Below are 144,179 nucleotides of genomic sequence, written 5' to 3' on the forward strand. Positions count from 1 at the left end.
CTGGGTACGTGTATTTCGGGGGTGCGCGGGAAGTTTCACACATGATTGGGCTTTGTACGTGTATTTCAGGGGTGCGCAGGAAGTTTCACACGCGATTGGGCTGGGTATGTGTATTTCAGGGGTGCGTGGGAAGCTTCACACGCGATTGGCCTGGGTACGTGTATTTCAGGGGTGCGCGGGAAGTTTCACATGCGATTGGCTTGGGTACATGTATTTCAGGGGTGCGCGGGAAATTTCACACACTATTGGCCTGGGTACGTGTATTTCAGGGGTGCGCGGGAAGTTTCACATGCAATTGGAGTAGGGTACGTGTATTACCGGGCTGCGCATGAAGTTTCACACGCGATTTTGCTGTCAGAGCGGGGAACCTGTATTTGCGGGGAGTCCTACACGTGAATTGGCAGTGTGGGTCCTCCCAGGTGTCCCCTCTACCCCCTCCACGGCCCCTGCAGGCAGCCCACACCACAGGGGACTACCCCGCACCCCTGGTCATGTCCCGCAGGCAGCACATCCACCATGGGCATGCCCCCTAGCCAAGCCACATGTCACGTTGCAATATGATCACCAACTCATGTCTCCCAGCACCCCCACCCCCAGCAGTGCAGGGCACCTGCCAGCAGGCCCCCACACATGTACCCCAGCCAACACGTCATCACAATCTAGATCCCTGGCCTTTATGGGCAGCCTCCACATGCCAAACACCCACCCAAGTATTGCATCCACCCCCTTAGAAATGCCAATTACATGATACAACCCCAATGGCAAGTATGTAAATGAACACATGTCCCTCACATACACACAATGGCCCTCATTACAACCTTGGCGGAGGACCATGGTGCTATTAGCACCATGGTCCATGCCGCTAAGGTTACGATTCCGCCATGGTGGATGGCAGAATTACCGCCCCAGTCGAAGGTGAGTGGGCGGTAATTCCCCATTCACCATTTGCCCTTCCCCATTCCCATTTTTGCCCCCATAGGGCATAATGGGAATGGGGAAGGCACTTATTACGGCACCGTAAATTACGGTGCCGTAATTAGCTCCAAAGTCCCTTTGCAGGTTGGATTTTTAACGCTTGCTAAAAGCAGGCGTTAAACACCAACCCGCAAAGGGACACTTGTAATCAGGCGTTAAGGGTTAACGGTGCCGACGGCGCCGTTAAACCCTTAACGCCTGAGTTGTAATGAGGGCCAATGAGTGTAAGTGAATGTCAAAACCCATATCATGACATGCATGAAACCAATGAGATGATACTACACATTGAAGTTTGATGAAAAAAATGTATTAAAAACAACATACATGGAATTAAAAATAAACAAACAACAATGGGAATTAAAAACGAAAAGCAGCATGTCTGTAAAATAATGAAAAACAACAAATCATAATCCAAAGGAAAGGTGTCCAAAGTCACAGTTCAGAAAAGTAAATCCAAGGGAAAAACTAAACGGAAAACCATTGCTCCATGGGTAAATTCACAAAAAAAAGTATAATCCAACAGTCAACTATATACAGAAAAACAATCCAGGGTCTATGATCCCAACAGAAGAAATGAAACCTATCTAAAAATACTAACTAATAAAAAAACTATATACAAAAATGTGGTCCATTGTCCAAAAGGTCCAAAATAAATAAAAAAGCAAAGGAAACCTAACACTAACTACATAACTATTTACAAGGGCAGCGGGCTAGTCCGACGGCTCACTGGTTGTTGTCATGGGCCAGGGCATCATCGAACTCCTGTTCAATGGCTTGGAGGCGGGCATGTTCCCTGGCCCCGAGGTCTTGCAGGGATAATGCAGTTTCCAGCTCCAACTTCCTTGCGAACACCCTCGAGGCACTCAGCCCGCCTCAGCGCCCTCCGCATGGAGTTCTCCGCACTGACCATTGTGAGCCGTTCCTCCTCTGCCTGCCGCCGCTCCGCACCTATCTGCTGGCCCAACCGCTCCCATATGGAAGACACTCCCATTCCAGGGTTCTCCTGCCCTCCGGCCGATGCCTGCCCCCCTGATGTTGATGGCCCCGAGCCATGATGCCTCCCACGTCGAGCCTGCCGCTGCCTCCGATGCAACTGTCTGTGCCAGCATGACGGCATCCAGGCTGATGGAATCCACCGACGCCGTCGTGCACGTGCCCTGCCCGATGATGCCGTCACATCCTCCATCTGCTGGGGTCCAGTTGCTGGTGTGTCCACTCCTGCTGGACCTCCGACTCCCGCCTGTGGCAGGGATGGGATCCCCACCGAGTTGGCTGCGTTGGTCGGGGCAGGTCCACAGGGGGCCCTGGTGGCATCTGGGCCGGAAGACGGCATGGAGAACGACTGGTGCATAGCCTCCACAGAGGAGGAGAGGGTCGCCAGAGTGGCCGACACATGTACGAAACCCCTGACAACGGCCGCTCCCAACTGGGCCACGTTGGCACGGTGCTCTTCGTGATGACGTGCCCCCTGACGTGATGACATCACGAATGACACCCGTGCGCAACGTGACATCAATCGGGGACCTTCTCCATACGGCCAGGGGTCCCCTCGTCCGCAGGTGGAGGGGAGTCAGATGACATGGACATCCCCCCTACCTGCGGACGGGCCTTGTATGGGGCATCCCTGCTGGTGCATGGTGGTGCAGTCACAGTGTCAAGGACAGTGACATGCACAGGCCCCTCCACGGTGACCTGTGCTGCCTCCTGCCCCTGCCCCTGGACTGCACCACTTGCACCAGCAGGGATGCCCCCACCAGGCCCCATGTGCGGCTCAGTAGCGGCCTCCTCCTCCTCTGTGGAAACCACCAACCTGGATGGCTCCACCCTGTCTTCCGCCGTTGCAAGCCCCTGTGGGGGCTCACCCACCCCTTCCGCTGCAGCCGTGGGGGCATCCCCGCCGCTTTGCTCCATAGCGCCGTCTCCGCCCTCTTCTTCACTTGGCGCTGTGTAGAGGGAAATATAGAACACAAGCATCAGGGTACTGTACAATGGTCCCCTAGACAGGAAGCAATAGCAGATGAGTGGCACTGTCACAGATCACTTCCATCATGTCCCTCCACAACACATGGGTCAGTGCAGGCAAAACACATGCAGTAACAGGCATGGCACATGCTATGGACATTAGGATACATGTCCAAGGGACTCTTGAAACATACAATGTTGTTTTGGAACTCACATGCATCATGGGTCATGCCTATCACATGCACACACTTCACCGTAGTTTCATCCATCTGGACTCGTACACCCCAGAAACAGTGGATGCAAGGATAACTAGGCTGCATCAGTGATTCTGAACATTGTCACAGACATGTGTCATGCATCCATGGCATTCACAAGTCACAGACACGCAGGTCAGACACACAGACATGGACACCATACATGTACATGGCATCAGCACCCATCCCTCACCCCCACCCAAGTCCAGGAACAGAGACTGGCATGCTCTCATGTGTCCATTCCGCATAGGGCTCCCCATGTTGCATTTAAACACATACACCAACCGTGTGCTTCACACATTACTGGTCTCACATGCATGACCACGATGTCCCTGCACACACACATGCGTACATGGCCTATGTCACACATACAGGCAAGTATCAGACAACCAGCACGCTGCAACATGCCCTGTTTCACAAAGCAATGCTTGGCCACTAACCGCTCGACTCCAGACGGGTCTGCCTCTCAAGGATCTGGTCATGGAGCGCTGGGTGTATGCGTTCCAGGACCCTCATCTGGATGGTACTCATGCTGCCCCGGCCCCCTCCACGAAGCGCCAGGCCTTTATGAGGGTCCTGGACCTCAAGTCCTCCCAGCACTTCTTGACTTGCTTGATGTTGCGGGTTGCCACCCCCTCCGCGTTGATGGCAACCACAAAGTCATCCCAGATCCTGTCCCGTCCTTCCTTGTCGGCACGTGATGATCCGAAGAGGGCATCATAATGCCCCAGGACAAGCTCCACCAGGACACCAACTTCCTTCTGACTGAAGCTGGTGGCCCTCTACCCCTCTGGCTGGGGGTCACCAGTGGTCTCAGATGGTGTTTGCCCCGACATGGCAACCCCCGAGGCAGGCGTGGGTGGGCAACTGGGTCCTGGGGCTGGGCTGTGGAGCGATGGTATCCCAGTCGGGAGTCTTCTGTTCTAGCAGGGGTGGACACAGCAACTGGACCCCTGCAGATGGCTGATGTGCAGGCACCAAATGGCAGGGCACGGTGGCAGCAGGCAGGCAGGCAGGCAGCAGCAGATGGCTCGTGGGAGGCTGCTCGGGGCTCTGGGGAGCAGTAATTCGGCCGGGTGTTGCCCTGGCAGGGCTTCAAGATCCCACGTGGATTTCCATTGCTCTGTACGTGCTTTCCGTGGGGTGCGGTGCGTGTGTTTTCCAGGCGTTGGGGTTCACACGCTATTACTTCACAGCAGGTGGGTGTTGGCTACGCGTTCTTCTACACGCAAGGCAGACGGTGAGTGGTACCCTGCTCCCCCAGGCCTGATCGCGTGTAAAACCACCCGCAAGCCCCTGAAATACACGTACCTGCTCCCCCAGGACCGATCGCATGTGAAAACACCTGCGCACCCCTGAAATACACGTACCCCGCTCCCCCAGGCCCGATCGCATGTAAAACTTCCCACGCACCCCTGAAATACACGCACACGCTATTATTCACACAGCGGGTGTCCGTGTTTGTCGCGTCCCCCTTTGCACGTCATTTGTCCTAGAGGCCCACAGTATGGGACATTCATCAGAGCTGTGTATACGTGCTTTTTGTTAGCACACATTTTGGCGCACATTATTTTTCCTGCGCAGGGACGCTACCGCCTGCCTTCCTGTGGCGAACGGGTTGGGGTCAGTGCGCGTCTTTGCCCGTGCGCTGGTTTGCCCTATTCGATTCCATGAATACGTGTTGTAGGCGAGCGTGTGGGCGTTCCGCGCACTTGCCTCCTGTACTTCCCCTGTGACGCCCACATTTTCACGAGTTGTTCCCCATTTCGAGTGTTCCAACCCGTGTTGTGCCTACTTTTGTTATGTGCGCCGCGCTATGTGCGCTTTCGCTGTGGCCTTGGCGCACGCCGTTAGATGACTAGTGCGCCGGCGTGCGCCGCACACTTTTTCAGCGCACATCCCTGATTTTACTCGCGCACGGACTTCCATGAATAGAGGTGCAACGGTTTCCTTGCGATATTCGCACTTGCACTGCGATTTTTGCTCTTTCACTGCGAATCGCACGTTTTCGCACGCTTGCGCTGGAATTTTCGGTGCACATTGATTCCATGAATCGGCCTGTATACGTGTTGTCAGGATTGTGTGTTGCGTTTCTATGAAGGACTAACATTTGCAAACACAATTGGTCTGTACTGTGTAAGTAAATATTCTTAACAATTGGTGGCAATTGCAATAGAATATTAATTGCTACATTTGCATAGCAACTTACACCAGTTTCATTTTAAAATGTGAATGGACCAGCTAGTTCTATCTCTGAGTGATTATTTTGGAGTTTCTGTTCTTTCTTTGCAGAAGTACCTGATTTACTTTCCCTAATAGATTCTTCTTTGCTTGTGGTAATTGATGAAGTTTTACTTTCTTTTGTTTTCTTTGAAGGATTTTCCGTCAGATTCTGTTGCATTTCTGTTTGAATTACTTTTCTTTTACCCCGTTTTCCTTTTTCTGGAACATGATATGATTTCAGATGGGGGGTTTACAGTGAACGCAGTCTATTGTATTCTAAAATGCAAGGAATATCAGCGTTCAGTTTACTTGCATCAAAGTTGATTAGAAATAGACTGTCAAGTGTAAATATGCGTGATAGTGCTACGTAGCTCAGGCCTTCTTTAAAGACTGTGTTTCCTGTATCTATCAATGCTTTGTCTAGGGTAAGACCTTGGGATTTATGAATGGTGACTGCATATGCAAGAGTTAGAGAAAATTGTTCTGTACGTACATACATGTATTTGAAGAGAAGGAATCGAGCAGTTGAGCGCCCTATCCTTTTCACTTCTGAAAGTTTGTCAAAGTGAATATTGACAAACTGAATGTTGTTGTCACGTGGGTATGTTTGAAAGCCAACAACTGTACCCAGTGCCCCATTAACTAGCCCTAGCTCGACGTCAAGGTTATGTTTAAGCATTACTCTACAATTTAAGGATAATTTTAATATTTTTTCCAACCCAGCTGTGTTGGAGATTGAATTTTCTAAGGTATTTAGTCTTGTTGTGGCTTGCTCACACATGGGTAGTGTCATACCATGTACGTCTAGTTTGTCTGTGGCGCAAATTTCCATTATTGGTTGCATTTCTTTTTTTAACATTGTTTCATTGAATTTGAAACAGCTTGCAAGAGTTGGCAATAAGGCCATGCAATTGATATTTGTGTGAGCTAATTGTTCCATAACATCAGTAGCACATGTGTTATCGCCATAAATTGCATGAATGTGCCGGTTTTTCAATATTGTTTGTGATTCTTGAGATAGTACACCAACTCTAATACTTTGTAAAATGTTGGCGTAAGTGAGATCTGCAGATTGACGCATGTTTTGGAAATGTTGCCAAAGGTTCACATTTCCTATGCTGCCAACAGTTTTATGGCAGAGTTTGTGTTTGTGTCCCAAGGTTTTAAAAATAGGTTCACCTTTCACTGGTGTCAATTGTAGAAGATCTCCAAAAGCGATAATGTTTTTCCCCGCAAAGAGTTCTTCGTAGTTTGTTTTAAGTACTTCTTGCAATCTGAGGTGAATCAAAGCCAACATTAGGTTGGAGACCATGCTCACTTCATCTATTAGTAGCATTTTCATTTGTTTTAATACTCTGCATAGTTCCATTGCAGCTTCTGCAGAAAGTTTGTAATAGTCTAATTTGTTTTGGTGTTCTACTGGAAGAAGTAGTAATCGGTGTAAAGTGACACCGCCTATGTTGTAGGCAGCTAAACCTGTGGGGGTAGTTACAACAGCTGACAGTTTGTTGTTTGTCAATTGTTGAAGGAACTTGCTGATGATTTTGATTAAGAATGTTTTTCCTGACTCAGCTCACCACTGACGTACAGCAGTATAGGTTTGTAATTTTGGCAGGTACATTCTTTCTTTTCGTGTTGTACACCATGTGCAATTCCTTTTGTTACTTCTTCAAACAAGGTGCGCTGATCTTTGTTAAGTTTTGCTTGTAGTACAGTTAAGTCTTATGTAGCTTCTTCATACTGACACATGGTGTTTTCCACTTCTGTCATAGCTAATTCTGCCTCATTTGCTATTAGTGGCTGTCCTAGTGGTTCTTGACTTCCTGTTACAGAAGGTTGACTACTGTCGGAAGTGTCCTTATCTAGTTGGGCCTGAAGTTCTTCTTCGTGTTGCTGTTCATTGTGCAACATTGTTTTGTACTGTGTAAAGTTCCCATCAGTGATAGTGCTTTCATTTGCATTGAAAGCATCTTCATAGCAGTCCTAGTTATCTAGTATATCTTCCTCTTTTCTCCATGGTTTAAAAAGTTGTAGCAGGGACATGTAATATAGTTCTTTCTGTTTTAATGACAATTTGACATGATTAATTAAGCTTCGTTTGGTAAGTTTACCTAAGCTGCCTTGGCAATCTGTCACTCTATATCTACCTTTGGCTTTCATCGGGTTTTATATTATTTTTGTCTGCAAAGTTTTGAGCTATGTGGTATAGACACATGGTTTCCAAAGTGGTACTCCTGTTCGGATAATTTGTGTCCAGTAAATTGTTTTTTAAGTTGTCTTGGCTGTTGGGATCATTTCTGGCAATTGTTTCTATGTCCTCATATGATTTCAGAACTCTTTTTCTAGATTTAGCAGGACCAAGACTTTATGCCTAGGCTGTACAATTTCTGAGGTAGTGTTTTTTCTGATGATAGGTCATTCCAGAGGTCTTGAAGCTCTGTTTTTTCTGTTTTTTTAGGCTGTAACATATCGTGCAACTGCAGTGGAATAGTCTGCAATGTATTGCGCATCTATGTTTGCATTCCATAAGAGGGCAATGATTGCATTGTAATCAGTGATATATTTTGATTCTTCTGTTTTTTTATGTAATACGTGTTCTTAGGTGATTTACCTTTAACACTATGTCGAACTGAAGACATGAAGATGTTCACTTCACCTGTTTCTGTAACTGGTCTAGGGAAACCAAAACGGCATTTGGTGTCGTATTTCCCTTTGCTTTTGTAATTGCAACAACAATATTTGCCACATTTGTGTCTTTGAAATTGTAAAATCTGTCCATGAAGGTCACTATGTGTCCGTTGTGAAGGGATTTCACAAGTGATATATTTTTGGATGAACTGCAAAACAGTGGCATCACTGTACTGACCAAATTCAGGTGCACCTTTGATCCATAAAAGCGTGAATATGTGGTGCTCCTCTGGCTTGGTATTCTTTTCTCCAAAAGAAGTGGTGTACTTCTCCGAGGGGAGGAACAGTTTTATTACAAATAAAGTGTAGCATAGCAATGAAACGATGATGAAAATATCTTGACACATTAACAGGATCTAGAGAGCAATGTTCTCCAGGTGTTAGTATAGCTATGTTGGTTTGGTGTTGTTTGATATGCGTAGGAAGTCATGTAAATCTTCCCATGCATACTCTGCACAACTTAATGTAACAAACCAAGTGGGTGGTCCAAGGTTTCTGATCATACAACGTACATCTCCGTGCTGTCGGAACCAGTATTCTTTTGTACCACACATGTTTGAAAACAGATTTGGTATACTTGATTGTAAAACATTTTGAAAGTGGGTTCCAGATTTCAGTATATGTGCAACTCCATAACATAGGGTTGCTAATTCACTTTCAAAGAGTAGGTGGAATATATATTGCACATTTTGTCTAAATTTGAGATCTTCAGAATACATTCGTAATGAGCGGTATTCTGATGCCGTAATCTGAGGGGGTCTATCATCGTATCTTCCGCCTTTGCCAGTAGGAAATAGCAGTGGAAAAGCACGTGTTTCTATACTTTTTTCCCAAATGCTCATTGCTGACCCTTTGGTTTGTCGCATTTGGTAAGTATCTAGTGCATCATCTATGCTCTCATTAGAATGCAATGGATGAATTGTGCAATGGTCCAAAAGAGTGGATACTGCAGCAGGACATCTTTTCTGATGTCTCTTGAATTATTTCAGTTGTTTTCCTTAGGCTTTCTTCAATACTTATTTCTTTGCAGTATTCGTTATTGTCTTTCAGATATTGCAAGGTGTCTAACTTTATATAAATCCACCAGTTGTTGCCAAATGTTTTTGTCTTTTGTTGGTACACCATTTACTAAGGCAATTAAAGAATGCTCTATTGGACGTTGCACTCCTAGAGTGTGCACATTTTCTGTGAGATCTAATGGCACATAAACTACTTTGCCATGAATGCCTTACACCAATTCAGAGGGAGGTAATTTTGCTGTTTTTGGTTGAAGGCGTATTATTGCTTAAAATGGGTGAACTGTTTGAATTATGATGCTCTCATACAAATTGAGTTGTTGCAGGGGTTTTGGTAGTGGGAATAATTCAAAATTATTTGTGATAGCACGTGAAGGAGTTTGGTTGTTGTCCAGTTTTGTAGTGCAGTAACTGCAACATAGTCAGGGTTCACTTATTTGGTATTTGTTTTCTGCTAAAAGGTAGAGAGCTAATTCAAACCATTTGGAATCTTCATTGTCTTCTATTTTGTATGTTACGTCTATAGTTTTTGTGTTCCTTTTGTAAAAAGGTTCTGCGGCAACACAGAGATACATGGGTTGGTACTTCAGCCGATGTACTTTTAAATTTTAGTATTTCTTTTTTGTATGTGTGTAATAGAAGGTTGCTATGTCCAGAATTGTTGCTAGTTTGTTCTGAAACTATTGCTTTTTGTAAGTGGTTTTCACTTCCAAAATATTTTCTTTGGATTTCTTCTTGTAGGTATGTGAGTGTACCATGTAGAAGAGTGTTATTTAAATTGGCGATTTCTAAAGCTGGACTTTTAGCATAGTATAGTTTATACACTAGATTTCTTACACTTGAATGATGTATTGCTATTCTTTTGATATCATGGAATGTGGTTTTGCAAATAGGTCCTGAAATGCAGGCTAATGAATGTCCTTGTAGTCCTGTGTATTTGCCCACTGGACAGATATCCATATTTTGCAGCACTTTCATTTTGAATTTGTCTTTACCTTTCACATACTGATTAAGGAACTGACGTAAAGATTTGAAAGATTTGTTAGGAATGGTACACATTGATGTGCACGGCCATTTGTATACTGGACGGTCTGGTTCAGTCGATTGGAGAGGTAATTCTGAGTTTTCAGGGGATACTTTTGTAAGCAGTGTTTCTTGTTCCATGATGGTATTATTGATTTTTTCATACCCTCGTCCACTGATATGGACGGCAATTGTGTTTGTTTGTTTTTGTTTGTATGCTTCTTCATTAAAATATGGTTCTGTGGTTGTTGTGTGACTCCATTCACCTCCACAAATATTTAAGAAGTTATTTTTGTTGACATTCCGTTTATTGAGAAGTTTCTTTGGTAGTTTAGTACTTAGTTTTGTTAGTGTTTTCATCCTATTCAACACTAAAATAACTAACTTCCTTATGAGTAGGATTGCACTGTATACGAGAGATTGTAGGATTCATTTTCTACGGTAGGTTTTAAGGGATGAGGATGATTTCGCTCCTCTGCTTATTAGATTCTGAAGGACTCTGTGGTGAAACATTTTTGCTAAAATACTTTTTTTACTATGGGTTCTTGTTACTATATCAGGATTCATAGGAGCATTGTTAGCAGTACTGCTAGTTGATTTTTTGTAAAGCTTTTTTTGTTTCGTGCCACATTTTGATAGAGGAGCCAAAGTCTTGGTAGTTGAAGCTTCCTATGTTTCGCTAAATTACTGTATTAGCTGTTTTCTTCCAACGTTCTCTACAAAATCTGCTATAGGTGGATGCTTACTTTGGACATTTTTACTTTCATTTGCTCTATTTCTGTGTTCCTTTCTACGGACTTGCTTTTTGGTAGGCATTCTTTGGGGTCTGTTGCAAAAAAAAGAAGACATGGTTTGGTCTGTTGTACAATGTATGTGTGCTGTTTGCATGCGTGCATGAGTTTGATGGGCAAGCTCTTTGTGGTGGTGTGTCAATGTGCATTGGGCAATTACAATGACTTGGGAAGGCTATTTTTCTGTGTGTACATTAGTACACTGGGCTTTAAATGAGAGTAGAAAGTGAGCTAGTGGTGAGGAGAAGCATTAATAGTGAATGTAATGGTATAAAATTAAAACAACAATTTGTTTTGTAGTACTAACATTGTAAGGCTTCTGTATGTTATTTGTGTTCCAAAAGAACAGGGATTTGTGTGCCATTCTGCCTGTTTTTTTTTGTTTAATAAATGGGGATTTGTGGGTAGAATGGTTCAGAAATCAATGTTTTTTTGGTGCGCAAATTACATAAATAACCCCCATAGTCTCTTTGAGGAACAGAAAGAATATAAAGGTAGTAAAGTACTTCCTTTTTTTTGCAGAATGACCAGGTTTCTTTGGATATGTTGTTTGCAGTGTAGATGCTGTTGATTTTCCGGAGAGTAGTCTTTACTGCAATTGTAAAATGAAGAAGTTAGTAACTTTGTGTGTTTAAAGCAGTGATGTTAATGTACACGTTCATTTTGCATCTTTCGTCGGAGTATTCACTTTTGTTATCTCAACACAGTGCATGTGTGCATTTCATTTCACTATGTGCAGCCTTTATATGTTATTTGCAGTATGTTAGTTGAACCTGCTTCGGAAATTAGTACAATTTTCAGTTCATGAAAATCGTTTTTTTTTTTAAGCTGTGTTGTTATAGCAGAGAGGTTTGTAAGTGATAGGTCACTATACTAGATGGGAAAAATTTTACTACTTTTATATTATAATTACGAATGGGAAAAATCAGGAGAACCTCAGAGGGAGATGTCACCACAGCAATGGGGAACGTTTTTTTCTCATACGATCGCATTGGAAGTAGCATTGATTTAGGTGGTAGACAGTAAAAAATTGTGACATTTTCTAATGGAAAATCGAGTTTCACGCCTAAATTGGGAGAGTTGTTACGTATGTATAGGTTATGCGGGAAAACAGTAAGAAGTAGTGCTGTTTGTCAATGAAAAATTGGAAGTTTTCCACTTAAAGGGGAGCATTGGTATGTATTGGCTATGCAGATTTAGTGGCATTAATCTGTTTAAATGAAATCATAAGGGTTGCATATGTTCTCTGAATAAAATAGGCATACCTGTACTTTGTAGTCATGCATGTGCATATGCATGGAGCTGTAAGTAGAAATCCACGACACTTGCACAGTATTTTTTGAAGTAGGTGCTTTGCAATGATATGAGACTTGCATTCAGAGTGATCAACAGTACATTTGAAGTGCGGAACTCTGATGACGGAGTTAGTTGTAGGTGATCTTGAATGTGATTGGTGGATGGTTGTGTGACTGCTTAGCTGTGACCAATGAGGGAATGGATTCTCGAGTAATGTCGAAATGTTAGAAGGACTGGCTAAGAGTTACGTGCCGCACGTAGACAGCCCTTGTCCGCGGGTAGGGCGTGGCACATACAGGGTTCTACAGCAAATCTAGCATGGAAAGGGGACTGTAGGCATCAGTCAATCAGATGTTCACATTGTTCATTTGTGTCGAAAGACGGTGCGTGTATTGAAGATGGCAGAGGTGGAGACAGTCAAGGTGTTGGTGCTCAGAGATATTTTTGTCCATGGTTTGCATCACTATTCCGAAAGTAGGCATGTGCCACACAATTTCGATGTCAGAGGAGTGGAGGTGGTGTGGAGCGCTGTGACTGATTGCATTGTTTTGGCAATTCTCCAAGTTTGCAGAGATATGCGTAGGGTGACCAGTCCCCATGTGGTAGTTTTGCACTACGGTGCTTGCCATTTGGGCTACGTCACTTCACCTACTTTGTTGGAAGATTTGGAACAGTTGGTGTAAGCAGTCATTAACATCTTTCCAACTGCGAAAATCATTTTTTGCTGGCTTACTCCCTACAGGAAAATGGGACACCAGTTCTGTTTTTTGTCCTGATCAAAGTATTGGGAGGTGTATCATCAATAGCGGCATGCATGCTTTCATGTTACGTGCTGGCATGTTTTTCTGCAGCCACGAGAACATTGTTTCCAGTAATGCAGCTTATTTAGAAGCAGATGGTGTTTCGTTATCTGTTTTGGGAAATGCCACGTTCTTTTGGAATGTAAGGCTTGCTTTGGAGAAGGTTCTGTAATGATTGTAGGAGTAAAGTAAGAAGAAAAAAATCCAAAAAAATAAAAAAACAGGTGTCTGTCAGGCATCTGCCCGAAAAAACAAAAAACAACAGCTCTTTTCAGAGCCCACCTCAAAGGGGAAAAGGGGAATACTATTTCAATGTACTCTCAACGCAGCTCAAGCTCTACTACTTGAATAAACATAGAAGTCCATAGCTTACCTTCTGCAGTTCAACCATTACATTTAGGGACCATAGTGTGTGTCTGCAGCACGCATACCAGCATATACAATAGATAACTAAACTACTTGTAATATGGCCAATTATTTATTGTACCGGGAAGAAGACAAGGCAGCCCTTTTTGCCCCAAGAGACAGAACTGATAATGTGTTCAAAAGTACTCCAGGTATCTCAGAATTGTTGAGACAAAAATGTATTAGACTGGAGAGGCTCTCAAAAAAAGAGATTAACAAGTATTGGGAGATAGCTTCCCTCACCAATTACTTGGACAATTCAAAGATCCCCAGAGGATTGAGAATACTGGCTTTCCCTATCTTTGACAATGATGAAGACAAAGATTTGGCAGATGATTGGGAAGCTAATCTACATCAGAGTTCCAAAAATATGTTACAGCTTCTAATTACCCATGCAGAGAGAGAACATAAAAGGGTAACAGAACAGATAAATGCATTAAAGGAGGAGATTGCCAAATGACAAATCCAGAGACTAACAAAAAGAAGAATTTTGAAAAAATTTATGAAATATTGAATGAATATCAAGATGACATTAAGCTAAGTAAATGTTTTACGTTTTTTAGAGATGACAAAGACTATAGACATGACAGAGTATATGCGTTCCAAACTAAATACAACAATGTTACGGTGAACTCACGTGGCAACACACCTATTTCCTCTCCAGTCAGCTCAGATCCTGACTCGGAAGAAGAAGCCCCCACATCAGGGACAAGTTCTCCAACCAGTGGAGCTGGTTTTTTAGGGCAGATAAGAAGATACAAGAAGGGCGCCCAAAGAACATTCAAACAAGTAAGATTTCGGATAGATCCATCATTAAATACCACATTAACATCCTCCACATTAGGAGCAGGAGGGGAGGAATAAAATACAGAACCAGAAACAAGACCAAGAGGAATACTAACCAGATCTGTAGCACGCAAACAACAGGCGAGATGAGCATCCCAAATTTAGTTGTGAACCTATCAGATAGAATACTCACAACCACTGAGCTTTCAGTCCTTAACAAGGGACTTTCGTTTGCACCCACTTCGAGCACAGACTTTGTCCAATATCAGACAGATCTGTTTAAATTTATACGGAAGCTAAAACTTAAAAAATATTTTGCAGCACAGGTACAAATTTATAAACCCACACCACTTCAGAATCCATTGAGCACGCTCACCATTAAACATATTGAAGATACAACTATGTTGTCACTCAGCTCAGAAACCCTGATTGACAAATCTGTCATTAGCAAGGACTTTGGGGTACATGAAAGAATGTTGAAACTACATGAACTTAAACATAAATCTAGATTTACTCCAAACTTAGCAACTGACAATGTAATAGAGACTTTCCATCAAGCTGTAACAAAAGATATACATAGACATATGGATAGACAAGATTCTTACACATATGATACTTTTTCTAACCTAACTCAAGCAGAAAGAGCATCTCTGAACAAACTAGCAAAGGACCAATCTATCATCATAAAAGAAGCTGATAAGGGGGGTAATATAGTGATACTCAATATCAATGACTACTTACAAATGGGCCATCAACACCCAAATACACTAAATTAATATCAACGCTTAAAGACAAACCCTACCAAAGAAATAGTCCAGAATATGATAACCATGATCAACAAATGGTATCTGTTAGGATATTTAACAGATGAGGAAAATACATTTTTGAGTATTACGGAACCAACCATGCCCACCATATACTGCCTGCCAAAAATACATAAGCACTATGACCAAGTACCAGATGTCAGGCCCATTATGAGAGGGATTGGTTGGGCTACTGAAGGCTTGTCCAAATATTTAGACAATGCACTGAAACAACATGTAGTGATGATATCCTCATACATTAGAGACACAACACATGTGTTACAAATACTTGAAGGAATGGAATGGCAACCTCACTATTTGTTAGTCACTTTGGATGTGTCTGCTCTATATACGAGCATAGATCACAACTTAGAAGTAGCGTGCCTTGACTATACATTTCGGAATGAATCAGCTTCATACCGAACTCATGTCACTATGCTTAAGATGTTTCCAAAATTCACTCTCGAAAATAATGTATTTCCATTTCATGGACAATACTATGTTCAGATCAAGGGTGTAGCGATGGGGGCTAAATATGCCCCACCTTTGGCAAATGTATTTATGGCACAGATGGAGGAAGAACATATCCTTAACAACACACAGTATACATCTCAAATTGTAATCTGGAGAAGATTCATAGTTGATGTTTTCATGATTTGGTCAGGGACTACTCAACAACTATCACAGTTTATTTCTTATGTGAACAACAACACATATGGTATCAAATTCACAGTTCAGTATAACAGTTCGAATATTGACTTTCTTGATCGTACGATATTTATTGAAGATGGTGCTATTAACACAAAGACTTTTCGGAAACCATCTGAGGCTAACTCTACTCTTCACTCTACCAGTTGCCACCGGTCATCAACAATACAAAATATCGCAAACAATGAATTTTCTAGGGCCCGTAGGAATTGTACCAAAGATGATGATTTCAAACGAGAATGTGAATTATTGTCAACCAGGTTTAAGCAGAGAGGCTATTCCAAGGACAACATCAAAAAAGTCTAAGCAGATATCGCACATTGGACAGAACTAAGACATTGCTGTCCAGTAAACATGATTCTAATATTCATCACACCGTGGATGTTATTACTAAATATTCGAGAGACTCTAAATGCCTCTATAAGCTATTGCTTAGACATTGGAACATTTTATTACTGGACAAAGACATTAAGCCATATCTGACGGACAAACCAAGACTTATATTCACAAGATCAACAACCATTCGAGACAAAATTAGTGCATTGTTTTTACAGATTAACAATGAAGCATTGAGTAAAAGTGGAACATTGCTGTCTCCAACTGCAGGTTTCGACAAATGTGGAACCTGTTCGATGTGTAAATATGCGGATACCAGTGCAACCAAACATACTACTATCAATGGCTATAACACAGAAATAAAGGACTTTATCAATTGTAGAACCAACCACACATGTAGTGTATGCACTTAAATGTGTGTGTGACAAGACCTACATCGGGTCTACTATTAGACAATTGAGGTTTAGGATACGTGAACAACTCACCAGTTTGGGTAGTCAGGACCCTAAATTGCCTCTTGCCATCCACTGGCAAACTACACACCAACAAGATAACAAGGAAAATATTCATTTTATTGGACTGAAAAAAGTGAAGTTGGGTAAAAGAGGGGGTGACATCAGCCTCAAACTCAGACAAATGTAAGCCAGATATATTTGTCTTTATCGTTGTACACAATTGGTCTTAACAGTGATCATGAGATGCATGTTTTCTTATGATTTTTTAGATACTATGGAGAATTTATATCTTTACTGTTTATTGGTTAAATGCTGCATACCTATGAGAGAATATGATTACACTACTGAATGAGAATTAATGTATTTCTTGTCTAGAAGCTTTACAGTGCATACCTATGCTAGGCCATTACCAAACTATTCAATGGAAATCAGTGCATTTCTTGTTCTCCTTTAGTTTGATGAGACAAATATAATTGTGGCACACTCAAGTGTAACATGGTTTAAAATACATATGCAACTATCAAATACAATGTCTCAATGATAAGCAAAAACATAATCCTATTGCTGCTCCACCTTTACAATGATATATTTAGTGAGTATACTATTTTATTTGTAATGGCTGATGATTGATGGCATCAGGAACACAGGACAACAATCCTAGTGAGAATAATTGCATATCAAGCGATGTCACAACATGTACTGTACTGCTCGGGCAGCACATATAGAGACCATTAAACATGTATAAACACTTGCTAAAGTTCAATAGATTAAATACCCAACTCCCTAATGTACAATTTATGCTCACCATATGCATCAACATGTTTCTATTAGTACAATTATCTCACATATCTAACTATTACCACCTAATGTACAACATATGCATGCGCTTATACACAACACTAGTGGGAGAAAACAGCGCGCACGCGCACCACAAGAACAGTCATTTAACAAACTGAGCATGCGCATTAAAACAGTATAGACCGCTACACACATGCGCAACCATGTCGTACTGGACATTGCGTGAACCGCTGTACATTCACAGGGTAATTCATAGAAATTCGCACAAAAGTGGCGCACGCGGCTGGCGCACAGCGTGCCCGTGCAAATGTCTGCACCAGCCGCGTGCGCTAAAATCGATTTCCGCGCACAGCGTATTCATGGATTTTCGCATCCAAAACCAGCCGTGGCGCAGCGTGGCGCAGTGACCCTGCAGCAGCGCCAGTTACGCCCCCAAGAACGCCCTCGCGCAAGGAAAAGCCGTCAAAATCCCTAAATAATCGCAAATGGCTGCGCTAACCCTGGACTAGTTCACAGGGCTGGCAAACAGCAAACGCCAAGCGGGGAACGTGTATTTCAGTGGTTCGCGGGAAGTTCCACACGCGATTGTCCTGTGTACGTGTGCATCAGGGGTGCGTGGGAAGTAACACACGCAAAAGCAGCAGGGTACGTGTATTTCAGGGGTGCGCGGGAAGTATCACACGCAAAAGCAGCAGGGTACGTGTATTTCAGGGGTGCGCGGGAAGTATCACACGCAAAATCAGCAGGGTACGTGTATCTCAGGGGTGCGCGGGAAGTATCACACGCGATTCCATCAGGGTACGTGTATTCCAGGGGTGCGCGGGAAGTGTCACACGCAAAACAGCAGGGTACGTGTATTTCAGGGGTGCACGGGAAGTATCACACGCAAAAGCAGCAGGGTACATGTATCTCAGGGGTGCACGGGAAGTCTCACATGCGATTCCATCAGGGTACGTGTATTCCAGGAGTGCGTGGGAAGTATCACACGCAAAAACAGCAGGGTACGTGTATTTCAGGGGTGCGCGGGAAGTATCACACGCAAAATCAGCAGGGTACGTGCATTTCAGGGGTGCGCAGGAAGTATCACACGCGATTCCATCAGGGTACGTGTATTACAGGGGTGCACGGGGAGCACCACACGTGAATTGCACGTGTGGGTCCTCCCAGGTGTTCCCTCTACACCCTCCACGGCCCTGCAGGTGGCCCACACCACAGGGGCCTACCCTGCACATGTCCTGCAGGCACCCCATCCACCATGGCCATGCCCCCCAGCCAACCCACATGTCACCTTGCACTACTACCCACCAACGCATATCCCCCTGCACCCCCAGCCACCACGGGCAGCCTCCACCAGGCCCCCACCCATGTCTACCACCACCCCCACCCTCCAGCAGTGCAGGGGCAGCCTCCACCAGGCCCCCACTCATGTCTCCCACCACCCCACCCCCCAGCAGTGCAGGGGCAGCCTCCACCAGGCCACCACTCATGTCTCCCTGCACCCCCACCCCCCAGCCACCAGGGGGCAGGCTCCACCAGGCCCCCACCCATGTCTACCACCACCCCCACCCCCCAGCAGTGCAGGGGCAGCCTCCACCAGGCCCCCACTCATGTCCCCTATCACCCCCACCCCCCAGCCACCAGGGGCAGCCTCCACCAGGCCCCCACTCATGTCCCATATAACCCCCACCCCCCACCCACCAGGGGCCGCCTCCACCAGGCCCCCACTCATGTCCCGTATCAACCCCACCCCCCAGCAGTGCAGGGGCAGCCTCCACCAGGTCCCAACTCATGTCCCCTATCACCCCCACCCCCCAGCCACCAGGGGCAGCCTCCACCAGGCCCCCACTCATGTCCCCTAACACCGATACCCCCCACCCGCCAGGGGCAGCCTCCACCAGGCCCTCACTCATGTCCCCTATCACCCCCATCCCCCAGCAGTGCAGGGCCAGCCTCCACCAGGCCCCCACTCATGTCTCCCACCACCCCCACCCCCCAGCAGTGCAGGGGCAGCCTCCACCAGGCCCCCACTCATGTCTCCCACCACCCCCACCCCCCAGCCACCAGGGGCAGCCTCCACCAGGCCCCCACCCATGTCTACCACCACCCCCACCCCCCAGCAGTGCAGGGGCAGCCTCCACCAGGCCCCCACTCATGTCTCCCACCACCCCCACCCCCCAGCAGTGCAGGGGCAGCCTCCACCAGGCCCCCACTCATGTCCCCTATCACCCCCACCACCCAGCCACCAGGGGCAGCCTCCACCAGGCCCCCACTCATGTCCCCTATCACCCCCACCCCCACCCACCAGGGGCAGCCTCCACCAGGCCCCCACTCATGATCCCTATCACCCCCACCCCCCAGCAGTGCAGGGGCAGCCTCCACCAGGCCCCCACTCATGTCTCCCACCACCCCCACCCCCCAGCAGTGCAGGGGCAGCCTCCACCAGGCCCCCACTCATGTCTCACACCACCCCCAACCCCCAGCCACCAGGGGCAGCCTCCACCAGGCCCCCACTCATGTCTCCCTGCACCCCCACCCCCCAGGCACCAGGGGCAGCCTCCACCAGGCCCCCACTCATGTCTCCCACCACCCCCACCCCCCAGCCACCAGGGGCAGCCTCCACCAGGCCCCCACTCATGTCTCCCACCACCCCCACCCCCCAGCCACCAGGGGCAGCCTCCACCAGGCCCCCACTCATGTCCCCTATCACCCCCACCCCCCAGCCACCAGGGGCAGCCTCCACCAGGCCCCCACTCATGTCCCCTATCACCCCCAACCCCCAGCCACCAGGGGCAGCCTCCACCAGGCCCCCACCCTTGTCTACCACCACCCCCAGCCGCCAGCAGTGCAGGGGCAGCCTCCACCAGGCCCCCACTCATGTCTCCCACCAACCCCACCCCCCAGCAGTGCAGAGGCAGCCTCCAGCAGGCCCCCACTCATGTCTCTCTGCACCCTCACCCCCCAGCCACCAGGCCCCCACCCATGTTTACCACCACCCCCACCCCTCAGCAGTGCAGGGGCAGCCTACACCAGGCCCCCACTCATGTTCCCTATCACCCCCACCCCCCAGCCACCAGGGGCAGCATCCACCAGGCCCCCACTCATGTCTCCCTGCACCCCCACCCCCAAGCCACCAGGGGCAGCCTCCACCAGGCCCCCACCCATGTCTACCACCACCCCCACCCCCCAGCAGTGCAGGGGCAGCCTCTACCAGGCCCCCACTCAAGTCCCCTATCACCCCCACTCCCCACCCACCAGGGGCAGCCTCCACCAGGCCCCCACTCATGTCCCCTATCACCCCCACCCCCCAGCAGTGCAGGGGCAGCCTCCACCAGGCCCCCACTCATGTCACCTATCACCCCCACCCCCCAGCCACCAGGGGCAGCCTCCACCAGAACCCAATCCATGTCTACCACCACCCCCACCCCCCAGCAGTGCAGGGGCAGCCTCCACCAGGCCCCCACTCATGTCTCCCACCACCCCCAGCCCCCAGCAGTGCAGGGGCAGCCTCCACCAGGCCCCCACTCATGTCCCCTATCACCCCCACCCCCCAGCCACCAGGGACAGCCTCCACCAGGCCCCCACTCATGTCCCCTATCACCCCCACCCCCCAGCAGTGCAGGGGCAGCCTCCACCAGGCCCCCACTCATGTCTCCCACCACCCCCACCCCCCAGTAGTGCAGGGACAGCCTCCACCAGGCCCCCACTCATGTCTCCCACCACCCCCACCACCCAGCAGTGCAGGGGCAGCCTCCACCAGGCCCCCAATCATGTCTCCCACCACCCCCACCCCCCAGCCACCAGGGTCAGCCTCCACCAGTACCCCACACATGTCCCCCTGCACCCCCACCTCCCAGCCACCAGGGGCAGCCTCCACCAGGCCCCCACTCATGTCTCCCACCACCCCCAATCCCCAGCCAAATGGGGCAGCCTCCACCAGGCCCCCACTCATGTGCCCTATCACCCCCACCCCCCAGCAGTGCAGGGGCAGCCTCCACCAGGCCCCCACTCATGTCTCCCTGCACCCCCACCCCCCAGCCACCAGGGGCAGCCTCCACCAGGCCCTCACTCTTGTCTACCACCACCCCCACCCCCAGCAGTGCAGGGGCAGCCTCCACCAGGCCCCCACTCATGTCCCCTATCACCCCCACACCCCAGCCACCAGGGGCAGCCTCCACCAGGCCCCCACTCATGTCCCCTATCACCCCCACCCCCCAGCCACCAGGGGCAGCCTCCACCAGGCCCCCACTCATGTCCCCTATCACCCCCACGCCCCACCCACCAGGGGCAGCCTCCACCAGGCCCCCACCCATGTCTACCAACCCCCCCACCCCCCAGCACTGCAGGGGAAGCCTCCACCAGGCCCCCACTCATGTCTCCCTGCACCCCCACCCCCCAACAGTGCAGGGGCAGCCTCCACCAGGCCCCCACTCATGTCTCCCACCACCCCCCCAGCAGTGCAGGGGCAGCCTCCACCAGGCCCCCACTCATGTCCCCTATCACCCCCACCCCCCAGCCACCAGGGACAGCCTCCACCAGGCCCCCACTCATGTCCCCTATCACCCCCACCCCCCACCCACCAGGGGCAGCCTCCACCAGGCCCCCACTCATGTCCCCTATCACCCCCACGATCCACCCACCAGGGGCAGCCTCCACCAGGCCCCCACCCATGTCTACCAACCCCCCACCCCCCAGCACTGCAGGGGAAGCCTCCACCAGGCCCCCACTCATGTCTCCCTGCACCCCCACCCCCCAACAGTGCAGGGGCAGCCTCCACCAGGCCCCCACTCATGTCTCCCACCACCCCCCCAGCAGTGCAGGGGCAGCCTCCACCAGGCCCCCACTCATGTCCCCTATCACCCCCACCCCCCAGCCACCAGGGGCAGCCTCCACCAGGCCCCCACTCATGTCCCCTATCACCCCCACCCCCCACCCACCAGGGGCAGCCTCCACCAGGCCCCCACCCATGTCTACCACCACCCCCACCCCCCAGCAGTGCAGGGGCAGCCTCCACCAGGCCCCCACTCATGTCTCCCACCACCCCCACCGCCCAGCAGTGCAGGGGCAGCCTCCACCAGGTCCCAACTCATGTCCCCTATCACCCCTACCCCCCAGCCACCAGGGGCAGCCTCCACCAGGCCCCCACTCATGTCCCCTAACACCGATACCCCCCACCCGCCAGGGGCAGCCTCCACCAGGCCCTCACTCATGTCCCCTATCACCCCCATCCCCCAGCAGTGCAGGGCCAGCCTCCACCAGGCCCCCACTCATGTCTCCCACCACCCCCACCCCCCAGCAGTGCAGGGGCAGCCTCCACCAGGCCCCCACTCATGTCTCCCACCACCCCCACCCCCCAGCCACCAGGGGCAGCCTCCAACAGGCCCCCACTCATGTCTCCCTGCACCACCACCCCCCAGCCACCAGGGGCAGCCTCCACCAGGCCCCCACTCATGTCCCCTATCACCCCCACGCCCAGCCACCAGGGGCAGCCTCCACCAGGCCCCCACCCATGTCTACCACCACCCCCACCCCCCAGCAGTGCAGGGGCAGCCTCCACCAGGCCCCCACTCATGTCTCCCACCACCCCCACCCCCCAGCAGTGCAGAGGCAGCCTCCACCAGGCCCCCACTCATGTCTCCCACCACCTCCACCCCCCAGCAGTGCAGGGGCAGCCTCCAGCAGGCCCCCACTCATGTCTCCTACCACCCCCACCCCCAGCAGTGCAGCGGCAGCCTCCACCAGGCCCCCACTCATGTCTCCCTGCACCCCCACCCCCCAGCCACCAGGGGCAGCCTCCACCAGGCCCCCACCCATGTCTACCACCACCCCCACCCCCCAGCAGTGCAGGGGCAGCCTCCACCAGGCCCCCACTAATGTCCCCTATCACCCCCACCCCCCAGCCACCAGGGGCAGCCTCCACCAGGCCCCCACTCATGTCCCCTATCACCCCCACCCCCCAGCCACCAGGGGCAGCCTCCACCAGGCCCCCACTCATGTCCCCTATCACCCCCACGCCCCACCCACCAGGGGCAGCCTCCACCAGGCCCCCACCCATGTCTACCACCACCCTCACCCCCCAGCAGTGCAGGGGCAGCCTCCACCAGGCCCCCACTCATGTCTCCCTGCACCCCCACCCCCCAGCAGTGCAGGGGCAGCCTCCACCAGGCCCCCACTCATGTCTCCCACCACCCCCCCAGCAGTGCAGGGGCAGCCTCCACCAGGCCCCCACTCATGTCCCCTATCACCCCCGCCCCCCAGCCACCAGGGGCAGCCTCCACCAGGCCCCCACTCATGTCCCCTATCCCCCCCACCCCCCACCCACCAGGGGCAGCCTCCACCAGGCCCCCACCCATGTCTACCACCACCCCCACCCCCCAGCAGTGCAGGGGCAGCCTCCACCAGGCCCCCACTCATGTCTCCCACCACCCCCACCCCCCAGCAGTGCTGGGGCAGCCTCCACCAGGCCCCCACTCATGTCCCCTATCACCCCCACACCCCAGCCACCAGGGGCAGCCTCCACCACGCCCCCACTTATGTCCCCTATCACCCCCGTCCCCCACCCACCAGGGGCAACCTCCACCAGGCCCCCACTCATGTCCCCTATCACCCCCATCCCCCAGCAGTGCAGGGGCAGCCTCCACCAGGCCCCCACTCATGTCTCCCATCACCCCACCCCCCAGCAGTGCAGGGGCAGCCTCCACCAGGCCCCCACTCATGTCTCCCACCACCCCACCCCCCAGCAGTGCAGGGGCAGCCTCCACCAGGCCCCCACTCATGTCTCCCTGCACCCCCACCCCCCAGCAGTGCAGGGGCAGCCTCCACCAGGCCCCCACTCATGTCCCCTATCACCCCCACCCCCAGCCACCAGGGGCAGCCTCCACCAGGCCCCCACCCATGTCTACCACCACCCCCAGCCGCCAGCAGTGCAGGGGCAGCCTCCACCAGGCCCCCACTCATGTCTCCCACCAACCCCACCCCCCAGCAGTGCAGAGGCAGCCTCCAGCAGGCCCCCACTCATGTCTCTCTGCACCCTCACCCCCCAGCCACCAGGCCCCCACCCATGTTTACCACTACCCCCACCCCTCAGCAGTGCAGGGGCAGCCTACACCAGGCCCCCACTCATGTTCCCTATCACCCCCACCCCCCAGCCACCAGGGGCAGCCTCAACCAGGCCCACACTCATGTCTCCCTGCACCCCCACCCCCCAGCCACAAGGGGCAGCCTCCACCCCCCAGCCACCAGGGGCAGCATCCACCAGGCCCCCACTCATGTCTCCCTGCACCCCCACCCCCAAGCCACCAGGGGCAGCCTCCACCAGGCCCCCACCCATGTCTACCACCACCCCCACCCCCCAGCAGTGCAGGGGCAGCCTCTACCAGGCCCCCACTCAAGTCCCCTATCACCCCCACCCCCCACCCACCAGGGGCAGCCTCCACCAGGCCCCCACTCATGTCCCCTATCACCCCCACCCCCCAGCAGTGCAGGGGCAGCCTCCACCAGGCCCCCACTCATGTCACCTATCACCCCCACCCCCCAGCCACCAGGGGCAGCCTCCACCAGAACCCAATCCATGTCTACCACCACCCCCACCCCCCAGCAGTGCAGGGGCAGCCTCCACCAGGCCCCCACTCATGTCTCCCACCACCCCCAGCCCCCAGCAGTGCAGGGGCAGCCTCCACCAGGCCCCCACTCATGTCCCCTATCACCCCCACCCCCCAGCCACCAGGGGCAGCATCCACCAGGCCCCCACTCATGTCCCCTATCACCCCCACCCCCCAGCAGTGCAGGGGCAGCCTCCACCAGGCCCCCACTCATGTCTCCCACCACCCCCACCCCCCAGTAGTGCAGGGACAGCCTCCACCAGGCCCCCACTCATGTCTCCCACCACCCCCACCACCCAGCAGTGCAGGGGCAGCCTCCACCAGGCCCCCACTCATGTCTCCCACCACCCCCACCCCCCAGCCACCAGGGTCAGCCTCCACCAGGACCCCACACATGTCCCCCTGCACCCCCACCTCCCAGCCACCAGGGGCAGCCTCCACCAGGCCCCCACTCATGTCTCCCACCACCCCCAATCCCCAGCCAAATGGGGCAGCCTCCACCAGGCCCCCACTCATGTGCCCTATCACCCCCACCCCCCAGCAGTGCAGGGGCAGCCTCCACCAGGCCCCCACTCATGTCTCCCTGCACCCCCACCCCCCAGCCACCAGGGGCAGCCTCCACCAGGCCCTCACTCTTGTCTACCACCACCCCCACCCCCAGCAGTGCAGGGGCAGCCTCCACCAGGCCCCCACTCATGTCCCCTATCACCCCCACACCCCAGCTACCAGGGGCAGCCTCCACCAGGCCCCCACTCATGTCCCCTATCACCCCCACCCCCCAGCCACCAGGGGCAGCCTCCACCAGGCCCCCACTCATGTCCCCTATCACCCCCACGCCCCACCCACCAGGGGCAGCCTCCACCAGGCCCCCACCCATGTCTACCAACCCCCCCACCCCCCAGCACTGCAGGGGAAGCCTCCACCAGGCCCCCACTCATGTCTCCCTGCACCCCCACCCCCCAACAGTGCAGGGGCAGCCTCCACCAGGCCCCCACTCATGTCTCCCACCACCCCCCCAGCAGTGCAGGGGCAGCCTCCACCAGGCCCCCACTCATGTCCCCTATCACCCCCACCCCCCAGCCACCAGGGACAGCCTCCACCAGGCCCCCACTCATGTCCCCTATCACCCCCACCCCCCACCCACCAGGGGCAGCCTCCACCAGGCCCCCACTCATGTCCCCTATCACCCCCACGCCCCACCCACCAGGGGCAGCCTCCACCAGGCCCCCACCCATGTCTACCAACCCCCCCACCCCCCAGCACTGCAGGGGAAGCCTCCACCAGGCCCCCACTCATGTCTCCCTGCACCCCCACCCCCCAACAGTGCAGGGGCAGCCTCCACCAGGCCCCCACTCATGTCTCCCACCACCCCCCCAGCAGTGCAGGGGCAGCCTCCACCAGGCCCCCACTCATGTCCCCTATCACCCCCACCCCCCAGCCACCAGGGGCAGCCTCCACCAGGCCCCCACTCATGTCCCCTATCACCCCCACCCCCCACCCACCAGGGGCAGCCTCCACCAGGCCCCCACCCATGTCTACCACCACCCCCACCCCCCAGCAGTGCAGGGGCAGCCTCCACCAGGCCCCCACTCATGTCTCCCACCACCCCCACCGCCCAGCAGTGCAGGGGCAGCCTCCACCAGGTCCCAACTCATGTCCCCTATCACCCCCACCCCCCAGCCACCAGGGGCAGCCTCCACCAGGCCCCCACTCATGTCCCCTAACACCGATACCCCCCACCCGCCAGGGGCAGCCTCCACCAGGCCCTCACTCATGTCCCCTATCACCCCCATCCCCCAGCAGTGCAGGGCCAGCCTCCACCAGGCCCCCACTCATGTCTCCCACCACCCCCACCCCCCAGCAGTGCAGGGGCAGCCTCCACCAGGCCCCCACTCATGTCTCCCACCACCCCCACCCCCCAGCCACCAGGGGCAGCCTCCAACAGGCCCCCACTCATGTCTCCCTGCACCACCACCCCCCAGCCACCAGGGGCAGCCTCCACCAGGCCCCCACTCATGTCCCCTATCACCCCCACGCCCAGCCACCAGGGGCAGCCTCCACCAGGCCCCCACCCATGTCTACCACCACCCCCACCCCCCAGCAGTGCAGGGGCAGCCTCCACCAGGCCCCCACTCATGTCTCCCACCACCCCCACCCCCCAGCAGTGCAGAGGCAGCCTCCACCAGGCCCCCACTCATGTCTCCCACCACCTCCACCCCCCAGCAGTGCAGGGGCAGCCTCCACCAGGCCCCCACTCATGTCTCCTACCACCCCCACCCCCAGCAGTGCAGCGGCAGCCTCCACCAGGCCCCCACTCATGTCTCCCTGCACCCCCACCCCCCAGCCACCAGGGGCAGCCTCCACCAGGCCCCCACCCATGTCTACCACCACCCCCACCCCCCAGCAGTGCAGGGGCAGCCTCTACCAGGCCCCCACTAATGTCCCCTATCACCCCCACCCCCCAGCCACCAGGGGCAGCCTCCACCAGGCCCCCACTCATGTCCCCTATCACCCCCACCCCCCAGCCACCAGGGGCAGCCTCCACCAGGCCCCCACTCATGTCCCCTATCACCCCCACGCCCCACCCACCAGGGGCAGCCTCCACCAGGCCCCCACCCATGTCTACCACCACCCTCACCCCCCAGCAGTGCAGGGGCAGCCTCCACCAGGCCCCCACTCATGTCTCCCTGAACCCCCACCCCCCAGCAGTGCAGGGGCAGCCTCCACCAGGCCCCCACTCATGTCTCCCACCACCCCCCCAGCAGTGCAGGGGCAGCCTCCACCAGGCCCCCACTCATGTCCCCTATCACCCCCGCCCCCCAGCCACCAGGGGCAGCCTCCACCAGGCCCCCACTCATGTCCCCTATCACCCCCACCCCCCACCCACCAGGGGCAGCCTCCACCAGGCCCCCACCCATGTCTACCACCACCCCCACCCCCCAGCAGTGCAGGGCAGCCTCCACCAGGCCCCCACTCATGTCTCCCACCACCCCCACCCCCCAGCAGTGCTGGGGCAGCCTCCACCAGGCCCCCACTCATGTCCCCTATCACCCCCACACCCCAGCCACCAGGGGCAGCCTCCACCACGCCCCCACTTATGTCCCCTATCACCCCCACCCACCAGGGGCAACCTCCACCAGGCCCCCACTCATGTCCCCTATCACCCCCATCCCCCAGCAGTGCAGGGGCAGCCTCCACCAGGCCCCCACTCATGTCTCCCATCACCCCACCCCCCAGCAGTGCAGGGGCAGCCTCCACCAGGCCCCCACTCATGTCTCCCACCACCCCACCCCCCAGCAGTGCAGGGGCAGCCTCCACCAGGCCCCCACTCACGTCTCCCTGCACCCCCACCCCCCAGCAGTGCAGGGGCAGCCTCCACCAGGCCCCCACTCATGTCCCCTATCACCCCCACCCCCAGCCACCAGGGGCAGCCTCCACCAGGCCCCCACTCATGTCCCCTATCACCCCCACCCCCCACCCACCAGGGGCAGCCTCCACCAGGCCCCCACCCATGTCTACCACCCCCCCCACCCCCCAGCAGTGCAGGGGCAGCCTCCACCAGGCCCCCACTCATGTCTCCCACCACCCCCACCCCCCAGCAGTGCAGGGGCAGCCTCCACCAGGCCCCCACTCATGTCCCCTATCACCCCCACCCCCCAGCCACCAGGGGCAGCCTCCACCACGACCCCACTTATGTCCCCTATCACCCCCACCCCCCACCCACCAGGGGCAACCTCCACCAGGCCCCCACTCATGTCCCCTATCACCCCCATCCCCCAGCAGTGCAGGGGCAGCCTCCACCAGGCCCCCACTCATGTCTCCCACCACCCCGCCCCCCAGCAGTGCAGGGGCAGCCTCCACCAGGCCCCCACTCATGTCTCCCTGCACCCCCACCCCCCAGCAGTGCAGGGGCAGCCTCCAGCAGGCCCCCACTCATGTCTTCCACCACCCCCACCCCCCAGCCACCAGGGGCAGCCTCCACCAGGCCCCCACTCATGTCCCCTATCACCCCCACCCCCCAGCCACCAGGGGCAGCCTCCACCAGGCCCCCACCCATGTCTACCACCACCCTCACCCCCCAGCAGTGCAGGGGCAGCCACCACCAGGCCCCCACTCATGTCTCCCACCACCCCCACCCCCCAGCAGTGCAGGGGCAGCCTCCACCAGGCCCCCACTCATGTCTCCCTGCACCCCCACCCCCCAGCCACCAGGGGCAGCCTCCACCAGGCCCCCACTCATGTCCCCTATCACCCCCACCCCCCAGCCACCAGGGCCAGCCTCCACCAGGCCCCCACTCATGTCCCCTATCACCCCCACCCCCCAGCCACCAGGGGCAGCCTCCACCAGGCCCCCACTCATGTCTCCCTGCACCCCCACCCCCCCAGCAGTGCAGGGGCAGCCTCCACCAGGGCCCAACTCATGTCTCCCACCACCCCCCCCAGCAGTGCAGGGGCAGCTTCCACCAGGCCCCCACTCATGTCCCCTATCACCCCCACCCCCAGCCACCAGGGGCAGCCTCCACCAGGCCCCCACTCATGTCCCCTATCACCCCCACCCCCCACCCACCAGGGGCAGCCTCCACCAGGCCCCCACCCATGTCCACCACCACCCCCACCCCCCAGCAGTGCAGGGGCAGCCTCCACCAGGCCGCCACTCATGTCTGCCACCACCCCCATCCCCCAACCACCAGGGGCAGCCTCCACCAGGCCCCCACTCATGTCCCCTATCACCCCCACCCCCCAGCAGTGCAGGGGCAGCCTCCACCAGGCCCCCACTCATGTCCCCTATCACCCCCACCCCCCAGCCACCAGGGGCAGCCTCCACCAGGCCCCCACCCATGTCTACCACCACCCCCACCCCCCAGCAGTGCAGGAGCAGCCTCCAGCAGGCCCCCACTCATGTCTCCCACCACCCCCACCCCCCAGCCACCAGGGGCAGCCTCCACCAGGCCCCCACTCATGTCCCCTATCACCCCCACCCCCCAGCCACCAGGGGCAGCCTCCACCAGGCCCCCACCCATGTCTACCACCACCCCCACCCCCCAGCAGTGCAGGGGCAGCCTCCTCCAGGCCCCCACTCATGTCTCCCACCACCCCCACCCCCCCAGCAGTGCAGGGGGAGCCTCCACCAGGCCCCCACTCATGTCTCCCACCACCCCCACCCCCCAGCCACCAGGGGCAGCCTCCACCAGGCCATCACTCATGTCTCCCTGCACCCCAATCCCCCAGCAGTGCAGGGGCAGCCTCCAGCAGGCCCCCACTCATGTCTCCCACCACCCCCACCCCCCAGCCACCAGGGGCAGCCTCCACCAGGCCCCCACTCATGTCCCCTATCACCCCCACCCCCCAGCCACCAGGGGCAGCCTTCACCAGGCCCCCACCCATGTCTACCACCACCCCCACCCCCCAGCAGTGCAGGGGCAGCCACCACCAGGCCCCCACTCATGTCTCCCACCACCCCCACCCCCCAGCAGTGCAGGGGCAGCCTCCACCAGGCCCCCACTCATGTCTCCCTGCACCCCCACCCCTCAGCCACCAGGGGCAGCCTCCACCAGGCCCCCACTCATGTCTACCACCACCCCCAGCCCCCAGCAGTGCAGGGGCAGCCTCCACCAGGACCCCACTCATGTCCCCTATCACCCCCACCCCCTAGCCACCAGGGGCAGCCTCCACCAGGCCCCCACCCATGTCTACCACCACCCCCACCCCCCAGCAGTGCAGGGGCAGCCTCCACCAGGCCGCCACTCATATCTCCCACCACCCCCACCCCCCACCCACCAGGGGCAGCCTCCACCAGGCCCCCACTCATGTCCCCTATAACCCTCACCCCCATCCACCAGGGGCAGCCTCCACCAGGCTCCCACCCATGTCTACCACCACCCCCACCCCCCAGCAGTGCAGGGGCAGCCTCCAGCAGGCCCCCACTCATGTCTCCCACCACCCCCACCCCCCAGCCACCAGGGGCAGCCTCCACCAGGCCCCCACTCATGTCCCCTATCACCCCCACCCCCCAGCCACCAGGGGCAGCCTCCACCAGGCCCCCACCCATGTCTACCACCACCCCCACCCCCCAGCAGTGCAGGGGCAGCCACCACAAAGCCCCCACTCATGTCTAACACCCCCCCCCCCAGCAGTGCAGGGGCAGCGTCCACCAGGCACCCACTCATGTCCCCTATCACCCCCATCCCCCAGCAGTGCAGGGGCAGCCTCCACCAGGCCCCCACTCATGTCTCCCACCACCCCCACCCCCCAGCCACCAGGGTCAGCCTCCACCAGGCCCCCACTCATGCCTCCCTGCACCCCCACCCCCCAGCAGTGCAGGGGCAGCCTCCAGCAGGCCCCCACTCATGTCTCCCACCACCCCTACCCCCCAGCCACCAGGGGCAGCCTCCACCAGGCCCCCACTCATGTCCCCTATCACCCCCCACCCCCAGCCACCAGGGGCAGCCTCCACCAGGCCCCCACCCATGTCTACCACCACCCCCACCCCCCAGCAGTGCAGGGGCAGCCACCACCGGGCCCCCACTCATGTCTCCCACCACCCCCACCCCCCAGCAGTGCAGGGGCAGCCTCCACCAGGCCCCCACTCATGTCCCCCTGCACCCCCACCCCCCAGCCACCAGGGGCAGCCTCCACCAGGCCCCCACTCATGTCTACCACCACCCCCACCCCCCAGCAGTGCAGGGGCAGCCTCCACCAGGCCCCCACTCATGTCCCCTATCACCCCACCCCCCAGCCACCAGGGGCAGCCTCCTCCAGGCCCCCACTCATGTCCCCTATCACCGCCACCCCCCAGCCACCAGGGGCAGCCTCCACCAGGCCCCCATTCATGTCCCCTATCACCCCACGCCCCACCCACCAGGGGCAGCCTCCACCAGGCCCCCACCCATGTCTACCACCACCCCCACGCCCCAGCAGTGCAGGGGCAGCCTCCACCAGGCCCCCACTCATGTCTCCCTGCACCCCCACCCCCCAGCAGTGCAGGGGCAGCCTCCACCAGGGCCCAACTCATGTCTCCCACCACCGCCCCTAGCAGTGCAGGGGCAGCCTCCACCAGGCCCCCACTCATGTCCCCTATCACCCCCACCCCCGGCCACCAGGGGCAGCCTCCACCAGGCCCCCACTCATGTCCCCTATCTCCCCCACCCCCCAGCCACCAGGGGCAGCCTCCACCAGGCCCCCACCCATGTCTACCACCACCCCCACCCCCCAGCAGTGCAGGGGCAGCCTCCACCAGGCCGCCACTCATGTCTGTCATCACCCCCACCCCCCACCCACCAGGGGCAGCCTCCACCACGCCCCCACTCATGTCCCCTATCACCCCCACCCCCCAGCAGTGCAGGGGCAGCCTCCACCAGGCCCCCAATCATGACCCTATCACCCCCACCCCCAGCCACCAGGGGCAGCCTCCACCAGGCCCCCACCCATGTCTACCACCACCCCCACCCCCCAGCAGTGCAGGGGCAGCCTCCACCAGGCCCCCACTCATGTCTCCCACCACTCCCACCCCCCAGCAGTGCAGGGGCAGCCTCCACCAGGCCCCCACTCATGTCCCCTATCACCCCCACCCCCCAGGGGCAGCCTCCACCAGGCCCCCACTCATGTCCCCTATCATCCCCACCCACCACCCACCAGGGGCAGCCTCTACCAGGCCCCCACTCATGTCCCCTATCACCCCCACCCCCCAGCAGTGCAGGGGCAGCCTCCATCAGGCCCCCACCCATGTCTCCCACCACCCCCACCTCCCAGTAGTGCAGGGGCAGCCTCCACCAGGCCCCCACTCATGTCTCCCACTACCCCCACCCCCCAGCCACCAGGGGCAGCCTCCACCAGGCCCCTACTCATGTCTCCCTGCACCCCCACCCCCCAGCAGTGCAGGGGCAGCCTCCACCAGGCCCCCACTCATGTCTCCCACCACCCCCACCCCCCAGCCACCAGGGGCAGCCTCCACCCGGATCCACTCATGTCCCCTATCACCCCCACCCCCCAGCAGTGCAGGGGTAGCCTTCACCAGGCCCCCACTCATGTCTCCCACCACACCCACCCCCCAGCAGTGCAGTGGCAGCCTCCACCAGGCCCCCACTCATGTCTGCCACCACCCCCACCCCCCAGCCACCAGGGGCCGCCTCCACCAGGCCCCCACTCATGTCTCCCTGCACCCCCACCCCCCAGCCACCAGGGGCAGCCTCCACCAGGCCCCCACTCATGTCTCCCACCACCCCCACCCCCCAGCCAAATGGGGCAGCCTCCACCAGGCCCCCACTCATGTCCCCTATCACCCCCACCCCCCAGCCACCAGGGGCAGTCTCCACCAGGCCCCCACTCATGTCCCCTATCACCCCCACCCCCCAGCCACCAGGGGCAGCCTCCACCACGCCCCCACCCATGTCTACCACCACCCCCACACCCCAGCAGTGCAGGGGCAGCCTCCACCAGGCCCCCACTCATGTCTCCCAACACCCCCACCCCCCAGCAGTGCAGGGGCAGCCTCCACCAGGCCCCCACTCATGTCTCCCTGCACCCCCACCCCCCAGCCACCAGGGGCAGCCTCCACCAGGCCCCCACTCATGTCCCCTATCACCCCCACCCCCCAGCCACCAGGGGCAGCCTCCACCAGGCCCCCACTCATGTCCCCTTTCACCCCCACCCCCACCCACCAGGGTCAGCCTCCACCAGGCCCCCACCCATGTCTACCACCACCCCCACCCCCCAGCAGTGCAGGGGCAGCCTCCACCAGGCCCCCACTCATGTCTCCCACCACACCCACCCCCCAGCAGTGCAGGGGCAGCCTCCACCAGGCCCCCACTCATGTCCCCTATCACCCCCACCCCCCAGCCACCAGGGGCAGCCTCCACCAGGCCCCCACTCATGTCCCCTATCACCCCCACCCCCCACCCACCAGGGGCAGCCTCCACCAGGCCCCCACTCATGTCCCCTATCACCCCCATCCCCCAGCAGTGCAGGGGCAGCCTCCACCAGGCCCCCACTCATGTCTCCCATCACCCCCACCCCCCAGCAGTGCAGGGGCAGCCTCCACCAGGCCCCCACTCATGTCTCCCACCACCCCCATCCCCCAGCCACCAGGGGCAGCCCTCCACCAGGCCCCCACTCATGTCCCCCTGCACCCCCACCCCCCAGCAGTGCAGGGGCAGCCCTCCACCAGGCCCCCACTCATGTCTCCCACCACCGCCACCCCCCAGCCACCAGGGGCAGCCTCCACCAGGCCCCCACTCATGTCCCCTATCACCCCCACCCCCCAGCAGTGCAGGGGCAGCCTCCACCAGGCCCCCACTCATGTTCCCTATCACCGCCACCCTCCAGCCACCAGTGGCAGCCTCCACCAGGCCCCCATTCATGTCCCCTATCACCCCACGCCCCACCCACCAGGGGCAGCCTCCACCAGGCCCCCACCCATGTCTACCACCACCCCCACCCCCCAGCAGTGCAGGGGCAGCCTCCACCAGGCCCCCACTCATGTCTCCCTGCACCCCACCCCCCAGCAGTGCAGGGGCAGCCTCCACCAGGGCCCAACTCATGTCTCCCACCACCCCCCCCAGCAGTGCAGGGGCAGCCTCCACCAGGCCCCCACTCATGTCCCCTATCACCCCCACCCCCGGCCACCAGGGGCAGCCTCCACCAGGCCCCCACTCATGTCCCCTATCTCCCCCACCCCCCAGCCCCCAGGGGCAGCCTCCACCAGGCCCCCACCCATGTCTACCACCACCCCCACCCCCCAGCAGTGCAGGGGCAGCCTCCACCAGGCCGCCACTCATGTCTGTCATCACCCCCACCCCCCACCCACCAGGGGCAGCCTCCACCACGCCCCCACTCATGTCCCCTATCACCCCCACCCCCCAGCAGTGCAGGGGCAGCCTCCACCAGGCCCCCAATCATGACCCTATCACCCCCACCCCCCAGCCACCAGGGGCAGCCTCCACCAGGCCCCCACCCATGTCTACCACCACCCCCACCCCCCAGCAGTGCAGGGGCAGCCTCCACCAGGCCCCCACTCATGTCTCCCACCACCCCCACCCCCCAGTAGTGCAGGGGCAGCCTCCACCAGGCCCCCACTCATGTCCCCTATCACCCCCACCCCCCAGGGGCAGCCTCCACCAGGCCCCCACTCATGTCCCCTATCATCCCCACCCACCACCCACCAGGGGCAGCCTCTACCAGGCCCCCACTCATGTCCCCTATCACCCCCACCCCCCAGCAGTGCAGGGGCAGCCTCCATCAGGCCCCCACCCATGTCTCCCACCACCCCCACCTCCCAGTAGTGCAGGGGCAGCCTCCACCAGGCCCCCACTCATGTCTCCCACCACCCCCACCCCCCAGCCACCAGGGGCAGCCTCCACCAGGCCCCTACTCATGTCTCCCTGCACCCCCACACCCCAGCAGTGCAGGGGCAGCCTCCACCAGGCCCCCACTCATGTCTCCCACCACCCCCACCCCCCAGCCACCAGGGGCAGCCTCCACCCGGATCCACTCATGTCCCCTATCACCCCCACCCCCCAGCAGTGCAGGGGTAGCCTTCACCAGGCCCCCACTCATGTCTCCCACCACACCCACCCCCCAGCAGTGCAGTGGCAGCCTCCACCAGGCCCCCACTCATGTCTGCCACCACCCCCACCCCCCAGCCACCAGCGGCCGCCTCCACCAGGCCCCCACTCATGTCTCCCTGCACCCCCACCCCCCAGCCACCAGGGGCAGCCTCCACCAGGCCCCCACTCATGTCTCCCACCACCCCCACCCCCAGCCTCCACCAGGCCCCCACTCATGTCCCCTATCACCCCCACCCCCCAGCCACCAGGGGCAGTCTCCACCAGGCCCCCACTCATGTCCCCTATCACCCCCACCCCCCAGCCACCAGGGGCAGCCTCCACCACGCCCCCACCCATGTCTACCACCACCCCCACACCCCAGCAGTGCAGGGGCAGCCTCCACCAGGCCCCCACTCATGTCTCCCAACACCCCCACCCCCCAGCAGTGCAGGGGCAGCCTCCACCAGGCCCCCACTCATGTCTCCCTGCACCCCCACCCCCCAGCCACCAGGGGCAGCCTCCACCAGGCCCCCACTCATGTCCCCTATCACCCCCACCCCCCAGCCACCAGGGGCAGCCTCCACCAGGCCCCCACTCATGTCCCCTATCACCCCCACCCCCCACCCACCAGGGTCAGCCTCCACCAGGCCCCCACCCATGTCTACCACCACCCCCACCCCCCAGCAGTGCAGGGGCAGCCTCCACCAGGCCCCCACTCATGTCTCCCACCACACCCACCCCCCAGCAGTGCAGGGGCAGCCTCCACCAGGCCCCCACTCATGTCCCCTATCACCCCCACCCCCCAGCCACCAGGGGCAGCCTCCACCAGGCCCCCACTCATGTCCCCTATCACCCCCACCCCCCAGCAGTGCAGGGGCAGCCTCCACCAGGCCCCCACTCATGTTCCCTATCACCGCCACCCTCCAGCCACCAGGGGCAGCCTCCACCAGGCCCCCATTCATGTCCCCTATCACCCCACGCCCCACCCACCAGGGGCAGCCTCCACCAGGCCCCCACCCATGTCTACCACCACCCCCACCCCCCAGCAGTGCAGTGGCAGCCTCCACCAGGCCCCCACTCATGTCTCCCTGCACCCCCACCCCCCAGCAGTGCAGGGGCAGCCTCCACCAGGGCCCAACTCATGTCTCCCACCACCCCCCCCAGCAGTGCAGGGGCAGCCTCCACCAGGCCCCCACTCATGTCCCCTATCACCCCCACCCCCGGCCACCAGGGGCAGCCTCCACCAGGCCCCCACTCATGTCCCCTATCTCCCCCACCCCCCAGCCACCAGGGGCAGCCTCCACCAGGCCCCCACCCATGTCTACCACCACCCCCACCCCCCAGCAGTGCAGGGGCAGCCTCCACCAGGCCGCCACTCATGTCTGTCATCACCCCCATCCCCCACCCACCAGGGGCAGCCTCCACCACGCCCCCACTCATGTCCCCTATCACCCCCACCCCCCAGCAGTGCAGGGGCAGCCTCCACCAGGCCCCCACTCATGACCCTATCACCCCCACCCCCCAGCCACCAGGGGCAGCCTCCACCAGGCCCCCACCCATGTCTACCACCACCCCCACCCCCCAGCAGTGCAGGGGCAGCCTCCACCAGGCCCCCACTCATGTCTCACACCACCCCCACCCCCCAGCAGTGCAGGGGCAGCCTCCACCAGGCCCCCACTCATGTCCCCTATCACCCCCACCCCCCAGGGGCAGCCTCCACCAGGCCCCCACTCATGTCCCCTATCATCCCCACCCACCACCCACCAGGGGCAGCCTCTACCAGGCCCCCACTCATGTCCCCTATCACCCCCACCCCCCAGCAGTGCAGGGGCAGCCTCCACCAGGCCCCCACCCATGTCTCCCACCACCCCCACCCCCCAGTAGTGCAGGGGCAGCCTCCACCAGGCCCCCACTCATGTCTCCCACCACCCCCACCCCCCAGCCACCAGGGGCAGCCTCCACCAGGCCCCCACTCATGTCTCCCTGCACCCCCACCACCCCCCAGCAGTGCAGGGGCAGCCTCCACCAGGCCCCCACTCGTGTCTCCCATCACCCCCACCCCCCAGCCACCAGGGGCATCCTCCACCCGGATCCACTCATGTCCCCTATCACCCCCACCCCCCAGCAGTGCAGGGGTAGCCTTCACCAGGCCTCCACTCATGTCTCCCACCACCCCCACCCCCCAGCAGTGCAGTGGCAGCCTCCACCAGGCCCCCACTCATGTCTCCCACCACCCCCACCCCCCAGCCACCAGGGGCAGCCTCCACCAGGCCCCCACTCATGTCTCCCTGCACCCCCACCCCCCAGCCACCAGGGGCAGCCTCCACCAGGCCCCCACTCATGTCTCCCACCACCCCCACCCCCCAGCCAAATGGGGCAGCCTCCACCAGGCCCCCACTCATGTCCCCTATCACCCCCACCCCCCAGCCACCAGGGGCAGTCTCCACCAGGCCCCCACTCATGTCCCCTATCACCCCCACCCCCCAGCCACCAGGGGCAGCCTCCACCACGCCCCCACCCATGTCTACCACCACCCCCACACCCCATCAGTGCAGGGGCAGCCTCCACCAGGCCCCCACTCATGTCTCCCAACACCCCCACCCCCCAGCAGTGCAGGGGCAGCCTCCACCAGTCCCCCACTCATGTCTCCCTGCACCCCCACCCCCCAGCCACCAGGGGCAGCCTCCACCAGGCCCCCACTCATGTCCCCTATCACCCCCACCCCCCAGCCACCAGGGGCAGCCTCCACCAGGCCCCCACTCATGTCCCCTATCACCCCCACCCCCCACCCACCAGGGTCAGCCTCCACCAGGCCCCCACCCATGTCTACCACCACCCCCCCCCAGCAGTGCAGGGGCAGCCTCCACCAGGCCCCCACTCATGTCTCCCACCACCCCCACCCCCCAGCAGTGCAGGGGCAGCCTCCACCAGGCCCCCACTCATGTCCCCTATCACCCCCACCCCCCAGGGGCAGCCTCCACCAGGCCCCCACTCATGTCCCCTATCACCCCCACCCCCCACCCACCAGGGGCAGCCTCCACCAGGCCCCCACTCATGTCCCCTATCACCCCCATCCCCCAGCAGTGCAGGGGCAGCCTCCACCAGGCCCCCACTCATGTCTCCCATCACCCCCACCCCCCAGCAGTGCAGGGGCAGCCTCCACCAGGCCCCCACTCATGTCTCCCACCACCCCCATCCCCCAGCCACCAGGGGCAGCCTCCACCAGGCCCCCACTCATGTCCCCCTGCACCCCCACCCCCCAGCAGTGCAGGGGCAGCCTCCACCAGGCCCCCACTCATGTCTCCCACCAGATCCCTGGCCCTTATGGTCAGCCTCCAAATGCCAAACAACCACCCGAGTATTGCATCCACCCACTTAGAAATGGCAAAAACATGATAGAAGCCCAATTACAAGTTTGGAAATGAACACATGTCCCTCACATACACCCAATGGGTGTCAGTGAATGTCAAAACCCATATCATGATATGCATGAATCCAATGAGATGATACTACATATTGAACTTTGAAGAAAAAATATGTATTAAAAGCAACATAAATTGAATCAAAAATAAACAAACAATAATAGAAATTTAAAAAAAAAAAACAGCAGGTCGGTGAAATAATGCAAAACCACAAATCATAATGCAAAGGAAAGGTGTCCAAAGTCACTGTCCACAAAAGTAAATCCAATGGAAAAATAAAATCGAAAACCATTGCTCCATGGCGAAATCATAATAAAAATTGAAAATCCAAAAGTCAACTATTTACAGATAAACAATCCAGGGTCCATGATCCCAACCGAAGAAATGAAACCTATCTAATAACACTACCTAAAAAAAATAACTATATACAAAAATATGGCCCATTGTCCAAAAGGTCCAAAAAAAAATGCTAAACCAAAGGAAACCTAACACTAACTATAGAACTATTTACAAGGGCAGCGGGCTAGTCCGACGGCTCACTTCGGGATGTTCCGGGCCAGGGCATCATCAAACTCCTGCTCAATGTCCCGGAGGCGCTCCTCCTCCATGGCCCCGAGGGTCCGCAGGGCCGTCCACATGTTCCCCCCAAACTCCCTGCGGATTGCCTCGAGGCACTCAGCACGCCTCAGGGCCCTCCGCATGGAGTTCTCCGCCATGACCATCGTGAGCCGTGCATCTTCCGCCCGCTGCCGCTCCGCATCTACGGCGTGGCCCAACCGCTGTTACACGGAAGACACTTCCCGTCCTGGGTCCTCCTGCCCTCCGGCCGATGCCTGCCCCTCCGATGTGGAAGGCCCCGAGCCATCATGGCTCCCACCACGTTGCTGCTGCTGCGCCTCTGCCCGTGCACTGCCTCCTGCTGCCTGCACATCCTCCGCTGGCTGGGGTGCAGCCGTTGATGTGGCCACCCCTGCTGGACGTCCGACTCCCGACTGTGGCAGGGATGCCTCCTCCACCAGCCTGGCCGCACCGTCAGAGGCAGCTCCACAGGGCACCCAGGTGACTGATGGGTGGGAAGATGGCACGGAGGACGACAAGCGCATAGGGGGTTCAGTTGAGGAGGGGGTCGTAGCAAGCACCATCAAACGGAGGAATCCGGCCTGGGAGACCTGTCCCAGTAGGCCGACGCGGTCAATGAGCCATTCGAGATGACGTGCAGTCTCCTCATGAAAAGACTGCAGGTCACCTCACATGGCCCGTTGACGCAACGCCACACCAGTCAGGACAGGCTCAACCCGGACCCGGATAGCCACTTCCGCAGGCAGAGGAAGGCCAGTTGTCATGAGCTCATCCCCTGCCTGAAAGCGGGTCTGGACGTAGGCATCCCTGCTGATGCAAGATGATGCAGTGACAGGATCAGGGACAGGATTGCACACAGGCACCTCCGCGGCGACCTGTGCTGCCTCTTGTCCCTGGTCCTGCACTGCACCACTAGCACCAGTGGAATCCCCACCTCCAGACCCTGTCTCTGTTGCTTGCACGGCCTCCTCCTCCACCAAACCCCCCACCAACCTGGATGACTCCGTGCCATCTTCCCCCGTTGGGCCCTGTGGGGTCCCAGCTGCCCCTTCTGCTGCCGAAGAGTCCAACTCCGACCTCTGCCTCTTGGACCTCCCCCCGGCAGCTGCGGCCTGTCACGCGGCACCGGACTCCTCACTCCCCGACGAGATCACAACCTGGGAGGGGAGCCGGGCCCTGCGTCTCCGGCTGGCGGTGCGATCCCCGCCGCTGTGCTCCACAGCACCTTCTCCGCCCTCTTCATCAGTTGACGCTGTAGACAGGGAGAAATAAAACACAGGCATCAGGGCACTGTACAATGGACACATACACACATGACAGTTGCACATGAGTGGCATTGGCAAACCTAAGACATGGCATCACAATCGGCAACACACATGTCATTTCAACTTGCACACATGAGCCATACCACAGCCACATCGCAACTGCCAGCACCATCCATACACATACAACAGCATGAGCAGGCAAAGGTGAGCCAGACATAACATGCAACACAGGGAGTGCACTACACATGCACGCACACCACCACACTTGCATGCATGTGTACACCTCAGCCAACTGTCGCAGTGTTCCGATGGGCATCCATGTCACATCTGCCAATCAGGCTTCCACATTCCGCTGTCACATGCATCCATGTTGCATCACTGTTGCACCCTTGTCAAATACACACACATGCACATGTACACAGTGCTGATACATGCAGCTGAAAACAACATACATGCGTGACATCACGAACATGCCCACTTACATACACATTCATCCAAACATGTGTGCCCACACAACTGCATTTGGCATGCAAGCCTACACACACAAGCACCATCCATGTCTCACACATGACAGCCCTTGCATGTGTTAGCCTCACAGTCCTGTACACCCCCACCCATACTCGGCCCCATACAAACAGATGTGCAACCGGCACACTACTGGCACATCACCACACTTACAGCTTGCAATCATGATGCATGTACACTTACCGCTCGACTCCAGACGGGTCTGCCTCTCAAGGACCTGGACGTGGAGCGCTGGGGATATGCGTTCCAGGACCCTCATCTGATCTTCCGACAAGTGGCCCCGGCGCCCCTTAGCATCCGCTGCCTTCAAGAGGCGCCGGGCCTTGTTCAGGGTCCTGGACCTGAAGTCCTCCCAGCGCTTCTTGACATGTTGGAAGTCGCGGACTGCCACCCCCTCCGCTTTGATGGCAGTCACGATGTCCGTCCAGATCCGAGTCTGTCCTTCCTTGTCGGCGCGCACACTTCTGTAGAGGGCATCATACTGCCCCAGGACTTGCTCCACCAGGACACCAACTTGCCTGGCACTGAAGCTGGTGCCCCTCTGCCTCTCTGGCCGGGGGTTGTCAGTGGTGCCAGATGTTGCAGTGCCCGACATGACAACCCCAGAGGCAGGAGTGGGTGGGCAACTGGGTCCTGGGGCTGGGCTGTGGAGCGATGGAATCCCAGTCGGGAGTCTTCGGTTCCAGCAGGGGTGGTCACAGCAACAGCACCCCTGGCTGATGAGCAGGCAGCAAATGGTAGGGCACGTGGGCAGCAGGCAGTCAGGCAGCAGCAGATGGCAGGTGGGAGCGGGCTCGGGGCTCTGGGGGGCAGTAATTCGGCCTTGTGGGCAGGAGCGTGGTCTTCTGTGTGCTTACGCGTAGCCAGCTTGATACGGAGTGATTTGGCACGTGAAAATCCTGCACGTCTGCGTGTAAATCGAGAAAAGGCCCTTAGCGCGTATGCAAGTCAGCACCCATATGCGATTTCATTGGACCAAAGGCCCTTAGCGTGTAAGCGCGTCTGTGACGTGACGCGCGCGGGTGTTTCCATCATTACACGTGATGACAGAGCACACGTGGATTTCCACCAATCACGTGTGAAACTTTGTGCGCACCCCAGAAATACACGTACCCAGGCCAATCGCGTGTACGCTCACTTCCCTCCGATTACACGCGATGACACTCGGACGTGCAGTTTTACCACGTGTGCTCACATATGCGATTTCATTGGCCCAAAAGCCACCATGCGCAGCTGTGACGTCACGCGCATGGCCGTAGAGAATGGCGCGTGTAAAAAAAAAGAGATACACGTCCGAGTGTCAAAGCGCGTAATTGGTGGAAATGGCCTCATCGCGTATGCGCGTCCGTGTGTATAAAAGGTACGTGTAGAACGCCATTTCCTTGTACGTGCTTTTCGTGGAGAGCGAGTGGGTGAAATCTGTACTTCTTGTCAGTTCACACGCGATTTACTTCACAGCGTTTCCAGTTCGTACTCCCTGTTACCTCTGACAGCTTTTTTTCTTTTCCTCTTTTTCCTGGGCCTGTTTCCTCAAACAGCGTTCCCTTCTACTGTTGTCCTGTCTCCTCAGACAGCGTACAATTCTTCTTTTGTCTGGGGTATTGCCAACGCGCACACGCGCATATTTTTCACGCTTTTGTTCCTGGCAGACGGTGAGTTGCGCACGTATTTAACATCTGTGCTTGCCCCGTGTGTCGCTGTAACGCTCACCTGATTCCCGTAGAGGCGCCGGTCTTGACTGGGCGTATACCGTATCTTCAAAGGTGATGTGTAACACACGGCTGGCTCTTTGGGCTGGACCTCTGTGCACTGTATGTCTGCCTTGAAGGGTAAGATGTCTGCAGATAGAAAATATGGGATTAAGGAACTGGGTTATTGAATGTCTCTCTCTTCTTCCCTTTCTCTTCTCCTGTAGAACCCCAAAGGTTAACGCTCTCACCTTAGGTAAGTGAACGCCGTGCTCTCCATCTGCCTCGGGGCAGGGTGCTGTAACCAGTTTCTTCACTGGATAAGGGGAGCAGGCCTCTTGACTTCAGAGGACTGCTGTCCGTCGTTTACTGCACGAACGGTAACTTTCGGGTAATTCTAATGTCTTTAAAGTCTTTAGTAATGATGTTTCTTGTTTTGCAGGGTTCCGGCGATGGCGGATGACGGGCTGAAGTGAGTTGAAGATGGAGCCCGTGTGATGAATAGAAGCGCCTGGAAGCACGTAAGTAAGCGCTTGTTGCCTGCTTCACGATGCGCTCTAACTGTCTTTTTATTTTGCAGGTACAAGTTCGGAGCGGCTGCAGGGTGCCGGAATACCCACTGGGTTAGATGTGGAAAGGAGTAATGGCACGTGAGTATTAAAGTTCCCCAATGTCTTTAAACGCACCTTGTTTTGTCTTTCAGATGCGGGATGCAGCGCCGAAGGCCTCCGGAACGTGCGAAGAGTTGGTAAGCTTTTGTCTTTCAGATGCCGGAATGCAGTGTGAAGACCTCCGGAGCGCACGAAGAGTAGGTAAGCCTTTGTCTTTCAGATGCCGGAATGCAGCGCGAGGCGTTGGTGACAGCCGATGGACCAGGTAAGTGAAGAGCTGTCACTGAAGACCGTAATGCTAACCTGTTCTTTCTTGTCTTTATAGGTGTTGCTGAAGACTGGATTCAGGATGGTAAGCCTTTTTCCTTAGGCCCAGGATCAGATGCAGAAGACACGATGAGCGTTCTGCTGCAGAGGATGCAGAATAACGCAAAGCAAGATTCATCCATCAGGTGTGGTTTAAATAGCCTCCTGTAGTGCTTAGGTGTCTCCTTCCACAGCCACGCCTAGGTAAGAAAAGAGTTCCTGCTTTCCAGAAGAGTTCCAGTGTTCTGAATCTAGGGAGTGGCTCCTGCCCCACCCAACAGGAAAAGTAGTTCCAAACAGAAGAGGATCAGAGGCTCAACTGGCAGGCAAGTAAGCAGCATGGTCTGCTGCAGGTAAGTCCACCCAAGCATTATGAGCCCGGCGCTTCCAGCGCTGGGACTGGGCATATTTATGAGCCTGGTGCCACTGGCGCCAGGACTGGGTCCAAAAGGTCCCAATTGGGACTGGTTGGCACTCGGAACCTGGGTTATGGATCTGCTTCCAAGGGAGTTGGGAAAACCCTGACCTTTTGGAAGCAGCGATCATGACAGTACCCCCCCCTCAAGGCCCCTCCCAAACCGGGCTTCTCCGGGGGTTTTGGCTTGTCAGGAAATGTTCGGTGAAATCTTTTGATTAGGCGAGGAGCGTGGACATATTCAGCAGGTTCCCAGGATCTCTCTTGGGGGCCGTAGCCTTTCCAGTCAATTAGGCAAAATAGTTTAGATTTGGAGATCTTGGAGTCCAGAATGCTTTTGACTTCAAACTCGAGTCCTCCATCAACTAGGATAGGTTTTGGAGATTTAGTTAGTCGGGTTTGAGGTTGCACGGGTTTTAATAGAGAGACGTGGAAGACCGGATATATCTTCATGTGCGGGGGCAAGTCCAACTTGACCGCTACTGGGTTTACTATGGTAGTGATGAAATAGGGACCAAGGTATCTTGGGTTGAATGTGCGTGGCCCTTTTAGAGGTAGATATTTGGTGGATAGCCAGACTTGATCCCCTACTTGATATTGAGGGGCTTCCTTCCGATGTTGATCTGCTCCTTTCTTGTATTGTTCTTTAGCCCTTTGAAGGTGAGAAACAGCTTCCTTAAAGGCTTGTGTGATTGTAGAATGCAGGTAGCCTACTGCTGGTGTTTCAAGATCTTGGAGGGGATCCAACTCTGAGGTTCGAGGGTGACTGCCGTACAAAAGAAAAAAAGGGGTTTTCCCAGTTCCCGAATGGACAGAGTTATTGTAGGCATATTCGGCTATCCAAAGGATGTCTTTCCAAGTTTTTTCAGTTTGTTGCAGCATGCAGCGTAAATACTGTTCCAGAGTTTGATTGGTCCTCTCGGTTTGTCCGTCGGTCTGAGGGTGGTGACTGGTCGATAGTCTCACATCAATTTGAGCCGACCGACAGCAACTTCGCCAAAAATGAGAAATAAATTGACTACCTCGATCCGAAATTAGAACCGAAGGAAAACCGTGCAGTTGGACGATGTTTTCGAGAAATTCTCGGGCCAGAGTTGCTGCTGTTGGCAAGCCTTTGAGCGGAATGAAATGCGCCATCTTGGAGAATAAGTCCACGATTACTAGAATCGTATTGTATCCGGAGCATGGAGGTAGATCGGTGATGAAGTCCATAGAAAGCGTATGCCAAGGGCGAGGTGGGATGTCAATAGGGCGTAAGAGGCCTGCTGGTCTTTCCTTTTGACTCTTGTTTTGGGCGCATACTCCACAGGACATTATAAAGTCTCTGATATCTTTTTTCCAAGACGGCCACCAGAAGTAGCGCTTGATCTTTTCTGAGGTCTTGGCCATACCGGGATGTCCTTCCATTAAAGAATCGTGATAACAAGAGATTACTTTTTTCTGTAAATCTGTGCTGGGTAGGTATAATCGTTCTTGGAAATACAATAAGTTGTCCTTTACTGCAAAGTCCTTTCCCTGCAGATGCCAATTCTGTATGTCTGCTGGAGTTACAAGTTGCCTGGCTTTATCCTTAACTTCCTCTATGGATTCTGTGGCGATTACACCCAAAATTCTTTGTTCGGGAATGATTGGTACAGGTTTAGGGTTGATCAAGCGTTCTTCCACTCCCATCCGAGAAAGGGCATCAGCTTTACCGTTCTTTGTACCAGGTCGATAGGTAATTATGAAGTCAAACTCGGCAAAGAATAATGCCCAACGGAGTTGTCTAGAGGATTGGGCTTTTGCGGTTTTCAAATATTGCAGGTTTCGATGATCCGTAATCACAGTAACGGTGTGTCGGGCCCCCAGCAGATAATGCCGCCAAGCCTTAAAGGCAGACTTGATAGACAGAAGTTCCTTGTCAGTAATCGTGTAATTGATTTCAGGAGGCGAGAATTTGCGGGACCAAAATGCCACGGGATGCAACTGATTGGTTACCGGGTCCTTTTGTGATAGAACTGCCCCCATGGCAAGGCTTGAAGCATCAGTTTCCACGATGTAGGGGAGTTCGGGGCGAGGGTGTTTTAAGATTGGTGCAGAGATAAATTTAGTCTTCAAATCCTGGAAAGCTTGTTCCGCCTCGGTAGACCATTCAAAACGTTTGTTTTTCTTTAACAAGGCAGTGATGGGCTGGACTATTCGAGAGAATTCGGGGATAAACCTGCGGTAAAAGTTAGCGAAGCCTAACATGCTTTGCACACCTTTTACGGAGGATGGTGATGGCCATTTGAGAACTGCATCGACCTTCTTTGAATCCATACGCACTCCGCCAGGTGATAATATGAATCCCAAGAATTCAACTTCAGTCACGTTGAAAACACATTTTTCCAACTTAGCGAAAGTTTGTGTTGACGCAATCTTTCGAGGACCATTTTCACGTGTTTCTGATGTTCAGATTCCGATGAAGAATAAATGAGGATGTCGTCAATGTAAACAACAACACACACATCTATGAGCTCTCTGAGGACATTGTTCATAAAATATTGAAAGGCGGCCGGGGCATTGCAAAGTCCGAAGGGCATGACCTGATATTCAAATAGCCCATACTTGGTGCGGAAGGCCGTCTTCCATTCATCGCCCTCTTTTACTCGTACCAAGTGGTAAGCTCCTCTAAGATCCAGCTTTGTATATATGCATGCTTTTCTGACTTGGTCCAGGAGTTCAGGGATCAAAGGTAACGGATATCTATTCTTAACGGTGATCTGGTTCAGGGAGCGATAATCTATACAAGTTCTAAGGTCTCTTTCCTTTTTTGGAACGAAGAACAAAGCTGAAGAAGCAGGGGACTTGGAAGGACGAATAAACCCATTTGCCAGGTATTGATCCAGGTATTGTCGAAGGTGAAGGTTCTCAGGCTCGGTGAGGGCATAAATTCTACTACAAGGAGGAGTAGATCCAGGTATCAGGTCTATCTGGCAGTCATAAGACCTATGAGGAGGTAGAGAGTTAGCCTGATCCTTCCGGAAAACATCTTGGTATTCTAGGTATTCGGGAGGTAACTGGGGAGTCTCTGAAGAAATTGCTGCCAGTGCAACACCAGGTGGAGGGTGACAAGTAGAGACACATTCTGGAAACTGGACCGTTCTTGCTCGCCAATCGATCAGAGGATTGTGTTTCTCTAACCAAGGTATTCCTAGAATAATCTGAAACTGAGGGGCCTTGATCACATCGAACACGATCTTCTCATGGTGTCCATCTTGACTTACTAGCGTCACCTCTTGAGTGGTATGCGTTACTGGCCCGGAGGCTATTTCCGTACCATCCACCGTAGTAATGACGTCCTTTACAGCCTTGGGACAAAGAGTTAGATTCATCCTCAAAACCATTTCATGATCCACATAATTGCCGATGGCACCGCTGTCGACGTAAGCTTCAATTGCATGTAATCGATCCGGATTATCAGGGCTAATGAGGACCATAGGTATCACGAAATGCGAGGTCACGGAACTGGTTTTCACGCTCGGCAAGAGGACCTCTATTCTTGTCGGGCGAGGTCGTTTCCCTGCTCAGAGTTTGTAACTTTGGTAACTGCAGCTCCTACTGCCTTCTTGGCAGGTTTCACCGGACAGTCTCGAAGAAAGTGCCCTGAGTTTCCGCAATAGAGGCATAATTGCAACTGTTTTCTCCTTTCCCGCTCCTTTTGTGTTAGAGGACCTTTCAGACCCCCTATTTGCATGGGTTCCCCGGAGTCTACTCCTTTGGAAGGAGTCAGCGGTTTGGAAAATACTCGAGCATCAAACTTGGACTGATCGGCCTTCCTGTTCTGCAGTCTGTGATCTATTTGAACGACTAAGTCTATATAGTCCGAACAATCTTGTGGGGGATTCACTACTTGGGCTAACACATCTTTGAGCTCTCCACGTAGACCTCTATAAAACAGCGTAATCCTTTTGTCCTCAGGCCATTGAGTTTCCACTATCAGTCTGTTGAAAGACGCAATATAAGCCAAAAGGTCTTGATTACCTTGTCGCAACGAAAGAAGCTCATTGTCCAAGGACTGCCCCTGTGAATGTCTTGCGAACAGTTTTTCCATACTGAGCTGAAAAGCTTGAAAATCATGGAGGACCAGATCATCTTGATTTACTAGAGGGATCGACCAGTCTGCCGCATTGCCACTAAGGTACGAAAGCACGAAAGCTACTTTAGCTTGATCAGTTGGAAAGGCTGCTGGCCAGCATAAGAAATGCAACCGGCACTGATTGATAAATACTGCAAACCTCTTTGGGTCACCAGAAAATCGTTCGGGCGGAGCCAGAGGTACATTCCCAGGTAGGTTGATCTGCACTGGATTCATAGAGGATGTAGAAGGAAGATTTCCCCCAGATGCGGGTAACGGGGTCTGTCCGGCTTGTGACTGTAGCAATTGTCTAGCGAGATCATCTGTTCGCTCCTTGGAAATAATCAGTTCCCTTCTTAGAGCATTCGTTTCCTGATGGGCTGCATGCACTTCTGCCCTTAGTTCCCCAAGTAACTGGGCTAGCTGGTCGGTATCCGAGGTTTCCATAGCGCCTGGACGGGAGTTTTGTGGTAGGCTTTGCGTTCTGTAACGCTCACCTGATTCCCGTAGAGGCGCCGGTCTTGACTGGGCGTATACCGTATCTTCAAAGGTGATGTGTAACACACGGCTGGCTCTTTGGGCTGGACCTCTGTGCACTGTATGTCTGCCTTGAAGGGTAAGATGTCTGCAGATAGAAAATATGGGATTAAGGAACTGGGTTATTGAATGTCTCTCTCTTCTTCCCTTTCTCTTCTCCTGTAGAACCCCAAAGGTTAACGCTCTCACCTTAGGTAAGTGAATGCCGTGCTCTCCATCTGCCTCGGGGCAGGGTGCTGTAACCAGTTTCTTCACTGGATAAGGGGAGCAGGCCTCTTGACTTCAGAGGACTGCTGTCCGTCGTTTACTGCACGAACGGTAAGTTTCGGGTAATTCTAATGTCTTTAAAGTCTTTAGTAATGATGTTTCTTGTTTTGCAGGGTTCCGGCGATGGCGGATGACGGGCTGAAGTGAGTTGAAGATGGAGCCCGTGTGATGAATAGAAGCGCCTGGAAGCACGTAAGTAAGCGCTTGTTGCCTGCTTCACGATGCGCTCTAACTGTCTTTTTATTTTGCAGGTACAAGTTCGGAGCAGCTGCAGGGTGCCGGAATACCCACTGGGTTAGATGTGGAAAGGAGTAATGGCACGTGAGTATTAAAGTTCCCCAATGTCTTTAAACGCACCTTGTTTTGTCTTTCAGATGCGGGATGCAGCGCCGAAGGCCTCCGGAACGTGCAAAGAGTTGGTAAGCTTTTGTCTTTCAGATGCCGGAATGCAGTGTGAAGACCTCCGGAGCGCACGAAGAGTAGGTAAGCCTTTGTCTTTCAGATGCCGGAATGCAGCGCGAGGCGTTGGTGATAGCCGATGGACCAGGTAAGTGAAGAGCTGTCACTGAAGACCGTAATGCTAACCTGTTCTTTCTTGTCTTTATAGGTGTTGCTGAAGACTGGATTCAGGATGGTAAGCCTTTTTCCTTAGGCCCAGGATCAGATGCAGAAGACACGATGAGCGTTCTGCTGCAGAGGATGCAGAATAACGCAAAGCAAGATTCATCCATCGGGTGTGGTTTAAATAGCCTCCTGTAGTGCTTAGGTGTCTCCTTCCACAGCCACGCCTAGGTAAGAAAAGAGTTCCTGCTTTCCAGAAGAGTTCCAGTGTTCTGAATCTAGGGAGTGGCTCCTGCCCCACCCAACAGGAAAAGTTGTTCCAAACAGAAGAGGATCAGAGGCTCAACTGGCAGGCAAGTAAGCAGCATGGTCTGCTGCAGGTAAGTCCACCCAAGCATTATGAGCCCGGCGCTTCCACCGCTGGGACTGGGCATATTTATGAGCCTGGTGCCACTGGCGCCAGGACTGGGTCCAAAAGGTCCCAATTGGGACTGGTTGGCACTCGGAACCTGGGTTATGGATCTGCTTCCAAGGGAGTTGGGAAAACCCTGACCTTTTGGAAGCAGAGATCATGACAGTCGCGTACCCCTTCAGAGATCATTCTAGGCTGCGTGTGACACGCATACGTTCATTCTTGTGTTTCTGGGTGCCACAGCGTAGTGCAGGTTTATTTTTCCACGCACGTGGTCTAGGAGGGGTTGCGTGCACCTTACTTCCCTTTTTTGGGGTGCCTGTGCGTTGCGTGACCCGTCATCTTTCCCCAGGGGTGACATACAGCCTTGCTAGAGCACTAGGGTACGATTACCATCTGGTACCCAACCCCTTTGACCCCCAATTGCCCAGGACAATAGTTCACATTGACTCCCATACGCACAATAACATCAGTGCCATGGCTGGGAGGCGACCAAGCCGTAAGGGTGGCAAAGGTGGCCGAGCCCCAAGTGGTGGCCACGGTGGATCCGGTAGGGGACGTGGCCGTGACTTGCAGGGTGCCCCTAGCCCCCCATGTGTGGAGGAGCAGTCAGGGACACCCATGCCCCCCCCCTCCTGGTTGAGGTTAACGTGGCTGACACCATCCATGCTCAGCCCTTGTTGGACCAGCCCACTGTGGAACCAGACCTGGCACAGAATGACTCCATGGCTGACTTCCAGGTCAGCAGGTCTAGGCCACGTGCGCCGGTGAATGTTGGTGTCATCAGGCCACGTGGATCAGGGGCAGCTAGGTCATCTGCTGCCCCGCGTAGGCAGGCTGGGGAGGCTGCAGGGGCAGCTGTGGCTCCATCCACCCCACCTCTCACACACCCAGCCAGGACAGTGTCGGTCCAAGTTCATCATGCTGACATTCCCCCTGACACAATCACACTTGAGCTAATGCCTGCACCAACTCCCATGCTGAGTGTGCAATCCCACGCTCCTGCCTCTAGTGTCCAGAGCGGCGTCGGACACTCAGGATCCCCACCACCTTCCAAGCGGAAGAGGAAGAGTGCTCGTCCAGTAGAGGCTGATGCCCCAGACACGGCTACACAGTCCGGCCCGTCAAGGAAGCCCAGCTTCAATGAGGCCGAACTGAATGCACTTGTAGAGTATGTGTCCACACATGACCGCAAAATGGTGATTGTTGCAGGATCCAAGACCACACCTGCACAACGTCAGGCACACTGGCAGACCATTGCGGACATCATAAGTTCCCTTGGAATCGTGAGGCACACAGCTAATGAATGGAACAAGCGCTGGAATGACCTGAAGCGCAGGGCAAAGAATACGCTGGCCTCAAGTCATGCCGCAACTCTAGTGACTGGAGGTGGGTCTCCAGCAGACGACATAGAACTCACTCCACATGAGCAGGTTGCTGGGACCTACGTCACGGAGGAACAGATCCAAGGCGTGGGAGAACTGGCAGATTACGAGGCATTGTCCGGTGAGTGCACATGCATGTGTGTGTCATCCATGTGCATGGTGTGTGTGGGAGGGCTTCTGTTTGGGTGCCAGGTGAGGGTGTGTGTGCCTGAGTGGTTTGGGTCACCCATGTGCCTCTTCCTATACATTCTTGGCACCAGCATTTGGGTATAGCAGCATCCCTTCTGCCAACATTAGACATCCAGCCCAACACCACGCCAGTTGCCCTTGGAGTGTCATCTTGCCACAACATTGTTGCTTATTTACCTCTGTTTATTCAGGCAGATTGTTTGCATACCACCACTTTTACTCGGGATTTCTCAGTCCTATTGTCACATGTCTGACATGGCTATGGTACAGTGGACTGGCTTAGTTTCCTGGACATGATTAGTTTAGACATGTCTCTCTGCTATAGGACCATTTTGGACTGGCAGCTGCAGGTTAAACATTTGAACCATTTCAATGAAAAAATCAATTACATGAGCAAACTGGACTGAATGAACAATTGGTGACCTCCTCTCCCTCTTCACTTCATGGCTAGGGTACATGCCATCTGTGTGATGGCATGTGTATTTGACCTGCCAATCACTGGCCAATGTGTGATGCCACTGCTAGGCAGCATGCAGCAAATGTGTTCATCTTCCATCTTGGTGTCATCAATGTGTGCCATCTGCCTCCCCTTCACACGCAGTGATGGTGCATGCATGGGAGGGTTTTAGTCATGTGGGACATGTGTCAATCAAGTACTGTTTCTGTAGCCTCTCAGCCCTAATTGTGTGCCATAGTGCTAATGCCTGTTTCCATTTGTTTTCTTTTATATCTTTGCAGGGGATGACGCACTTGATACTGCTGGGGTTGTGGAGATGGTGCAGACCCAGGAGGGGTCTGAGGGCCGACCGACCACCAGTGAGGGACGTGGTGTGGTGGTGGGTGAGAACCCACAACTGCTGGAGGTCGTGCTCTCAAGGGGTGTCTCTGGCTGCACCTCCCCCGAGCTGTATTCAGGTGTCGATTCGGATGATGAGACCTATGTGCCGTCGCAGGTGAGTGTTCCTGGGAGGGATTCTGTTCTGTCTGACCCACCTGCACCAGGGTTAGAACCCTCAATGGGGATGTCAGTGTTGGCAGGTACGCCTTTGGTGGTTACGGATGCAGGGTCACACTCCGCAACATCTGATCCTGTTCCTGGGCCAGCAGATCAGAGGGGGAATGCAGTCCTGCAGCCTCAGGCAGTGCCGGCACAGCAAGGTGCAGTTCGCCATGCCCCAGACAGGTGTGGTGCCCGCCGACGTGGTGGCCGTCAGCAACCTGGCAATACCGCATGGGAGCAATCCATATACGGTATGGCAACCCAACAGGTAGCATCATCAGAGATGATGGCTCAGGCCATGGATAGGGTGTCCACTTCCATTGTCCCCCCGAAAGGCTGATGGAGCGACTACAGCAGGCAACCGACTCCATCTGCCAGTCACACAGGGAGGACATGTTGGCGTCCGACAGGGACAGGCGGGCGGCACTGGCGACTCTGCAGGAAGCCATTTCCATAGAGTCCCAGGGCCACAGGGAAGCCCTGAGGCTGGAACTCCTTCACCTCAGGACCACCCCCCAGTTGTTGAGCTTGAGACTTCAACAAACAGAAGGACAGAACAGCAGCTGGAGCATCTCACACGTACGCTTTCAGCTGAGATGCAGGCAACTAGGGCGGAGGTCCGGGCATCCCGTGAGTTGTTGCATGGGGACCTCCGCACACTTATCCTCCAGAACGAGACCTACCACACCCGCATGCTTGCAGCCATGGAGGAACAGACTAGGGCTTTGCGTGGGCTGCCTCCCATAGTGCCACCACCTCCTGATGCAGCTGCAGAGGGTGAGGAGAGCGACAGCAGTGATACTCCCAAAATAGGGTAGCCGTGTAGGCCATGAGCCCATGGAGGTGTTTTTTTTTCATAAGATCCACACAGGTGGGTTTTGGTGTGCACCCTGTCCTCGGACCTCCTAGGTGGCCTCCCCCACCCCCCTGGGCCCATTAATGGCCAATTTTTTTTTTTTTTTTTTTTTTTTGGGACAGTGTGTTGCCTTGTGTGGCTCCCGTGGGCATATGCTGCATTGTGGCTGGGCACATGCAGGCTTGTCATGAATTTGGTTCAGATGCTTGGGTTTTTGTGTCACACACCCATCCTGCTTCCCGTTTCCATGGGCTTGCAAAGGGTGTGCCCAAGTGACATTGGCGTACATGGTGACATTGGACTCCCATGAGCTGTGTGGGCAGTCTGTAGTCAATACTGTGTATACATTCATAATGCATATTGTTGTTGTATTGTACAGTGCATGGTGTATTGATATGTGCCTCTGCATCCATCTCATCCTCCTAATTTGCAGGTCCATTCCTCATGTCTTCACAATGCGGTCCACCTTGGAACTGGAGTCCATGTTGTAAGCAGTGCACCTACACTCTTGCGTGGCGCTAACACTGTATACTTGGAAGTGTTCGGAGGGCTGGCATCATCAGGTAGTGAGGCTAGCAAATTTGTAAGTCTGTAATGTCATGTTTAAGATAGGTTGGAGGTTGTGTAGGTGATTGGTATTCTTGGTAAGTATGTGGTAATGTGTGTTGTAGGTCCTGCATTACTGTGACCATTTCATGTGTGGACATGTTTCCATTAGGGACACTGTAGCTGGTGACACTTGGGGCATGTTGTGGGGATTAATTTCTTTCCTCTCACATTGCATGACATGCCATGGTGTGTTGTGTGGCCGTGCCGGGGAGCGGTTGGGTGACATGGCACTGTTTTCATGTAGTATTTTGCGAGTGGGTATTCATTTCTGCAGCATGGAAGTGTCTTTTGATGACACTGCATTGGTGGTGTTTGTGTAGGTAGGGATGCACACATTGTGACACTTCCACATGAACAATCTCAGGCTGCTATGGTTCTGACAGTTGACTGTCCCTTTGTTCGTCTTAATTGTCAGGTTGAGTCATCATTGCTTATCAGACGGTATGTGCCAGGGCTGTGTGCACTCCACTGGGGTGTGATTTCTATGTGAAGTAATTAGCCACCAGCTGCGTACGGGCTGCCTCACCCCGTGCCCTCTCCCCTCCCATGCGCAGCGGGCGTGCATGTGGTTGGGGCTGTGGGGGCACCACCATGTCCACAGCCAGGCCCCGGCGTGTTGCCACATTGTGCAGGACACATGCTGCCACTATGATCCTGCACACTACTGGGGGCGCATATAACAGCTGCCCGCCAGAACGGTCAAGGGAGCGAAAGCGTGACTTGAGCACTCCGAATGTGCGCTCCACTATGCCCCGGGTTGCAATATGGGCTGTGTTGTATCTTACCTCTGGAGGCGTGATGGGGTTCCGAATTGGCGTCATCATGTGGGTGCTCAGAGGGTAGGCACTGTCCTCTGGTGAGGAGGTGATGGGTATCATTAGTGGGGTAGTGACATAACTCTGCATCTGACATGCATGCATGTGCAGTGGCATTCATACTCACCAAGCAGCCATGTATCGCCATGCCACCCAGCTTCTAGGTCCCGGCTTAGGGTAGACATTCGGTAAATGAAGCTGTCGTGGGTGGACCCTGGATAGTTGGCATATACTGAGGTGATGATTCCCTTAGCATTACATACTACCTGCACGTTGATGGAATGCCAGTGCTTGCGGTTCCTATAGATGTGCTCAGATGCCCTGGGGGGACGTAGTGCCACATGGGTGCAGTCAATGGAACCTAGCACTTTTGGGAATTGTGCCACACCGTAGAAATCGAGGGTGGCAGCCTGCCTTTCTGCAGGTGTCCTGGGCAGGTATATGTGCCTACGGACTGATGGGCGTGCAGTGTTGATGTTCAAGACCTGGTGTAGGCAGCGTGACTGCGTGGCCTGTGACACCCCACCCACTATGGCACTTGTCCGCTGAAATGATCCTGTGGCCAAGAAGTGCAGTACATTGAAGACCTTCTCCAGGGGGCTGAGTGCTTGGGAGCACAGGGTGGGTGATGTGAGGACATCCTCCCACTCACTGACCAGGTCCAGTATTATGTGTGGTGGAAATCTGTACCTCCCATACACCTGGTCATCAGGCATCCCAAAAAGGCTGGTTCTGGGAGTGAAAATTCTGGCCCTCACTATCCTCCTCCTCCTCCTTTGGTAACCCACGGCCACTGCTGCTAGGAACGGTATGTTCATCCTGGCGTATGAGCTTGTTTGTTGTTTGCACGCACTTTTATGCTGCGCGGGTCGACGTACGCCTGCTTCATGCTGGCGTACGTGTTTCAGGATTGGACCATTTATTTTTCCGCACGTCGTAGGCGAACGTGTGAATCTTCCCGCCCACCCCAGGAATACACGTAGCACGCTCTCCCAGGCCCAGTCGCGAGTAAATATTCCTGCCCACCCCTGGAATACACGTACCCCACTCTCACAGGCCCAGTCGCGTGTGGAAGTTCACGCGCACCCCGAAGTACACGTACCCAGGCCAATCGCGTATGGAACTTCCCGCGCACCCTGAAGTACACGTACCCAGGCCAATCGTGTGTGGAACCTCCCGTGCACCCCGTAGTACACGTACCCAGGCCAATCGCGTGTGGAACTTCCCGCGCACCCCGAAGTATACGTACCCAGGCCAATCGCGTGTGGAACTTCCCGCGCACCCCGTAGTACACGTACCCAGGCAAATCGCACGGCTGGGGGGTGGGGTGATGGGAGACATGAGTGGGGGCCTGGTGGTGGCTGGGGAGTGGGGGTGCAGGGGGACATGTGTGGGAGCCTGGTGGAGGGCGCCCCTGCACTGCTGGGGGGTGGGGGTGATGGGAGACATGAGTGGGGGCCTGGTGGAGGCTGCCCCTGCACTGCTGGGGGTGGGGGTGATGGGAGACATGAGTGGGGGCCTGGTGGAGGCTGCCCCTGGTGGCTGGGGGGTGGGGGTGATGGGAGACATGAGTGGGGGCCTTGTGGAGGCTGCCCCTGGTGGCTGGGGGGTGGGGGTGCAGGGGGACATGAGTGGGGGCCTGGTGGAGGCTGCCCCTGGTGGCTGGGGGGTGGGGGTGATGGGAGACAGGGGACATGTGTGGGGGCCTGGTGGAGGCTGCCCCTGCACTGCTGGGGGGTGGGGGTGATGGGAGACATGAGTGGGGGCCTGGTGGAGGCTGCCCCTGGTGGCTGGGGGGTGGGGGTGATGGGAGACATGAGTGGGTGCCTGGTGGAGGCTGCCCCTGCACTGCTGGGGGGTGGGGGTGATGGGAGACATGAGTGGGGGCCTGGTGGAGGCTGCCCCTGGTGGCTGGGGGGTGGGGGTGATGGGAGACATGAGTGGGGGCCTGGTGGAGGCTGCCCCTGGTGGCTGGGGGGTGGGGGTGCAGGGGGACATGTGTGGGAGCCTGGTGGAGGCTGCCCCTGCCCTGCTGGAGGGTGGGGGTGATGCAAGACATGAGTGGGGGCCTGGTGGAGGCTGCCCCTGGTGGCTGGGGGGTGGGGGTGATGGGAGACATGAGTGGGGGCCTGGTGGAGGCTGCCCCTGCACTGCTGGGTGGTGGGGTGATGGGAGACATGAGTGGGGGCCTGGTGGAGGCTGCCCCTGGTGGCTGGGGGTGGGGGTGCAGGGGGACATGTGTGGGAGCCTGGTGGAGGCTGCCCCTGCACTGCTGGAGGGTGGGGGTGATGCGAGACATGAGTGGGGGCCTGGTGGAGGCTGCCCCTGGTGGCTGGGGGGTGGGGGTGGTGGTCGACATGGGTGGGGGCCTGGTGGAGGCTGCCCCTGCACTGCTGGGGGTGGGGGTGATGGCAGACATGAGTGGGGGCCTGGTGGAGGCTGCCCCTGGTGGCTGGGGGTGGGGGTGCAGGGGGACATGTGTGGGAGCCTGGTGGTGGCTGCCCCTGGTGGCTGGGGGGTGGGGGTGAGGGGAGACATGAGTGGGGGCCTGGTGGAGGCTGCCCCTGGTGGCTGGGGGGTGGGAGTGGTGGTAGACATGGGTGGGGGCCTGGTGGAGGCTGCCCCTGCACTGCTGGGGGGTGGGGGTGCAGGGGGACATGTGTGGGAGCCTGGTGGAGGGTGCCCCTGCACTGCTGGGGGGTGGGGGTGATGGGAGACATGAGTGGGGGCCTGGTGGAGGCTGCCCCTGCACTGCTGGGGGGTGGGGGTACAGGGGGACATGGGTGGGAGCCTGGTGGAGGCTGCCCCTGCACTGCTGGGGGGGTGGGGGTGATGGGAGACATGAGTGGGGGCCTGGTGGAGGCTGCCTCTGCACTGCTGGGGGGTGGGGGTGCAGGGAGACATGAGTTGGACATGAGTGGGGGCCTGGTGGAGGCTGCCCCTGCACTGCTGGGGGGTGGGGGTGATGGGAGACATGAATGGGGGCCTGGTGGAGGCTGCCCCTGGTGGCTGGGGGGTGGGGGTGATGGGAGACATGAGTGGGGGCCTGGTGGAGGCTGCCTCTGCACTGCTGGGGGGTGGGGGTACAGGGAGACATGAGTTGGACATGAGTGGGGGCCTGGTGGAGGCTGCCCCTGCACTGCTGGGGGTGGGGGTGATGGGAGACATGAGTGGGGGCCTGGTGGAGGCTGCCCCTGCACTGCTGGGGGGTGGGGGTGATGGGAGACATGAGTGGGGGCCTGGTGGAGGCTGCCCCTGGTGGCTGGGGGGTGGGGGTGCAGGGGGACATGTGTGGGAGCCTGGTGGAGGCTGCCCCTGCACTGCTGGGGGGTGGGAGTGATGGGAGACAGGAGTGGGGGCCTGGTGGAGGCTGCCCCTGGTGGCTGGGGGGTGGGGGTGATGGTAGACATGGGTGGGGGCCTGGTGGAGGCTGCCCCTGCACTGCTGGGGGGTGGGGGTGCAGGGGGACATGTGTGGGGGCCTGGTGGAGGTTGCCCCTGCACTGCTGGGGGGTGGGGGTGATGGGAGACATTAATGGGGGCCTGGTGGAGGCTGCCCCTGGTGGCTGGGGGGTGGGGGTGCAGGGGGACATGTGTGGGAGCCTGGTGGAGGCTGCCCCTGCACTGCTGGGGGGTGTGGGTGATGGGAGACATGAGTGGGGGCCTGGTGGAGGCTGCCCCTGGTGGCTGGGGGTGGGGGTGGTGGTAGACATGGGTGGGGGCCTGGTGGAGGCTGCCCCTGCACTGCTGGGGGTGGGGGTGATGGGAGACATGAGTGGGGGCCTGGTGGAGGCTGCCCCTGGTGGCTGGGGGGTGGGGGTGCAGGGGGACATGTGTGGGAGCCTGGTGGTGGCTGCCCCTGGTGGCTGGGGGGTGGGGGTGATGGGAGACATGAGTGGGGGCCTGGTGGAGGCTGCCTCTGCACTGCTGGGGGGTGGGGGTGATGGGAGACATGTGTTGGTGATCAGTAGTGCAAGGTGACATGTGGGTTGGTTGGTGGGCATGGCCATGGTGGATGGGTTGCCTGTGGGACATGAGCAGGGGTGCAGGGTAGTACCCTGTGGTGTGGGCTGCCTGCAGGGGCCGTGGAGGGTGTAGAGGGAACACCTGGGAGGACCCACATGGCCAAATCACGTGTAGCATTCCCCGGCACCACCGAAATACACGTACCCTGCTGAAATCGCGTGTGAATCTTCCCACGCACCTCGGAATACACGTACCCAGGCCAATTGCGTGTGGAACTTCCCACGCACCCCGAAGTACACGTACCCAGGCCAAACGCGTGTGGAACTTCCCGCGCACCCCGAAGTACACCTACCCAGGCCAATCGCGTGTGGAATTTCCCGCGCACCCCGTAGTACACGTACCCAGGCTAATCAGTGTGGAACTTCCCGCGCACCCTGAAGTATACGTACCCAGGCAAATCGCGTGTGGAACTTCCCGCGCACCCAGGAAGACGCGCACATGCTATTTTTCACACAGCAGGTGTCCGTGTTTGTCGGTGCCCCTTTGCACCTCATTTGTCCTAGAGGGCCACTGTATGGCCCATTCATCATGGCTGTATATGGGTGCTTTTTGTTAGCGCACATTTTGGCGCACAAAAGTGTGCATCAATGTTCCCATGGTTGTGGCTTGTAACTGGTGCTGCACACCATAATTGGGGAACCCTAAGCAAGAGAGCCCAAATGTGCTGTCGAACTATAACCCCACAAACATTGCAAGGGATGTGAAATGGCACTCAGTACACATGGTCAAAGTGCAGTGAGACACACACCAGCACAACCATCAACACCTGTCACAGGCCACAAACAGCCGACCCTGAAACCCACTCCCAAACACCTAAGAAAGGCCCATACAGTTTGAACTCCCACAATATTGAATATGAAACCAGTGGCCCCACCAATCCATAGAAACAACACGATGCCCAGACCTATCACCAGAACCACACCCTGTAAAACATGCACCCATGAAGAAGTACTGGTGCCCCACAAGACAAGTCAATCTCGAGTGTTCACACAGAGTGCAAGACTCCCAGACAAACACCCCAAAAATGACTGCAAATGCCCTTCACTTACCTGAACAGGGAACCCACCTGCCTTGCATGCGATGCACACCATCGGGTGGCGTATCCCCTAATTGCAATGATATGCATAGTAACAACAGAAGGAACATGCACATCCATCACAATGCATCAATTGATACAGAAAATATGCAGAGAGCGCCGACTGTGGAAGCACCACAGGGTGCAAGAGGCTGATAGGACATAGACTGTGATCTGCCCATGAGTGCAGCGTACCACAACAGAGAGAGGAAGAGAGAGTGACACTGAGAGGGAAGACCAAGGAAAAGCCACATAAAGATGTACACTGCCTGGATTGGAGATGGCCAATGACATGCACTACACCACAGAGGTGTGGCCATAGCTGAATTGACCAAGGTAGGCAACACAGTGACATGAATACCGCTTATACAACCATACCAGCAAGGCAGCATGCAAAGCACATATAAGTTAAGTTACACATGCAGCAAAATGGTGACCAATGCCGCATGCTCAACATGCATGACAGTGCTCATGCTTACCCACTGACTGCATCAGCATGGTGTGAATCCTGCATCACCTTCACCTGGAACTGTGTCTCCAAATTAGGTACAGGAGGGACAGTGCCTGGTGGAGGACATGGGGAGCATGGACATTAAAGGGTGCAGGGTGTCTCCCCCAGGACAGCAGCCACTGCAAGATCACGGATTACTGAAACAACATAAGAGAAGACAATACAACAGGCATTTTGAAGTACTATTCACACAGCCCACATATGCGAGGAAACAATGAACCCATAGTTACCTGCACATGCCATCCTGTGCACCACCATGCAAACATGAAAGTTGACCTCACTATGCATGCCTGCATATCCACCACTGCAAATGTCATGGCCTTGGGAGGTTAACAGCACAACTGAAGGAAAAAATAAGTAAAATAATTAAAAAAATAACCTGGCAAAGGGCAACTCAAAAATAAAATGCCAACATCCGGGGCATGGGGTCAACAAAAGTATCAAACATTATTATGAAAAATAAAAAATGTCTATGACCAGGGGGTGGGGGAATCCAAACAGGAGAGGGGAGGGGCAGGGTCCATGAGTGGAAGTAAAAAAAAAATCCCTTCCATGTGCTCACGGACTGCATGGCTATGGTGGACCAGGAGGCATACCTCTGCTGGCACCACCATCCTGCTTTGAATCAGAAGGTGGAAGTGGTGCTGGAGGCTCACCACACAGTGCCCTGGACTGGTCCTCAGTGGCAGTGGCCATGCATGACACTAATGAATGCACCAGCAAACTGAGGGCTTGGAGGTCACCATGCACAACCTCACGGCTTGCACAGAGTTCCTCCATGATAGTCTACCTCAATGATTGCATCTCCTGGTGGAACAGTCTTCTGGTGGGTGTCTCTTCCTCACAGATTACAGCTCTGTGGGGCAACAACTCATGCCTCAGGGCTTCCCTGTGTGCCTGACCCTCTGCAGGCAGGCATGCATGCAGAGACCTCAGATCTGTCCGTCAGCCACTGATATTGGCTTCCATGTGCAGCCTGTGGGAGCGGCATGTGGACCGCATGACTTGTAGCTGTTGCTCCACCTGTGTTCCTGGGTGGATCATGGAATGGGCCACCCTATCCAGGACCTCAGCTAAACTCTCATAGACAGCACCCTGTCGGTGTGTGGAACGCAACCTCTGCTGCTCCCACACTGTCTGCCCACGCTGCACACGTCCCCCACCTGCCTGACCCAATTGTGCATAGCCCTTGCTGTGATGCCACTGTCTCTGGCTGCAGGACTGCAGCCCTCACTTGGACATCAGCCTCAGGACCAGAAGCCAATACATGGGAGTGTGGCCCTGCAGCCGTAACCACCAGAGATGGGTGTGACACCACTGACTGGCCTTGTGAAGGCACTTGACCCACTGCAGGCTCACAGGCCTCAACTGCTCCACCCATTGGTGCACTCACCTCTGCCAGCATTGAGGACTGCACATCCAGGTGGTTCAAAATCAGAGCTACTGGATTCCAAAGAGTCATAATTGTCTGCAGCAAGGCTCAGGATGGTGTGTAGCACCAGTGCATTCTCACTGCCTGCCACACCACGTCCTCCACTGGTAGTCTGAAGCACCACAGACTCTTCTTCCTCCTCTTCTTCCTCCTCCTCTGCATCTGGTGCCTCCTCACCTGTACATGGACAGAAAAAGACATGTGGAGTCATGCGCAACATGTCTATAGTAAACATGTGTATCACATTGCTGTCATGCAACAAAATGCAGGGCATGCCAATATAATAGAAACAGCATCCACACACTGTGTACAACAAGCTATCTGATTATGGCATATGCAGACTGGCAACACCATTCCCTGCTCAGGGCCATGCTGCCAGTGGACACATTGCCAACAAAAAGGGTCATCAACAAGAACATCATGGCACATGACACAGCTAACTGTTGACTAATGCCAGTGAAATGGGCATGGTCATGTGGCTCTGTGACATGCATTTACATGACATGGCAACAGGCAGACACACATATCCACATCCAATCCCGCATCCATCACATGCCAAACCAGTGTTGAACTTGTACAGGGACTGTACACAATGGGAACATGGAGTAAGTTTGTGAACAAGGAAACAGTCCCAGTTGATGGATGGCTGTAAGAGTAAAACCTAGCAAAGGTCTGTGAAATGGAGAGAGTAAGTCAATGGAGTTGTAAATAGGAAAAGGGTACAGTTACCCACAAGAGGGAGAGGGGCATGGAGCCATGGACTGTGGGCTGAGTGTGCAAGGGTAATAGGGATCAGGCCTCACAACGATTTGCCTCAGGAGTCATTGCTACAGAGGCAGCAGGAATGTTCACAGTCTAGACATATGCACACTCACTCATGGTACGTAAGGTGTGTTGGTTGTCATCCAGTAGGTTCTATGTAGTATGGAAGCACCTATGTACATGCGTGAAAGATATTCTATACCCTGCAGGGAATGAAGTGTAACTCATATTCTCAAGCAGATGTCTAGCAGGGCTGATTCACTGACATCAAGGATGCAGCTAACATGAGTGCAAGTTGTGTTATCAGGTTGCAGATGTTGTGGGGGTATGCTATTGGGGGCGAGTACTGTCACAAGGCCATGTCTACTGATGTTCAACACATGGGTTGCATAAACTACTGTGTGCACTGTACAGGAGTCAGAACGCCTCGACATGGTTCAACCTGGGCAGTCATACAAATGCAGCCAGATGTGCACCACAATCATACATCCTGGTGATGTTTTACTACCTCGTAATTTTCCAGGCCTTCCATGACTTGCACCTGCACCATTCGAATAAATTGGCTCATAGCCTCTTCAAGCTCGGTCAACTCCTCCTCTTCTGATGACCCCTCTTCAGTTGCCAGAGCAGAGGTGAGGGTGGCACCGAGCTTGAAATTGGTGCGACGGGTGAGGACATTCCAGACTTTCACTACCTGTGCAGCAGTGTGCTTCTCAAACGCTAAGGTGTTGATCTTATCCATGACATGCTGCCAATGCACCATATGATGAGCGGGTTTATGTGTGCTCCCCGGTCGCTAGCGCACATCATGGTCAAGTAGTCCATGAGGATCTAGAGTTCTTTATTATGAAAGTTCCTCTTCCTCAACGTGCCAATATCCTGTGCCATGCCATGGGGTTGAGCCTGTTCCTGCTGTGCATGCTTTGCCTACTTGCCACAAGGTATTGGTGTTGCCCTTTGTGGCTGGGTCCACTCAGGGCTCCAGAAGCCAGACAACTAGTGGCCTGGGGCATGGCATTACTCCCTGGGGCTGGGGCAGCTGATTCTGTTGCACGTCCCTTACACGTCTGGGCTGGGACAGCTGCTTCCGATGCACGTCCCTTACCCTTCCGGGCTTGGACAGCTGCTTCTGCTGCACGTCCCCTTACCTTCTGGGCTGGGACAGCTACTTCCCCTGTACCTCCCTGGACCTTTGGGGCTGGAACAGATGCTTCTGCTGCATGTCCCCGGATCCTTGGAGCTATGACAGCTGCTTCTGCAGAAGGTCCCTGAACCACTTGGGCTGGCACAGCTGCTTCTGCTGCACGTCCCTGGACCCTTGGGTCTGGGACAGCTGCATTCACAGGACATCCCTGATCCCAGCCACCTCTGCCAACATTCCCTCTTGGGGCCTTTCCACCTTTGTTCCAGGTGTAAGTGGAAAATGGAAGGCACACCAAGCAATTGTCCTAGCAATTAGAGTGAGTGGGCAGTGTACGTGATAAAAGATGTACTTCTGTGATCCAGCAAGGCTCAAAAATACCCCAGGTGTCAAAAATACGGTATGTGTAATGCACAGGAACCCCAAAAAAGAAAAAAATTCATGTGCAAGACCAGGATAACTTCCGGAATAATAAAAAAGCATTACACAATATGCAGTGACACCCAGCAACACAAAAAATGCATAAGCGAACCCCGGAAAGCTACCTGAAAGGTAAGAAAAGAGGTACACGATACACTGGGAAAAATGCATACGCGACTCACCGTTAGCATCGCAAAAAACAAAAGTAGATGCGTGAATGCATGGAGGCAAATACCCCACCAAAATAAGAAGTTTGTACGGTCTGTGATGTGAACGGGTTGTGTGGCACCCCAAAATATGCGGTACTACACTCGTCCGTCTCCTCCCCTTCACACGCAGAGTTGATTCTACAGGTACTTATGTATCCCTGATTATGGCGTGCGCAACGCCTGTGTGCAGTGCCTGTCCTGTAAATTACCCGCTGAGGACCTTCCCTTGGATTTTACGTGTCCAGGATAATTTTTGACACCTAAAGTCCCATCATTCTGTTTCCGGCTGCCATCCTAGATATACACAGAAGATGGGCCTGCCTCTGAGCCTTTTTACCTGCCTCCTACTGCCCTGTGCTGCCTCCTACTTAGCCATCTGCTGCTGCCTGTCCAGAGTGTGTGCATGCTGTCCACCTGCACTGCGTTTGGAATGCCTGCTGTCCAGACATTGCCTATGCTCCTGCCCTTGGTGCTGTGACCACCTCGGCTGCTTTATCGGACTCCCACTGTGCCATTCCACCACCACCGCTCCACAGCCCAGCTCCAGGACCACATTGCCCACCCACACCTGCCTCAGGGTTGCCAGCACTACACCATCACCATCAGAGCAGCAACCCCACGGCAGCGAGGCAGAGGGCTGTCAACTTCACCACCAGGAGAGTTGACATCCTGTTGGAGAAGGTCCTGGAGCATTATGATGCCCTCTTGAACTCTGTGATGCAACGTGGCAAGGAAGGGCATCAACCGATCTGGGACAGGATAACGGATGCCATCCACGCAGAGTGGGTGGCAGCTCGCACCTTCAAGACTGTGCTCAATTGATGGGAGGACCTGAAATCTAGGACCCACACCACAGAGGGGCACCGCTCGCGCAGGTGCCGGCTGTCAGCTAACAACATGCAGGTCCTGGAGAAGTTCTGCCTGGTGCTGCACATCAAGGTCTGCGAGTTACGTGAGCGCATGGAGTCGATTGGTGAGTAGCCATGTGGTGCAATGCTCTATAAAGCATGTGCTCTGTGCATGTTGCAGCATGGTGGCAGTGAAAGATGTCTGCGTGCATGCCCCAGTCATTGCTCTCCATGTGTACATTCAGATGATATGTATTTTTTAAATGAGCTAGTGTACTCCGAGCCCCCCGTAAGACGAGATAGCTGCACCTTTGAGATGGATGGGGGTACAGATTCATTACTCCAACACCAATCAATAAGGACAACTCAATGGTTTGGCAAACGGAGTCCGTGTAATGACAAGTACAAAAAACGGGGAGTCATGGATATGAGCAGTGATGCGATCGTCCTTCTCGATTCAACTTCAACAAACTTCATACAAGTTGTAACATTTATACTCAAAACTCGTCATAATTGATGTGTAACACTCAAATGTTAACATGCAATTCTATTGGTTAGGAAAATATAACTTTACTATAGGTACTATATCTGTATATGGTAACGGAGTGAGGGGATTGGGTAAACACTGTCAGGTGGGCATCTAATCCCTTCCTTCAAAAATGACTACTGTAGACGTGACTAAATGTACGACGTCTCATTGGTTCTACTAACTATAGGACCCTAGATTATTTGGTCCATTGTGATTGGATTGGCACCAACCCCATGTATAATTTTCTACTTTGCTTAGCAGCCCACAGAATGGTCAGCCAAGTGCAGGGTGCCCCTTTGTTCCCCGGCCTTCCTCCGATTATGGTTACAATCAATCATCACTTTAATAGCCATGTGTCAATTAGGTCACAGTGGTTGGCCTCAAAACTGCATCTTCAGTCTGGAAAGGTCCTGATATCTTCATCTGGCATGGTGCCATGCATAGGTGTGAACCCATGCTTCTCCTTGCTCGGCTGGTCACGTGATTCCCACACCGTGAATTTGTCTTATTTCTCTCAATTTGTGTATTTGATTTTCGTTTCACCCGCCACCTGCCTTCGTCTTCTTATCTCGATCCTTCAGAGGCAGGATATGCTGTTTTTGGTTTCAATTAAAAGTAGCTACTGTTCATAGCTTCTATTGGTATGACCTTTGCTTCCCTGGCACAAGTTGCCTTTGCCGAGTTTCGATTCAGCCATCTCTCCTCGTGTTGCTAGAATATGAATCTTATCACATTTGGCCTTTAGTAACCTGGTGCAAAGTAGAAATAAGCTTATAATAAAGTGCTTTGTTTGAGGTAGATTAGGTATAATGGCACTTGCCGCACTACTTTTCTACTAAGCATAGCAAGCCGCACTGTTTCCTTAGCTTTCTTGCTGTTCCAAGCATATTTACAGGTGTAAACTGGTTGAACTTCTTCGTATTGCTTACAGCTTAATTTTCTTACATTTGGACATCATTCCTTTGTTTTAGGTTCACGATATCCTCACTCATGGCATTTCATCTCTTTGTGTCATTCTCGGGTCATCATTTTTTCTATCTTTGAGTCTGTCCGGGTCCTTGTGATGTCACCATTCGTCTTCCATTAAGGCCTTTTTGGTTTCTTCCGAGACAGTACTTAGGCAATCTTCATTTAGTTTCATTTGCTGGTAGGGTTTCCTCAATGGATACCTTACTGTCCATGGTTTTCTGGGTACTGGTACTTCAATAGGTGATGCTCTTCTAATAGGCACTGGGCAGAGCCCCACTGTGGCTCTCTGCTGGTTTATTTGCTCATCATACATCACATATTTTGGTGTGAACATTCCTGGAATTTCAAAATGGGCGACTGGAGTGCAGGCTTTATTTGGGACCTCCTCTACACTATCACTTGCATTGTGTGTTGTAGTACTGCCTTTCAGGCCGTGCATATGCAATGTTACTTGTGTCTGAGATGTGCCATGGTGAAAAGTGTGACAGCTGAGGTAGTATTGCCCATGTCATGTGCATGCATGATGTTCATGTGTATGTGCCAAAGATGGGAATGTATGACTGGGCATCACTCACGTATGGATGCAACACGTGCGTTTTGGTGCCTGGCTTAGTCACGTAGAGGCAATACAGTTCATGGGACTCTTGGGGCCTCGCAGTTGATGTGTGTGCATGACATGTGTGTGTGCTTGTTGTTGTGGCATGCTGACATGTGCATGTGCAAATGATGCATGTGTGTGGAGAATATGCAATTGATTGGTTGTGACAGTGGCAAATAGCATGATGTGAATGTGTGGAGTGATGGCCAGACAGGTGTCTGAATGGGTGTGGATTGCATGTCCATGTGTGTGGGTGTGGAGGTTGATGGTTGTTCACTTGACTAGTCATGTTCATGTGAATGCTAGTGTTGCCATGCAGGAATTGGTGCAGTACACTGATGTTTCCGTTCTGTGTCTCTTTTTCCACAGTTAAATCTGATGAAGAGGGCAGATTCAGTGCTGTGGAGCATGACAGCAGGCATGCCTCCACCAGGCAGAGGCACAGGGCCCAGCCACACCCTCATGAAAACACATCTTCGGAGAGAAATGTGGCTGTGGCAGTGCCGGTGATATCGGGCATGGCTGCTGGGGAAAAGTCCAAGAAGGTGAAGGTGAAGGTGAAGGTGGGAGTGGACTCCTCAGCAGCAGTGGGGACAGGGGATGCCACACGGGGGCCATCCAAGGCGGAAGATGCCCCGGAGTCACCCAGGTTGACAGAAAGGCAGGAGGAGTAGGTGGCTATTGCAGCCCTGCCCATGGGGTCAGGTAGGGTGTTGAGGTGGGCATGCCTACTTCTGTCCAATACCAGGGACATGAGGCTGTGCAGGCCAATGTGGAGGTTCCTGTGTAAAATCTAGTCCATGGGCAATTGGATGCAGCAGTATGCCCCTGCCGGGATGCCTCTACCGAGTCCCACCACCCGGTGTCACCTGATGTGTCCACCAAGACGACACCTCCTTACCATCTGGTGTTGCCATCCGGGATTATGTGCTACCCATGCAAGCCGGGTTGGTGAGGTTGACAGCTGTCATTTGTGATGAAGTGCAGGCTACTCGTAGTCTGCTTGCACATCATCACAGTGAGCTAACCTGCCTCATCGGCTGGCTTACAATATGTCTGTTCCGTGTTGTGCTCCTTTGGATGTTCACTACTGCGATCCCCTCATTGTATTCCTCCTCTGTGCACCAGTTGTCCTCCACGGTACCTTCCGACCCATATACCACCATGGCCCAATGTGCACCAGTCCCACCCACATTGCCCAGCCTGGTAGAGCCAAGATCCCTCCCCGAGTTTGGAGTCCAAGGAAAATCAGTTGATGTGGACACTGTGCCTACCCAGGCACCAACAGGATCACCGGCAATGGAGGGACAGCAGTCACCCAGAGGCAGTGCATGTGACGTACGCCCCAGGCAGCATCATCAGCTCGCAGGACAGGATGTCTTCCTTGTTCACAGGATATGGCAGGTAGATTGGGGCAGAGAGGCAGCGGGCTTGGGAAGCAACGGAGGTGATGTCCAGGGCAAAGATTGTGCTGCGTCGGGCGAGGAGGCGGGCTGCCATCCTCAAGGCCACTTGCAGGGAGGCCGAAGTGATGGAGACACAAATGCTGAAGACCCTGCAAGCCCTCCAGGCAAGAACGGAGGCACGCATGAGGTGTGAGGATGTGGCGCTGGTCTCGGCCGTGGTGGAAAGGCCTGGCGAGATTGGATAGAAGGAGTTTGACTAGCCCGCTGCCTGTGTACATAGTTCTTTAGGTGTAGGTTTCCTTTTTGTATTTATAATTTTCCACACACTTTGAATACATTCCTTACCCATTTTTATTGTATATAGTTGTTTAGGCATAGAATATTTGTTTGATTACATATTTCCCATGGACTACTTAGCGCTTCATTCCATGTTTATTTTTGTACATATTTATGTGAAATACATTGTTCTGTTTATTACATTCCACGCTTCATGCAGTTCATTTGTGTGTCGGCCTCTTTGATAGTTCTATTTTCAGCCAGTGCATCTCTCCATTGCAAGTCATGTGTCTAGTGGCGTACATGCTTGTGTGTTGTTGTTGCTGGGATGGTTGCTGATGGCAGTATGCACACGTGCCTGACTTGTGGGGATGGGTCCATCAGACGACTGGGTCTGCACTGTATGTTTTAATTAGCATTTACCTGTACAGCATCACTGTGTGTTTGGCATCAGTGTGGTTGTGGTGGAGGGAGGTGGGGTCACTGTGGGAGTGTTCCATGGTCACGCCCATGTCATGTACACACGTTCATCAGCATGTGCAGTCACACAATGTCTTCTCTCATGTGTTGCTCAACCTCTACCACTGGAATCCAGTAGTGTGCCATGATTGCTCTTCCGGACTGGCAGCACAATTGTCCAGTCTCTGTGATTCATTCTCTCTCTACCATCACCAATGCATGGCCTGTCATGTGATTGTTCCCTAACAGGTATTTTGCTACCCAGGTCACTCATGCTCATTCTGTGACACGCATCACCATTGCTTGTGGATCTTGCAACAACTTATCATAGGTTTGCTTCTGTCGTGGGCACACATTCAGTCACTGTGCTTTGATGCCTTGGCAATGTGCCATGGCAACATGCACATATATATGCATTCACTTGTCACCTGTGTATGGTGGGGGATGATTAATGCCTGGAAGGGTGTGTGAGGAGATGCTCAACTCATGGATGGACCTCCCTTGATTCCAATTGGTCGTAGTTGCGTACTACATGTTGGTGATGCACATACCCAGAATACACGTACCCAGGCCAATTGCGTGTGGAACTTCCCACGCACCCCGAAGTACACGTACCCAGGCCAAACGCGTGTGGAACTTCCCGCGCACCCCGAAGTACACCTACCCAGGCCAATCGCGTGTGGAATTTCCCGCGCACCCCGTAGTACACGTACCCAGGCTAATCAGTGTGGAACTTCCCGCGCACCCTGAAGTATACGTACCCAGGCAAATCGCGTGTGGAACTTCCCGCGCACCCAGGAAGACGCGCACATGCTATTTTTCACACAGCAGGTGTCCGTGTTTGTCGGTGCCCCTTTGCACCTCATTTGTCCTAGAGGGCCACTGTATGGCCCATTCATCATGGCTGTATATGGGTGCTTTTTGTTAGCGCACATTTTGGCGCACAAAAGTGTGCATCAATGTTCCCATGGTTGTGGCTTGTAACTGGTGCTGCACACCATAATTGGGGAACCCTAAGCAAGAGAGCCCAAATGTGCTGTCGAACTATAACCCCACAAACATTGCAAGGGATGTGAAATGGCACTCAGTACACATGGTCAAAGTGCAGTGAGACACACACCAGCACAACCATCAACACCTGTCACAGGCCACAAACAGCCGACCCTGAAACCCACTCCCAAACACCTAAGAAAGGCCCATACAGTTTGAACTCCCACAATATTGAATATGAAACCAGTGGCCCCACCAATCCATAGAAACAACACGATGCCCAGACCTATCACCAGAACCACACCCTGTAAAACATGCACCCATGAAGAAGTACTGGTGCCCCACAAGACAAGTCAATCTCGAGTGTTCACACAGAGTGCAAGACTCCCAGACAAACACCCCAAAAATGACTGCAAATGCCCTTCACTTACCTGAACAGGGAACCCACCTGCCTTGCATGCGATGCACACCATCGGGTGGCGTATCCCCTAATTGCAATGATATGCATAGTAACAACAGAAGGAACATGCACATCCATCACAATGCATCAATTGATACAGAAAATATGCAGAGAGCGCCGACTGTGGAAGCACCACAGGGTGCAAGAGGCTGATAGGACATAGACTGTGATCTGCCCATGAGTGCAGCGTACCACAACAGAGAGAGGAAGAGAGAGTGACACTGAGAGGGAAGACCAAGGAAAAGCCACATAAAGATGTACACTGCCTGGATTGGAGATGGCCAATGACATGCACTACACCACAGAGGTGTGGCCATAGCTGAATTGACCAAGGTAGGCAACACAGTGACATGAATACCGCTTATACAACCATACCAGCAAGGCAGCATGCAAAGCACATATAAGTTAAGTTACACATGCAGCAAAATGGTGACCAATGCCGCATGCTCAACATGCATGACAGTGCTCATGCTTACCCACTGACTGCATCAGCATGGTGTGAATCCTGCATCACCTTCACCTGGAACTGTGTCTCCAAATTAGGTACAGGAGGGACAGTGCCTGGTGGAGGACATGGGGAGCATGGACATTAAAGGGTGCAGGGTGTCTCCCCCAGGACAGCAGCCACTGCAAGATCACGGATTACTGAAACAACATAAGAGAAGACAATACAACAGGCATTTTGAAGTACTATTCACACAGCCCACATATGCGAGGAAACAATGAACCCATAGTTACCTGCACATGCCATCCTGTGCACCACTATGCAAACATGAAAGTTGACCTCACTATGCATGCCTGCATATCCACCACTGCAAATGTCATGGCCTTGGGAGGTTAACAGCACAACTGAAGGAAAAAATAAGTAAAATAATTAAAAAAATAACCTGGCAAAGGGCAACTCAAAAATAAAATGCCAACATCCGGGGCATGGGGTCAACAAAAGTATCAAACATTATTATGAAAAATAAAAAATGTCTATGACCAGGGGGTGGGGGAATCCAAACAGGAGAGGGGAGGGGCAGGGTCCATGAGTGGAAGTAAAAAAAAAATCCCTTCCATGTGCTCACGGACTGCATGGCTATGGTGGACCAGGAGGCATACCTCTGCTGGCACCACCATCCTGCTTTGAATCAGAAGGTGGAAGTGGTGCTGGAGGCTCACCACACAGTGCCCTGGCCTGGTCCTCAGTGGCAGTGGCCATGCATGACACTAATGAATGCACCAGCAAACTGAGGGCTTGGAGGTCACCATGCACAACCTCACGGCTTGCACAGAGTTCCTCCATGATAGTCTACCTCAATGATTGCATCTCCTGGTGGAACAGTCTTCTGGTGGGTGTCTCTTCCTCACAGATTACAGCTCTGTGGGGCAACAACTCATGCCTCAGGGCTTCCCTGTGTGCCTGACCCTCTGCAGGCAGGCATGCATGCAGAGACCTCAGATCTGTCCGTCAGCCACTGATATTGGCTTCCATGTGCAGCCTGTGGGAGCGGCATGTGGACCGCATGACTTGTAGCTGTTGCTCCACCTGTGTTCCTGGGTAGATCATGGAATGGGCCACCCTATCCAGGACCTCAGCTAAACTCTCATAGACAGCACCCTGTCGGTGTGTGGAACGCAACCTCTGCTGCTCCCACACTGTCTGCCCACGCTGCACACGTCCCCCACCTGCCTGACCCAATTGTGCATAGCCCTTGCTGTGATGCCACTGTCTCTGGCTGCAGGACTGCAGCCCTCACTTGGACATCAGCCTCAGGACCAGAAGCCAATACATGGGAGTGTGGCCCTGCAGCCGTAACCACCAGAGATGGGTGTGACACCACTGACTGGCCTTGTGAAGGCACTTGACCCACTGCAGGCTCACAGGCCTCAACTGCTCCACCCATTGGTGCACTCACCTCTGCCAGCATTGAGGACTGCACATCCAGGTGGTTCAAAATCAGAGCTACTGGATTCCAAAGAGTCATAATTGTCTGCAGCAAGGCTCAGGATGGTGTGTAGCACCAGTGCATTCTCACTGCCTGCCACACCACGTCCTCCACTGGTAGTCTGAAGCACCACAGACTCTTCTTCCTCCTCTTCTTCCTCCTCCTCTGCATCTGGTGCCTCCTCACCTGTACATGGACAGAAAAAGACATGTGGAGTCATGCGCAACATGTCTATAGTAAACATGTGTATCACATTGCTGTCATGCAACAAAATGCAGGGCATGCCAATATAAGAGAAACAGCATCCACACACTGTGTACAACAAGCTATCTGATTATGGCATATGCAGACTGGCAACACCATTCCCTGCTCAGGGCCATGCTGCCAGTGGACACATTGCCAACAAAAAGGGTCATCAACAAGAACATCATGGCACATGACACAGCTAACTGTTGACTAATGCCAGTGAAAAGGGCATGGTCATGTGGCTCTGTGACATGCATTTACATGACATGGCAACAGGCAGACACACATATCCACATCCAATCCCGCATCCATCACATGCCAAACCAGTGTTGAACTTGTACAGGGACTGTACACAATGGGAACATGGAGTAAGTTTGTGAACAAGGAAACAGTCCCAGTTGATGGATGGCTGTAAGAGTAAAACCTAGCAAAGGTCTGTGAAATGGAGAGAGTAAGTCAATGGAGTTGTAAATAGGAAAAGGGTACAGTTACCCACAAGAGGGAGAGGGGCATGGAGCCATGGACTGTGGGCTGAGTGTGCAAGGGTAATAGGGATCAGGCCTCACAACGATTTGCCTCAGGAGTCATTGCTACAGAGGCAGCAGGAATGTTCACAGTCTAGACATATGCACACTCACTCATGGTACGTAAGGTGTGTTGGTTGTCATCCAGTAGGTTCTATGTAGTATGGAAGCACCTATGTACATGTGTGAAAGATATTCTATACCCTGCAGGGAATGAAGTGTAACTCATATTCTCAAGCAGATGTCTAGCAGGGCTGATTCACTGACATCAAGGATGCAGCTAACATGAGTGCAAGTTGTGTTATCAGGTTGCAGATGTTGTGGGGGTATGCTATTGGGGGCGAGTACTGTCACAAGGCCATGTCTACTGATGTTCAACACATGGGTTGCATAAACTACTGTGTGCACTGTACAGGAGTCAGAACGCCTCGACATGGTTCAACCTGGGCAGTCATACAAATGCAGCCAGATGTGCACCACAATCATACATCCTGGTGATGTTTTACTACCTCGTAATTTTCCAGGCCTTCCATGACTTGCACCTGCACCATTCGAATAAATTGGCTCATAGCCTCTTCAAGCTCGGTCAACTCCTCCTCTTCTGATGACCCCTCTTCAGTTGCCAGAGCAGAGGTGAGGGTGGCACCGAGCTTGAAATTGGTGCGACGGGTGAGGACATTCCAGACTTTCACTACCTGTGCAGCAGTGTGCTTCTCAAACGCTAAGGTGTTGATCTTATCCATGACATGCTGCCAATGCACCATATGATGAGCGGGTTTATGTGTGCTCCCCGGTCACTAGCGCACATCATGGTCAAGTAGTCCATGAGGATCTAGAGTTCTTTATTATGAAAGTTCCTCTTCCTCAACGTGCCAATATCCTGTGCCGTGCCATGGGGTTGAGCCTGTTCCTGCTGTGCATGCTTTGCCTACTTGCCACAAGGTATTGGTGTTGCCCTTTGTGGCTGGGTCCACTCAGGGCTCCAGAAGCCAGACAACTAGTGGCCTGGGGCATGGCATTACTCCCTGGGGCTGGGGCAGCTGATTCTGTTGCACGTCCCTTACACGTCTGGGCTGGGACAGCTGCTTCCGATGCACGTCCCTTACCCTTCCGGGCTTGGACAGCTGCTTCTGCTGCACGTCCCCTTACCTTCTGGGCTGGGACAGCTACTTCCCCTGTACCTCCCTGGACCTTTGGGGCTGGAACAGATGCTTCTGCTGCATGTCCCCGGATCCTTGGAGCTATGACAGCTGCTTCTGCAGAAGGTCACTGAACCACTTGGGCTGGCACAGCTGCTTCTGCTGCACGTCCCTGGACCCTTGGGTCTGGGACAGCTGCATTCACAGGACATCCCTGATCCCAGCCACCTCTGCCAACATTCCCTCTTGGGGCCTTTCCACCTTTGTTCCAGGTGTAAGTGGAAAATGGAAGGCACACCAAGCAATTGTCCTAGCAATTAGAGTGAGTGGGCAGTGTACGTGATAAAAGATGTACTTCTGTGATCCAGCAAGGCTCAAAAATACCCCAGGTGTCAAAAATACGGTATGTGTAATGCACAGGAACCCCAAAAAAGAAAAAAATTCATGTGCAAGACCAGAATAACTTCCGGAATAATAAAAAAGCATTACACAATATGCAGTGACACCCAGCAACACAAAAAATGCATAAGCGAACCCCGGAAAGCTACCTGAAAGGTAAGAAAAGAGGTACACGATACACTGGGAAAAATGCATACGCGACTCACCGTTAGCATCGCAAAAAACAAAAGTAGATGCGTGAATGCATGGAGGCAAATACCCCACCAAAATAAGAAGTTTGTACGGTCTGTGATGTGAACGGGTTGTGTGGCACCCCAAAATATGCGGTACTACACTCGTCCGTCTCCTCCCCTTCACACGCAGAGTTGATTCTACAGGTACTTATGTATCCCTGATTATGGCGTGCGCAACGCCTGTGTGCAGTGCCTGTCCTGTAAATTACCCGCTGAGGACCTTCCCTTGGATTTTACGTGTCCAGGATAATTTTTGACACCTAAAGTCCCATCATTCTGTTTCCGGCTGCCATCCTAGATATACACAGAAGATGGGCCTGCCTCTGAGCCTTTTTACCTGCCTCCTACTGCCCTGTGCTGCCTCCTACTTAGCCATCTGCTGCTGCCTGTCCAGAGTGTGTGCATGCTGTCCACCTGCACTGCGTTTGGAATGCCTGCTGTCCAGACATTGCCTATGCTCCTGCCCTTGGTGCTGTGACCACCTCGGCTGCTTTATCGGACTCCCACTGTGCCATTCCACCACCACCGCTCCACAGCCCAGCTCCAGGACCACATTGCCCACCCACACCTGCCTCAGGGTTGCCAGCACTACACCATCACCATCAGAGCAGCAACCCCACGGCAGCGAGGCAGAGGGCTGTCAACTTCACCACCAGGAGAGTTGACATCCTGTTGGAGAAGGTCCTGGAGCATTATGATGCCCTCTTGAACTCTGTGATGCAACGTGGCAAGGAAGGGCATCAACCGATCTGGGACAGGATAACGGATGCCATCCACACAGAGTGGGTGGCAGCTCGCACCTTCAAGACTGTGCTCAATTGATGGGAGGACCTGAAATCTAGGACCCACACCACAGAGGGGCACCGCTCGCGCAGGTGCCGGCTGTCAGCTAACAACATGCAGGTCCTGGAGAAGTTCTGCCTGGTGCTGCACATCAAGGTCTGCGAGTTACGTGAGCGCATGGAGTCGATTGGTGAGTAGCCATGTGGTGCAATGCTCTATAAAGCATGTGCTCTGTGCATGTTGCAGCATGGTGGCAGTGAAAGATGTCTGCGTGCATGCCCCAGTCATTGCTCTCCATGTGTACATTCAGATGATATGTATTTTTTAAATGAGCTAGTGTACTCCGAGCCCCCCGTAAGACGAGATAGCTGCACCTTTGAGATGGATGGGGGTACAGATTCATTACTCCAACACCAATCAATAAGGACAACTCAATGGTTTGGCAAACGGAGTCCGTGTAATGACAAGTACAAAAAACGGGGAGTCATGGATATGAGCAGTGATGCGATCGTCCTTCTCGATTCAACTTCAACAAACTTCATACAAGTTGTAACATTTATACTCAAAACTCGTCATAATTGATGTGTAACACTCAAATGTTAACATGCAATTCTATTGGTTAGGAAAATATAACTTTACTATAGGTACTATATCTGTATATGGTAACGGAGTGAGGGGATTGGGTAAACACTGTCAGGTGGGCATCTAATCCCTTCCTTCAAAAATGACTACTGTAGACGTGACTAAATGTACGACGTCTCATTGGTTCTACTAACTATAGGACCCTAGATTATTTGGTCCATTGTGATTGGATTGGCACCAACCCCATGTATAATTTTCTACTTTGCTTAGCAGCCCACAGAATGGTCAGCCAAGTGCAGGGTGCCCCTTTGTTCCCCGGCCTTCCTCCGATTATGGTTACAATCAATCATCACTTTAATAGCCATGTGTCAATTAGGTCACAGTGGTTGGCCTCAAAACTGCATCTTCAGTCTGGAAAGGTCCTGATATCTTCATCTGGCATGGTGCCATGCATAGGTGTGAACCCATGCTTCTCCTTGCTCGGCTGGTCACGTGATTCCCACACCGTGAATTTGTCTTGTTTCTCTCAATTTGTGTATTTGATTTTCGTTTCACCCGCCACCTGCCTTCGTCTTCTTATCTCGATCCTTCAGAGGCAGGATATGCTGTTTTTGGTTTCAATTAAAAGTAGCTACTGTTCATAGCTTCTATTGGTATGACCTTTGCTTCCCTGGCACAAGTTGCCTTTGCCGAGTTTCGATTCAGCCATCTCTCCTCGTGTTGCTAGAATATGAATCTTATCACATTTGGCCTTTAGTAACCTGGTGCAAAGTAGAAATAAGCTTATAATAAAGTGCTTTGTTTGAGGTAGATTAGGTATAATGGCACTTGCCGCACTACTTTTCTACTAAGCATAGCAAGCCGCACTGTTTCCTTAGCTTTCTTGCTGTTCCAAGCATATTTACAGGTGTAAACTGGTTGAACTTCTTCGTATTGCTTACAGCTTAATTTTCTTACATTTGGACATCATTCCTTTGTTTTAGGTTCACGATATCCTCACTCATGGCATTTCATCTCTTTGTGTCATTCTCGGGTCATCATTTTTTCTATCTTTGAGTCTGTCCGGGTCCTTGTGATGTCACCATTCGTCTTCCATTAAGGCCTTTTTGGTTTCTTCCGAGACAGTACTTAGGCAATCTTCATTTAGTTTCATTTGCTGGTAGGGTTTCCTCAATGGATACCTTACTGTCCATGGTTTTCTGGGTACTGGTACTTCAATAGGTGATGCTCTTCTAATAGGCACTGGGCAGAGCCCCACTGTGGCTCTCTGCTGGTTTATTTGCTCATCATACATCACATATTTTGGTGTGAACATTCCTGGAATTTCAAAATGGGCGACTGGAGTGCAGGCTTTATTTGGGACCTCCTCTACACTATCACTTGCATTGTGTGTTGTAGTACTGCCTTTCAGGCCGTGCATATGCAATGTTACTTGTGTCTGAGATGTGCCATGGTGAAAAGTGTGACAGCTGAGGTAGTATTGCCCATGTCATGTGCATGCATGATGTTCATGTGTATGTGCCAAAGATGGGAATGTATGACTGGGCATCACTCACGTATGGATGCAACACGTGCGTTTTGGTGCCTGGCTTAGTCACGTAGAGGCAATACAGTTCATGGGACTCTTGGGGCCTCGCAGTTGATGTGTGTGCATGACATGTGTGTGTGCTTGTTGTTGTGGCATGCTGACATGTGCATGTGCAAATGATGCATGTGTGTGGAGAATATGCAATTGATTGGTTGTGACAGTGGCAAATAGCATGATGTGAATGTGTGGAGTGATGGCCAGACAGGTGTCTGAATGGGTGTGGATTGCATGTCCATGTGTGTGGGTGTGGAGGTTGATGGTTGTTCACTTGACTAGTCATGTTCATGTGAATGCTAGTGTTGCCATGCAGGAATTGGTGCAGTACACTGATGTTTCCGTTCTGTGTCTCTTTTTCCACAGTTAAATCTGATGAAGAGGGCAGATTCAGTGCTGTGGAGCATGACAGCAGGCATGCCTCCACCAGGCAGAGGCACAGGGCCCAGCCACACCCTCATGAAAACACATCTTCGGAGAGAAATGTGGCTGTGGCAGTGCCGGTGATATCGGGCATGGCTGCTGGGGAAAAGTCCAAGAAGGTGAAGGTGAAGGTGAAGGTGGGAGTGGACTCCTCAGCAGCAGTGGGGACAGGGGATGCCACACGGGGGCCATCCAAGGCGGAAGATGCCCCGGAGTCACCCAGGTTGACAGAAAGGCAGGAGGAGTAGGTGGCTATTGCAGCCCTGCCCATGGGGTCAGGTAGGGTGTTGAGGTGGGCATGCCTACTTCTGTCCAATACCAGGGACATGAGGCTGTGCAGGCCAATGTGGAGGTTCCTGTGTAAAATCTAGTCCATGGGCAATTGGATGCAGCAGTATGCCCCTGCCGGGATGCCTCTACCGAGTCCCACCACCCGGTGTCACCTGATGTGTCCACCAAGACGACACCTCCTTACCATCTGGTGTTGCCATCCGGGATTATGTGCTACCCATGCAAGCCGGGTTGGTGAGGTTGACAGCTGTCATTTGTGATGAAGTGCAGGCTACTCGTAGTCTGCTTGCACATCATCACAGTGAGCTAACCTGCCTCATCGGCTGGCTTACAATATGTCTGTTCCGTGTTGTGCTCCTTTGGATGTTCACTACTGCGATCCCCTCATTGTATTCCTCCTCTGTGCACCAGTTGTCCTCCACGGTACCTTCCGACCCATATACCACCATGGCCCAATGTGCACCAGTCCCACCCACATTGCCCAGCCTGGTAGAGCCAAGATCCCTCCCCGAGTTTGGAGTCCAAGGAAAATCAGTTGATGTGGACACTGTGCCTACCCAGGCACCAACAGGATCACCGGCAATGGAGGGACAGCAGTCACCCAGAGGCAGTGCATGTGACGTACGCCCCAGGCAGCATCATCAGCTCGCAGGACAGGATGTCTTCCTTGTTCACAGGATATGGCAGGTAGATTGGGGCAGAGAGGCAGCGGGCTTGGGAAGCAACGGAGGTGATGTCCAGGGCAAAGATTGTGCTGCGTCGGGCGAGGAGGCGGGCTGCCATCCTCAAGGCCACTTGCAGGGAGGCCGAAGTGATGGAGACACAAATGCTGAAGACCCTGCAAGCCCTCCAGGCAAGAACGGAGGCACGCATGAGGTGTGAGGATGTGGCGCTGGTCTCGGCCGTGGTGGAAAGGCCTGGCGAGATTGGATAGAAGGAGTTTGACTAGCCCGCTGCCTGTGTACATAGTTCTTTAGGTGTAGGTTTCCTTTTTGTATTTATAATTTTCCACACACTTTGAATACATTCCTTACCCATTTTTATTGTATATAGTTGTTTAGGCATAGAATATTTGTTTGATTACATATTTCCCATGGACTACTTAGCGCTTCATTCCATGTTTATTTTTGTACATATTTATGTGAAATACATTGTTCTGTTTATTACATTCCACGCTTCATGCAGTTCATTTGTGTGTCGGCCTCTTTGATAGTTCTATTTTCAGCCAGTGCATCTCTCCATTGCAAGTCATGTGTCTAGTGGCGTACATGCTTGTGTGTTGTTGTTGCTGGGATGGTTGCTGATGGCAGTATGCACACGTGCCTGACTTGTGGGGATGGGTCCATCAGACGACTGGGTCTGCACTGTATGTTTTAATTAGCATTTACCTGTACAGCATCACTGTGTGTTTGGCATCAGTGTGGTTGTGGTGGAGGGAGGTGGGGTCACTGTGGGAGTGTTCCATGGTCACGCCCATGTCATGTACACACGTTCATCAGCATGTGCAGTCACACAATGTCTTCTCTCATGTGTTGCTCAACCTCTACCACTGGAATCCAGTAGTGTGCCATGATTGCTCTTCCGGACTGGCAGCACAATTGTCCAGTCTCTGTGATTCATTCTCTCTCTACCATCACCAATGCATGGCCTGTCATGTGATTGTTCCCTAACAGGTATTTTGCTACCCAGGTCACTCATGCTCATTCTGTGACACGCATCACCATTGCTTGTGGATCTTGCAACAACTTATCATAGGTTTGCTTCTGTCGTGGGCACACATTCAGTCACTGTGCTTTGATGCCTTGGCAATGTGCCATGGCAACATGCACATATATATGCATTCACTTGTCACCTGTGTATGGTGGGGGATGATTAATGCCTGGAAGGGTGTGTGAGGAGATGCTCAACTCATGGATGGACCTCCCTTGATTCCAATTGGTCGTAGTTGCGTACTACATGTTGGTGATGCATATCATTGTTGTATCAGGTCACAGAAGTTCAGGTGAGCTGCAGACATGCATTGCACGGGTATTGTGTGAGACTGTCAGGGGTCTGCCTGTGGAGGGTGTCACATGTGAAGGGGGCTGGGGGGCGTTCAGTCTGGATGGGGCTGACTGTGGGTGGTTTCCAGTCTGGAGCGGGCTGCCTGTGGTGGTGTCACAGGTGAGGGGGTTTGGGGCAGTGTCCAGTCTGGAGGGGCCCGCCTGTCGGGGTGTCACAGTTGAGGGTAGGTGCAGTGGTGACCAGTCTGCAGGGGGCTGCCTATGGGTGGTGTCCATTCTGAATGGCGCTGCCTGTGGAGGGTTCTACGTTATTTCGTCGACCACTTTTTCATCGTGGGACTTTTCATCGCCGACCCTTTCATCGCCAACATTTTTTTTATTTTTTTATTTTTTTATTTTTTTATTTTTTTAATTTTTTATTTATGGAGGGGCTGCGCCGCCCCAAACCCCCCCTTACTTAAATAATCATACCCCAACACGCACAAACACCCCCCCTAAAAAAAAACGTTTGGCGATGAAAAGTCCCACGATGAAAAAGTAGTCGACGAAATGCGTGTATACCCCTGTGGAGAGTGTCACAGGTGATGGGACTGGGGGTGGTGTCCAGTCTCAAAGGTGCTGCCTGTGGGTGATGTCACAGGTGAGGGGGGCTGAGGGGTGGTGTTCAGTCTAGAGGGGGCTACCTGTGGGGGGTGTCACAGGTGAGAGGGGCTGGGTGTTGTGTCCAGTCTGGAGGGGGCTGCTTGTGGGTGTTGTCCAGTCTGGAGGGGGCTACCTGTGGGGGGTGTCACCGGTGGGGAGAGTGGGGGTGATATCCAGTCTCAAGGAGGCTGTCTGTGGGGTGTGTCATAGGTGAGGGGTGATGGGGGTGGTGTCTGGCCAACAGTGGTTGATGTGCAGTAGGGGGGTATGTAGACTTGATGGTTGCCAAGGGTGTAGGGGGACTCAGGTTTTGGTAAGGGGTGTAGCCTACACTTACAAAGGGGGCATGGCTTATCACTGGGGTGCAGCTTGGTGTTGCCAGGGAGGGCACGCAATTTCACAGGGGTGCAGGCTCGGCTTGTGAGGTGAGGCACGCGATTTTGCTGGTGTGCGGCTTGGGCTTGTGAGGGAATGCACGCGTTTTCTCGGGGGTGCGGTCTGGCCTTGTGAGCGTGGGCACGCGTTTTATCTGGGGTGCAGCCTGGGATTGCAAGGTGAGGCGTGCAATTGCGGTGGTGTGCGGCTATTTGTTGCGAGGTGAGGTGCACGATTGCACAGGGGTACAGCATGGGCTTGCAAGGGAGGGCACATGTTTTCTCTAGGGTGCGGCCTGGGCTTGCCAGGTGAGGTGCGTGATTTTGCTTAGGTGCAGCCTTGGCTTCCGAGGGAGGGCACGCATTTTCTCTGGGGTGTGGCCTGGGATTACAAAGTGAGGCACGCGGTTTCGCTGGGGTGTGGTCTGGGGTTGCGAAGTGGGGTGCACGACTTTGCTGGGGTGCAGCCTGGGCTTGCGAGGTGAGGCATGCCTTCTCACAGGGTTTCTGGATGCTGAGCGAAGGGTAGCACAGAGGCTTGCGCCGTGTTAGTCCTTTAGCTTGCTTTTTGGTGTGCATGGGGGCATGTTTTAGGTGTTACTTGCGCAACTTACTGTTACTTTGCGCAACGGCTAGTAATGCGTGTTGAAATCCATGAATATGTGTGGCGCGCAATTTCTTTTCTGCTCCACAGCTCGCGCAGATTCCTTCTCACCACGCAGCCCTTACACTATTTCTGCACTGTCTTTCGAGGCGCAACAAGACAAGATGATGGGGAACAGGGAGACCAAAACAAAAATGATCCTACTAGGCCTTGTGACATTCGGATCGTGCAAGCGCAGTAAAGAGAAGTGCAGTGGAGAGGGTCGTGAGGGAAGTGCTGGTCAGGGCTGAAGGGCCTGTGAGAAAAATCAAGTGCAAGAGGAGGCAATGTGGAAAGAGCCAGGGGAAAGCAGAGCATGCAGGGAAATGAAGGTCCACAAGCTAAGTGAGAGTTTGGGGGTTGGAAGGGCTACTAGGTTGCATGCCCAGCCAGTGCAGGTCCAGGGGGGTAGGGGAGACCAAGTGCAAGTGTAGACTAGATTAGAGGGGCTTGCTGCCATGAAGAGTCTGAAGGAAACAGGCAGCTAGTCAAGAGGCAGACAGGGACATTAGCAGGGGAGGGGGAGAGGTAAGGAAGAAGAGATAAGGGAGGTATTGAGAAGCTTCTCGAACTTAAAGAAATCTGGCTCAAGTCTGAAAGGATCAGGAAGGCCATTCAAGAGGGAGGCACCTGCGGAAGAGAGAGATCTGTCCCCCACTCTCTGCTTGGAAAGCGTCTGATCTGCAGAGAGCCAGAGCTAGACGACTGAAGGGGTCTAGCAGGGAGGTATTTAGGAAGAAAGAGTTGGATGCTGCGGGCTCCCAGGTCTCAGAAAGTCTTGTGAGTGATGCAGACCATCTTGAACTTGATCCTTGCAGCAAGCGGAAGCCAGTGGAGCGAGTTCAGGGCTGTAGAGATGCAGTCCTTGGGCTTGAGGCCAAAGATAAGTCTCCCAGTCCTGTTCTGTCCTATTCCCCACAAGTATGCCGGTCCGGAATTAAAGTGCCAGTAATTCTGTTTACAGGCACATTTCCGGACCGGCATACTTCAGGTTTGCCAGTGGGATGCCTGATTTACCTCAAGCTCGGCTGGAGGTAAGTCAGGCACCTTCCTGCAAAAAACAGCCAGTATTATCGGCACTGGTGTTACCGGTGCTGGTGATACCGGCAATCCCCCCATGGAGTCCCATGTACTCCATAGAATGGGGATTAACCTACCCTTACTGGCACTTGGAATCTACTGTTAATTCTGGCAGACTGAGTGCCGGTAACAGTAATTCCATTTGATGGTATCCCACCTGATACCATCTAACGTTGGGATACCACCAAACTCATAATTACCCCCAAAGAATCAATACATTTCTTATAGGATGGCAACATTGAGAACTATCTACAAGAAGGAGAATCTTACTCTGGAGAGAGCACTTTAAAGGAGAAGTTGTACAGGAAAGGATCTGTCCTCAACATGGATACATTTGGAGGGAGGCACAATTAGACGGTAGGTGATGCAGATTGTGTTCATGAACGCAGGCAAATAAGACTTTTATTGTCTACAATTACAGGATGTTGGGTCTGCAAGGCCTTGTGCACATGACACAGTGGGGGTTATTCAGAAGGTGGCTGTATTTCTTCATCGGTTCCGCAGAAATTCCATCAAAATGTATTACTCTTAATACCGCTCTGTCAGATTTTAGACATGTTGAGATTTTTAGAATTCAGATTTTACAGACGTTCAGATTTTTAGAACTCATCAAAACTCAAATATGAATTATTAATCGTTGAACAATTTTTCTTTTTCTTTGAATTCTGTATAATCAATTGTTTCATCCTAGTACTGCACTTAAAATCTCTCTCAGGAACATCATTTAGGGATCGCTAGGGAACGCAACTGCGACCACTGAGGTCTCCCTTGCTACCCCTGTGGTCTCCCTTGCTACCCCCTAAAAACAATGTAAAACATTATTTTTATTTTTTTTTGTATGCAAGGCCCTGTGGCCCTTTGCTTCTGAAGTGGCTGGCTTTCTGTTTCAGGCTTCTTAAAAAAAATAATATTTTGAATAACAGGGCTTCCACAAGTCTAACACTTTCAGCAGTAACCCTAAATAAGAAAGAATGGGAATATCAAATAATTTGTCTTTCTAGAATTCTATACAATAATGGCTAGACTCATTAAAGGGTTATTCAGGCACACTTCAGGGGGTGAGTCACTGATTTAATCTGTTCTTAAACACCTCAACTCAGCCTTTCATCCTTCTGAGGCCACGATAAATGAGTACCAACACAGGTTGGCTGATATTGTATGTATATTTGTTGAACATAAAGTGCTTAAGCGTAAGTGCTATATAATAACACATCATTATCATTTGGCCATTCACAGTAATTTGGTAATATGGGCCTATACACACTGATCTTAATGATACATATGGCGTTCCATTCTTGTATGGAATATATATCAAATTATAGTGATATTGTAACCATATTTTTCCTAGCATGCTTAGGAACAATGCTATGTGATGTCACCTCCTGTTTTGTCAAGGGGTGAAAGGTTGTGTTCCATCGCTCCGTGCGATATCACTTCGGGGTGTGGTCAAATGACATCACTTCCTGTGATGTCATCAGAGGTCAAGGGTCATGTGATATCACTTCCGCTACCCCTGGCATTTTTGTGAAAGGATGTCCCTGATCTCTCTTTTAAAGTGTAAAGGTTTTGCTTATGTAACCAAACACAGTAACAATTAAAAAAAAGAAATAATAATAATAATGTACATATTTAATGGTTTTCAATGATGAAGGGTCTTTCAGTGTCGAGCCTCTGCCTTGCAGCTGAAGATGGAGATCTGAGGCGGGCCCTTAACTTTACTGAGCCAGCAGACTGGCCATCTCAGAGGGGAACAAGTCATACTCTGCAAAGAAGAAACAAAACCATTTGATGGAGTTTTAGCCGCCACCTTTTGCCCGCCATGATCTTTTGTACTCCTTGCAAACTTTGCCGATGATTCCACTCAGAATGAAAAACGACCACACAGAACTGCGCCAAGGGACTCGGTGTAATCATATTGACTTTCCCTAATCAGCATGTACAGCATTGTAGGCGTGTGTGATTAGTCACTTGTCTGACTTCTGAAGGTTTCATCGCTTTGTTCTTTTATAGCAGCCAACTCCCCCTCCTCCTGCCGAACCCCTCCATACTTTTATTTTTATAATCAGGACAGACTATGAATATTTACAGCAAATCACTCTGCCAGAAGATACGCTCAGTCCCGCAGCATAACAAAACTGAATTACCATGAAATAAACTTTCTTAATTAAACCAATTAACTTTCCTTCCCGGTATGTAATTTGGAAACTCTGATAAGGCCTGGCTGTAAAGGTTTGCTGTAGCCGCAAGCTGGCTACAGCAAAGGAGTGTGCATCTGGCCATTTTGCAAAGGCCTGATTGGGCCTTGGGCAGCGTGGAACTCATTAAGTGCTGTCCATGGGACTGGATGATTTGTGCAGCACCAGGGTTGTGCTGAAGGGCACAGGGTCCGTTTTAAGGCATGCCTATTTATGTCAGCATTGGGCATAGCTGCTGCTCTGCTATTTCATGGGCCCGATAAAAACAGGCGCTATTTACAAATACAGCCTGATATACCACTCACCTGTTTATGTGACAGGTGGTATTTACCACATGTAATAAATACCGCCTTATAATGAAGTGAATTAGATCCCACAATTTTGTCATCCACAAAAGAGGTAAAATTCCTCAAAGGCTCAAAGGTCCCCAAGAAGTTTAAAAAAATTCCACTGCCCTTTGGCCTTTGACAGTGATTTTATATATATATATATATATATATATATATATATATATATATATATATATATATATATATATATATATATATATATATATATATATGTTACAGGGCCTGTGGGAGCAGCCCTGTAGTTATGGTTAAGTTGCTCAACTCATCGGAAAAACACTTTTTGGGCGGCTTATAGCTTAGCCGCCCCTACCTCCCGGACAAATCCTCCTGAAACTTTGTGATGACATCTTTGATGTCCTGGGTGTTAGTGTTAACAATGCACGTAGATGGTGCGAGTTATGGTTGCTTAGCTTACTATAATGGGGGAATGTGCAGTGGTGTTTCGTTGCACTGTGAAGTATGACATTCCTTTAGTGATATTTTTTTAATGAATGTACATATATATGTATGGCAGGGAAGGAAAAGAAAGGGGCTAAACAAATGATGTTGTCATTGATGTCATCATTGACATTTGAGATGACATTTTTCATGGTCTGGGTGTTAGTGTTAGCAGTGCACAGGGGTGGTGGCAGGGTTGGGGGCTTAGTTTACCATAACTGTCGAATTTCAGGGGTTTTTCGGTTTTAATTTGAAGTATAAAGGGGAGGTGGAAAGTTTTTTTTTAGTGAAGTGTATAGGTTTTTGTTAGAGCAACTTAACCATAACGTCTCCTCAACAAAGTTTTTTTTGTAGAAAATTTCACTGGTTTTTGGGAGGGCAACTTAACCATAACGTCTCATAAACAAAGTTTTATTTGTAGTGAATTTAACTGGTTTTTGGGAGGGCAACTTAACCATAACGTCCCCGTAACAAAGTTTTTTTTGTAGGGAATTGCATAGGCTTTTGGAAGGTGGAACTTAAGCATAAAATTGTGGCAATGAAGTCGTTCAGCAGAATATACACTGTAATCATATGATTTTGAAAGATATGTAGTATAATGTACGTACTTGACACAGATTTAACATAGAACATACAGAACCCCCTCCTTAATGATATTGGAAAGGGACGGACTGAGCGCCTGTTTGCAGACTGGGTTGGACAGCATCAACATTACCCAAAGAGGCGGGGGATAGCTGATAATGTACTATTGTCTTACAGAAAAAATGTGCAACGTAAAACAAGGACATAAAGATATTATAAGTAGTAATAAGTAAATATGGAAACCTGAAGTTAGGAAAAGAAAACCACACATTTAATAACCATGTAGAATAAAGTGGATGGTCCCATAAAAAAGAAAGGATGCCTCCAGCGTAATCACTTCACAGAAACTCGGCAGCCTGGAACGACAGTGGACGGACACAGTAGGACGAAGGGACATTACAGCAAAAGAGTGAGTACAGGTCATGTTTTTATATGGGTGATTTGTTTTTGTGGTATGTAGTGCCTAAATAGTAATTTCTTTCTGTTGTTTTGATTCAGAAATGGCAAGTACTTTGGAGTGGCTGGAGGAGCATTTCCCACATGACGAAATGTCTGAAGACAGCGACAATAATGGTACAGAGTGCTCTGCTTATGCACAATAGTGACCAGTATTTTAGAGGCATTCAACCTATGTATTGTTTTTTTTAACAGACCAGGAAAGAAAAGAAGAAAGGGTAACAAACGAGAAAGAAGAAGACAGGAAAAAAAGGATAGAGCAGAAAATTGACACATTGAAAAACAATTTTCAAAGTTTACGGGACTTTGTGGAGGACTGTGTGAGAGGAAAAGTTTGTTATCATTGCCCCACCTGCACCTACCCTGCTCCTCCATTCCCTAGTGAACCATCCCCAAACCTTGAACAGGGAAATAGACGTTTTCACGAAATATCCATCCCTTCTTCCCCTCACAAATCTTCTCCTCATAACCAGCCCTTTTTGAATCCTAATTCCCCCATATTTGTTTCCGTGTCCGCTTCCCCCGCTATTTCTTTAGATTGATGTGTGTGTGTGTGTGTGTTTGAAATGTTTTTGCGCAGTAGTTCTAGAGAAAGAGTGTGTGTGTAGATTTCTTTTTTAAAAAGACATAAAATGTTTTAGGCCTGTTAGACCTATCCGCAAGCAATGGAATGTGGGTGCTGTCTAATGCGAAGTAAGACGGATGTGATGTGTGACTGCACCATCTTTTCAAAATATGCGTACATAAACAGAAAGGGGTGTCCAAAGGATATACTACGCGGTACGCGGGAGTCGGCGTACCGCTTGGAAACGAGATAATACATGGTCGTAGAACACACAAGATGTCCGGAATGGGTGTAAATGAGTAAAAAGGGAGTGTGTGAAGGACAGTATAGCGGTCCGTATTGGGCACAGTCAAAATGGTGCCGTCTGTAGAACAGGCACGGTGGCCGGCAAGTTCGTAGGCAAACAAAATGGAGTTGTCCTAAGGACACTGGAACTGTCCGTACAGTGAACATAGCATGCGTGCACAAGCGCAGTACAAACGTAAGGATTGCGAACATTGTGCCAGTTCCTAACTGTCTGTCTCACTTGTGTCGAACTTTGAAGTAGTTTGAGAACCCGAACACTGTCCGTAGGACACTTGTGCGCATGCGCATGTTTGATTCTTTGCATTTGCTGTCCAGGGGGCTTTCATTACGGGGGCGGATGTGTTGAGGACGTCATCTTGTGACCGCACCTACGCTGAGCGTGGAGACTAGTTTACACGGTTTGTGTGCTTCCGTAACACTAAAAATGAGCCTGTAGACACAAGGCAAAGTATTGTGGAGTGTAAAAATGTAATTTCACACATCCCAAACAATAGGCCACCTCAGGAGTTGCTGTGTAAAATGTGTGTACCGCTTTGTAGGGATGAAGACGGTCACGAGGCACACCCTGCACCCCTACAAAAGGCCACACCCCCGAGCGCATCTTCATTGTCCTTCTAGCTATAGCAGATTGAGGTGCGTTGCCTTTACTGCTGTAGTGACCAAAAGGAAACTAATCAGTATGGCTTCCATGACTGTTGTTGGGTTATTAGCCTCTGCACCACCCCGAACCCGCCACCATCACCACCTCACCAAGGGCCTGCATAGAGATATATGGGTGAAGATGTAGAGATTGAGGAAGAAGAGGAGAAAGAGAATGAAGTGGAGTCACTATGCACTAGGAGCACTCGGCGGGAGTCGTGGGTGTGGCGGTTGTTTTCCATTTATGGGAACGTACCAAAACCATGTGAGAACCTGGTGAAGTGTAACCAGTGCGATGTGGTGTTGAGTCGCGGGAGATTTGGAGCGTACAGTTTTGGTACGACAACCATGAAGCGACACCTCACTTCATTCCACATTGCGGACATTCGCAAGGTGGTGCCATGTGAAGAGCGTAGTCGTTTGAGTTCCTCCACAGCATCCTCAGAATCCGATCCTTACCACAAGAGACACTCCTGTGGGGGAGTGCCTCCTCCAGCTGCTTCACAAGCCATTCGCAATGCTGTGGACCCTTACCTTTCAAAGGTGACAGTAGTGTGCATGTATTGTGATGCAGTACTCTGCAGGGGGGGAGTTTTCGAAGTGCTTTTGAGGCTGCAGTCACCGAGCACCAGAATATTTGCTCCTTACCTAAATAAAGATCACCCTGTTCAGTTGCCCTTTCTTATCTCCACTGGGTACCTGATATTGCATTACTGTGTTCACTGTGTTCAGAATTTGTGGTAAACTAGGGTTTTTTCTCCCCTCGCAGGATTTTCAAACTTAGGTGGCCTCTCCACTGGGTACCTGATATCGCATTACTGTTTTCACTGTGTTCAGAATTTGTGGTAAACTAGGGTTTTTTTCCCCTTGCAGGATTTCCAAACTTAGGTGGCCTCTCCACTGGGTACCTGATATGCATTACTGTGTTTACTGTGTTCTGAATTTGTGGTAAACTAGGGCTTGCTGCTCTCTTCCTGTCCACTCGTGCTTGTCCGACCCCCCCCCTCTCCCTCCTATCCCATGGTGCTCTCTATCTCACCTATCTTTTCTAACTGCTTCTCCATTGACTATCCTGCTCTTCTCACTAAATCTGGTAGGAAAAAGTTTAAAATTGACATCCTGGTCTCCAACGCAGGCTCCCTATCGCTGACACCTACACCAGTGCCTCCTCTAAGGAAACTCTCACTGACATCCTCTTTTTCGTACCTTCACCTGACCTATGGACCCTTCATATGGTCTCTGTGCTCTCTCCTATCTCTTCTTCTCCCATTAATGGTGGCACCTGTTGGGATTTCCTCTTGGCCTCCTTCCACTCCTCTAAGGCCATCATTAATGTCTACGCTAATGAGACCGTCTTGGTCCAAGGCCCTCAGGCCAACCTTCACCTCTTTGATAGACGCTTCCCGCGCCTCATCAACTTCCTTTCCTCTCGTGCTGTCCCCCCTCCTCTGTCCTCGGCTACCTTGCCTCTACCCTCCCTCCCTGCCCCCTCCCTTGCTCCTTCTTCTCCTCCGCAGGGCGTACTTCTGATCTGTACCCCTCCCCGGAGGTCCTTCAAAGATGGCAACCTTCTCCACATTGCCACTCTTAACTCTCGCTCTGCCGTCAAACATTCCTCTGATATCTGCCACCTTCTTGAGGAACTGGACCTTGACGTACTCTGTCTCACTGAGACATGGTTCACGGCCAGCTCTGTCACCAGCTTTGACACACTTCTACCTGACGGCTACAAGATCCTCTCCGTGCCCAGGCCCAATTGTGCTGGGGGGGGTGTGGCCCTTATCTTCCCTGAGTGGATTCCTGCCACTGCTATTCCCACGCAGACCTACTCCTCTTTTGAATGTCTTGTCTGCTGACTCTCTCTCTCTCCTAGCCATTCCCCTACCGTGGCTACTATCTATCGGCCACCTGGTCAAATTTCCTCCTTCCTCTCCGAGTGGGCGGGCCTCTCCTCCTCACTCCTGTCCTCAACCACTCAACTCCTCTTCCTTGGAGACTTCAACATCCACCTGGATGCCTCCTGCCCCCCCTCTGGACTCTTTCGCGACCTTTGAGACTCTCTCTCACTCTCTATTCTCCCGTCTGGGCCGACCCATTCTGCTGGGCACACTCTTGATGCCCTGATCTCTTCTGACCTTCCCCTCTCTGTCCCTCTCTCCACTCCTCTCTCCTGGAGTGATCACTTTCTCCTCTCCTCCCCCCTCACCCTCCCTACCCCACAGGCAAAGCCACCCTCATCACTGCCATCTTCCTTCTCGGTCATCCGACCCTTGAAGCGTGTGTCAGTTGAGGCTTTCGCTGCCACCCTCTCGCCCCCTCTTCCCCCTTCGGCTGACTCCCACCCTGACACAGCCCTCTCCACTCTTTACTCTGCTATATCTGATACTCTTGATATCCTTGCCCCTGTCATGAGAATCCGCCTGAAGCCCAAAGCCAAATGTAACTCCTGGTTTGACTCGGATCTCGTCACCCTCAAACGCAAGTGCAGGGTGGCAGAGAGGAAATGGCGTGCTTCATGTTCATCCTCTGACAAACTGGCCTGTCGCCTGCTCCAAAGGCATTACCGGCTTTCCGTTCTCACCAAAAAGAGAGCCCTTATCCAAGCCCGCATCACTGCGGCATCTAACGATTCGGCTGAACTCTTTAAAATCTGCAAGGAGCTGGCCAACCCTGCTGCAGTCTCTACCTCTCCTGTCCCCTCCCAGGCCCTCTGTATGGCACTGGCCTCTCACTTCATTTCAAAAACTCAGGACATCCTGTCCTCACTCTCCTCCCATCACCTCCCTCCTCTATTCCCTGCCCGTCCTCTGGCCCTTCTGCAGCCACCCCTCCTCTCTCCTTCTCTGCCTTTCCCCTTTTTTCTGCTGATGAGGTTTCGAGACAAGTCCGATCTATGAAAGTCTCGTCAACACAGGTCCACCCCAGCTCCTCCAAAACTATTAAGGAACACATCGACTCCTTGGCTCCTGCCCTTGCTGACTTCTGCAATCACTCCTTCGCCTCTGGAGTCTTCCCATCCCCTCTCAAGCACACCCTTGTGCACCCCCTTCTTAAGAAACCCTCCTCTGACCCATCCTGCCCAGCTAACTATCGCCCTATCTCTATCACCCTTTCCTGGGCAAGCTCTTGGAGAAACTTGCCGTCTCCCGGCTTAATCTCCATGCTGAATCTGTTGGTAGCCTTCATGACCATCAGTCTGGCTTCAGAGCTGCCAGAAGCACGGAAACTGCTCTCCTGAACATCTGTGAGGACCTGCTCTCGAACCTTGACTCTAACATTCCTTGTGTTCTCATTTTGCTTGATCTCTCTTCTGCCTTTGATACTGTCAACCATACCATCCTGCTCAACCGTTTCCGTGATAACATGGGTATCACTGGTCAGGCTCTGGCTTGGCTGACCTCTTTCCTCTCAAATTGACCCTCCCAGGTCCAACTGGGGTCTTTCCTGTCTGACATCTTTTTCTCTACCTGTGGTGTCCCCCAGGGTTCAAACCTCTCTCCCTGGCTGTTCAACCAGTACCTGGCACTTCTCGCCCACCGCATCGCTGCTCTCTGCCCCTACTTTCAGCGCTATGCTGATGATATCCAGCTCATTTTCAGGCTACCCTCGGCCTCCTCTTCTCCTTCCCTCATCTCTGACTGTCTTTCTGCTATCCAGGAATGGTGTGCCGCCAACGACCTCTGCCTTAATGCCGGTAAGACCAAGATTCTACTCATCGGTACACCCACTCCCTCCTTCCCTGCAGCTCTCTGGCTGGCCTCTCTTGGCCCTCTTCCTGCTCCTACGTGCAAGGCTAAAAACCTCGGGGTCATCTTAAACTCCACACTCTCCTTCTCGCCTCACATTTCTGACGTTTCTAAGAAGTCACACTACCAGCTGTACCTCCTCATGGGTATCCTTCCTTTCCTCTCCTTCCCCCAGAAGCTCACTGTCTCCAGAGCCCTGGTTCTCTCGAAGCTGGACTACTGTAACAGCCTCTACCTAAATCTGCTTGCCTCTACTCTCCGCCCTCTGCAACTCATCCAGAACAGGACTGCGAGACTTGTCCTTGGCCTCAAGCCCCGGGACCGTATCTCTCCAGGACTGAAATCGCTACACTGGCTCCCTGTGGCTGCGAGGATTAAGTTCAAAACCCTCTGTATTGTCCACAAGGCCTTCTGGGGCCTGGGGCCAAAATACCTTCAACTCTCCCTTCCTAAATATCTTCCTTCTCGAGCACTTCGCTCATCCGCCTCCAACTCCCTCAGGGTCAGCCGCTTCTCTAAGCAACAAGTTGGTGGGAGATCTCTCTCCGCTGCAGGGGCCTCCTTCTGGAACAGCCTTCCTGCCTCCCTAAAACTCCGGAAGCGCCTCAAAACCCTCCTCTTTGCTTCTGCTTTCTCTCCCCCTCACCCCTGCTAAATCACTGAAATTGTACTAAATCAGCAACTGGGCCTCTCACCAATCTCGGTCCTTGGCCCAGCCACTCTCCCCTGCACTGCCTTCCCGGCAACCCCTGCACTGCGGGACTGTCTCTGTATCCCTACAGCCCCTCTTCCCAGCACTTGTCTGCACTTATCTTGCACTTGCCACCAGCTGGCCCTTATTATTTATCTTGTTCGTTACTAACCGTGTACTGCACTTTCCCCTCTCCCTTTCCCCCTTGCACTTTTCCCGTCCCTTTAACCTTGCACTTGCGCGATCTGAATGACACCTGGCCTAGTAGGATCGTTGTCTGTCTCCCTTTGTTCCCCTCTCCCTGCCTCGTCGCGCCTTGAAAAATTGTGTATAGGCCCGTTACAAATGCCATATCATATCATATCATATCATATCATTATCCCTGTGGCTGGTGTCCCTTCCTTACCCTCCTCTCGCCTCTTCTCCTAGTGTGTCGAGTGCTGTTAATCAATGAACGTAAAAACAACAAAAATGACAGAAAAGGCTCTTTTCAGAGCTGCCTTACTCAGTGTAACAATAGAACTATGAAGTGAAGGCTGTAGACCCCTGCAGAGTTCAGCAAAAGTTTATGGACAGTCGTAGAGGGGAAAAAGGGAGGGTGCAAGCGGAGCAAACACAATAAAGTGTACGTTGGGAGTAAGTGGCGGATCTGAAAAGAGCCTTTTGGTGCTGTGTTGTGTGGGTCAAAAACAGCAGATTGGGGAAAACGGATTGTCAGATAGGTTAGTGTGATTGCAAAAGATGGCGTAATGAATTTTGTAAATTGTGAAGAAACATCTGATTGCCAGCATATGTGAGGTGGACTCCATCTCTGCGGAAAATTAAACTGCTCCGAAACAAAATGTTTTCATTGTGGAAAGAGGACATACCAACATCTCTTAAAAAGGCACACACAGCCTTATTCACATTGCGTCTTGCTTTCTCCATTTGTGGACCAAATGCAGAAGAACGCAACCATATTTGTCTTTGGGCAATACGGGAAAAAGTATTTGACAATTTGGAAACATGTCCATGAGCTTCGCGAGTCCTTTCATCATGGCAAATTGTAAAGACATTCCAGATACATGGCCTAAACTGTTCCTCCACAATGAATGATGAGTATATCTGGAGGACGCTGTGTCTGTAAAGTAACACAAAGAGGTACCAAGTCCAGCCATCTCATGCCATGCGCGCCATGCCAGTGCACTTCCGCATGCGGAAATCTGAGATTTGTAGATAAACTGCAGCTTTCTGCATGCACGTTCAACCAATGTATCTGTCATGATGCCTACCCCCGGGCATCCGGATCGAGTCCATCAGCCCCGGGAGCAGGCATCCAGATATTTATCAAAACCCCAACAGCCCCGGCTGGGGGCTGTTTGGGTTAAGTCCTGGCACCTTAGGTGCCAGGCTCATAATAGAAATCAGTCCTGGCGCCCCAGGCACCAGGCTCATAGACATTACTTACCTCATGCAGACCATGCTGCAACTGAATCCAAGCCAACGTGAGGCTTCGATGGGCCTATTTTGTTACAGGTACTATTTTTTTACTAGGTGTGGTTCTGGGGAACTTCTTACCTGGAACTACTTTGGAGGCTATTTAAACCACGCCCGATCAGCAGCACACGCTTTGCGTTATTCTGCATTCTGCAGCGTAAGGCTCACCGTGCCTGCAAGCCTGCATCCAGTCTTCTGCCACGCCCGCCTCGAATCTGGAGCTCCTAGGAAAAGGGGAAAAGAAGGAGGAAAGGTTAGATCACAAACATCATTTTATTTCCTTACCTGAGTCTGGACCCAGCACGTCTCCGAGCCTGGAAAGAACATTATTCCAACACGCATCGCATCGCCAGCTTCAGCGCCGCGTTATACTCAACAGTCCACAGCATCTTTCAACTCGGCGCTCTCTCCATCGTTTTCGTCGTCAAACTCCAGCATCTGGGGAAATCCAAAGAAACAACAAGGTGAGCCTGGAAGCCGACAAATATCATCACTTACCATAGACTTTCCTGATTTACCACCGGAGGCATTACCCTTCAACATGCCACGTCTTCATATGCCACACCTATAAAGGGAGAGAAAACAACAAATTAAACTCAGGCAACTTTACCGGACAGTGTTGGGAAATACAGACTCTTACCCAAACGCCATCAGCTACCTCCGGGAAATATTCTTTTGGACCCAGTTGCAATTCTAAAAAGGGAATGGAACAAGAGTGAACATCGGACATATTCAACTCTTTTGAACTTTATAAGCCCCAGAGTCAATAGCCGGAACTCCTCCAGTACCTTCAAGCAGTGAAGCAACTGGTATCTACGCGCCCTTGCATGCCACGCAGGATGGAGAGCTCATCATTTAAATACATAGTTGAGCTTACTAAAAGGAAATATCAGAGGTGACTAGTGGGGAGATCGAGAGCAGCGGGGGGTCCTTGATACAATCCACGGGTGGCTAAATCCCTTTCTCCACTTGCAGGAGAATACTTCTTTGGGTCAAGCAGACAAAACTAGGCAGGCCAGTCCAGTCATCTCTGCACTACACATCACGTTGGTGGAGACCACCAGCTGTCCGGGTGCGATCGACGACCCTGTGGGAACCAGGAGAGCATAACAGAACGCAAAGCCTATCTACAAATCCCCACCCTGGCGTAATGGAAACCTCAGAAACCGACCAACTAGCCCTATTGCTAGGGGAACTTAGGGCAGGAGTGAATTCTGTGCGCCAAGAAACGAATACCCTCAGGAGAGAACTGATAGTCTCAAAGGAGCGCACTGATGATTTGGATAGACAACTGCTGCAAAACCAAGCTGGGCAAACATCACTACCTGGACTTGGGGGGAATCCAACCCCTGTTTCATCGAGCTATCCTGTGCAAGTGGTTCTACCAGGGAGCATTCCTTTAGCTCCACCTGAACGCTTTGCTGGGGACCCGAAAAGGTTTGCCGTGTTCATGATCCAATGCCGCTTGCACTTTTTATGCAGACCTGGAGCCTTTCCAAACAACCAAGCCAAAGTAGCCTTTGTACTATCATACCTTAGTGGCAGCGCAGCGGATTGGTCAATTCCACTAGTCAACCAGGATGACCCTCTTCTTCGGGATTTTCAGGGTTTTCATTTAAGCATGGAAAGACTATTCGCCAGACATTCACAGGGACAGGCCCTGGATAGCAAACTTTTATCCCTACGACAGGGTAACCAGGATCTGCTAACCTATATCGCAAACTTCAATAGGTTGGTGGTGGAAACCGGATGGCCTGAGGCAAAACGAATTACATTATTTCATCGTGGACTTCGGGGTGAACTCAAAGATGTTCTGGCCCAAGTTGTGAATCCACCTCAGGATTGCGCAGAATATATAGACTTAGTGGTCCAATTAGACCACAGCCTTCAGACTAGAAAAGCTGATCGAGCTAAGTTCGAGAATCGGGTATTGGTTAAACTCAACATTACCCCAAAAGGAACAGATGCATCAGAACCTATGCAGATCGGGGGGTTAAGGCACCCTTAACTCAAAAGCAAAGAGAAAGGAAATGGCAGATGCAACTGTGTCTGTACTGTGGGGCCTCAGGACATTTTCTACGGGATTGACCTATAAACTCATCCAAGAAAATAGTCGGAGTTGCTGACAAAAACCAAACAGAGCCTGATTCGGGAAACAACCACGCCCGACAAGCGTAGAAGTCAGCTTGCCGAGCTTAAAGAAGGACACTCAGACCTCACACCTAATCATACCAATGGTCCTTATTAACCCAAGGCAGCCATCACGTATGCACGCAGTAAGGGCATACATTGATAGTGGGGCCCTAGGAAACTATATGGACCACGAATTGGCTTCTAGGATGAATCTACCTCTTTGCAAAAAGACCACTTCGGATGTCATCACCACAGTCGACGAAACTGAGATTGCCCCTGGACCTGTAACTCATTGCACTACAGAGATGACACTGTTGGGTCAAGATGGGCATCGAGAGACTATTGTGTTTGATTTAATCAAAGCCCCGCAGTTACAAATAATACTGGGGGTACCTTGGTTGGAAACACATAATCCTAGTATTGATTGTCGAGAGAAGAGAATAACCTTCCCGGATTGTGCACACACCTGTTACCCGGAAAAGACCTTGAACAAAGGCCTGGCCACAGTTACTAGCCCAGCAGTGCAGTTAACTCAGGAATATCAAGAATTCCAAGACGTTTTCCAAAAAGAACAGGCAAACACCTTACCACCTCACAGATCATACGATTGTCAAATCGATCTCATACCTGGTGCACAACCTCCATGCAGTAGAATCTACACCCTTACGGAACCCGAAAACCTTCACCTACAACAATACTTGGACAAATACCTTGCTAATGGCTTCATTCATCCATCCAAGTCCCCTGCATCCTCAGCTTTATTCTTCGTGCATAAAAAGGAAGGTGACCTTAGAATGTGCATAGACTACCGCGCATTAAATCAGATTACGGTGAAGAACCGATACCCATTGCCTCTGATCCCCGAATTACTAGACCAAGTAAAGGATGCTAGCATTTACACTAATTTGGATCTTCGAGGGGCATATCATCTGGTACGTGTAAAAAAAGGCGATGAATGGAAGACTACCTTTCGCACCAAGTACGGATTATTCGAATATCAGGTGATGCCCTTCGTGTTGTGTAATGCACCAGCAGCCTTCTAGTATTTTATGAACGATGTCCTTCGTGAACTCATTGACGTCTGTGTTGTCGTATACATAGACGATATTCGGGTGTACTCCTCTTCAGAATCAGACCATGTTAAGCACGTTTGTGCAGTCCTCGAGAAACTACGCCAGCATAATTTATATGCAAAATTGGAAAAATATGTTTTTCATGCTACAGAAGTTGAATTCCTTGGATTCTTCCTGACTCCAAAAGGAGTTCGAATGGACTCTCGAAAGGTGGACGCGATTCTCAAGTGGCCATCACCCAGTTCAGTTAAAGGGGTACAAAGCATGCTTGGATTTGCTAATTTCTACCGCAGATTTATTCTGGACTTCTCACATGTTGTACACCCCATCACAGCACTTTTATGAAAAAACAAATGCTTCTTGTGGACCAAAGAGGCTGAAAAAGCCTTCCAAGAGCTAAAATTGAAATTCACATCGGCACCTGTCTTATGGCATCCACGCCCCGAGCTTCCATACATAGTTGAAACCAATGCATCCAGTTTAGCCATGGGGGCTGTCCTATCCCAGAAGGATCCCGAAACCGGTCAACTTCATCCAGTAGCATTTTGGTCCAGAAAGTTCTTGGCACCGAAGTTAAACTATGCGGTTACTGTCATGACCTCTGCTTCCAAAAGGTCAGGGTTTTCCCAACTCCCTTGGAGGTAGATCCATAACCCAGGTTCCGAGTGCCAACCAGTCCCAATTGGGACCTTTTGGACCCAGTCCTGGCGCAAGTGGCACCAGGCTCATAAATATGCCCAGTCCCAGCGCTGGAAGCGCCGGGCTCATAATGCTTGGGTGGACTTACCTGCAGCAGACCATGCTGCTTACTTGCCTGCCAGTTGAGCCTCTGATCCTCTTCTGTTTGGAACTACTTTTCCTGTTGGGTGGGGCTGGAGCCACTCCCTAGATTTAGAACACTGGAACTCTTCTGGAAGGCAGGAACTCTTTTCTTACCAGGAACTCTTTTCTTACTTAGGCGTGGCTGTGGAAGGAGACACCTAAGCACTACAGGAGGCTATTTAAACCACACCCGGTGGATGAATCTTGCTTTGCGTTATTCTGCACTCTCTGCAGCAGGACGCTCATCGTGTCTTCTGCATCCAGTCCTGGGCCTAAGGAAAAAGGCTTACCATCCTGAATCCAGTCTTCAGCAACACCTATAAAGACAAGAAAGAACAGGTTAGCATTCCGGCATCTGAAAGGCAAAGGCTTACCATCCAGAATCCAGTCTTCAGCAACACCTATAAAGACAAGAAAGAACAGGTTAGCATTCCGGCATCGGAAAGGCAAAGGCTTACCAACTCTTTGCACGCTCCGGAGGCCTTCGGCGCTGCATCCGCATCTGAAAGACAAAACAAGGTGCGTTTAAAGACATTGGGGAACTTTAATACTCACGTGCCATTACTCCTTTCCACATCTAATCCAGTGGGTATTCCGGCACCCTGCAGCCGCTCCGAACTCGTACCTGCAAAATAAAAAGACAGTTAGAGTGCATCGTGAAGCAGGCAACAAGCGCTTACTCACGTGCTTCCAGGCGCTTCTATTCATCACACGGGCTCCATCTTCAACTCACTTCAGCCCGTCATCCGCCATCGCCGGAAACCTACAAAACAAGAGACATCAATACTAAAGACTTTAAAAAGACATTTGGATGACTCGAAACTTACCGTTCGTGCAGTAAACGACGGACAGCAGTCCTCTGAAGTCAAGAGGCCTGCGCTACCTATCCAGTGAAGAAACTGGCTACAGCACCCTGCCCCGAGGCAGATGGAGAGCTCGGCATTCACTTACCTAAGGTGAGAGCGTTAACCTTTGGGGTCTACAGGAGAGGAGAAGAGGAAAGAGATAGGGACACCCCAATAACCCCAGTTCATTAACCCCATATTTTCTATCTGCAGACATCTTACTCTACACGTCAGGCATACAGTGCACAGAGGTCCAGCCCAAAGAGCCAACCGGGTGCTACACATCACCTTTGAAGATACGGTAGTCGCCCGGTCAAGACCGGCGCCTCTGCGAGAATCAGGTGAGCGTTACAGAACGCAAAGCCTACCGCAAAACTCTCGCCCAGGCACTATGGAAACCTCGGATACTGACCCCCTAGCCCGGTTACTTGGGGAACTAAGGGCAGAAGTGCATGCAACTCGTCAGGAAACGAATGCTCTAAGAAGGGAACTAATTATTTCCAAGGAGAGAACAGACAATCTTGCTAGACAAGTGCTACAGTCACAAGCCGGACAGACCCCGTTACCCACATCAGGGGCAAATCTTCCTTCAACATCCTCTATGAATCCAGTGCAGATCAACCTACCTGGGAATGTACCTCTGGCTCCGCCCGAGCGATTTTCTGGTGACCCAAAGAGGTTTGCAGTATTTATCAATCAGTGCCGGTTGCACTTCTTATGCTGGCCAGCAGCCTTTCCAACTGATCAAGCTAAAGTAGCTTTTGTACTTTCGTACCTTAGTGGCAATGCGGCAGACTGGTCGATCCCTCTAGTTCATCAAGATGATCCGGTTCTCCATGATTTTCAAGCCTTTCAGCTTAGTATGGAAAAACTGTTCGCAAGACATTCACAGGGACAGGCCTTGGACAATGAGCTTCTTTCGTTGCGACAGGGTAATCAAGACCTTTTGGCTTATATTGCATCTTTCAATAGACTAATAGTGGAAACTCAATGGCCTGAGGACAAAAGGATTACGCTGTTTTATAGAGGTCTACGTGGAGAGCTCAAAGACGTTTTAGCCCAAGTAGTGAATCCCCCACAAGACTGTTCGGATTACATAGACTTGGTCGTTCAAATAGATCACAGGCTGCAGAACAGGAAGGCCGATCGTTCCAAGTTTGATGCTCGAGTATTTTCCAAACCGCCAACTCCTTCCAAAGGAGTAGACTCCGGGGAATCCATGCAAATAGGGGGTCTGAAAGGTCCTCTAACAAAACGGGAGCGGGAAAGGAGGAAACAGTTGCAATTATGCCTATATTGCGGAAACTCAGGGCACTTTCTTCGAGACTGTCCGGTGAAACCTGCCAAGAAGGCAGTAGGAGCTGCAGTTACCAAAGTTACAAACTCTGAGCAGGGAAACGACCTCGCCCGACAAGAATAGAGGTCCTCTTGCCGAGCGTAAAAACCAGTTCCGTGACCTCGCATTTCGTGATACCTATGGTCCTCATTAGCCCTGATAATCCGGATCGATTACATGCAATTGAAGCTTACGTCGACAGCGGTGCCATCGGCAATTATGTGGATCATGAAATGGTTTTGAGGATGAATCTGACTCTTTGTCCCAAGGCTGTAAAGGACGTCATTACTACGGTGGATGGTACGGAGATAGCCTCCGGGCCAGTAACGCATACCACTCAAGAAGTGACGCTAGTAAGTCAAGATGGACACCATGAGAAGATCGTGTTCGATGTGATCAAGGCCCCTCAGTTTCAGATTATTCTAGGAATAACTTGGTTAGAGAAACACAATCCTCTGATCGATTGGCGAGCAAGAACGGTCCAGTTTCCAGAATGTGTCTCTACTTGTCACCCTCCACCTGGTGTTGCACTGGCCGCAATTTCTTCAGAGACTCCCCAGTTACCTCCCGAATACCTAGAATACCAAGATGTTTTCCGGAAGGATCAGGCTAACTCTCTACCTCCTCATAGGTCTTATGACTGCCAGATAGACCTGATACCTGGATCTACTCCTCCTTGTAGTAGAATTTATGCCCTCACCGAGCCTGAGAACCTTCACCTTCGACAATACCTGGATCAATACCTGGCAAATGGGTTTATTCGTCCTTCCAAGTCCCCTGCTTCTTCAGCTTTGTTCTTCGTTCCAAAAAAGGAAGGAGACCTTAGAACTTGTATCGATTATCGCTCCCTGAACCAGATCACCGTTAAGAATAGATATCCGTTACCTTTGATCCCTGAACTCCTGGACCAAGTCAGAAAAGCATGCATATATACAAAGCTGGATCTTAGAGGAGCTTACCACTTGGTACGAGTAAAAGAGGGCTATGAATGGAAGACGGCCTTCCGCACCAAGTATGGGCTATTTGAATATCAGGTCATGCCCTTCGGACTTTGCAATGCCCCGGCCGCCTTTCAATATTTTATGAACGATGTCCTCAGAGAGCTCATAGATGTATGTGTTGTTGTTTACATTGACGACATCCTTGTTTATTCTTCATCGGAATCTGAACATCGGAAACACGTGAAAATGGTCCTCGAAAGATTGCGTCAACACAAACTTTTCGCTAAGTTGGAAAAATGTGTTTTCAACGTGACTGAAGTTGAATTCTTGGGATTCATATTATCACCTGGCGGGGTGCGTATGGATTCAAAGAAGGTCGATGCAGTTCTCAAATGGCCATCACCATCCTCCGTAAAAGGTGTGCAAAGCATGTTAGGCTTCGCTAACTTTTACCGCAGGTTTATCCCCGAGTTCTCTCGAATAGTCCAGCCCATCACTGCCTTGTTTAAGAAAAACAAACGTTTTGAATGGTCTACCGAGGCGGAACACGCTTTCCAGGATTTGAAGACTAAATTTATCTCTGCACCAATCTTAAAACACCCTCGCCCCGAACTCCCCTACATCGTGGAAACTGATGCTTCAAGCCTTGCCATGGGGGCAGTTCTATCACAAAAGGACCCGGTAACCAATCAGTTGCATCCTGTGGCATTTTGGTCCCGCAAATTCTCGCCTCCTGAAGTCAATTACACGATTACTGACAAGGAACTTCTGGCTATCAAGTCTGCCTTTAAGGCTTGGCGGCATTATCTGCTGGGGGCCCGACACACCGTTACTGTGATTACGGATCACCGAAACCTGCAATATTTGAAAACCGCAAAAGCCCAATCTTCTAGACAACTCCGTTGGGCATTATTCTTTGCCGAGTTTGACTTCATAATTACCTATCGACCAGGTACAAAGAACGGTAAAGCCGATGCCCTTTCTCGGATGGGAGTGGAAGAACACTTGATCAACCCTAAACCTGTACCAATCATTCCCGAACAAAGAATTCTGGGTGTAATCGCCACAGAATCCATAGAGGAAGTTAAGGATAAAGCCAGGCAACTTGTAACTCCAGCAGATATACAGAATTGGCATCTGCAGGGAAAGGACTTTGCAGTAAAGGACAACTTATTGTATTTCCAAGAACGATTATACCTACCCAGCACAGATTTACAGAAAAAAGTAATCTCTTGTTATCACGACTCTTTAATGGAAGGTCATCCCGGTATAGCCAAGACCTCAGAAAAGATCAAGCGCTACTTCTGGTGGCCGTCTTGGAAAAAAGATATCAGAGACTTTATAATGTCCTGTGGAGTATGCGCCCAAAACAAGAGTCAAAAGGAAAGACCAGCAGGCCTCTTACGCCCTATTGACATCCCACCTCGCCCTTGGCATACGCTTTCTATGGACTTCATCACCGATCTACCTCCATGCTCCGGATACAATACGATTCTAGTAATCGTGGACTTATTCTCCAAGATGGCGCATTTCATTCCGCTCAAAGGCTTGCCAACAGCAGCAACTCTGGCCCGAGAATTTCTCGAAAACATCGTCCGACTGCACGTTTTTCCTTCGGTTCTAATTTCGGATCGAGGTAGTCAATTTATTTCTCATTTTTGGCGAAGTTGCTGTCGGTCGGCTCAAATTGATGTGAGACTATCGACCAGTCACCACCCTCAGACCGACGGACAAACCGAGAGGACCAATCAAACTCTGGAACAGTATTTACGCTGCATGCTGCAACAAACTGAAAAAACTTGGAAAGATATCCTTTGGATAGCCGAGTATGCCTACAATAACTCTGTCCACTCGGGAACTGGGAAAACCCCGTTTTTTCTTTTGTACGGCAGTCACCCTCGAACCTCGGAGTTGGATCCCCTCCAAGATCTTGAAACACCAGCAGTAGACTACCTGCATTCTACAATCACCCAAGCCTTTAAGGAAGCTGTTTCTCACCTTCAAAGGGCTAAAGAACAATACAAGAAAGGAGCAGATCAACATCGGAAGGAAGCCCCTCACTATCAAGTAGGGGATCAAGTCTGGTTATCCACCAAATATCTATCTCTAAAAGGGCCACGCACATTCAACCCAAGATACCTTGGTCCCTATTCCATCACTACCATAGTAAACCCAGTAGCGGTCAAGTTGGACTTGCCCCCGCACATGAAGATACATCCGGTCTTCCACGTCTCTCTATTAAAACCCGTGCAACCTCAAACCCGACTAACCAAATCTCCAAAACCTATCCTAGTGGATGGAGAACTCGAGTTTGAAGTCAAAAGCATTCTGGACTCCAAGATCTCCAAATCTAAACTATTCTACCTAATTGACTGGAAAGGCTACGGCCCCCAAGAGAGATCCTGGGAACCTGCTGAATATGTCCACGCTCCTCGCCTAATCAAAAGATTTCACCGAACATTTCCTGACAAGCCAAAACCCCCGGAGAAGCGCGGTTTGGGAGGGGCCTTGAGGGGGGGTACTGTCATGACCTCTGCTTCCAAAAGGTCAGGGTTTTCCCAACTCCCTTGGAAGTAGATCCATAACCCAGGTTCCGAGTGCCAACCAGTCCCAATTGGGACCTTTTGGACCCAGTCCTGGCGCAAGTGGCACCAGGCTCATAAATATGCCCAGTCCCAGCGCTGGAAGCGCCGGGCTCATAATGCTTGGGTGGACTTACCTGCAGCAGACCATGCTGCTTACTTCCCTGCCAGTTGAGCCTCTGATCCTCTTCTGTTTGGAACTACTTTTCCTGTTGGGTGGGGCTGGAGCCACTCCCTAGATTTAGAACACTGGAACTCTTCTGGAAGGCAGGAACTCTTTTCTTACCAGGAACTCTTTTCTTACTTAGGCGTGGCTGTGGAAGGAGACACCTAAGCACTACAGGAGGCTATTTAAACCACACCCGGTGGATGAATCTTGCTTTGCGTTATTCTGCACTCTCTGCAGCAGGACGCTCATCGTGTCTTCTGCATCCAGTCCTGGGCCTAAGGAAAAAGGCTTACCATCCTGAATCCAGTCTTCAGCAACACCTATAAAGACAAGAAAGAACAGGTTAGCATTCCGGCATCTGAAAGGCATAGGCTTACCATCCAGAATCCAGTCTTCAGCAACACCTATAAAGACAAGAAAGAACAGGTTAGCATTCCGGCATCGGAAAGGCAAAGGCTTACCAACTCTTTGCACGCTCCGGAGGCCTTCGGCGCTGCATCCGCATCTGAAAGACAAAACAAGGTGCGTTTAAAGACATTGGGGAACTTTAATACTCACGTGCCATTACTCCTTTCCACATCTAATCCAGTGGGTATTCCGGCACCCTGCAGCCGCTCCGAACTCGTACCTGCAAAATAAAAAGACAGTTAGAGTGCATCGTGAAGCAGGCAACAAGCGCTTACTCACGTGCTTCCAGGCGCTTCTATTCATCACACGGGCTCCATCTTCAACTCACTTCAGCCCGTCATCCGCCATCGCCGGAAACCTACAAAACAGGAGACATCAATACTAAAGACTTTAAAAAGACATTTGGATGACTCGAAACTTACCGTTCGTGCAGTAAACGACGGACAGCAGTCCTCTGAAGTCAAGAGGCCTGCGCTACCTATCCAGTGAAGAAACTGGCTACAGCACCCTGCCCCGAGGCAGATGGAGAGCTTGGCATTCACTTACCTAAGGTGAGAGCGTTAACCTTTGGGGTCTACAGGAGAGGAGAAGAGGAAAGAGATAGGGACACCCCAATAACCCCAGTTCATTAACCCCATATTTTCTATCTGCAGACATCTTACTCTACACGTCAGGCATACAGTGCACAGAGGTCCAGCCCAAAGAGCCAACCGGGTGCTACACATCACCTTTGAAGATACGGTAGTCGCCCGGTCAAGACCGGCGCCTCTGCGAGAATCAGGTGAGCGTTACAGTTACCAATAAAGAGCTGTTAGCCATCAAATCCGCCTTCAAGGCTTGGCGGCATTATCTCCTTGGTGTCAGGCATACCATCACTGTAATCACCGATCACAGGAATTTGCAATATTTGAAGACAGCCAAGGCCCAATCATCACGTCAACTTAGGTGGCCATTATTCTTTGCAGAATTCGATTTTGTGATCACTTATCGACCATGTTGTAAAAATGGCAAGGCAGATGCCTTATCCCGAATAGGAATGGGAGAAGCATACTCGAACCCAGAACCGATACCTATAATTTCTGAAGAAAGAATTCTTGGCATAACTGCTCTACAGACTCTGGAAGATATTCATTTGAAAATCCAACAACTTTTCAATTCAGCAGCCCTGCAGGACTGGGTTAAAAAGGGCCCAGATTATTCACTCATGAAAGACCTACCTTACTATCAAGGGCATCTATTCTTACCACACAAGGAACTACAAGAACTAGTCATCTCCAATTACCATGATGCTTTGATAGAAGGGCACCCAGGTATTGCAAAAACGGAAGCTAAAGTTAAAAGACAATTCTGGTGGCCCACCTCGTGAAAAGACGTAAAGTCATTTGTACTGTGTTGTGGCATCTGCGCGCAAAATAAAAGTCAGAAGAAAAAACCAGCTGGTCTTTTACAACCTTTAGATACTCCACCCACACCATGGCACACTTTGTCTTTGGACTTTATTACAGATCTACCTCCATGTAATGGATTCAACACCATTCTAGTTATTGTGGATCTTTTTTCCAAGATGGCCCACTTTATTCCTTTAAAAGGATTACCTTCCGCTTCAATTTTGGCCAAGGAATTTCTCGAAAACATTGTTCGAATACATGGATTTCCTTCCGTATTGATCTCTGACCGAGGTAGTCAGTTCATTTCGCAATTTTGGAAAAAATGTTGTCAATTGGCAGAAATCGACGTAAGGCTATCAACAAGTCACCATCCCCAAACTGATGGTCAGACGGAGAGGACCAACCACACTCTTGAACAATACCTACGTTGTATGCTTGACCAAACCGAAAGTAATTGGAAGGATATTTTATGGATTTCTGAATACGCATACAATAACTCAATACATTCAGGAACCGGACAAAGCCCCTTTTATACCATATATGGACATCATCCTCGAACCTCAGAACTCGATTCTCCCCAGCACTTAGAAATGCCGGCAATTACTCATCTGCACTCAACTATTACACAAGCCTTTAAGGAGGCAAAAGAACATTTGAAACAAGCAAAAGAGAAATACAAGAAGAACGCTGATCAACACAGAAATGAGACTCCACCATACCAGATTGGGGATCAAGTCTGGCTGGCTACAAAACACATACCTCTGAAAGGAACTCAGACCTTTAATCCTAGATATTTGGGACCTTACACCATTAAGGCCATTATCAACCCGGTGGCCGTCAAATTAGAATTACCGTCTAATATGCAGATTCATCCTGTCTTTCATGTTTCACTTCTAAAACCAGTTCAACCCGGGACCAGATTAACCAAACCACCTGACACCATCCTAATAGATGGAGAACCTGAATTTGAGGTAAAAAACATCCTGGACTCTAAGATGGGTAAATCTAGACTTTTTTATTTAATCGACTGGAAGGGTTACGGACCTCAAGAAAGGTCATGGGAACTTAGCGACCACGTTCATGCTCCTGGGTTGGTGAAAAAATTCCATCGGAACTTCCCAGACAAACCAGGGCCAAGGGGAAGAACAGCTTTAGGAGGGGCCTTGGTGGGGAGTGCTGTCATGATGCCTACCCCCGGGCATCCGGATCGAGTCCATCAGCCCCGGGAGCAGGCATCCAGATATTTATCAAAACCCCAACAGCCCTGGCTGGGGGCTGTTTGGGTTCAGTCCTGGCGACTTAGGCGCCAGGCTCATAATAGGAATCAGTCCTGGCGCCATAGGCTCCAGGCTCATAGACATTACTTACCTCATGCAGACCATGCTGCAACTGAATCCAAGCCAACGTGAGGCTTGGATGGGACTATTTTGTTACAGGGCCTATTTTTTTTATTCGGGTGTGGTTCTGGGGAACTTCTTACCTGGAACTACTTTGGAGGCTATTTAAACCACGCCGGATCAGCAGCACACGCTTCGCGTTATTCTGCATTCTGCAGCATAACGCTCACCATGCCTGCAAGCCTGCATCCAGTCTTCTGCCACGCCTCCTCGAATCCGGAGCTCCTAGGAAAAGGGGAAAAGACGGAGGAAAGGTTAGATCATGAACATCATTTTATTTCCTTACCTGATTCCGGACCCAGCACGTCTCCGAGCCTGGAAAGAACATTATTCCAACACACGTCGCATTGCCAGCTGCAGCGCCGCGTTATACTCAACAGTCCACAGCATCTTTCAACCCGGCGCTCTCTCCATCGTTTTCGTCGTCAAACTCCAGCATCTGGGGAAATCCAAATAAACAACAAGGTGAGCCTGGAAGCCGACAAATATCATCACTTACCATAGACTTTCCTGATTTACCACCGGAGGCATTACCCTTCAACATGCCACATCTTCATATGCCACACCTATAAAGGGAGAGAAAACAACAAATTAAACTCAGGCAACTTTACCGGACAGTGTTGGGAAATACAGACTCTTACCCAAACGCCATCAGCTACCTCCAGGCAATATTCTTTTGGACCCAGTTGCAATTCTAAAAAGGGAATGGAACAAGAGTGAACATCGGACATATTGAACACTTTTGAACTTTATAAGCCCCGGAGTCAATAGCCGGAACTCCTCCAGTACCTTCAAGCCAGTGTGGTAACTGGTATCTACGCGCCCCTGCATGCCACGTAGGATGGAGAGCTCATCATTTAAATACATAAGGTGAGCTTACTAAAAGGAAATATCAGAGGTGACTAGTGGGGAGATCGAGAGCAGCGGGGGGGTCCTTGCTAAAACCCACGGGTGGCTAAATCCCTTTCTCCACTTGCAGGAGAATACTTTGTCGGGTCAAGCAGACAAAACTAGGTGGGCCAGTCCAAACAGTCATCTCTGCACTACGCATCATGTTGGTGGAGACCGCAGCTGTCCGGGTCCGACTGAGCCCCTGTGGGAACCAGGAGAGCGTAACAGTATCCATGAGTCTCCCACAATCCAGATAATCTGTTTTTCGAGCATGGAAAGCCATGGCTGTGTGGTGTCCTGTGAGGGAGAAGACGGTCTTACTAAAGTACGTTGGTCAGAACACACCTAATGAACTTTATGGACCAATCCCTAGCTCCGCTCATTCTCATTTACATGCGGCTCCATCCTTCAATCCCTGGGGGTGATATGTGATGGCTGCTAACTACCGCCATGTTCACGGACATGTACAGGATCAGAGCGTGACGACGGTACATTAAAGTACTATTCACCTTTTTCCCCTTTAAGGTAGGCTCTGAAAAGAGCCGTTATTTTTAGATTTTTGGCTAAATATCATACATGTGGTATTTTATATAGTTTTTTGTAATTTTTGTCCTTGTTTTACTCTTGCAAACATTACAGAACCTTCTCTAAAGCAAGCCTTATGTTCCAGAAGAACATCGCATTTCCCAAAGAGGATAGCGCAACACCATCTCCTTCAAAGTAATGCGCATTGCTTGGAGCAATGTTATCGTGGCTACAAAAAAACATACCAACTTATAGCATGAATGCACGCATGCCGCAATTGATGATGCACCTCCCGATGCTTTGATCTGGATAGAAAACAGAAGTGATGTTCCATTGTAGTCTCAGGAGTAAAGCAGAAAAAATAACTTTCGTGTTGGGAAGATGGTCATGAGTGCTTCAACCAACTGTGTCAAATCTGCCAACAAAGTACGTGAAGTCAGGTATCCCAAATGGCAAACACCATAGTCCAAAATGACCACATGAGGAGTGGTCATTCTACGCATGTCTCTGCAAACTTGCAGAATTGCCGCAGCATTGGCATCATTGTCAGCGCTCCACACCACCTCCACTCCTCGCACATCAAAATGGTGTGCCACATGCCTACTCTCGGCATAGTGTTGTAAGCCTTGCACAAAAATTTCTCCAAGCAGCAAAACCCTGACCCTCTGCACCTCTACCATTTTCAGTGTGTGCACTGTCTTTTGACACAAAAGAGTAATGTGAACATCTGATTGGCTGATGCCTACAGTCATCTTTCCATGCAGGATTTGCTGTAGAAACCCATATGTGACACGCCCTACCAGCGGACAAGCGTTGCCTATGTGCGTCACGTAACTCTTACTCAATCCTTCCACCCTTTCTACAGCGGTACCAAAGCAAGTCCCTCATTGGACACAACTAAGCAGGCGCACAATCATCCACCAATCACATAGAACATTGCTCATTTTAACTCCATCATCAACATTGTACACTTCAAAATTACTGTCGATGATTCTTAATGGAAATTGCATACCATTGCAAAGCACCTACTTCACAAGCTACTGTGCAAGGATTGAGAATTTCTACGTAAAGCTCCATGCATGTCCACATGCATCAGTATAGAGTACAGGTATGTACATTTTAATCAGAGTACATGTGGAAGCCTTATGATTTAAAATAGACAAAATAATGGCGGTAAATTTCCATAGGGAACACATAACAATGCTCCCCCTTTTAAAGTGCAAGATTGCCGATTTGTCATTAACAAATTGCACGACTGCTTACTGTCTTCTGCATAACCTGTAAATACGTTGCAAGCATGCCTATTTAGGCATAGCTCTCAACCATTTTTGTCTGAAATGCGGGTGAAATCAGCCGATTTTGTTTTTGGTGGGTGAGACGCCCATTGGAATGAATGGCCGTGTGGGAGGCTTAGCGGGTGAGTCTGCCCTTTACATGGCGGGTGACACCCGCTTAAAGGGTGTGAGTTGAGAAGTATAATTTAGGACAGACCTCAATTTTGTATGTGAAAATGTCGGAGTTTTGTACTCTGTACTGCCAACAGTGATGCAACTTGCAATGTGATCGTATGAGAATAGTAACCTCTCCCGATTGTGGTGCTGACATGTCCTTCGGAGGGTCTCCTGATTTTTGGACCTCGTGCTTTTCATTAAGAAGTACAAAATGTTTTCCCATCTCCTACTTTGCCCTATCGCTTACAAACCTCTCTCCTATGCATCCTACACTTTGTAAAGAACAAGGCATTTGCAAACCCTTAATACATTTTGCTATTTTGAAGGACTTTCAAGTACCATATTGAAAGTATCATGCAAAGACTGCACAGAGAGAAGTGAAATGTGCACGTGGACTGGGTTGAAATATGAAAGTTGAATCCTCTGACGAAAGAAGTACAAGTAAAATCTGCTGTATCATGACGGCTGCAAACACACAAAGTAATTGATATCATTTTTTTAATTCACAGTGAAGGCTACTCTCATGAGAATCAACAGCATCTACACTGCAGACGACATATCCGAAGAAACCTGGTCATCTTGCACAAAAAAGTACAGTACAACCTTCATATTGTAACTACTCCTTAAAGAGTCTGCGTGGGTTATTTGTTTATTTTGGGCACCAAAGGAAGCATTAATTTGTAAACCATTTTACCTACAAATATCCATTTATTTCACAAAGAATAACAGGTGGAATGGCTGACAAATCCCTGTGTGTTTGGTACTGAAATAACATAGGAAATCCTTAGAATGTTAGATTGTGAAAATAAGTTGCGGTAGAAAGTTTTTGGCATTTCGGTTATTAATAATGGTTCTCGTCACAAGTAGGGCACTTTGTACTCTCATCTAAAGCACATTGTACTAGTATACAAACAGTAAAGTAGCCTTACCAAATGATAGTTAGAGGTCACTGTGCGTAGACACACCATGCTGAAGAGCTTCCCCATCACACTTATGCACACATGCACACAGCACACATACATTGGACAACAGACCAAAGTATACTTTTTTTCTCAACAGACACCACAGAATGCCTACCAAAAAGCAGCTCCGTAGAAAGGAACGCAGAATTAGAGCAAATAAAAATAAAGGTGCCCAATGTAAGCATCCACCTGTTGTAGAGTTAGTGGAGAATCTTGGTACAAACCACCTAATACAGTTCGGTAACATAATAAAAGAAGTCTGAACTACCGAAACTGTACCTCCTCCATCAAAAAGTGTCACAAAACACAGAAATGTAAAAAAAACGGCTGCCAGTACAGCTAACAATGTTCCGAATAATCCTGAGAGTGTAAGAAGAACCCATAGTAAAAAAAGTATTTTGGCAAAAATGTTTCATCACAGAGTCCTTCAGAATCTATTAAGAAGAGGACCAAAATCATCCTCACCCCTTAAAATGTACAGTAGAAAGTTAATTCTACAAGCACTTGTGGACAGTGCAATCCCTCTCAAAAGGCAGTTGTTCATATTAGTGTTAAAAACGATGAACGCACTAACAAAACTAAGTACCAACCTACAAATGAAACTCAGCAATAAACAGAATGTGAACAAAAATAATGTTTTGCATGTTTGTGGTGGTGAATAGAGTCAGACTACAACCACAGAGCCATATTTTAATGAAGAAGCATACAAACAAAATCAAACAAACACAAATGCCATCCATAGCAGTGGACGAGGGTATGAGAAAATCAATACTACCATTATGGAACAAGAAACACTTACCTCTCGATTCAGCAGAACCACACCATCCAGTATACAAATGGCCGTGCACATCAATGTGTGCCATTCCAAAGAAAGCTTTTAAATCTTTACGTCTGTTCCTCAATCAATATGTAAAAGGTAAAGACAAAAGTAAAATGAAAGTGCTGCAAAATATGGATAGTTGTGTAGTTCGGAAACACAGAGGACTAAAAGGACATTCATTAGCCTGAATTTCTGGGCCTATTTGCAAAAGTACCTTCCATGATATCAAAAGAATATCAGTACATCATTCCAAAGTAAGACATTTAGTGTATGAAATATACTGTGCAAAAAGTCCAACTTCAGAATTAGGCAATTTAAAAACCACTCTTCTGCACGGTACACCCAAATACTTACAAGAAGAAATGGACCGTATTCAGAAAACGTATTTTGGAAGTGAGAGCCACGTAGAAAATGCACAGTTTTAGAGCATAGTAGCGACAATTCTGCACATAGCAACCTTCTATTAGACACATACAGAAAAGAAATACTAAAATGTAAAAGGTCATCGGCTGAAGTACCAAACCATGTGTGTGTATGCTGCCGCAGAACGTTTTACAAAAGGAACACAAAAAATGTGGACATAGCATACAAAATAGAAAACAATGAAGACTCTAAATGGTTTGAATTAGCTTTGTACCTTTTAGCTGAAAGCAAATATAAAATAACTGAACGCCTAATATGTTGCAGTTACTGTACTGCAAAATTAGACAACAACCACACTCCTTCACGTGCAATTACAAATAATTTGGAATTGTTTCCATTACTAAAAATCCTGCAACAGCTCAATTTGTATGAGAGCATAATAATTCAAACAGTTCACCCATTTCAAGCAATTATACGCCTTCATCCAAAAACAGCAAATTTACCTTACACTGAATTGGTGAAAGGCATTCGTGGCAAAGTAGTTTACTTGCCATTAGATCTAACGGAAAATGTGCACACTCTAGGAGTGGAACGTTCAATAGAGCATTCTTTAATAGTCTTGGTAAATGGAGCACCAACAAAGGACCAGAAAATGTGGCAACAATTAGTAGACTTACACAAAGTTACACAAGCATTGCAATATCTAAAAGACAACAATGAATACTACAAGGAAATAAATATTGATGAAAGCTTAAGGCAAACAACTGAAATAATTCAAAAGCCATCAGAAACTGGACAATTCAAACTTCTGTATCCAGCTACAGTATACCCTCTTTTGGACCATTACACAATTCATCCATTGCATTCCAATGAAAGTATAGATGATGCACTAGAAACTTACCAAATGCGATAAACCAAAGGGTCACCAATGAGTGTTTGGGAAAAAAGTATAGAAGCACATGCTTTTCCACTGCTATTTCCTACTGGCAAAGGTGGGAGATACGATGATAGACCCACTCAGATTGGGGCAACAGAATACCGCTCATTACGAATATATTCGCAAGATTCCAGATTTAGACTAAATGTGGAATACATATTCCACCTACTCTATGAAAGTGAATTAGCAACACTATGTTATGGAGTTGCACACATTCTTAAATCTGAAACGCACTTTCAAAATGTGTCAGCTACGCAGTTAATACAAAAAGTACAAGAAAAAGATGAGGTTTTACAATCAAGTATAACAAATTTGTTTGCAAACATGCGCAGTACAAAGGAATACTGATTTAGACGTCACAGAGACGTGCGTTGCATGATCAGAAACCTTGGACCACCATCTTGGTTTGTTACGCTAAGGTGTGCAGAATATGCATGGGAAGATTTACATGAGTTCCTACGCATAGCAAACAGCAACAAAAACTACATAGATATATTAACACCTGGAGAACTTTTCTCTCTATATCCAGTTAATGTCTCAAGATATTTCCATCATCGTTTCATTGCAATGCTGCACTTTATTTGCAATAAAACGTATCCTCCCCTTGGAGAAGTGCAACACTTCTTTTGGAGAAAAGAATATCAAGTGAGAGGAGCACCACATATTCACATGCTGTTATGGATCAAAGGTGCACCGAAATTTGGGCACGACAGTGATAGCACTGTTTTGCAGTTTATCAAAAAATATGTCACGTGTCAAATCCCTTCACAACAGACACATAGTGAGCTGCATGGGCAGATTATACAATTCCAAAGACACAAATGTGGCAAACATTGTTGCCGTAAATACAAAAACAAAGATAAATACTACACCAAATGCCGCTTTGGTTTCCCTAGACCAGTCACAGAAACAGGTGAAGTAAACAACGTCATGTCTTCAGTTCGACATAGTGTTAAAGGTAAATCACCTAAAAATATGTATTACATAAAAAGAAGGGAAGAATCAAAATATATCAATGAATACAATGCAATCATTGCCCTATTATGGAATGCAAACATAGATGTGCAGTACATTGCAGACAATTCAACTGATGTTGCACGATATGTTACAACCTACTTAACAAAAGCAGAAAAAACTGAGCTTCAAGACCTCTAGGATGACCTAGCATCAGACAAAACATTATCACAGAAATTGTACAGCCTAGGCATAAAAATGCTCTCTCATAGAGAATGTGGGGACTATGAAGCAGCAGATCGTTTAACCGGCACTGCTTTGTATGGAAAATCAGACAACATAGTATGGCTCAGTCTTGGTCCAGCAAAATCTAGAAAAAGAGTGCTAAAATCATATGAGGACATAGAAACAATTGCCAGAAATGATCCCAACAGCCAAGACATTCTAAAAAACAATTTACTGGACGCATAGTATCCAAACAGGAGTACCACTCTGGAAAGCATGTGTCTATACCACATAGCTCAAAACTCTGCATACAAAAATAATGTAAAACCCGATGAAAGCAAACGTAGATGTAGAGTGACCGATTGTGAAGGGAGCTTAGTGAAACTTAACAAACGAAGTTTAATTAATCATGTGAAATTGTCATTTAAAACTCCTCAACAGAAAGAACTATATTACATGTCTCTGTTACAACTTTTCAAACCATGGAGAAAAGAGGAAGACATACTAGATAATTGTGAGTGCTATGAAGATGCTTTCAAAGCAAATGAAAGCACTATCACTGATGTTAACTTTATGCAGTACAAAACAATGTTACACAACGAGCAGCAACAGGAAGAAGAAATTCAAGCCCAACTAGATAAAGACTCTTCCGACAGTAGTCAACCTTCTGTAACATGAAGTCAAGAACCATTAGGACAACCACTAATAGCAAATGAAGCTGAAGTTGCTATGGCAGAAGTAGAAAACACCATGTGTCAGTATCAAGAAGATACAGAGGACTTAAATGTACAACAAGGAAAACTTAACAACGATCAGCGCACCATTTTTGAAGAGGTAACAAAACAAATTTTGCATGGCGTACAACGTGAAAATAAAGAATGTACCTGCCAAAATTACAAACCTATACTGCTGCACGTCAGTGGTGAAGCTGAATCAGGGAAAACATTCTTAATCAAAATTATCAGCAAGTTCCTTCAACAATTGAGAAAAAACAAACTGTCAGATGTTGTAACAGCCCTCACAGCTTTAGCTGCCTACAACATAGGCGGTGTGACTTTACACCGATTACTACTGCTTCCAGTAGGGCATCAAAATAAATTAGACTACTACAAACTTTCTGCAGAAGCTGCAATAGAATTACGTACAGTATTGAAACAAATGAAAATGCTACTAATAGATGAAGTGAGCATGGTCTCCAATCTAATGTTGGCTTTGATTCATCTCAGATTGCAAGAAGTACTTAAAAGTAATAACAAAGAACTCTTTGCAGGGAAACACATTATCGTTTTCTGAGATCTTCTACAATTGATACCAGTAAAAGGTGAACCGATTTTTAAAACCTTAGGCCACAAACTCTGCCAGAAAACTGTTGGTAGCATAGGTAATGTTAACCTTTGGCAACATTTCCAATACAGAGAATTAACTGAGAACATGCGGCAATCTGCAGATCTCACTTATGCCAACATCTTACAAAGTATTAGAGTTGGTGTATTATCGCAAGAAGCACGAGCTGTATTGAAAAATCACCATATACATGCACTTTATGGCGATAATGCATGTGCAACTGATATTATGGAACAAATAGCGCACAAAATGTCAATTGTATGGCCTTAACGCCAACTCTTGCAAGCTGTTTCAAATTCAATGAAACAATGTTAAAGAAAGAAATGCAAGCAATAGTAGAAATTAGTGCCACAGACAAACTAGACGTACATGGTTTGACAGTACCCATGTTTGAGCAACCCACAACAAGACTAATAGTTTAGAAAATTCAATCTCCAACACAGCTGGGTTGGAAAAAGTTTTAAAATTATCATTAAATTGTAGAGTAATGCTTAAACGTAACCTTGACATAGAGCAAGTTCTAGTTAATGGAGCACTGGGCAAAGTTGTTGGCTTTCAATCATACCCACGTGATAGCAGCATTCAGTTTGTAAATATTCGCTTTGATAAAGTTTCAGAAGTGAAAAGGATAGGGCGCTCAATGGCTCGATTTCTTCTCTTCAAAGACATGTATGTACGTAGAGAGCAATTTTCTCTAACTCTTGCATGTGCAGTTACCATTCATAAATCCCAAGGTCTTACCCTACAGAAAGCATTGATAGATATAGGAAAGACAGTGTTTAAGGAAGGCATGAGCTACGTAGCATTATCACGCTTACGTACACTTGACGGTCTATTGCTAATAAACTTTGATTCAAGTAAAGTCAAAGCTGATATTCCTTGCATTCTAGAATACAATAGATTGCGTTCACTGGACACCCCTCATCTGAAACAATACCCTGTTCCAGATAAAGTGAAACGTGGTAAAAGAAAAGTAAATGAAACAGAAATGCAACAGAATGCAACAGGAAATTCCGGAAAAAAAAGAAAAGAAGCGAAAGTTTCATCAATTGCTGCAAACATAGAAGAACCTATAAGGCAATGTAAACCAGGCACGTCGGCAAAGAAGCAACAGAAAAACCGAAAAATGCACTCAGATACAGAACTTGCTGGCCCATTCAAATTTACAAATGAAAGTGGGGTAAGATGCTATGCAAATGAAGCAATGAATATTCTATTTCAATTGCTACCAATTTTTAACAATATTTACCTGCACAGCACAGACCAATTGTGTTTGCAAATGTTAGTGCTGCATAGAAATGCAACAGGCAATCCTGACAACACATACAGTGTTCATGGAGTAAGGCAACAATTGGACGACTGTGCTGGAATGGTGAGATTCACTATGAACTCACACGAAGATCCACGAGAATTTCTAATGTACATACTATTAGTATTGGAAAACAAAAGCATACCTGTAAATGAAATCTTCCAAATTTCGTACATGTGGAAACATACATGCACTGTCTGTAACAAAGTGATACAGGAAGAAATCCTAAATGAGCGATTTGTGTATATTTCCATACCAAATTGTGAGAGCATTCCATTTCAGCAACTTGTACAAAATGCAAACCATGGCAGATTATGTAGTATTTGTAATTCAGACAATCGCTCTACCTTACTGATACAATCACATAGTGCCTACATAATACTTATGCTTCTATGTTATAATTCAGATGGCAACAAAAATAACTGCAGACTAACTGGATTTACACACGGTCAAGTGTCACTTGGAAAGAAAACCTTTACAACAGTAGGAATAATCTCCCATGCAGGAGCTACAACCAGTGCAGGTTACTACACTGCATACATTAAAAAGATTTCTGGATGGTTTGAATGTAATGATAGCACCATTACTGTAAAGCAGAGGTTGCCAGCTAACCTAACAAATGCGTATATAATGTTCTTGAAGCCAAAATTTACGAAATAATGTGTACTTCAAAATTGTCAACAAAGTAAGTGAAAGATTACAAACAGTTAGAATACGCCCACAGGTATCTAACTACCCAACAGGATGGAAGAATAACACAAATAAATGATTATCACAGATGGTTGGAAACAAATGCACAGGCAGAATACGCCTACACGTATCCAAGTGTTGTTAAAAATCGGCAGGAAGGCAACAAAGAAAACATTAATGGGGAAGATGAAGGAAACAGGATGTAACAATGACACAAATGAATGAAAGGTTTTTTTTAATCCGACAATGATTTCTTTCCCCAGACCCAAGGATTAGAAAAGCAAACACAGAAACTGAGCGCAATGCACAGTACACTGGTTTGTAAACTAAATATGAAGGTCTAAAAAAAAGTTAACTATCTATTATGCAATGTGGTAAATGTGGAAAAACTGCAAACATTAACACACCACTTTCTTTCATCACAGAAATGGAAAAAGTGATACTTCCGCCAAGTACAAAAACCAATTTAAAAAAAGTTTATGGATTCTGAACAAAGTAAGGAGTAAGTATATTGGCAGGCATTTTCTACACATGGGAATCTACTCGTCTAATCTATGGTAGTAATATGCTGCAGTTCCTTTAGGCTGGCCTTTCGTCTGCGGTGTGTAACCTACCACCTATGCCTTACAACTAAGTTTCAAGGAGTACAGTTCCTATCCACAACCATCGCTGCATATGTAAAACATGGTCCTTGTAAATTAGCTGCTTTTAAATTTACTTTTTGGACCATCGTCTGCAGCCATGAAGTGAAGAAACTAGGGCATCAAAACAACAACCACAATACACCACACCCATATTAACTTGTAACTCCACTGCTTATCACTTCAGTCTTGCATGCATGGGCTTCAGTGATGTGTGGTAGTGGGGGTTATTGTATAGGTGTGTTATCCTTCAGTACCTCTGCCTAGAGGCTTCCCTCCTAGGTGTATTTCTGTAGATCTTACATGGGATGGGTGTGCAGTGTCTTCCAAGTCTAGTACTTACCACTTTGTTCTTGGTTGCATGGCCTTTGGCCATGCACCCAAGACTGCACGCACTCCCCACAACTTGCCAATCAAAACGCAATAGTACGGGTGTGTGCACGGGTGGCACATGTGGCGGTGGTTGTGGCCAGGGCCTACAGTCTTGTAAGTAAGGCCTTCGGCCTTTGGCCGACGGCCATGCATCCAAGACTCTAGGCCCTGGCCACAACCACCATAGCATGTGCCACCCATGGCGGCGTACTAATGAATATAATGATAACCATTAGAAAAAATAATGCATTCATGGCATGTTGCCAATTTCAATGTTCCCTAACACCACACATGTCCTTACAAATCTAACAACTCCCCCGTGCACTGCACGGGCTGAAATACTGGCCTTATTGGACCCCTCCTTTTCTGTGCGTACAAGGAGGCAACAGAACATACATCAAAAGTACGTATAAGTGTATTATTGGGTGCAAGGCCTTCGGCCCTGCACCCAAGAGTGCAGGATCTCCCCACAACCACCTCTTTGTATATGGGGGAATGGCCTTCGGCCATGTACCCAACACTGCACGCACTCCCCACAACTTGCCAATGAAAATGCAACACAAGGGGTGTATGCATGGGTGCCACATGCGGCGGTGGTTGTGGCCAGGGCCTAGAGTCTTGGAAGTAAGGCCTTCGGCCTTTGGCAGAGGGCCATGCATCCAAGACTCTAGGCCCTGGCCACAACCACCGTAGCATGTGCCAACCATGGCAGCGTACTAATGAATATAATAATAGGCATTGGAAACAGTAATGTATTCACAGCATGTAGGCAATTTCAATGTTCCCTAACACCACACGTGTCCTTACAAATGTAACAACTCCCCCATGTAGTGCATGGCCTCACATACTGGCCTTATTGGACCCCTCCTTTTCTGTGCATACAAGGAGGCCATAGAACATACGTCATTAAGTAGGTATAAGTGTACTGTGCATACAAGATGTCCATACATATTACATCATGACGGCCGACCCCCAGAACAAGTAGATTAATCACCCATATGTTAAGATTGCAGCCCCTGGCCACTACCGCCGTACCATGTCATCCATGGCGGCGTACTAATGAATATAATAATAGCCATTGGGAAAAATAATGCGTTCACGGCATGTTGTCAATTTCAATGTTGCCTACCTATACCCGTGTGCTTTCAAGAGTTACAAATTTCAAGTTACAAGTGCTATCGTTACTACCCCCCACATTTACTGTACGTACAAGGTGTCCATAGAAATTACATCATGACGGCCGAAGAACAAATGCATAGATCACCCATTTCTTACTGTGTGAACCTTTCCCAATGCTCTGTGACACAGCAAAATAGGGAAATGAAAAAAGCATGTGTACGCTGGTTGTTGCTCCGCTTCCCGCAGACCCAAGATGTCGGGCGCATCCAAACCATCTGACGCAGAACATGTTTCGCAGCAGCCAATAGGCAGAGACGTTGCGTGTACGCGGTCATGACGGCAGCCCCTTAGCCAATCGGTTTCTGTTAGTCGACCGAACAGGGAAGTGTGACCGCGGAGCGAACACAGATATCACTAATTATTTCAGACCTACTTTTTCATAATTATAAATAAACGTACTGCATGTATGGTGACAGAATTTACAAAAGCACGCTTTCTGGACCAAGCCCCTGTACCTGCCTCAGATTTCATCAAAATCCGTCCAGCGGTTTCACCTGTAGCCGTGCGCAAAGTTTTTCCCCCCATTCAGTCTATTGGAAAAAAAGACGTTTTGGACCCCCCTATAACACTTTTTGGGCGTCTTATAACTCTGCTCCCCCTGGACGATTTCTCACCAAACTTTACAAAAATTCAGAGTGGCCCATATACTATTTGTATAAAGTTTGGTGAGAATTCGTCTAGGGGGAGCGGAGTTATAAGACGCCCAAAAAGTGCTCTTCCTATGGAAACAGCAACTTACCCATAACTACATGGCCACTACTGTGGCCATGTAATATATGTTACAGGGCCTGCGGGAGCGGCCCTGTATTTATGGTTAAGTTGCTCAACCCATCGGAAGAATACTTTTTGGGCAGCTTATACCTTAGCCCCCCCTCCCCACCTCCTGGACAAATCCTCACGAAACTTTGCAAAGAAAGTATATGGCCCTGTCAGATTGATCATGCAAAGTCTGGTGAGGTTTTGTCAAGGGGGAGCAAAGTTACATTGGGGGGTCCAAACATTATTTTAATTTTGCCATAGATGTAATGGGAAATAAAATTGCTCACGTCTACAGCCCAAACCGCTGGATTTGCTTTTACAATACTGGAAGGTACACCGTCAGGGCATGCTACTTTTGAGAATTTTAATTTGTTTATAGCCCATCACACTTCTTCAATATGACCAGGTGTCTCATTAGAGGGATCGTATTTACAACCATTTCATTATTAAAGTTAAATTTATCGGTAGGTGGAATTTATGCAGTATATAAGAATTCCAGCACACGGCTGAGATGGGCGAGTGAATGTTTTTTGGGTGGGAGAGTGTAAACCTCGCAACATTTCCCATATTTTTCTCGTGTAGCTTTTACACAAATATGCAATCATTCTTTGGTTGTCACCTAGGTAAAGCTGCTGTTTTAACTTTTTGAGTTAGAGAAAATCTGACGCGCATCACGCACCACGCCGCCCAATCAACGAACACGTCACATGTCCACGGACATGACGCAAGCCGTTGGGCCAATCGGGGTGCTGTCCATGGAGCGAACAGGGAAGTCCGTCCGCAAAGCGAACACAGATATCACTAATTTTTTTGCCTTACATTTTGGTCATTTTTTGAAAAAACTACAGGACGGATTTACACCAAATTTGCAAAAGCATGCTTTCGGGACCAGGCTGCCGCTCCTGCTGCAAATTTGGTGTAAATCCGTCCAGCGGTTCGGGCTGTAGCCGTGTGCAAAGTTTTTTCACATTCAGTCTATGGGAAAAAACAAAAGTTTTGGGACCCCCCCTATAACTTTTCCCCCCCTGGACGAATCCTCACCAAACTTTGCAAAACAATTCAGAGTGGGTCATATACTTTTTTTTGCCAAGTTTGGTGCGGTGTCCTGAAATGTTCGTACATAAAGAAAATGGGGGTGTCCTGAGGACGCTGTTTGTATTGTCCTCTGGCAAGTTGAATGTGTCCTAGGACCTTCCCTCTGTCCGCGTACATAAAAATGGTTGCAATGCTTGAATCTATGGGTGTGATATGCTGCTGTGGTTGTGGCCAGGGTATAGAATGTTGGGTGCATGGCCATTTGGCCATGCACCCAAGAGTGTATGCCCTGGCCACAACCACCGCAGCATATCACACCCATAGTGGCTTTTAACTTTGGGTCAAAAACTAATTTATAAGGAACAATGTTATAAGCTTGTATGGGTGTGATATGCTGCGATGGTTGTATTTATCTTGTTTTTCGTACTATTTGGTTTAGTCACGGGAGTCCATGTTTTTCTTGTTCATTTCTGTAATAAAAGAAAATAGCATGTTAGTATTAGTATTTTATAATGACTAATTACATTGTACAATCAACATTTTCTTCTTTTTATTGTCCCTCATATTTAGTAGATTACAAACCAGAATACTGTGCAATTTGCAAAGTTTCTGTGTTTGTTGCTAAAATCATTGGGTCTGTGGGAGAAAAAAAATCCATGTTGGATTAAAAAAAAAACCTTTTTCTGTTATGCTACAGTTTATTTATTTGTTTGTTTTCCGCATTTACTTGTTCTTTCTGCCTAATGCTTTATGCATTGGATTGTTCCAGTTTTTGTGAGCAGTAAGATATTAGGTATTTGTTTGGATATTGTAAAATTTTGGCCCAGTTAGATACCAGTAGGCGTATTCTAACTGTTTATGTTTTGATATAATTTCGTGGTATTGATTTATCTGTTTGCATATTTGTAAATTTTGGGACAGTTAGATACCAATTGGCGTATTCTAACTGTCTATTTTTTGCTCTATTTTAGTGGTATTAATTTATCTGATTAGTTGTTGTAGAATCTTTGGGCAGTTAGATAGGTTTTGAAATATTGTGACAGTTTATATTTTTTTACTACAAGTGTACTTAAGGTTTAAGTACAGTTCTGTTATCAAATTTTGGTTTTAAGGACATTAAATACGCGTTTGTAAGATTAGCTGGTAATCTCTGCTTTAGAGTAACGGTACTATCATTACATTCAAACCATCCACATTATTTTTTTAGTGTAGTGCCCTGAGTTGGTTGTGGCTCCTGCGTGGTAGATTATACCTATTGTTGTGAAGGTTTTCCTACCAAGTGATATTTGACCATGTGTGAATCCAGTCAGCTTGCAGTTGTTTTTCATACCATCTGCATTGTAATGTAGAAGCATTAGTATTACGTATTTACTATGTGTTTGTATTAGTAATGTGGAGCGATTATCCGAATTGCAGGTAGAACATAATCTACCGTAGTTTGCATTTTGTACAAGTTGCTGAAATGGAACGGATTCACAATTAGGTATTGATATATAGACAAAGCGCTCATTGGGGATTTGTTCTTGTGTCACATTGTTGCAGAGAGTGCATGTATGTTTCCACATGTATGACATCTGGAAGATTTCATTTATAGGTATGTTTTTGTTTTCCAGTACTAATAGTAAGTACATTAGAAATTCTTGTGGATCTTCCTGTGAGTTTATAGTGAATTTCACCATTCCAGCACAGTAGTCCAATTGTTGTCTTATTCCATAAACACTATCAGGGTAATTCATAGAATTTCGCAGAAAAGTGTCGCAAGCGGCTGGCGCAGAGTGTCCGCGTGCGATTGTGTGCGCCAGGCACGTGCGCTAAAACCGATTTCCGCGCACAGCGTATTCATGGATTTCATGCTCCCAAACCAGCCGTGGCGCAGAGAATCGCAGCGAACCTGCAGCAGCGCCAGTAACGCCCCCAAGAACGCCCTCGCGCAAGGAAAAGCCATCAACATCGCTAAATCATCGCAAAGGGCTGCGCTAACCCTGGACCAGTTTACAGGGCTGCCAAACAAGGAACGCAAAGCGGTCAACCTTCATATCAGGAGTACGCGGGAAGTTTTACACGCGATTAGCCAGGGAACGTGTATTACAGGGGTACGCGGGAAGTTCAACACGCGATTGTCCAGGCAACGTGTATTACAGGGGTACGCGGGAAGTCTTACATGCGAATAGCCAGGGCACGTGTAATACAGGGGTACGCGGGAATTATCACACGCGATTTGGCAGGGTACGTGAATTACAGGGGTGCGTGGGAATTATCACACGCCATTTTGCTGGGTACGTGTATTACAGGGGTGCGTGGGAATTATCACACGCGATTAGGCTGGGTGGGTCCTCACAGGTGTTCCCTGTACACCCTCCACGGCCCCTGCAGGCAGCCCACAAAACAGGGGACTACCCTGCACACCTGCTCATGTCCCCCTGCACCCCCACCCCCCAGCCACCAGGGGCACCCACCACCAGGCCCCCACCCATGTCTCCCACCACCCCCACCCCCCAGCACTGTGGGGCACCTGCCAGCAGGCCCCCACCCATGTCACCCACCACCCCCACCCCCCAGCAGTGCAGGGGCAGCCTCCACCAGGCCCCCACTCATGTCTCCCACCACCCCCACCCCCCAGCCACCAGGGGCAGCCTCCACCAGGCCCCCACCCATGTCTCCCACCACCCCCACCCGCCAGCACTGTGGGGCACCTGCCAGCAGGCCCCCACCCATGTCTCCCACCACCCCCACCCCCCAGCACTGTGGGGCACCTGCCAGCAGGCCCCCCACCCATGTCACCCACCACCCCCACCCCCCAGCAGTGCAGGGGCAGCCTCCACCAGGCCCCCACCCATGTCACCCACCACCCCCACCCCCCAGCAGTGCAGGGGCAGCCTCCACCAGGCCCACACTCATGTCCCCTATCACCCTCACCCCCCCGCCACCAGGGGCACCCTCCACCAGGCCCCCACTCATGTCTCCCAGCGTGCTACGTGTATTTCAGGGGTGCGCGGGAAGTTCCACTCGCGAATAGCCTGGGCGCGTGTATTTCAGGGGTGCGCGGGAAGTTCCACACGCGAATAGCCTGGGCGCATGCATTTCAGGGGTGCGCGGGAAGTTTTACATGCGATTTCAGCAGGGTACGTGTATTTCAGGGGTGCGCGGGAATTCTCACACGCGATTTGGCTTGGTACGTGTATTACAGGGGTGCGTGGGAAGTTACACACGCGATTAGGCTGGGTGGGTCCTCACAGGTGTTCCCTGTACACCCTCCACGGCCCCTGCAGGCAGCCCACAAAACAGGGGACTACTCTGCACACCTGCTCATGTCCCCCTGCACCCCCACCCCCCAGCAGTGCAGGGGCAGCCTCCACCAGGCCCCCACCCATGTCTCCCACCACCCCCACCCCCCAGCAGTGCAGGGGCAGCCTCCACCAGGCCCCCACCCATGTCTCCCACCACCCCCACCCCCCAGCAGTGCAGGGGCCTCCTCCACCAGGCCCCCACCCATGTCTCCCACCACCCCCACCCCCCAGCAGTGCAGGGGCAGCCTCCACCAGGCCCCCACCCATGTCTCCCACCACCCCCACGCACTGTGGGGCACCTGCCAGCAGGCCCCAACCCATGTCACCCACCACCCCCACCCCCCAGCAGTGCAGGGGCATCCTCCACCAGGCCCCCACCCATGTCTCCCACCACCCCCACCCCCCAGCAGTGCAGGGGCAGCCTCCACCAGGCCCACACTCATGTCCCCTATCACCCCCACCCCTCCGCCACCAGGGGCACCCTCCACCAGGCCCCCACTCATGCCCGACTCATGTCTCCCACCACCCCCACCCCCCAGCAGTGCAGGGGCATCCTCCACCAGGCCCCCACCCATGTCTCCCACCACCCCCACCCCCCAGCAGTGCAGGGGCAGCCTCCACCAGGCCCCCACTCATGTCTCCCACCACCCCCCAGCCACCAGGGGCAGCCTCCACCAGGCCCCCACCCATGTCTCCCACCACCCCCACCCCCCAGCATTGTGGGGCACCTGCCAGCAGGCCCCCACCCATGTCACCCACCACCCCCACCCCCCAGTAGTGCAGGGGCAGCCTCCACCAGGCCCCACTCATGTCTCCCACCACCCCCACCCCCCAGCACTGTGGGGCACCTGCCAGCAGGCCCCCACCCATGTCACCCACCACCCCCACCCCCCAGCAGTGCAGGGCAGCCTCCACCAGGCCCCCACTCATGTCTCCCACCACCCCCACCCCCCAGCCACCAGGGGCAGCCTCCACCAGGCCCCCACTCATGTCTCCCACCACCCCCACCCTCCAGCACTGTGGGGCACCTGCCAGCAGGCCCCCACCCATGTCACCCACCACCCCCACCCCCCAGCAGTGCAGGGGCATCCTCCACCAGGCCCCCACCCATGTCTCCCACCACCCCCACCCCCCAGCAGTGCAGGGGCAGCCTCCACCAGGCCCCCACTCATGTCTCCCACCACCCCCACCCCCCAGCCACCAGGGGCAGCCTCCACCAGGCCCCCACTCATGCCCGACTCATGTCTCCCACCACCCCCACCCCCCAGCACTGTGGGGCACCTGCCAGCAGGCCCCCACCCATGTCACCCACCACCCCCACCCCCCAGCCACCAGGGGCACCCACCACCAGGCCCCCACCCATGTCTCCTACCACCCCCACCCCCCAGCAGTGCAGGGGCAGCCTCCACCAGGCCCCCACCCATGTCACCCACCACCCCCACCCCCCAGCAGTGCAGGGGCAGCCTCCACCAGGCCCACACTCATGTCCCCTATCACCCCCACCCCCCCGCCACCAGGGGCACCCTCCACCAGGCCCCCACTCATGTCTCCCAGCGTGCTACGTGTATTTCAGGGGTGCGCGGGAAGTTCCACTCGCGAATAGCCTGGGCGCGTGTATTTCAGGGGTGCGCGGGAAGTTCCACACGCGAATAGCCTGGGCGCATGCATTTCAGGGGTGCGCGGGAAGTTTTACACGCGATTTCATCAGGGTACGTGTATTTCAGGGGTGCGCGGGAATTCTCACACGCGATTTGGCTTGGTACGTGTATTACAGGGGTGCGTGGGAAGTTACACACGCGATTAGGCTGGGTGGGTCCTCACAGGTGTTCCCTGTACACCCTCCACGGCCCCTGCAGGCAGCCCACAAAACAGGGGACTACCCTGCACACCTGCTCATGTCCCCCTGCACCCCCACCCCCCAGCAGTGCAGGGGCAGCCTCCACCAGGCCCCCACCCATGTCTCCCACCACCCCCACCCCCCAGCAGTGCAGGGGCAGCCTCCACCAGGCCCCCACCCATGTCTCCCACCACCCCCACCCCCCAGCAGTGCAGGGGCATCCTCCACCAGGCCCCCACCCATGTCTCCCACCACCCCCACCCCCCAGCAGTGCAGGGGCAGCCTCCACCAGGCCCACACTCATGTCCCCTATCACCCCCACCCCCCCGCCACCAGGGGCAGCCTCCACCAGGCCCCCACTCATGCCCGACTCATGTCTCCCACCACCCCCACCCCCCAGCAGTGCAGGGGCATCCTCCAGCAGGCCCCCACCCATGTCACCCACCACCCTCACCACCCAGCAGTGCAGGGGCATCCTCCACCAGGCCCCCACCCATGTCTCCCACCACCCCCACCCCCCAGCAGTGCAGGGGCAGCCCCCACCAGGCCCCCAATCATGTCCCCTATCACCCCCACCCCCCCGCCACCAGGGGCACCCTCCACCAGGCCCCCACTCATGCCCGACTCATGTCTCCCACCACCCCCACCCCCCAGAAGTGCAGGGGCATCCTCCAGCAGGCCCCCACCCATGTCTCCCACCACCCCCACCCCCCAGCAGTGCAGGGGCAGCCTCCACCAGGCCCCCACTCATGTCTCCTACCACCCCCACCCCCCAGCCACCAGGGGCAGCCTCCACCAGGCCCCCACTCATGCCCGACTCATGTCTCCCACCACCCCCACCCCCCAGCAGTGCAGGGGCATCCTCCAGCAGGCCCCCACCCATGTCACCCACCACCCTCACCACCCAGCAGTGCAGGGGCATCCTCGACCAGGCCCCCACCCATGTCTCCCACCACCCCCACCCCCCAGCAGTGCAGGGGCAGCCCCCACCAGGCCCCCAATCATGTCCCCTATCACCCCCACCCCCCCAGTCACCTGGGGCACCCTCCAGCAGGCTCCCACCCATGTCACCCACCACCCCCACCCCCCAGCACCGTGGGGCACCTGCCAGCAGGCCCCCACCCATGTCACCCACCACCCCCACCCCCCAGCAGTGCAGGGGCAGCCTCCACCAGGCCCCCACTCATGTCTCCCACCACCCCCACCCCCCAGCCACCAGGGGCAGCCTCCACCAGGCCCCCACCCATGTCTCCTACCACCCCCACCCCCCAGCAGTGCAGGGGCAGCCTCCACCAGGCCCCCACTCATGTCTCCCACCACCCCCACCCCCCAGCAGTGCAGGGGCATCCTCCACCAGGCCCCCACCCATGTCTCCCACCCCTCAGCAGTGCAGGGGCAGCCTCCACCAGGCCCCCACTCATGTCTCCCACCACCCCTACACCCCCCAGCACTGTGGGGCACCTGCCAGCAGGCCCCCACCCATGTCACCCACCACCCCCACCCCCCAGCAGTGCAGGGGCAGCCTCCACCAGGCCCCCACTCATGTCTCCCACCACCCCCAACCCCAGCCACCAGGGGCAGCCTCCACCAGGCCCCCACTCATGTCTCCCACCACCCCCACCCTCCAGCACTGTGGGGCACCTGCCAGCAGGCCCCCACCCATGTCACCCACCACCCCCACCCCCCAGCAGTGCAGGGGCATCCTCCACCAGAGCCCCACCCATGTCTCCCACCACCCCCACCCCCCAGCAGTGCAGGGGCAGCCTCCACCAGGCCCCCACCCATGTCTCCCACCACCCCCATGCACTGTGGGGCACCTGCCAGCAGGCCCCAACCCATGTCACCCACCACCCCCACCCCCCAGCAGTGCAGGGGCATCCTCCACCAGGCCCCCACCCATGTCTCCCACCACCCCCACCCCCCAGCAGTGCAGGGGCAGCCTCCACCAGGCCCACACTCATGTCCCCTATCACCCCCACCCCCCCGCCACCAGGGGCACCCTCCACCAGGCCCCCACTCATGCCCGACTCATGTCTCCCACCACCCCCACCCCCCAGCAGTGCAGGGGCAGCCTCCACCAGGCCCCCACTCATGTCTCCCACTACCCCCACCCCCCAGCCACCAGGGGCAGCCTCCAACAGGCCCCAACCCATGTCTCCCACCACCCCCACCCACCAGCACTGTGGGGCACCTGCCAGCAGGCCCCCACCCATGTCACCCACCACCCCCACCCCCCAGCAGTGCAGGGGCAGCCTCCACCAGGCCCCCACTCATGTCTCCCACCACCCCCACCCCCCAGCCACCAGGGGCAGCCTCCACCAGGCCCCCACTCATGTCTCCCACCACCCCCACCCCCCAGCAGTGCAGGGGCAGCAGGCAGTCAGGCAGCAGCAGGTGGGAGCATGCTCGGGGGTCTGGGGGGCAGCAGTTCGGCCTTCCGGGCAGGAGCGTGGTATTCCGTGTGCGTACGCGTGGCCAGCTTGGTACGGAGTGATTTGGCACGTGAAAATCCTGCACGTCAGCGTGAAAACTGAGGAAAGGCCCTCAGCGCGTAAGCGCGTCTGTGACGTGACCCGCACAGGTGTTTCCCACACAGCACGTGATGACAGAGCACACGTGGAAAGACTGCACGTCAGAGTGTAATCGCGTGTGATTGGTGGAAATGGCCCTACACGCAGAAGTGACAAAGCGTGTGATTGGTGGAAATGGCCCTACACGCAGAAGTGACAAAGCGTGTAATTGGTGGAAATGGCCCTACACGCAGAAGTGACAAAGCATGTAATTGGTGGAAATGGCCCTAGCGCGTACACGCCGCGTAAGTGACGCTGGACGTGTGGGCCTGTATAAAAGGTACGTGTAGAACACGTTTTCCTTGTACGTGCTTTTCGTGGAGAGCGAGTGGGTGAATTCTGTACTTCTTGTCGTTTCTCACGCGATTTACTTCACGGCGTTTCAAGTTCGTATTCCCTGTTACCTCTGACAGCTTTTTCTCTTTTTTCTCTTTTACTGGTTTACCTGGGCCTGTTCCCTCAAACAGTGTTCCCTTCTACTGTTGTCCTGTCTCCTCAGACAGCGTACAAATCTTCTTTTGGCGGGGGTGTTGCCAACCAAACGTGCTCCTTTTACACGCTCGTTTACCAGGCAGACGGTGAGTCACGCACGTATCTAACATCTGTGCTTGCCCCGTGTGTAGCCTACCCCTTCAGAGGTCATTCTAGGCTGCGTGTGACACGCATACGTTCATTCTTGTGTTACTGGGTGCCACAGCGTAGTGCAGGTTTTTCTTTCTGCACACGTGGTCTAGGAGGGGTTGCGTGCACGTCATCTCCCTTTTTTGGGCCTCCTGTGCGTTGCGTGACCCGTCATCTTTCCCCAGGGGTTACATTCAGCCTTGCTAGAGCACTAGGGTACAATTACCATCTGGTACCCAACCCCTTTGACCCCCAATTGCCCAGGACAATAGTCTACATCCACTCCCATACGCACATTAACATCAGTGCCATGGCTGGGAGGCGAGGATTCTGTAAGGGTGGCAAAGGTGGAAGAGCCACAAGTGGTGGCCGTGGTGGATCCGGTAGGGGACGTGGTCGTAACTTGCAGGGTGAGCCTGTACCCCCATGTGTGGAGGACCAGTCACGGGCACCCATAATCCCCACCCCTCCCCCCCTCCCGTTGAGGCTGATGTGGCTGACACCATCCATGCTCAGCCCTTGTTGGACCAGCCCATTGTGGCACCAGACCTGGCTGACTCCATGGCTGACTTCCAGGTCAGCAGGGCTATGACACGTGCGCTGGTGCACGTTGATGCCATCATGCCACGTGGATCTGGGGCAGCAAGGTCATCTGCTGCACCAAGGAGGCAGGGCGGAGAGGCTGCAGGGGCAGCTGCGGCTCCATCCACCCCAGCCCTCACACACCCAGCCAGGACAGTGTCGGTCCTAGTCCATGCTGCTGACATTCCCCCTGACACCATCACACTAGAGCCAATGCCTGCACCAACTCCCATGCTGAGTGTGCAATCCCACACTCCTGATACAGAGTCCACCAGGGCTCCTGCCCCTAGTGTCCAGAGCGGCGCAGGACACTCAGGATCACCACCACATTCCAAGCGGAAGAGGAAGAGTGCTCGTCCGGCACAGGCTGATGCCCCAGACACGGCTACACAGTCCGGCCCGTCCAGGAAGCCCAGCTTCACGGATGACAAACTGAATGCACTTGTCGAGTATGTGTCCGGACATGACAACGAGATGGTCATTGTTGCAGGAACCAAGACCACACCTGCACAACGCCAGGCACACTGGCAGACCGTTGCGGACATCGTAAGTGCCCTTGGAATCGTGAGGCGCACAGCCAATGATTGCTATAAGCGCTGGAATGACCTAAAGCGCAGGGCAAAGAGTAAGCTGGCCTCAAGTCATGCCGCAACTCTAGTGACTGGAGGTGGGTCTCCAGTAGTAGACATGGAACTCACTCCACATGAGTCAGTCGCTGGGACCTACGTCACGGAGGAACAGATCCAAGGCGTGGGAGATCTGGCTGATTACGAGGCATTGTCCGGTGAGTGCACATGCATGTGTGTGTCATCCATGTGCATGGTGTGTGTGTGAGGGCTTCTGTTTGTGTGCCAGGTGAGAGTGTGTGCGCCTGAGTCGTATGGGTCAGCCATGTGCTTCATGCACTACTTCCTGCGCAGCTGTATTTGGCCATAGCAGTATCCCTTCTGCCAACAGTAGACATCTAGCCCAACTGCACGCCAGTTGCCCTTGAAGTGTCACCTTGCCACAACATTGTTGCTTATTTTTCACTGTTCATTCAGTCAGATTGTTTGCATTCCCCCACTTTTACTAGCCATGTCGCTGTCCACTAGTCACATGTCTGACATGGCTATGGTGAAGTGGAGTGACTTTGTTACCTGGATAGCATTTGTACACACATGTCCCTGTGCAATTGGACCATTTCAGACTGGCAGCTCCAGGTGAAATAATCTGACCTGTTAGAATTAGAAAAGCAATTACATGCGGGAACTGGACTGAATGAATAGGTGCTGCCCTCCTCTCCATTTTCACTCAATAGCAATGGTACATGCCATCTGTGTGATGGCATGTGTGTTTCACCTGGCAATCACAGGCGAATGTGTGATGCCACTGCCAGGCAGCATGCAGAAAATGTGTTCATTTTCCATCTTGGTGTCATCAGTGTTTGCCATTTGCCTGCACTTCATACGCAGTGAGGGTGCATGCATGGGAGGGTTTTAGTCATGTGGGACATGTGTCAATCAAGTACTGGTTCTCTTGCTTCTCAGCCCTCATTGTGTGCCATGGTGCTAATGCCTGTTTCCATTTCTTTGTTTTCATGTCTTTGCAGGGGAAGACGCACCTGATACTGCTGGGGTTGTGGAGATGGTGCAGACCCAGGAGGGGTCCGAGGGCCGACCAACCACCAGTGAGGGACGTGGTGTGGTGGTGGGGGAGAACCCACAAGTGCTGCAGGTCGTGCTCTCAAGGGGTGTCTCTGGCTGCACCTCCCCCGAGCTGTACTCAGGTGTTGATTCGGATGAGACCTACGTGCCGTCGCAGGTGAGTGTTCCAGGGAGGGATTCTGTTCTGTCTCACCCACCTGCACCAGGGTCAGAACCCTCCATGGGGATGTCAGTGTTGGCAGCTACGCCTTTGGTGGTTACGGATGCAGGGTCACACTCCGCGACATCTGATCCTGTTCCTGGGCCAGCAGATCAGAGGGGGAATGCAGTCCTGCAGCCTCAGGCAGTGCCGGCACAGCAAGGCGCAGTTCGCCTTGCCCCAGACAGGTGTGGTGCCCGCCGACGTGGTGGCCGTACGCCACCTGGCAATACCGCATGGGAGCAATCCATTTACGGTATGGCAACCCAACAGGCTGCATCATCCGAGATGATGGCTCAGGCCATGGATAGGGTGGCCACTTCCATTGTCCCCCCAGAAAGGCTGATGGAGCGACTAGAGCAGGCAACCGACTCCATCTGCCAGTCACACAGGGAGGACATGTTGGGGTCCAACAGGGACATGCGGGCGGCACTGGCGACTCTGCAGGAGGCCATCTCCATTGAGTCCCAGGGCCACAGGGAAGCCCTGAGGCAGGAGCTCCTTCACCTCAGGACGACTCTTGTTGAGCTTGAGGCTTCAACACACCAAAGGACAGAACAGCAGCTGGAGCGTCTCACCCGTACGCTCTCAGCTGAGATGCAGGCAACGAGGGCGGAGGTCCGGGCATCCCGTGAGTTGTTGCATGGGGACCTCCGCACACTCATCCTCCAGAACCAGACCTACCACACCCGCATGCTTGCAGCCATGGAGGAGCAGACTAGGGCCTTGCGTGGGCTGCCTCCCATAGTGCAACCACCTCCGGATGCAGCTGCACAGGGTGATAATAGCGACAGCAGTGATACTCCCACAACAGGGTAGCCGTGTGGGCCATGAGCCCATGGAGGTGTTTTATTTTCCCAGGATCCACGCAGGTGGGTTCTGGTGTGCATCCTGTCCTCGGACCTCCTGGGTGGCCTCCCCAACCCCCCCCGGGCCCATCAATGGCCATTTTTGATTGTTTCTTATTTTTATTTTTATTGTTATTTATTTTATTCCCTATTTTTTGGGACGATTTGTTGGCTTCCGTGGTTCCTGTGGGCATACGCTGCATTGTGGCTGGGCACATGCAGGCTTGTAATGTATTTGGTTCAGATGCTTGGGTTTGAGTCACACACACCCCTCCTGCTTCCCGTTTCCATGGGCTTGCAAAGGGTGTGCCCAAGTTACAGTGAATTACACAGTGACGTTGGACTCCCATGAGCTGTGTGGGCAGTCTGTAGTCAATACTGTGTATACATTCCTAGTGCATATTGCTGTTGTGTTGTACACTGCATGTTGCATTGATGTGTAACTCATCTTCTGTGTCTACCTCCCAATTTGCAGGTCCCTTCCTCATGTCTACACAAGGACCTCTAGTCTGGAGATGGGGTCCATGTTGGCAGCAGTGCACCTACAACTCTACATGGCGCCAACACTGCACAGTTGGTGGTGGTGGGAGTGCAGGCATTTCCAGGTGGTGAGACTACTAATATGTAAAATTTGTGATGTCATGTTAATGGTAGTACGTGCTCAAGTATGTTGTTGGTCCGGCATTGCTGTGAGCATTTCAGGTGTTGCAGGTTTCTAATAGGGACACTGTACATAGTGACACTAGTGTCATGTTGTGGGGATTACTTTGTTTACCTGCAAATAGCATGACATGGCACGGTGTGTCGTATGGCGGTGCTGGGGTTGGGTTGGCTGACATGGCACTGTCCTCTTGTTGCATTTTGCAAGTGGGTATTCTTTTTAGCTGCTTGAATGTGTAACTCCACAAAACGGCATTGGTGGTGTCTGTGTGGGTAGGGATGCACACATTGTGACACTTCCAGGTGAACAATCTCAGGCTGATATGGTATTCACGGTTCATTCTCCAGACATTCAGGATCAGTGTCAGGTTGAGTCATCATTGATTGTCAGATGGAATGTGCCAGGGCAGTGTGCACTCCACAGGGGTGTGATTTCTATGTGAAGTAATTAGCCACTAGCTGTGTACGGGCTGCCTCCCCACGTGCCCTTTCCCCTTCCATGCGCAGCGGCTGTGCATGTGGTTGGGGATGTGGGGCCACCACCATGTCCATGGCCAGGCCCCGGCGTGTTGCAACGTTGTGCAGGACACATGCTGCCACTATGATCCTGCACACTACTGGGGGAGCGTATAACAGCTGCCCGCCAGAACGGTCAAGGGAGCGAAAGCGTGACTTTAGCACTCCGAATGTGCGCTCCACTATGCCCCGGGTTGTAATGTGGGCTGTGTTATATCTTACCTCGGGTGGCGTGGTGGGGTTCCGAATTGGCGTCATCATGTGGGGGCTGAGAGGGTAGGCACTGTCCCCTGTGGAGGTGGTGATTGGTATCATTGGTGGGGTTGTGACCTTGCTCAGTATCCAACATGCATGCATGTGCAGTGGCATACATACTCACCAAGCAGCCATGTATCGCCATGCCGCCCAGCATCTAGGTCCCGGCATAGGGTGGACATTCGGTAAATGAAGCTGTCGTGGGTGGAGCCGGGATAGTTGGCATATACTGAGGTGATGATTCCCTTGGCATTACATACTACCTGCACGTTGATGGAAAGCCAGTGCTTGCGGTTCCTATAGATGTGCTCAGATGCCCTGGGGGGACGTAGAGCCACATGGGTGCAGTCGATGGCACCTAGCACTTTGGGGAATCGTGCCACACCGTAAAAATCCAGGGCGGCAGCATGCCTTTCTGCAGGTGTTCTGGGTAGGTATATGTGCCTGCGGACTGATGGGCGTGCAGTGATGATGTTCAAGACCTGGTGTAGGCAGCGTGACTGGGTGGCCTGTGACACCCCACCCACTATGGCACTTGTCCGCTGAAATGATCCAGTGGCTAAGAAGTGCAGTACATTGAGGACCTTCTCCAGGGGGCTGAGTGCTTGGGAGCACAGGGTGGGTGATGTGAGGTCATCCTCCCACTCACTCACCAGGTCCAGTATTATGTGTGGTGGAAACCTGTACCTTCCATACACCTGGTCATCAGGCATCCCGAAAAGGCTGGTTCTGAGTGTGAATATTCTGGCCCTGACTATCCTCCTCCTCCTCCTTTGGTAGCCCACTGCCACTGCTGCTAGGAACGGTATGTTCATCCTGGCGTCTGGCTTGTTATTGTTAAAGTGCGCAAATTCATGCTTTGCGCGTGTTCTAGGCGAGCGTGTGACCCGCGCACCCCTGGAATCCAGTTCCCAGTCCAATAGCGTGTGGAAATTCACACGCACAACGGGATACAGGTGCGCTGACGTACTTGCGTGTGTAAGTGCCCGCGCACCCCTGAAATACACGTACATAGGCCAATCGCGTGTACGCGCACTTTTGTCCAATTACACGCGATGACACTCTGACGTGCAGTATTTACACGTGTGCTCCGTCATCACGTGCTGGGTGGGGAACACCCGTGCAGGTCACGTCACATACGCGCTTACGCGCTGAGGGACTCTGGACCAATAGAATCACGTATGCGTGCTTACGCGCTTACGCGCTAAGGGCCTTTCCTCGGATTTCACGCTGACGTGCCGAATTTTCATGTGCCAAATCACTCCGTATCAAGCTGCCACGCGAAAACACACGGAAGACCACGCTCCTGCCCAGAAGGCCGAGTTACTGCCCCCCGTGCCCCGAGCAGCCTCCCACGTGCTATCTGCTGCTGCCTGCCTGCCTGCCTGCCTGCTGCCACCGTGCCCTGCCATTTGGTGCCTGCACATCAGCCATCTGCAGGGGTCCAGTTGCTGTGTCCACCCCTGCTGGAACTGAAGACTCCCGACTGGGATTACATCGCTCCACAGCCCAGCCCCAGGACCCAGTTGCCCACCCACACCTGCCTCTGGGGTTGCCATGTCGGGCACTTCCACATCTGGCACCAGTGGCAACCCCAGGCCAGAGGGGCAGAGGGGCACCAGCTTCACTGCCACCGAAGTTGGTGTCCTGGTGGAGCATGTCCTGGGGCAGTATGATGCCCTCTTTGGATCGTCCCGCGCCAGCAAGGATGGACGGGAGAGGATCTGGGCCGACTGTGTGGTTGCCATCAAGGCGGAGGGGGTGGCAACCCGCAACGTCCAGAAGATCAAGAAGCGCTGGGAGGACTTGAGGTCCAGGACCCTTGTGAAGGCCCGGCGCCTCGTGGAGGGGGGCCGGGGCCACATGAATTCCATCCAGATGAGGGTCCTGGAACGCGTACGCCCAGCGCTCCACGCCCAGATCCTTGAGAGGGAGGCCCGTCTGGAGTTGAGCGGTAAGTGTCCAAGCATTACTGTGTGACACAGGGCATGTTGCTGTGTGCTGGGTCTATGATACTTGCCTGTATGTGTGCCATAGGCCATGTATGCATGTATGTGTGCATGGACATCATGGTAATGCATGTGCAACCAGTGATGTGTGACCCACATGTTTGTTGCATGTGTTCAAATGCCGCATGGGGACCCCTATGCAGATTTTGAACATGAGAGCATGCTAGTCTCTGTACCGGGACATGGGTGGGGGTGAGGGATGGGTGCTGATGCCAGGTACATATGTGGTAGCCATGTCTGTGTGGCTGACCTGCGTGTCTGTGACTTGTGCATGCCATGGATGCATGACACATGTGTGTGACAATGCACAGATTCAGTGAAGCAGCCAAATTGCCCTTGTATCCGCTGTGTTTGGTGTGTTTGGGGCCAGATGGATGTGACTCAGGTGAAGTGTGTGCATGTGAAAGGCATGAGCCATGATGCATGTGAGTTCCATATCATTGAATGTTTCAAGAGTCCATTGGACATGCATGGAAATGTCCATGGCATGCAGCATGCCTGTTACTGTGTGTGTTTTGCCTGGACTGACCCATGTGTTGTGGAGGGACATGATGGAAATGTACTTTGACAGTGGTGGTCATCTGCTATTGCTTCCTGTCTAGGGGACCATTGTACAGTACCCTGATGCTTGTGTTCTTTGTCTCCCTCTACGCAGCGGCTAGTGAAGAAGAGGGCGGAGACGGCGCTGTGGAGCAAGGCGGCGGGGATGCCCCCACGGCTGCAGCGGAAGGGGTGGGTGAGCCCCCACAGGGGCCTGCTACGGTGGGAGACGGTGAGGAGCCATCCAGGTTGGTGGTTTGCACAGAGGAGGAGGAGGCCGCCACTGGGGCACACATGGGGCCTGGTGGGGGCATCCCTGCTGGTGCAAGTGGTGCAGTCCAGGGCCAGGGGCAGGAGGCAGCACAGGTCACCGTGGAGGGGCCTGTGCATGTCGCTGTCCCTGACCCTGTGAGTGCACCACCATGCACCAGCAGGGATGCCCCGTCCCAGGCCCGTCCGCAGGTAGAGGGGATGTCCATGTCACCTGACTCCCCTCCACCTGCGGACGTGGGAACCCCTGGCCGTGCGGAGAAGGTCCTGATTGGGGTCGCGATGCGCACGGCTGTGATTCGTGATGCCGTGCGTGCTTCCCGGGAGGAGCACGCACGTCATCACGAAGTGCACCGTGCCGACGTGGCCCAATTGGGATCGGCCATGTTCGGGGGTTTCCTGCATGTGTTGGCCAATGTGGCGGCCCTCTCCTACTCTGTGCAGGCTATACACCAGTCGTTCTCCTTGCCGTCTTCCAGCCCAGATGCCACCAGGGCCCCCTGTGGACCTGCCCCGACCAATGCAGCCAGCTCGGTGGGGATCCCATCCCTGCCACAGTTGGGAGTCGGAGGTCCAGCAGGGGTGGACAACACAGCAACTGGACCCCAGCAGATGGAAGATGTGACAGCATCATCAGGCAGGGCACGTGCACAACGGCGTCGGTGGTTTCCATCAGCCTGGATGCCGTCCTGCTGGCAGAGGCAGTGGCGTCGGAGGCAGCAGCGGGCTCGACGTGGGAGGCATCATGGCTCGGGGCCATCAAGATCAGAGGGGCAGGCATCGGCCGGAGGGCAGGGCAACCCTGGGATGGTGGTGTCTTCCGTGTGGGAGCAGTTGGTCCAGCGGATAGGTGCGGAGCGGCAGCGGGCGGAAGAGGAGCGGCTCGCCATGGTCAGGGCGGAGTTCTCCATGCGTCGGGCGTTGAGGCGGGCTGAGTGCCTCGAGGAAGCTTGCAGGGAGTTTGAGCTGAACATGGGGTTATCCCTGCGAGACCTCGGGGCCAGGACAGAGTCCCGCCTCCAGGACATCGACATGGAGTTCGATGATGCCCTGGCCAGCAACATCAACAAGTGAGCCGCAGGACTTGCCCGCTGCCTTTGTATATAGTTATATAGTTAGTTAGTGTTAGGTTTCCTTTATTTGTTTTTATTATTTTGGACCGCTCGGACAATGGCCACTTTTTTGTATATATTTTTTTCATTAGGTAGTAGTAGGTTTCCTTTATGGTGTTGGGCTCATGGACCCTGGTACATTCCTGTATTTAGTTTGTTTTTTGAAGGAACATTTTCTTTTTTTCATTATTGTGTTCACCATGTGGAAATGGTTTTTCATTCTTTTCCTGCTACTTGATATTGCTTTGGTCAACATTTGTTTTTGTATTCCTTTTTCTTTTTTTGATTTTTACTTTTGTTCTCCGACATGGACCATTTATTTTGTTATCCACATAGTTGTATGTTTGATTTGTTTACTTATTTTTAATCTTTAATACATTTTTTATTTTTACTTCCACTTGTGTTATTTTGTCTTTGGTTTCATACATGTCATGATATGGGTTTTGACATTCACTTGCAGCCATTGTGTATGTGTGTGTGACGGACATGTGTTCATTTACATACTTGCCATTGGGGTTGTGTCATGTAATTGCATTCACTATGTGGGTGGATGCAATCCTTGCCTGGGTGTTTGTGCTGGGTATGCTGCCCATTACTGCCATGATTGTGTATCGTCAGGACCTGGGGGCAGGAGGACATGGGTGGGGGCCTGGTGGAGGCTGCCCCTGGTTGCTGGGGGTGGGGGTGATAGGGGACATGAGTGGGGGCCTGGTGGGGGCTGCCCCTGCACTGCTGGGGGGTGGGGGTGGTGGGTGACATGGGTGGGGGCCTGGTGGAGGGTGTCCCTTGTGGCTGGGGGGTGGGGGTGGTGGGTGACATGGGTGGGGGCCTGGTGGAGGGTGCCCCTGGATGGTGGGGGGTGGGGGTGGTGGGAGACATGAGTGGGGGCCTGCTGGCAGGTGCCCCACAGTGCTGGGGGGTGGGGGTGGTGGGTGACATGGGTGGGGGCCTGATGGAGGTTGCCCCTGGTGGCTGGGGGGTGGGGGTGGTGGGTGACATGGGTGGGGGCCTGCTGGCAGGTGCCCCACAGTGCTGGGGGGTGGGGTGGTGGGTGACATGGGTGGGGGCCTGGTGGAGGGTGCCCCTGGTGACTGGGGGGGGTGGGGGTGATAGGGGACATGATTGGGGGCCTGGTGGGGGCTGCCCCTGCACTGCTGGGGGGTGGGGGTGGTGGGAGACATGGGTGGGGGCCTGGTGGAGGCTGCCCCTGGTGACTGGGGGGGTGGGGGTGGTGGGAGACATGAATGGGGGCCTGGTGGGGGCTGCCCCTGCACTGCTGGGGGGTGGGGGTGCAAGGGGACATGAGTGGGGGCCTGGTGGAGGCTGCCCCTGGATGCTGGGGGGTGGGGGTGGTGGGTGACATGGGTGGGGGCCTGGTGGAGGGTGCCCCTGGTGACTGGGGGGGTGGGGGTGATAGGGGACATGAGTGGGGGCCTGGTGGGGGCTGCCCCTGCACTGCTGGGGGGTGGGGATGGTGGGAGACATGGGTGGGGGCCTGGTGGAGGCTGCCCCTGCACTGCTGGGGGGTGGGGGTGGTGGGAGACATGAGTGGGGGCCTGGTGGAGTCTGCCCCTGGTGACTGGGGGGGTGGGGGGGTGGGAGACATGAGTGGGGGCCTGGTGGAGGGTGCCCCTGGTGGCGGGGGGGTGGGGGTGATAGGGGACATGAGTGGGGGCCTGGTGGGGGCTGCCCCTGGATGCTGGGGGGTGGGGGTGGTGGGTGACATGGGTGGGGGCCTGGTGGAGGGTGCCCCTGGTGGCTGGGGGGTGGGGGTGGTGGGTGACATGGGTGGGGGCCTGCTGGCAGGTGCCCCACAGTGCTGGGGGGTGGGGGTGGTGGGTGACATGAGTGGGGGCCTGGTGGAGGCTGCCCCTGGTGACTGGGGGGGTGGGGGTGGTGGGAGACATGAGTGGGGGCCTGGTGGAGGGTGCCCCTGGATGGTGGGGGGTGGGGGTGGTGGGAGACATGAGTGGGGGCCTGGTGGAGGGTGCCCCTGGTGACTGGGGGGGTGGGGGTGGTGGGAGACATGAGTGGGGGCCTGGTGGAGGCTGCCCCTGGTGACTGGGGGGGTGGGGGTGGGGGTGGTGGGAGAAATGAGTGGGGGCCTGGTGGAGGGTGCCCCTGGTGGCGGGGGGGTGGGGGTGATAGGGGACATGAGTGGGTGCCTGGTGGAGGCTGCCCCTGCACTGCTGGGGGGTGGGGGTGGTGGGAGACATGAGTGGGGGCCTGGTGGAGGGTGCCCCTGGTGACTGGGGGGGTGGGGGTGGTGGGAGACATGAGTGGGGGCCTGGTGGAGGGTGCCCCTGGTGACTGGGGGGGTGGGGGTGATAGGGGACATGAGTGGGGGCCTGGTGGAGGGTGCCCCTGCACTGCTGGGGGGTGGGGGTGGTGGGAGACATGAGTGGGGGCCTGGTGGAGGGTGCCCCTGGTGGCGGGGGGGTGGGGGTGATAGGGGACATGAGTGGGTGCCTGGTGGAGGCTGCCCCTGCACTGCTGGGGGGTGGGGGTGGTGGGAGACATGAGTGGGGGCCTGGTGGAGGGTGCCCCTGGTGACTGGGGGGGTGGGGGTGGTGGGAGACATGAGTGGGGGCCTGGTGGAGGGTGCCCCTGGTGACTGGGGGGTGGGGGTGATAGGGGACATGAGTGGGGGCCTGGTGGGGGCTGCCCCTGCACTGCTGGGGGGTGGGGGTGGTGGGAGACATGGGTGGGGGCCTGGTGGAGGCTGCCCCTGCACTGCTGGGGGGTGGGGGTGGTGGGAGACATGACTGGGGGCCTGGTGGAGGCTGCCCCTGGTGACTGGGGGGGTGGGGGTGGTGGGAGACATGAGTGGGGGCCTGGTGGAGGCTGCCCCTGGTGACTGGGGGGGTGGGGGTGATAGGGGACATGAGTGGGGGCCTGGTGGAGGGTGCCCCTGCACTGCTGGGGGTGGGGGTGGTGGGAGACATGAGTGGGGGCCTGGTGGAGGGTGCCCCTGGTGGCGGGGGGGTGGGGGTGATAGGGGACATGAGTGGGGGCCTGGTGGAGGGTGCCCCTGCACTGCTGGGGGGTGGGGGTGGTGGGAGACATGAGTGGGGGCCTGGTGGAGGGTGCCCCTGGTGACTGGGGGGGTGGGGGTGGTGGGAGACATGAGTGGGCGCCTGGTGGAGGGTGCCCCTGGTGACTGGGGGGGTGGGGGTGATAGGGGACATGAGTGGGGGCCTGGTGGGGGCTACCCCTGCACTGCTGGGGGGTGGGGGTGGTGGGAGACATGGGTGGGGGCCTGGTGGAGGCTGCCCCTGCACTGCTGGGGGGTGGGGGTAGTGGGAGACATGAGTGGGGGCCTGGTGGAGGCTGCCCCTGGTGACTGGGGGGGTGGGGGTGGTGGGAGACATGAGTGGGGGCCTGGTGGAGAGTGCCCCTGGATGGTGGGGGGTGGGGGTGGTGGGAGACATGAGCAGGTGTGCAGGGTAGTCCCCTGTTTTGTGGGCTGCCTGCAGGGGCCGTGGAGGGTGTACAGGGAAACCTGTGAGGACCCACCCAGACTAATCGCGTGTGTAACTTCCCACGCACCCCTGTAATACACGTACCAAGCCAAATCGCGTGTGATAATTCCTGCGCACCCCTGAAATACACGCGCCCAGGCTATTCGCGTGTGGAAATTCCCGCGCACCCCTGAAATACACGTACCCTGCTGTAATCGCGTGTGGGACTTCCTGCGCACCCCTGAAATACACGCGCCCAGGCTATTCGCGTGTGGAAATTCCCGCGCACCCCTGAAATACACGTACCCTGCTGTAATCGCGTGTGGGACTTCCCGCGCACCCCTGAAATACACGCGCCCAGGCTATTCGCGTGTGGAACTTCCCGCACACCCCTGAAATACACGCGCCCAGGCTATTCGCGTGTGGAACTTCCCGCGCACCCCTGAAATACACGCACCCAGGCTATTCGCGTGTGGAACTTCCCGTGCACCCCTGAAATACACGCGCCCAGGCTATTCGCGTGTGGAACTTCCCGCGCACCCCTGAAATACACGTACCCTGCTGTAATCGCGTGTGGGACTTCCCGCGCACCCCTGAAATACACGTACCCTGATGGAATCGCGTGTGGAACTTCCCGCGCACCCCTGAAATACACCTACCCTGATGGAATCGCGTATGGAACTTCCCGCGCACCCCTGAAATCCACGTACCCGGCCAAATTGCGTGTGAGACTTCCCGCGCACCCCGGTATACACGCACACGTATTTTTTGTCAGCGTGTCCGTGTTTGTG

The sequence above is a fragment of the Ambystoma mexicanum genome, chromosome 1q, assembly GCF_040938575.1.
Source record: "Ambystoma mexicanum isolate Mex_15411 chromosome 1q, UKY_AmexF1_1, whole genome shotgun sequence".
Classification (NCBI taxonomy): domain Eukaryota; kingdom Metazoa; phylum Chordata; class Amphibia; order Caudata; family Ambystomatidae; genus Ambystoma; species Ambystoma mexicanum.